The sequence below is a fragment of the Miscanthus floridulus genome, chromosome 2 (assembly GCF_019320115.1).
Source record: "Miscanthus floridulus cultivar M001 chromosome 2, ASM1932011v1, whole genome shotgun sequence".
In the NCBI taxonomy this organism is placed as follows: domain Eukaryota; kingdom Viridiplantae; phylum Streptophyta; class Magnoliopsida; order Poales; family Poaceae; genus Miscanthus; species Miscanthus floridulus.
Genome location: NC_089581.1, coordinates 159,384,005 through 159,490,405, shown reverse-complemented (window position 1 = coordinate 159,490,405; position 106,401 = coordinate 159,384,005). Strand labels below are relative to the sequence as shown.

The following is a 106,401-nucleotide window of genomic DNA, read 5'->3' as shown; positions in this document are numbered from 1 at the left end:
ACACTTCTCAAATTTAGCACTAGGTATATTCTAAATAGCTCTTAGATCAATTGGAGCAAACTTTATTCATATATGATTGTGAGATGGAAGTGAATGGAGGGTCAAATGCTGACCGGATGCTGATTCTGGTGTGACCAGACGCTGAAGTAGAGTCCGGTCAGTTTATTTGATCAAGGTGAAGTCGTCTAGTGTGACCGGACACTGAGAGGTGAGCAATCGGACGCTGGGTGCCAGCATCCGGTCGACTCTAGTAAGGTTCCAGAGAGCGATTTTCACGACCGGACGTGTCCGGTCAGTGCTGGCCGGACGCTGCTCCGTGTCCAGTCACCACTTAACTGCTTGGTTTTAGGGAGAACTGATTGGAGCATCCGGTCACCTTGATCGGAGCGTCCGGTCATCCCGTATAGACACATAACAGTTCATTTTGAATAAGAAGTTATAATTACTTTCTCTATTCACTCAAGGGATCACTTTTGCTCATTCCAACAGCTGAGAAACACCTTTGAGAGTGCTAAGAAGAGCAACGTCCTAGTGAGGTGATTGAGATTTGAGAATCCAAGTGATAGGCCTCATTAGTGAAAGCAAGAGTAACAAAGTGTGCATCCACCCTTCTCATTAGGCTTATCATGGTCAAGTGAGAGTTCGTGCTTGTTACTCTTGGTGATCGCCATCACCTAGACAACTTGGTGGTGATTGAGAGCTTAGTGATCATCCGGTGGAGCTTATGGATGACCCAACTCAAGTTGTGAGCAGTTATGGGTGATTCACCGTGATGGAGTATCGAAGAATGAACCCATAGAGAGCACTTGATCCTTGCGCGAATCAAGGGGGAGCTACACCCTTGCGTGGGTGCTCCAACGAGAACCAGTGGGGAGTGGCGACTCTCTGATACCTCAGCAAAACATCACCGCGTTCCTCCTTCTCTCTTTACTTTAAGCATTTACTTTAAGCAATTCAATTCTTGTCTTTATATTCATAGAATTGCCATGCTAGAGTTGGATTGGAACATATGTTGCTAAACTTTTGTGTGGTAGAATAATAGAAACACTTTCTAGGCACAAGGGGTGAAGTGGGCTAACCGTAGAGTTTAATTGTTGTAAAGAATTTTAGAATTAGCCTAATTCACTCCCCTCTTGGGTATCTTGATCTTTTCAGACTTATACATTTGTCTTAAGCCTTTTGTTTTTCTCTTTCTTCTTTTCAAGTCCAAGCACTTAATCATCACCATGGCATCACCATCATCATATCATGATCTTCATTTGATTCACCACTAGGAGTAGTGCTACCTATCTTATAATTACTTTGATAAACTAGGTTAACACTAAGGGTTTCATCAATTCACCAAAATCAAACTAGAGCTTTCACCCCACCTTCTATTTATTATGCTGCGCGACAGGGGCCCATCAGCCAATAGAAAGGCTAAGCACCCTCGATCAGGGCGCGGATCAAGGGCCCAATTGGCCGATCAACCTAACATTCTCTCCATTGATCTCACCTTGTGACTTAAACATAACTTCCTTTTTCTTTTTCTCATTCCATCATAGATCAGTGCACAGAGCGTGCCTCATCATCGTGGTCAGTTGTCATTAGATTTAATAGATACAATGCACCTCTCTATTTTAAAACAGATACTCAACTAGGCCCTTAGTATTTAGAAATCATAGGCTTTCTCGTAAACCCATGTTGATTGTATGTTCTCTGAACGCACTGGATGGTTAGCCTTTAGTAAGAGGAACCGCAAGTACTTGCTTGGTACTCATATGCTCAATGCTTTCAAAATGATTCTGAATTTTCTCCTTTACAACATATAACTTAATGTCAATGTGTTTGGCAGCACACTTAACCTGTTGTCTTAAGAGTTAACTACTTTAAATGGTTATTGCTATTGACTACCATTGTTAAATCCAGGTACTAATTCCCTTAGCCTCTTTTTGCCTGTTCCTTGAGCCTCATGTCAAGCTATACTATGGTATGTGTCGGTGTTTTGGACCGGGGGGGTCCTCAACCAACCAGTGAATTTGTTCTGCATGCTCCTGATTCTAGGTGGTGATGCAAAGAGACACAAGGTTTATACTGGTTCAGGCAATCGAGGCCCAACGTCCAGTCTGAGAGGTCGATCTTGTATTCCTTGCACCGAAGTGCTCATAGTAGGGGGTTACAAGTTAAGGGAGAGAGGGAGCTGGTCCCAGGTCTCGGCAGGGTGTCGTGCGGGCCGCTTGAGGTGTTGCTCTCAGGCGGCAGGGATGTGCACGTGTGTGTGTGTTACAAGCTGTTCTCCTTTGTCCCTCAAAACGGCCCAAGTCCTCTCCTTTTATAGCCTGAAGGGAGGATAAGGATGGTACATGAGCTAACTATGCGGTGTCGTGTGAACAGAGGCGGTGTGTCCGGGCCCTATAGCTTGTTCCTGTGGCGGCGTGGTCGTCGGAGTGGTCCATCCTTGGAGCACTGGAGCGGCGTGGTCATCCCATCAGATTCTGTGCGTCGTGGGAACCCCGGGACTGCCTCAGAGTGGGTGCGGCGATGAACGTGCAAGCCACTGTGGAGGGACTGTGCGCGAGGCCAAGACTTGGTCGGTGCCGAGGCTGCACCACGGTGGAGGGGTCTCGGCAGGCGCGAACCCCAAGATCGCTGAGACCTTGGTGTACAGTGACGAGGCCTCAAGTGGGCGGCTGATCGTGGGCACAGCGTTAGGACACAGTGGCCGGTAATCCCCACCGTACCCTGTCCCAGCCGGTATGGCGCTGATCATGGACACAATGTTAGGACACAGTGGCCGGTAATCCCTGCCATGCCCTGTCTCGGCCGGTATGGCGCTAATGCGACCTTGGGTCGCGTCGGCCATTCTGTGGCGTTGAGCCATCGTCCGGCTGAGATTGCGGGAGTGGTTGAAGCATTAATGAGACATGACGCGTTGTCCGGAGGGTCGGTCGAGGCGGGGGGTGATGGGTTGCGGACGACCCGACCTTGGGCGACATGGAGAATAAGGTGTCGCACGAGACGGAGAATGAGGCCTCACGCGAGACGGAGATCGGGCTCCTTGCTGAGGCCTTGCGCGAGACGCCTCGCACGATACGGAGAATGCACCCCCTGCCGAGGCCTTCTGTGGAGAGCCTCGGGCGAGGCGGAGACGGTGCTCCCTGCTAAGGCCTTCCCTAGGGAGCCTCGCGCGAGGCGGAGTTTATGTCAGGGTGCCGAGACCTCCTGCTCGAGGCTCGGGGCGAGGAGGAGGAGGACCCAGTAGGCTCGGTCGTGGCAGGTGAGAGGCCCACAGCTTACCTTCTAGCTTTATTTTTTTAGATGGGACTTTAGCGACCCATTTGATGTTTGCTTGGGGTACCCCATTCTAAGGTACCCGACAGTAGCCCCCGAGCCTTAGGAGGGGTGCGTGCACTCTCCCTGAGGGTTTGCCGAGGCTGGGTTTATACCTGCTCCGTAGGAATTGGGGTTTGTTTTTTGAGGTTCCGGTGGTTGCGCGCGAGCTCACCCACCGGGTGTAGCCCCCGAGCCCCTGGAGGAGTGAAGTTACTCCTCCAGGGGCTTTCCCCATTTTCATATTTGAGCGAGTAGTTCTTATTACATTTGCCGAGCCCATAAGCGCAAGTTCGGGTTGCGGGGGTCTCGGCGAGGCTGCAGGAAAAAAGCCCTCTAGCCTCTGCACGGAGTGAGAGGTTCGTTAGGGGCCCCCTGACTTTGGGTATGACCCTCACGCTTCCTTTTGCTCGGAAGGAGGGGTGGAATGTGCCAGGCTACCCTCGATGGGCGTGAGCGTGGACACTTCCGGTGAGCTGTTATCGGGTAGTTCGAGTGGAGGCCTGAGTCCCATTCGCTAGGGGACGGCTAGCGGTCCAGAGACGCACTCCAATAGTACCAGAGAGTTTCTCTAGTGGGTGCTGAGGCCATTCGCTGGGCCTCGGTGGCTCGGTGCCTCCCTACGGTGGGATCCCATTCGGATACTTCCCTGCCGGTCTCGGACACGACTTAGGACGCCCCGAGCGACTGTTCGCTCAGGCCTAGGCCATTCGTAGGCTCACCCCGAAGTCGTCCCTGACTCTGTTGCCCTAGGGCGGCTATCGAAACCTCTTGGAGGCCCAGCCTTCGAACCCCTAGACTGTAATGGGCTCGGTGCCCTTTATTGTGTTTTGTAATGAAACCTCTAGCATGGGCTTGGACCGTTTGTCTTGGTCTTTGGGTGTAAGAGGAGCCCCCGAGCCTCCGCCTGGAGCAAGAGGGCGGTCGGGGGTCCCCTGACTTTTTCATCCGCCCCTCACATATCCTTTTCGTTCGGATGGAGGGTTTGTTTGCCGAGCCCATTCTGGTTTCGGCAAGGTTGCAGGAAGAGCCCCTAGCCTCTGCGCGGAGCGAGAGGGCTATCGGGAGTTCCCCTGACTTTTTATACGCCCCTCGCGCATGAGGGTTTGTTTGCCGAGGCCCCTTTTGGGCGTGAGCCTGAGTTGTGGGGTCTCGGCGTATTTGCAGGAAGAGCCCCTAGCCTCTGCACAGGATGAGAGGGCCATCAGGAACTCCCCTGTCTTTTTGTACAACCCTCGCGCTTCCTTTTTGCTCGGAAGGAGGGTTTGTTTTGCCGAGCCCCTTTGAGTGCGAGCTGGGGTCGCTGGGTCTCGGCAAGGTTGCAGGAAGCGCCCCCTAGCCTCTGCATAAAACGAGAAGGCCGTCAGGGGTTCCCTTGACTTTTTGTGCGACCCTCGCGCTTCCTTTTCGCTCGGAAGGAGGGGTGGAATGTGCCTCGCTACCCTCGATGGGCACGAGCGGTGGCACTTCCGGTGAGCTGTTATCGGGTAGTCCGAGTGGAGGCACGTACCCCGTTCGCTAGGGGATGGCTAGCAGTCCAAAGACACACCCCAAGAGTACCAGAGGATGTCTCTAGTGGGTGCCGAGGCCGTTCGCTGGGCCTCGGTGCCTCCCTACGGTGGGATCCCATTCGGAGACTTTCCTCCGGTCTCGGACACATCCTTGGGCGTCCCAAGCATTTCGCTTGCTTGGGCCTCAGCCCCATATGGGCTCGCCCACGGTTGTCCCTAACTCTGTTATCCTAGGGCGGCTGTCAAAACCCTTTGGGGCCCAGCCTTCGAACCCCTGGATCATAATAGGTTCAGAGCCCGGTTCCTTCATACGAAAGGAATAGGCCGCAGGGAATATCTTCCCTATTGGCTCGGCACGTGCGGCTCGCCTTTTGAGGCAGTTTCATGGGGAGTCAAAACAACGCCTGCTGCTGTAGTGGCCGAGCGTGACGTGGTGGATGGGACGTAACCGTCCTCGCATTTAATGCGGGAGACGTGGGTGCGTGGGCCGACGAAACCGGCTCGTGGTTAACTGCGCCGGACGGGGAAAACCTCCCTAATTTCATCGCCCGTTCGTTTCACCTCCTCCCTGCATAAATACTTGAGGAGTCTCGCCCCTCCTTGTCTTACCTTGCCTGCATTAGCACCGTCTTCATCGTGCCGTCGCTAGCGCAGCAGGTGCCGGGAAGAAGAGGAGAGAAGAGCGAGCCTACGGAGACAGCGAGAAAAAAGCGAGAGTGTGGGAGGGAGAGAAAAAACTCATTGTTGCCCTCGATTCCTCCATCATACCCATGGCCGGCGACATCGTTGTTGTCGAGGCGGACCCCTAGGATCCATTGGATGTCACCGAGGAGATGCTCCAGTCGCTTGTTGATGGTGGACTCCTCCGCCCGGTGACAGACCCCGCTAGGCCAGAGTGGATTGCTCCGTATGGCGAGCCGGAGCCGAGGCCTCATGACGGCTACGTCGTGAGCTTTGTCTCTTTCCACGAGCGTGGTCTAGGCGCCCAGCGGACCGGTTCATGCGGGCGCTCCCACACTACTATGGCGTGGAGCTCCACAATTTTAATCCCAACTCCATCGCTCAGGCGGCTATCTTTGTTGCCATCTGCGAGGGGTATTTAGGGATCGCTCCCCATTGGGAGTTGTGGCTCCATCTGTTCCGGGTAGGGCATACTACCAAGCCGATGGGCACGTCGGGTGAGAGGAAGGCGGTGAGGGCCGGAGGCTGCACTCTCCAAGTGCGTCAGGACCGCTTGCACCTCTACATCCTGGCCCAACTCGCGTCCTCCAACCATCGATGGTACACGAGTTGGTTTTACCACCACAACGATGACAGAGGGCTTCCCCCCTACACCGGGCGGATTGTGGGGAGTTGCCCGGAGAAATGGAAGTGGGGTGTCCCGAAGGTCGACCAGCCCAAGCTAGAGCTGCTCCTAGAGGGGCTGGCAAGGCTGCAAGGCCATGGCCTCAACATGGCTGTGGTCGTGGCCGCCTTCCACCGCCGGAGGGTGCTGCCGCTGATGGCTCGGCGGCGGTGGCTGTTCAAGATGAAGCCGGGTGAGCCCATTGAGGGCACCCGGATGTCCTCCTCTGCCCTTTCCAACGAGGAAATTCTTCGTCAGGTGGGGGAGACGGTAGAGGCGAAGCTACGGGGTGGCAACTTGACCCCTATCGCGATGCGGCCGTCACGGGGGTTCCTTTTGCTGGTAAGTCATGTGCCGCTATAGCCTCTGAACCGCCTCAGTCTCCCCTTACCCCTTGTTCCCTCATGCGCGTTTGTCGTTCCTTTAGGGGATGAGGGACGTGCGCTCCTCTCCACCGCCCATTCTCGAGGACACGGGGCGGCGGGCGATCAACCGCGCTCACACCGATGCGCAGAAGAGGCAAAAGGACACCAAGGCGGCGAAGCGCACGAAGCACATCCTCGCGCGCGAGGAGCTGGATAAGCGCCGCCATCAACAATGAAAGGATGGTCTCCCATTGGAGGAATCCCCATCGACGTCGTTGTCGACGGAGGCCTTGGACGGGAACGACAAGGGCGAGAGAGGGCGAGGTCCCCTAGACCACCTTCCTGACGTCGTGGAGGTGGCGCCTGGGGTGTTGGCAAGCAGCCCGGCACCCCTAGGAAGGGGAGGAGAAGCGGACCCAGGGCCGGCGGTTGCCTGCTCCGGGGCCGAGGCCGACACGCCCAAGGCGCGGGCGTTAGGCAAACGCGCCGTCAGCCCGATAGGCTCGGCGGCCGTGGTGGAGCAGGTGGCGGTGGAGGTGACGCCACCGCCCCTACAGAGGACCGAAGGGGCGCCGGGGTCCGCTGAAGACCGACCGGCGCCGATGGATACGGAGGCGATGCCTCTGCCGCCGCCTCCGCCGCTGCGGATGAGGTTTGTCGTGGCAAAGCGGGTGCCGCCCCGTTCAAGGCAAGTGTATTCTTGGCAGGGTCATAGTGTCTTCCATTCGCTTTTTTGGTTTCGCGCTGACCCTATGGGTTAAGTTTCCTTAGTCGAAAGCGGCCTACGGACGACCTTCCCTTGGCGCCCCTTAAGGCGCTTAAGGCAAGCCCTGGCTCCTCCGCCCACTGGGTAGCGGAGGCATAAGCCGCCATCCACCGCGGCGTGGCATCGGCGAGGGTCGACCTGAAAGAACCGGTCGCCCAAGGAGGGGCTGCCGAGGCGGCCCCTACACCGACGAGAGAGGGATCACTCCCGTCCCGTGGGGGTGAGGCTCACGAGTCGGATGGGGCCGGCGTGCCCTTGGTTGCCGAGGCCCCTAGGGTCTCCGAGGCAGAGGCGACGGAGGACAGGGCGCCCAAGGCCGCCGAGACCGCAGTGGCCACGACCGGTGTTTCTGCGTCCTCCAAGGCCACGATGGCGGAGGCTAGAGCCCCCGAGATCCCCATGGCCATCGTAATGGCGGTGGGGCTGTCCATCCAGGAGGCGGAGATGAAGGCGGCGGATGCCTCGGTGGCGCCCTTGGCTCAGGGGCCGCCGTTGTTATGAGAGAGCGCCCGGGAGGCGGAGGTCTATCCGATCTCTTTCGACGATACCTCCTGGGCACGGGAGGTGGTGGACGCCGAGGACGCTGGTGTCGTGGAATAGCCGGTGCCAATCTTGAACAAGGGAAGTTCGGCCCTCGTGCCGGTGCGACCCGAGCTTTGCGGGTGGGACCACCCGCTGGTACTGTGGCAGAGCCGGGACGACCCTGAGGGGGAGCCTCTATTCACCCTCAAGGATGCAGCCGAGGGCGGGCGATGGGGCACCTTCGAGCAATACCGCCAGCTGGCGGAGCGGTCACTACAGACGGCCTTATCCGTGGTGGCCGACGAACTGCCCGGAGTCGCCTAGGTTCACGTTTTCCTTTCTCGCATGATGTCGTTCTTTTCTTGGTTTTGTCGCAATCGACGACCTCTGTTCTGTTTCCTCAGGAGCTTGAGACCCGGTCCCTCGGGAAGTCGGTCTTTCTCCGGCGGGAGAGGGGCATCTGGGACCGGCTTCAGCGGTAGAAGGGCCTTCTTGCCGACGCTAACGAGCTTCTATCGGCATGAAGCGCAGAGGTGGAGGACCTTCACCTTCGCTGTGCCGACGCAAAGGTCAAGGCGGCCACGGCCCAGACGCAGCTCGCCCCTTTGGCGGTGCGGGTCAAGGAGCTGGAGGAGGAGCTTACCCACACGGTCAGCGATCGGGATGCCTTCAGGTCTCGGGCCAAAGAAGCGATGGCCTCGGGCAAGGCCCTCACCGGGCAGCTGGGGGCAGAGGAGAGTGCGCACCGGCTGACAAAAGGTGCTCTGAACGAGGCCCTTGCTACGGTTGAGGCCTCACAAATCGAGGCTGTGGTTTTGAAGGGGGCGATCGAGGGTGAGTTCCAGTCCCCTTGTTTTGTTTCCTTTTCCTTATGTTCGCTCCCTGACTTCCTTGTATGACACAGAGCTGGGAAGTGAAGCTTCCAGGGCGACCGAGGCCTCTAGGGTCGAGGCCTAGCGGTTGAAGGAGAAGGCCGAGGCCTGTCAAGCTGAGACCCGATGTTGGGAGCAGAAGGCCAAGGGTGAGTTCCGTGGGCTTCCGTCCCTAACTTAGGTTGTTGTTTCTCTCGCTCGACCTCATTCCATTTTCCGCGGTGCAGAATCAGAGGCGGAGATCATTCGGGCCGCCGAGGCTTCCAGCGCGGTGCAGACAGTGCTCGAGACCGAGATCGGGGAGCACGAGGCGCTGAAGTGTGCTGCCCTTTCCACCTGCGAGGCCTTGGAGGTCGAGGGGGTTCAGTCAGGCAGCTCCCTTGGGAGCCGCTTGATTACGCTGAGCAGCCAGATGCGCGAGCGGCTCCGGGGGGCACTACACATGGGTGTCAAGCGGGCGCTGGCCGTCATCTCCTCTCACTACCTTGGCGTCGACCTTCCGGCCATCAGTGATGGCTATGTTCTGCCTGATGATGACGAGGAGGCCGACGCGGCGGTCGCGAAGCTAATGGAGGCGGCGGAAGACCCTGGCACGGCGCTAGCGATGCTCTTCGAAGAGGAGGTGGTTCCTCCCCTACCATCTGCCGGTGCTGAAGGCCCCGAGCCTTGATCTGGGCCCCGGGGGCTATGTAAAAATAGAATAGGGGTTATTTTGTATATCGTAATGCTTGTGACCGTCGAGGCCTTTATTTTTGAAGTACTTGTGTTTCTTAGTTGTTTTTCTTATGTTTCCGAGCCTCTGCCCTCTGTCGCTCCTGATCGGATTTCATTTGCAAAACACCCCCTTGGGGCCTAAGCCGCCCCTTGAGCGAGAGGTAGTGAGGGAGTGCTGTAGCCTGGAGGCGTAGGCCATCTCGTGACTCTACCGGCCTCTTGCTTAGGAAACAGACCTTGGTCCGAGGGTTTTTTACAACTGATTCGTCAAAGCCTGCTAGGGACTTGGCATAGGAATTTTTGCGAAAAACAACTGAAGAATGGTGCATGGGACCTAGGGGACGCCTAGGGGGGGTCCCCTATCTAGCCCCTAAGGGAGGCTTGGTTCTGCCGAGGCAGAACTGAGTCTCCCTTGCCATGTTACTGTATTGCCGAGGCCTACGATGGGCTCGGGGGGTTTCTCGAAAAGTTAGACCAACTAAAGAACGCTTTTTAATTGTATTTCGAGAAACGATATATACAATGCTTGGAAATTTAGGGGTAAAAGCGACGTAGCTGTTCTATGTTCCAAGCGTTGGTGAAGACTTCGCCCTTCTCATTGGCCAGTTTGTAGGTCCTGGGCTTCAGCACTTGGGTGATGATGTACGGTCCTTCCCATGGCGGGGTCAGCTTGTGGCGACCCTTGTTGCTCTATGCTAGCCTCAACACCAGGTCGCCTACCTTCAAGTCTCGGCCTCGGACGCGTCGGGCCTGATAGCGCTGTAGGCTCTGCTGGTATTTGGCCAAGTGTAGTAGCGCGACGTCTCGAGCTTCCTCCAGTTGATCAAGGGCGTCCTCTCGGGTGGTGCGGTTACTTTGTTCGTTATAGGCTTGTAGCCTCGGGGAACCATATTGCAAGTCGGTGGGGAGGATGGTCTCGGCCCCATAGACTAGGAAGAAAGGCGTGAATCCCGTGGCTTGGCTTGGAGTGTTCCTTAGGCTCCAGATGACCAATGGGAGTTCGGTGAGCCATTTCTTGCCAAACTTTTTCAACCGGTTGTGAATCCTTGGCTTGAGGCCTTGTAGGATCATGCCGTTAGCACGCTCTACTTGGCCGTTGGTCCTTGGGTGTCCTACGGCCGACCAGGCCACACGGATGTGGTGGTCGTCGCAAAACGTCAGGAACCTTTTGTCGGTGAACTGCGTCTCGTTGTCGGTGATGATGGTGTTGGGGACCCCAAACCCATGGATAATGTCATTGAAGAACAGCACCGCCTACTCGGATTTGATTCGATTGATCGGACGAGCCTCGATCCATTTGGAGAACTTGTCGATTGCTACCAATAGATGGGTGAAGCCCCTAGGGGCCTTTTGCAGAGGCCCGACCATGTCGAGCCCCCACACAGCGAATAGCCACATGATGGGGATGGTTTGTAGGGCCAGGGCCGGGAGATGTGTCTGCCAAGCATAGTACTGGCATCCTTCACAGGAGCATACCAGCTTGGTAGCGTCGGCGACTGCCGTCGGCCAGTAGAACCCCTGGTGGAAAGCGTTCCCTATGAGCGTCCAAGGCGCCGCATGGTGCCCACAGGCGCCTACGTGTAAGTCCCAAAGTAGGGCTTGGCCCGCTTCGGAACTGATACACCGTTGGAGGACACCTGAGGGACTTCACCTGTACAATTTGTTGTTGTAGAGGGCATAGGTCTTGGCTCGCCGCACAAGCTGTCGCGCTTCGGTTCTGTCATCAGGAAGCTCCCCTCGATCAAGCCAATCGAGGAACGGGACTCGCCAATCCGCGTCTTGATCAGTCTGTGGAGGCTCGGCGTTGACTTCCATGACCTCGGGCTTGGTCGAGGGGGTCTCGACAGTAGAGGGGGCGTTGAGCTTCACCACGGGTTCCACAGGTGGGCCCTCCTCTGTTGCCGAGGTGTATCCAATAGAAGGTTTGTGGAGGTCTCTGGCGAAGACGTTCGGGGGGACCGGGGCCTGTGCCGAGGCCATCTTTGCCAGCTCGTCGGTGGCCTTGTTGTACTTCCATGCGACGTGATTTAGTTCGAGACCGTCGAACTTGTCTTCTAGGCGTCGTACCAACTTGCAGTAAGCCTCCATTTTGGGGTCGAGGCAGTTTGACTCCTTCATCAATTGATCTATGACGAGCCGTGAGTTGCCTCGGATGTTGAGGCGCCGCGCCCCAAGTTCGATGACGACTTGTAAGCCATTGATGAGGGCCTCGTATTCGGCCACGTTGTTGGAGGCGGCGAAGTGGAGCCGCACCATGTAGCGCATGTGTACTCCGAGGGGTGAAATGAAGAGCAGACCCGCGCCTGCCCCAGTCTTCATCAGGGATCCATCGAAGTATAGGGTCCAGCACTCCATCTAAATTTGAGTGGGTGGTAGTTGGGTATCTGTCCATTCAGCCATGAAATCGGCTAAGACCTGAGACTTGATCGCTTTTCGAGGCGCAAAGGTCAAGGTTTCCCCCATAAGCTCGACAGCCCATTTGGCTATCCTGCCCGAGGCCTCCCAGTTATGAACTATTTCGCCCAGGGGGAAAGTTGATACCATAGTCACTGGGTGCGACTCGAAGTAGTGACGCAGTTTGCGCCAAGCTAGGACCACGGTGTAGACCAGCTTCTGGATGTGGGGGTAGCATGCTTTGGTCTCAGAGAGCACATCGCTGATGAAATAAATAGGTCGTTGGGTGGGCAGAGTATGCCCCTCTTCCTGCCTCTCTACCACTACAGCAGCGCTGACCACTTGGGTCGTTGCAGCGACGTAGAGTAAGAGGGTCTCGTCCATGGCTGGGGGTATCAGGATGGGAGGATTCATGAGCAGTGCTTTGAGTCTGTCGAGGGCTTCTTCGGCCTCTGGAGTCCAAGAAAAACGCTCGGATTTTCTCAAGAGCCGGTACAGAGGCAAACCTTTTTTGCCGAGGCGCGAGATGAAGCGGCTCAGGGCTACAAGGCATCCCATGACCCTCTATACTCCCTTGAGGTCCCTGATTGGTCCCATGCTAGTTATGGCTGAGTCCTTCTCTGGGTTGGCTTCAATGCCATGTTCCGAGACTATGAATCCCAAGAGCATGCCTCGGGGGACCCCGAACACACACTTCTCAGGATTGAGCTTGATGCCCTTCTCTCTAAGGCATTTGAAGGTTATCCTCAAGTCATCAATGAGATCCTCAGCCTTTCTTGTTTTGACCACGATGTCGTCTACGTAGGCCTCGACGGTCTACCCGATGTTGTCGCCAAAGACCTGGGTCATGCACCGCTGGTACGTGGCACCTGTGTTTCTGAGGCCGAAGGGCATCATCACGTAGTAGTACATGTCGAACGGTGTGTTGAAAGAAGTCACGAGCTGGTCGGATTCTTTCATCTTGATTTGATGGTAACTAGAGTATGCATCAAGGAAAGACAGGGTCTCGCACCCTGCAGTGGAATCAACAATTTGATCGATTCGAGGTAATGGGAAGGGGACCTTTGGACAGGCTTTGTTCAAACCGGTGTAGTCTACACACATCCTCCATTTCTCATTTTTCTTCTTGACTAACACGGGGTTAGCCAACCACTCTAGGTGGGACACTTCCTTGATGAACCCGGCCGCCAAGAGTTTCTGTATCTCCTCACCGATGGCCCTATGCTTTTCCTCGTCGAAGCAGCGCAGGCGTTGCCTCGTGGGTCTAGATCCGACCCGGATGTCTAGGGCGTGCTCGGTGACCTCCCTTGGTATGCCCGGCATGTCCGAGGGACTCCATGTGAATATATCGATGTTCGCACAGAGAAAGTCGACGAGCACGGCTTCCTATTTGATGTCGAGGGTGGCGCTGATCCTCAGCGCTCGGTCGTCAGGGTAGGCGGGGTCGACCGGGATGAGTTTGATGGTTTCCGCGGGCTCGAACGCCCCCGCGCAATGCTTGGAGTTAGGCACCTCGCCACTGAGTTGGTTGAGGTGGGCGATGAGGGTCTCGGCCTCCGCAAGGGCCTTGGCGTACTCGATGCATTCAACGTCGTAGTCGTATGCATGTTCATACGTGGACTCAATCGTGATGACACCGCTAGGGCCTGGCATCTTGAGCTTGAGGTAGGTATAGTTGGGCCCTGCCATGAACTTGGTGTAGCACGGCCGCCCTAGAATGGCATGGTAGGCTCCCCCAAACCCGACTACCTCGAAGGTGAGGACTTCCTTGCGGTAGTTGGAGGGGGTGCCGAAGCAGACAGGAAGGTCGATGTGCCCGAGGGGTCACGTGCGCTTCCCTAGCATGATGCCGTGGAAGGGTGCGACATCGCCTCGGAGCCTCGACCGGTCGATCTCCAAGAGCTCCAGGGTGTTGGCGTAGAGGATGTTGAGGTCGCTGCCTCCATCCATCAACACCTTGGAGAGTCGGGTGTTGCCGATGATCGGGTCGACAACCAGTGGGTACTGCCCGGGATTCGGAACATGGTCAAGGTGGTCATCTCGATCGAAGGTGATTGCCTCTCGGGACCAGTCGAGGTACTCGGGGGTGGCCACCTTGACCGAGAAGACCTCTCGGCGTTCCCTCTTGCGCTGCCGTACCGTGAGGCATGCCGAGGGCCCACCGAAGATCATGAAGGTGTTGCGTACCTCGAGGAACCCATCGTCCTTGTCCTCGTCCCGGTTGCCGACGCCCTTCTGCTTGGCATCATCGTCGGGGAGCCCAAGACTGGCGTAGTAACGCCGCAGCATGGTGCAATCCTCGAGAGCGTGCTTGACCGGGCCCTGGTGGTATGGGCAGGGTTTCTTGAGCATGTCATTGAAGGGCCTAGGGCCTTTGAAGCCTCGGGGGTTCTTGCATTCTGCGGCCGTGACCAGATCAGCCTCTAGGACCTCCTGCTTCCCTAGGCGCCCCTTTTTCTTTCTCTTGGGGAGGTGGAAGGCTGAGGCCTCAGGGGCCTTGTCCCTCCGCTTACCCCTGGTGTCGGGGAAGATGGCTCCAATAGCCTCTTCACACGAGGCGAAGCTGGTGGCAATGTCGAGGAGCGTGGCAGCAGAGCGCGGCACATTCCAACCTAACTCTCGAACCAAGTCCCAACAAGTGGTGCCGGAGAGGAAAGCCTGGACGATCTCTGAGTCACCGACACTGGGCAACTCGGTGCACTGTTTGGAGAAGCGCCGGATGAAGTCTCAGAGAGACTCGTCTGGCTTCTAGCGACAACTCTTAAGATCCCAGGAGTTCCTAGGGCACACGTATGTGCCCTAGAAGTTCCCGACGAAGACTCTAACCAAGTCGCGCCAGTCGTGGATTTGCGAGGGAGGAAGGTGCTCGAGACAGGCTCGCGCTGAGTCTGACAAGAGCAAGGGGAGGTTGCGGATGATGAGCAGGTCATCGTCCGTGCCACCTAGCTGGCAGGCCAGGCGGTAATCGGCAAGCTAGAGTTCAGGGTTGGTCTCACCGCTGTACTTCGCGAGATTGGCTGGTTGCCGAAACCAGGCAGGGAAAAGAGCAGCGTGGATGGCCCTGCTGAAGACCCAAGGGCCTAGCGGTTCAGGGGAAGGACTGCGGTCCTCCCCACTGTCGTAGCGACCGCCTCAGTGTGGGTGGTAGCCCCGAGCAGACCCCTCGTTGTCGTGGCGTTGTCGCCTGCTGACCACCTCATGGTCTCCCTGTACCTCACGTCGATTGCCGAGGTGGTCCAGAAGCACGGGGGCCCTGTGGGCTATCGACGCTCGGTCGGGCTCGGGACAAGCTAGGGCTTCCCTGTCCTGCTGAGGTGGTGCCGTGGGCAGGTTTGAGGCGCCCCCATGTTGTCGGGAGGCGGAACTCTCAGCCTGCTAAGCCACGGCGGTCTCTAGGAGATCCCAGAGCTCGCCGCGGACCCACCGCCCCTCCGTGGTAGAAGGCTCGGGCATTGCACGGACTAGCATTGCCGTAGCCGTGATGTTCTGGCTAGCGTGATTGAAGACTGGGGGTTGCTCACTCCCTTCATTGTCATGGATGCGGTGATGCACATCGCGGGCCCTCCGTCAGGCTCCCCCGCCTTCACCGCGACCTCGCTGTTCCTATTCGAGAGAGTCTCGAAGCTGCTGCAGAAGGAGTTGGTCTTGTTCAACCTTGGCCTGGAGCTCATAGAGCTGTTCTAGGTCTAGGTGCTGAGGTCGCGCAAGAGCGACGTTCTCATTTTGTGCGGCCGGTAGGACGGCGCGTGGAGGTGTGATGGCGCCCGCGCCTGGGCAAAGCGGGGAACGACTACCTACCCCCTCGTCCTCTTCGCCCGCCCTCGGCATCCCGAGCCCGACGTGAAAACACTCGCGAGTGGGGTCATAGGTGCCTTCGTCGTTGGAGTCAGAGTAGCCGAAGCAGTAGTCGCTTGCGGCCAAGAACTGGCGCAAAGCTCTAGGGTCGTTGAGTCTAGAGAAATCCACTCCAGGCCATGCCTCATTCTCATCCGAGGAGTCAACGTGGGTGCTCAGGTCAAGAGCGAAGCACTGGCGGCATTCCAAGAGATGCTCGTGAGCGGTAGTGTAAGCGTAGGCATAAGAGGCGGTGGCATTTCTCAACCCAAAGGGGTATGGGGATGGTGCCGTCGCCAGATTCTGCCCCGCCGGGGTCGGTTCTTCAGGGAGTGGTGGAGCGGAGCTTGACGACTGGGCATCGCCGCGTGTCATAGGCGACTTTCCTTTGTCCAAGCTCATGATAGATAGGTCCCCAGCCAGGGACCCTGTGCCAACAGCTGGTTGTAGGATATCGGCGGGGGGTGGCATGCCGCCCCGGATTCACGTAGCGTCAGGGTGGCCTTGTTCGTGTCGTGCTTGGCGAGCACGGCGAGAGCGGCCGCCCGGGCGCCGCCTGTGCCTGGGCTGTGGGGGCGTAACTTCATCGTCGGATTGTGGGGCTCGAGGAGTGAGGAGTACCATGTCGTACTCACGCCCTAGAGACATGAACTCTAGGCTCCCAAACCAAACCACGGTGTCGAGACGCAATGGTCATACGAGGTCTGCCATCCGGAACCTGCTAGGATGACAAAACTGACATGCAGAGACCCCTACCTGGCACGCCAACTATCGGTGTTTCGGACCAAGGGGTCCTCAACCAACCAGTGAATTTGTTCTGCGTGCTCCCAATTCCGGGTGGTGATGCAAAGAGACACAAGGTTTATACTAGTTTAGGCAATCGAGGCCCTACATCCAGTCTGAGAGGACGATCTTGTATTCCTTACACCGAAGTGCTCATAATAGGGGGTTACAAGCTAAGAGAGAGAGGGAGCTGGTCCTAGGTCTTGGTAGGGTGTCGTGCGGGCCGCTTGAGGTGTTGCTCTCAGGCGGCAGGGATGTGCGCGCGCATGTGTGTGTTACAAGCTGTTCTCCTTTGTCCCTCAAAACGGCCCAAGTCCTCTCCTTTTATAGCTTGAAGGGAGGATAAGGACGGTACATGAGCTAACTATGCGGTGTCGTGTGAATAGAGGTGGCGTGTCTGGGCCCTATAGCCTATTCCTATGGTGGCATGGTCGTCGGAGTGGTCCATCCTTGGAGCACTGGAGCGGCGTGGTCGTGGGAACCCCAGGACTGCCTCGGAGTGGGTGCGGCGGTGAACGTGCAAGCCACTGTGGAGGGACTATGCGTGAGGCCGAGACTTGGTCAGTGCCGAGGCTGCACCGCGGTGGAGGGGTCTCGGCAGGCGTGAACCCCAAGATCACCGAGACCTTGGTGTACAGTGCCGAGGCCTCGAGTGGGCGGCTGATCGTGGGCATAGTGTTAGGACATAGTGGCCGGTAATCCCCATCGTACCCTGTCCTAGCCGGTATGGCGCTGATCATGGACACAGTGTTAGGACACAGTGGCCGGTAATCCCCGCCGTGCCCTATCCCGGCCGGTATGGCACTGATACAACCTCGGGTCGCGTCGGCCATTCTATGGCGTTGAGCCATCATTCGGCTGAGATTGCGGGAGTGGTTGAAGCATTAATGAGACATGACGCGTTGTCTAGAGGGTCGGTCGAGGCGGGGGGTGACAGGCTGCGGACAACCCGGCGTTGGGTGACACGGAGAATGAGGCCTCGCGCGAGACGGAGAATGAGGCCTCGCACGAGACGGAGATCGGGCTCCTTGCCGAGGCCTCGTGCGAGACGCCTCACGTGATACGGAGAATGCACCCCCTGCCGAGGCCTTCCGTGGAGAGCCTCGGGCGAGGCGGAGACGGCGCTCCCTGCCGAGGCCTTCCCTAGGGAGCCTCGCGCGAGGTGGAGTTTGTGTCAGGGTGCCATGACCTCCTGCTCGAGGCTCGGGGCGAGGAGGAGGAGGACCCAGTAGGCTCAGTCGTGGCAGGTGAGGGGTCCATGGCTTACCTTCTAGCTTTATTTTTTTAGATGGGACTTTAGCGACCCATTTGATGTTTGCTTAGGGTACCCCGTTCTAAGATACCCGACAGTATGCATCATAGATGAGACCACAACTATTTCTTTGGAGCTTTTTCATAATAATACTCCAACTGCGAGTGTTAGCAACTACTGTGGATTTCACTACATATCTCGCCAAGACTTAACATTTGTACCCACAACTATTTAAGAGTACCTATTCTTTCTTACTCAGTATAAGGCCTATGATACTTTGCAAAATTACAAGATATTCTCAACTCTATTCTAGTGATCTATATTTGGACTAGACTTCTGCCAAAATATCCTGGATACGTAAACTATGTCAAGGTAAGTTCTTGCACTTGTACACTCATCAAGCTTCCAACAGCTGAAGCATATGGAACAATATTCATTTGATCGATCTCATATCGGTTCCTAGAACACTTAAAGTTCCCAAATCTATTACCCTTGACTATAGGAGCAGGCGTAGGTTTACTGGCATGCATACTTTGTTTCTTTAGAATCTTTTCTAAGTGTGTCTTTGTGATAGTCCTAATATCCTATTTTCTTCTATCTCGGTGAATTTTAATTTCTAGAACCAATGACGCTTCACCAAGATCATTCACATTGAAACTTGAGGACAAAACTTCTTCTCCAATGACAGATTAATATCACTACTAGTGAGTAGAATGTCATCTATTCATAGGATATGAAAAATGAATTTTCCATTCTTGAACTTCGCATAAACGCTATTGTCCTTCTCATTTTCTTTAAAACCCAAACTTTCTTATCGTTTCATCAACTTCAAATACTACTGTCTAGAGACTTACTTTTAACCCATAAATGGATTTCTACAGGCAGCATCCCATATGTTCTTTTCTTCCATGACAAAACCTTTGGGTTATGCCATGTAAATGTTTTTATACAATTGAGGAATGACGTCTTTACATCCATCTGATGTAACTCTAAATTGTAATGTGCCATAAACACCGTTATGATTCTAAAAGAATCTTTGCATGAGACTAGAGAGAAAACTCTCATTGTAATCTATTCATTCTATTTGTGTAAAGCTTTTTCTTATAAGTTGTGCTTTATATCTTTCTATATTCCATTTAGAGTCACGTTTTGTGTTGTAGACCCTTTTACAGCCTACTATTTTGGCTCCATCATAAATTTCTTTTATGTCCCAAACATCGTTGGTATTCATCGAATTCATTTCAACTTCCATAGCTTCTTGACATTTAAACGAGTAAACGCTTCTCATGGCTTCTTCAAATGAGGTGGGATCACCCTCCATTTGAATTTCTTTACTAACATAGACTTCATAGTCATCAGAATTACTGGTTTAATAATTTTTTGAGACCTTCTGGGGCCCCATATACTAGCACTTTTATATGGGGTTGTTGTTGCTCTTCATTATCAAGAGGCAATTGATTCTACAAGCTCCTTTATTACAAGATCCCTGTTTATATTATTCATCTTCTTCGAAGAGCTAACAACAGGTGTTGTATTAGTCATACAACATTAACAAGTATTGAGAAACTTGTTGCTCCTGAGTCACTGGAGTGGGCATGCAGTCCCTCTAATCTTCAAGTCGTAGGTCTCTACGTACGTCTATATACCATGCTCCCCTAGATCTTCTCATCTATTTTAAAGATGGTGTATCTTCAAATATCTTATTTTGGGTTTAATCTGTTAAAATCTCATATAGCGCTTTAAGAACCATCTTAACATCTTTGAGGCTGACTACGCTATTTTTCTGTCAGAACTTTAAAAGGTTCAAGAATTTAGCTATTTCTCTGCTTAGGGGTATCATTCTTGTGACCATTGTACACCTCCAACGGTTTCATCTTAATTAATCTTTATCTCACTTTTAATGAAGAGTATCTTTCTTAATTGATCTTTATCTAACTCTTAATGAAGAGTATTTTTCTTAATTGACCTTAATATTCTCTCCCTCGAAATATGGCATGAACTTTACTGCCACAATTTCGAGAACTATTCAAAAAAACTGTGAACGAGGAGACACTTATAACTTACTTCATTCACATGATTATGTCATGTAAATAAAGTTATTTCTTAATTCGAGTACACTTTTCTTATTTCACTTCAAGAACTCAATGAAGTCTTTCATTAGCAGTACTTTTACAAGTCACGCTTACATCTTTTCTTATCATTTGGTTAGTATTAACCATGACGATGCATTTCTATTGTGCCACGGTCAATACTAGGATAGCATAAGAGCTATCCAAACTTTTCTCGCTATGCGGGATACAAAACATGTGAATCATCACAAAACTTCTCCCGCTATGCGGGATTGACTAGCATAAGTACTATGCCAAAATTTCTCCCCATGCGAGATAAATCTATACACAATTTACTGTAACAAAAACTTAGTCATGACGACTAAAACATTCACTTATTTCTTCATTTTCCAATTAAATGTTCCTGTTGGTTTCAATTTAAATAGAAAATTAGTAAACTAACAACCAAAAAACAATCTTGAACTGGTTTGACTAAAGTCTTTTCATTCACAGCCCAGCATTATAGCCCGTTGGCTTGCAGCCGAGTGATCTTGTCGGTTAAAATAAACAAGGTGCTTCAGCATCACTTCTACATCACCGTTGGGCAGAAAATAGAATTAATACATAAAACTAATAAATCAACTTGAAATACATATAACTACTCTTCAAAATTAAATTCTCCCATTGGTTCGAATTTAATTAGAAGATAATCAACATCATTGTGCCAAAAACTTGATAATAAAATATATTCTTTTAGTTTAGGAGCATTTCTTGGTTCTTATCTACTCACTGAAAAATTGACCACGTTGGTGTAAAATTTATCAGAGATTTAAACCTCAAACTTGAACTCATTATAATATTGTCATCATCAACGTTGGTCAGAAAATAACAATACCATAATCTAACTTAAACAAAAATAGACTACTCCTCTAATTGAAATTTTCTCGTTGGTTCTAATTTATTTAGAGGATAAACATAATTATAATTTACTAAATATAACTGCTCTTCGAATTAAATTCTCCCGTTGATTCGAATTTAATTGGAAGATAATCAACATTAAACTTTGCAGCAGAAACATGAGAAAATTCTTTATCTGCTTTCAGAAGTATTTTTACTTTACTCATCTACTCTCTAAAAAAATATCCCGTTGGTTCAAATTTTTTGACAGAGATTCAAAACTTGACAAAATTCATCAAAACTGCTTCTAAAAATAATAAAACAAAACTCTGCATTTACTATTCATTTAGCCCGGCCTAATGAAACAGTCGTGGCCCATCTCTGTTGCGCGTCCACGCGTGTGGCCTAGCAGCAGCCCATTACGGCGCGCCTAGGCCGCAACCTAGGCCTGGGCCAGGAATTCACTTGCCCGCATGGGCTGATTTCGGTCCGAGTGATCTGAGCCATCCACAGCCATCCGACGATCGTGTGCGCTCCTCGCGAGATTAAAACTCCACGCGGCGGCCGTGAACCCTAACCCTAACTCATTCGAGTTCGCTCTTTTCTCTCTCTTCGCCGCAATGGCCGGCTCTCTCTCCCTTCTCTCTCTAGAACCTTAGCGGTCGAAGATGGTGGCGCCGCCGTGGGGCCCCTCACCGGTGAGCATGCTCGTCCGAGGTAGAGCGCACCACCGTCGTGCGGCCTTGCGCCGTTGCCCTTGACCCCACGCGGCTCCGCTCCCTGAAACCCTAACAATTTCTTCCTCCGCCTTCTCTCTCTTCACCGCACACGCAACCGAGCAAAAGAAGAAGAAAAACGGTAGCAGCGCCGCCGCCGGTCACCTCATCGGCACGCGCGCTCACCCTAGGCTGAGTGCGCCGTCGTCGAGCGGTCTGGGCGATGGTGCCCTCGCTCGCCCTAAAACCCTAGCTTTCCCTCTCTTCGCCGCACACCACAGCCGTCGTACCCGAGGTCGACGTAGGAGGTGGCGGCGCTACCATGGCGCCTTTCGCCAGGGCACGTGTGCAGCTGGAGCCGCGCGCGGTACCGTCGAGCGGCACTGCGGTGGTGCTCTTTGTGCCCTGCGCTCTTGTACGCGACGCCGCAGAGTGCCAGCGATCCGGCAGCTCTCTTCCAGCGCGCGCAGTCTTCTCGCACGACGACGGGACCGCCGGCGGTGAGGAAGATCCCGGGTAGGTCCCTTCCCTCGCTGACCTCTCTGTTAGGGTTAGGGTTGGGGTTAGGGTTAGGGTTTCTGACCCGATTTGGATCACTTCTTTCTTGATTTCTTTTTTGTTTTCTACCTCAAACTGGATCTACCCACTAGCAACATTGGCTCTGATACCATTGATAGAACTGAAAGTACTTCTAGGCATAGATCAGTTGATAATACTTAGCTTAGATGAGGGGACTTGCTGATATACCTCGCCTCGAGTCTCCAGTCGCACCCATGGCGCGAGCGATGAAATAACAGCAGTGCAGACCCCGTCTGGTAGCGGCGGCGAAGACGATGCTGCTTTCCGTCACTCACAGCACGCCCTTCTAGATCGGACTAGGGCTAGGAATCACGGTGGGGCTAGCGGTTACGGTGAACCTCGTGTCTCAAGCCCTGGCCCACATCTCCTATTTATTGCGCTGCACGACAGGGGCCCATCAGCCAGTAGAAAGGCTAAGCGGTTGGACCAATTGGTGGAGATCAACCTAACACTGTACACAGATCATAAAATACAGCTTCCTCTTCTAAAATTAACCTCGGACAGATTCCGATCACCAAGCATGCATGCAATTGCAATGCAAATAATCAACGGACTGGATGTGACTTGAGCAGATGGGCAGCCATGTTGCCCCGTACCCGTACCTTGGTCGCCGGCATCTTGCTCTCGGGCCCCCAAACAAGCAGCTTGTTCATTTGGCTGTGGCTTGTCGTAAACGATCGCAAATTTTCAGTCAAAATAGTATTTTTCTCTCACACAAACCAGCCAGCCGTACTTCTTCACGAACCAGCAACGATACGAACCAGCCAACCGAACATCTGAAGAAAGATTCTTGCACCTCCGAGGCTCCAACCGCGCACCTGACCTACGCACAGTTGGCACGTGAGATCCACCATCCACGCGACCACGCCTCCACGGGCCACAGCAGCAGTCACCAGCCAGCCGCCTCGCCACGTCACCCGGCCACCGACACACCCGCACGGCCGCACCGACCCTCCCCTTCCCTCCGCACCAGAAACACCGCGGCAGCAGCGGCAGCGCAATAGCAGCGCGGTTATCAACTGCAGCGCCAGAAGATCGATGGCGCGCGCGAGAGAGAGAGCACACAGCAGAGGCACACCAGGGCTTCGTTCACTTTGCAAAAAAATGGAACCCGATGAATAGTATCACTTTCGTCTTATTTGACAAATATTGTCCAATCGTGGATCAACTAGGCTCAAAAGATTCATCTCGTGATTTTCAACTAAACTGTGTAATTAGTTATTTTTTTACCTACATTTAATACTCCATGCAAGCGGCTAAAAATTAATATGATAGAGATAGAGTGAAAAAACTTGAATTTGGATGACATCTAAACAAGGCGCAGCTGATGCACGGCATGGATCGGCGCCGTGCCGTGCAGCCAGGGACGCGGACGTACTACGGCCGAGGTCGATCGATCGCATCTCGCCCGCGAAGCGACGGCTCAACAGACCGGCGCGACTGACGACTGACCGAGACGGGTCGGCGTGTGTCGTACGTGCATGGCAAATGATTTGGGTGGGCGGGCGGCATGCACGAGCACGACTGCGCTGCGCCGGCCGGAGGGTGTGGTGCGGTGGCTGCCCTGTTGCCATCCGTGTCCCCGCCCCGTCGCTCTCTCGCCGCAGTTACGCCAAGCAGGCCGGCCGGCCAGAAGTCGGTGGTACATGCTTGCTCCGACGATATCTCCTCGATCGCAATACGGCCGGGCGCGCGGCCGGGGCACGTCATCGTCGTCGGTCATGCCACCTACTGGCCATCCACTTGGGCGGCCTGCGCCTGCCCGCGGGTACGTTTTGCCTTGCCGACCGAGGATTTTGCCCAAGAATTTGCTGGTTTGGCGATTGGCGCGTGGCCCGACGGCTGGTACCGGCCGACTGCCGTACGCTCCTGTGGAGTGGTGTGGTGGTCAGTGGTGGCCGGCCGTCGCTGTGCTGCCAGAGGCGCACTGTGTACCGGCGTACGGCCGGGGTGACGCAACCGACGACTCTATACGTCTGAGCTGAGAGGCGCGCGAGTGCGGGAGGCACTATCGTGCTCCATCCACCGGCGGTTACGTGCCTACTTGCTACTACTAGTTTAGTTCTCGTGCGTGTTAGTTCGTGAATTTTAAGAATTTGACTAATGTAGTACTTTTGTTTTTATTTGATAATTAATGTTTAATTATGGACTAATTAGGTTTAAAATATTCGTCTCGCAATTTCCAACCAAATTGTATAATTAGTTTTTTTTCGTCTACATTTAATGCTCCATACACGTATCGTAAGATTCGATATGATGACTACTGTAACATTTTTTAAGAAACTTTTTAAAAACTAAACCAGGGCCTCGTTTAGATTGCGAAAAAATTTCAACCCGATGAATAGTAGCACTTTCATCTTATTTGACAAATATTGTCCAATCGTAGACCAACTAGGCTCAAAAGATTTATCTCGTGATTTCGAACTAAACTGTGCAATTAGTTATTTTTTTACCTACATTTAATACTCTATATAAACGACTAAAAATTGATGTGACGGAGAGAAAGTGAAAAAACTTTGAATTTGGATGACATCTAAACGAGGCCCAGCAATGTTGTGCGGCAGGGCATGCACGACGATGCATGTACCTACTACAGCATGGTGTGACAAGCTAACCTGCAGGCTAGCTGCTGCGCGCAGTGAGCACTGTTCAAAGCCCACGCATACGGACCCATTTGAACATGTACGTAGAGTGCATGTTTAGTTCTTAAAATTTTGCAAAATTTTTCAAGATTTTTCGTCATATCGAATTTTTAGACGTATACATAAAGTATTAAATATAAATAAAAAATAAAACTAATTATATAGTTTAGACGAAATTCACGAGACGAATCTTTTAAACCTAATTAGACTATAATTGGACACTAATTGCCAAATAATAACGAAAGTGCTAGAGTACCCTTTCCAAAAAAATTCGCTAAGTAAACAAGGCTATATTATCGCAAGTAGCTTTGTTTGGCAGATGATTGCATTGTCGCTTATGAACCAATAGAGTTCCCTTTCTTTAAGGAAAGAACGCCAACTGATTCAGAAGAGAGAACCGTACGCATGGATGGTCTGGTCGGCAGCTTGGGTCTGTTCGGCTTACCCCATATTCAGTTTATTCAGCTTTTTTTTTAATCAAAATAGTATTTTTCTCTCACAATAATTCAGCTGGAACAGTATTTTTTAACCGGTTTCGGCCAAAAAAAAAAAAACAGAGCCAAGACGTACCAAAAAGTGATGCTTCCACGCAGTACAGTAGTACTACACAGTGTTATCAAGGACTTTGATTGACCAACCCACCAATATCATTTCTACGTGTGTACTGGTGTCAACATTTTGAAAGACCGAGTAAACGCATTCTAACACGGCAAGTAACGAGAATGGACTAGCAACATGGAGCTTACTGTCTAAGAAAAATTCTGGTTTTTATTCTTTTTTACTCCATCTTGAAATACAGTAAGTATTTTTTTAAATTAAATAAGAAGTCTGACAAAACACTAACATGTCCCTAACTAATTAATTAGTTTGGTTGTTAACTTGTTTAATTGTATAGTAAGACATTGTCTAGAAAGCATGCATGTCATTGATTTCGGCTACTACGTGAGTCATTCCGGACATATCAATAGTGTTTAAAAGGCATGTATAGATACATACATGGATCGGGTTGAGCAATCTCAAGTTTGAGATAAATTTCAAACCTTTAATATCTTGTATTTCAGGACACAGGGAGTATCTGGAGTAAATGCCAGAAGTTTGTAGAATTCATTCCAGATTTTGGGGGTGTTTGGTTCCGGGGACTATTTTTTTTTAAGTCCCTGTCACATCGGATGTTTGGACACTAATTTGGAGTATTAAATATATTTTAATTACAAAACTAATTACATAGATGGAGACTAATTTGCGAGACGAATCTATTAAGCCTAATTAGTGCATGATTTAACAATGTGGTGCTACAGTAAATATACTCTAATGATGGATTAATTAGGCTTAATAGATTCGTCTCGTAAATTAGTCTCCATCTGTATAATTAGTTTTGTAATTAGAATATATTTAGTACTCTAAATTAGTGTCCAAACATCCGATGTGACAGGGACTAAAAATTAGTCCCTGAAACCAAACACCCCCTTTGTGCTGCCTCCAGCATGGTTCTTGCTTCAGTCCGATCAGCATCCGGAGTTATGATCCTTTGACAGTGCACCCACCGACTGAAGCCCATAAAAATAAAAGCAGAACCGGTCGTTCCCATCAACGAAGAGGACGAGAGAATGCAACAGTAACAGCACGGATTCCGGTTGTTTTATGTCAGATCATCACCTCCTTGTCTGGGCATGGGCAAGGTCCAAGTAAAGCGACGTGAAGCATCAGTAACAGCGAAGAGCATGAGGCATGTCTCACAAGCTCTCGCCGTAACTTCCTTCGCAGCCCATATAGCGACCCCGGCCGGGCAATGTGTTTACGTAGTGCCTACTGCTAATTGATCCCCTCCAACATAAGCAAGCCCGATGAAACGCCACCTCGACGCGGTGAAGTATCGACCACGGCAAGCTGCGTGACCACTGGCACATCTCGGTCTCACGCACACACACTGACACACACACATCAGATTGTCGACGTCTCACTTTTGTTCCCCTCTCCAATCACGATACCATGCAACGCACGACAGTCGAGAGACGATCGAGCGCGTAACACGCTCACGGCACACGCGCAGGCAGTAGTGACACCCCAAACAAGCATCACGTTTGGTCTGCTGCTCGTGCCGGGTTACCGGCGGGGAGAAAGCCGATAGGGGGGCTCGAAAGTCCGTCGAGAAAACGATGGCGGGCGGGAGAAAAAACAGGGCGGCGCACCTGCACGTCCGCCACCTAATAATGTTTTAGGCAGGCAGCAGGCTAGGATCGGGCCGCCAATTATTGTGATCGGGTGACACATCGCGTGCGCCACGAGTGCTGCGTCGCAACGGATGCCGCCTAACGGTCACGGGCCGGGGGCAGCCGGGCAGCGGCACTACTGCAGCACTGAAGCTGATGGCCTGCTGATGCCACTTCGTCTGATCTGCCTCCCTGACTGACCCATCCAACTTGGTAGGTCGTTAGGCAAAGGCACAAAGCATTGCTTCTGATGCAATTCTTAAACCTTTCTGCGATTTTCTTATGGAAACATCCACACGACCACACGCGCACCGTTGGTCCATGAGATTTTGTATTGGCCACTTCGCTTCCATGAGAACTAATACTGAAGCGCCTCTGCCTCCTAAAGGTGTCTGAACTATGAACTGACTGAGAGCTGGACACTCCGTGTGCCGACGGCATAATTAGTACTTGAATTGTACTACCTCAATAAACATGCTTAGAGCTAGCCTGAATTCCGGCAGCAATACGGAAGATCTCTTTCTTGCATTCCAATGTCGCATTAGTGCATAACAGATGAGCTCACACTAAAATATATGTCAGATTCGATCCAACAATGCAAGTTTTAATGGCAAAACAACAGCAACTACTATCTAACTATCATCAGATTGCTAAGCCAAATTTTAGTACTAATAACTATGCAAACCTCGTGAGTGGAGGATAAAGCACGCAACAGCGAGTGAAAGCACTACTGATTCATAGTAGCAAGACAGGTCAAATCAGAATACAACAGAAGCATAAAAAACAGAAATGCACTTACCGTTGTTGTTCTTTCAGATAGCTATTATTATTGTCTTGCTGATTTCTTCGACTGAGACCTCATTTAGTTGCTCACTCTAAAATTGACTCCCTATCTCATCGAAGGTTTGACACATGCATGGAGTATTAAATATAGACTAAAAAATAACTAATTGTACAGTTTACGGCTAATTTGCGAGACGAATCTTTTAAGCCTAATTAGCCATGATTTGATAATGTGCTGCTACATTACACATGTGCTAATGACGAATTAATTAGGCTTAATAAATTCGTCTCGCGGATTACTGACGGATTCTGTAATTTGTTTTTTATTAGTATTCGAACACCCCATGCACACCCTCATATGATATTCGATGTGACACACTAAAACTTTACACCTTGAATTTAAGGTGCCCTTTGGCATGGCTCATCCAAAACGGCTTCACCGGTGAAGCTAAAGCCGGTGAAGCCAGAAAAATTGGATTTTCTCGACTTCTAATTCATTTTAACTCCGGCTTACAAAACGGCTTCACGCTACATTGCCTCAATTTACGTAAAATAGATGAAACCGAAGCCGGCATAAGCGGTGCAAAGAGGCCCTAAATAAAGCCTGATTCATAGATAGGAAGTGATGTCAGAAATGATTGACAAGTGGGCAAAACAACCACTTGATTTATTCTGCACAATAAATGTTGGCCGGCATTCTAGCGTTCAACTTCAACCAGGATCGTAAATTTGATAGAGACATCAATTCAGGCTTTCGATTATTTTTTCTAGTACAAACTGTCTGAATCCCGAGTATAAAGCACATCATTTGTTGGCGTTGTTGCGGTATATATCGAGTGAAAAGTAGGTTTGGAAAATTGTCGAATGATGGAAAGGATATGATGCACTGAAGAAGCAGATAAAACCAAGCAGCCAGCTATAAAAGATCCTAGTATAGTGTTATTTAGTGGCTATTACATAGAACAAGGAAAAGTGGGAGCTGACAAGGCAGTACCATGCTCAATTCTTTCCCTAGGAGTATTTTAGATAAAGGACATCTTGATCTGATAATTTCATTTGGGTAAAGATGCTGCGGGTGTTCAAAATTTAGCTCAATAATTGGAACGGCTCGTACTTATTACTATCTTTCCTCAAAAGCTTTAAATAATCTGAAGCAATATCATACAACAGCTTACTTGACCTTCTGTGAACCCACTGTTGTATCCTAGCAAGCTAATCTTCACAGCTCAATCAATTACGTCAGAGACCTGCCTCTGTTTTCTTTTCCAAAGAACGAAATTAACCACAGAATGAATGTCATCCAGAAAATAGAGAATGCACCAAACCACAAGACAGAAGATTTCTGTAGTTTTCCCTGAGATGTATTATTGCTATTAGAGAACTGCTTAGTTAGGCAACTCCACTAATCAGCGAACACTCGTTTCCACTCCTGTCGGATCGTCTCCGCCCTCGCCGCTGCTGACGCCGTGCACCGCCACCGCTGCAACCATCTCCAGCAGCTGCAGCTCCCCGTCCGCCAACTCCAGCAGCAGCAGGACGCCACCGCCGAGGGCCGGACCATGGGCCTGTTCGCCGTCGATGACACCGGCCGGCGACCTCAGTTCCGCGCCGTTCGGGTCCAAGGTCAGACCTTTTGGGCCTGTCGGCTCCCCGTAGTCCGCCGCGGCGCCTGCGGCCAGCTCCTCTCTCTCGCTGGCCGTGGCACCGTTCTACCCCAGCGGCTCCCCGAGGGGGCGCTCTAAGCGCCGTCGGTGAGCGGACGACGCCGGCTCTGTGGATTCCGATGACGATCACCCTGTAGACACCTACCTGGATGCTGTTCAACGCCACCGCAGCCTCGCTCAACCGAGGTTCCGGGCTGCTGCGGAGCGGGCGGAGGCCAACTCAGGCTGGGAGGAAGGCAAGATGGAGCGGGCACTGGCCGACAGGACCTGTGAGAAGACGGAGGAAGCGCATCCGGCCGCGCCCCCAGCTGGTGCGTGGTTCATCGGCTAGTGGATGGCCACGTTCCTGCCCGCCACCGTCTCGGCCGCCGTGGACGGGTCTCCACCCCCAATGCCGACGGGTGGCCGGAGATCCTCCCCGGCAGGAGGCGCGACCTGCGGCCACTTTGATTGAGCTTCGCCGTGGCCCAACGCAGCTTATATGTATCCGGAAGATCCCGATGAGCTCCGCGATAGGTGTTTCAACTGTCTTTTCTACTCGCATCGAGTAGCGACTTGCCGGTTGCCGCAACGTTGTCTGCACTGCCACAGCTACGGCCACTTCGCCAAGAAATGCAAGCGGCCCAGGTGTTCTGCGAGGTCGGTGGCGAAGGGTGGAGACTTGCCAGGACACTCTGCCCCGAGCCGACACCCGACCAGCCTCGCCCCGCGGTGGTCCACCGTGCTTGGACGGGGCCGCGCAGGGTGCTGCGAGAGGTGCCAGGGGAATCCGACGACGACGTTGGCGACGCCACCAGTAGGGTCGCACCTGCCGACCACACCGACAACGGCGCCATCTCTGCTGCAGCACACTGCTTCCACGAGCCTAGCCTGCTGCTGTTGGAGGTGTGTGCGAGCGCGGGGCCTCCCGTGTGGGTTGACCCAATACTGGAGGAGCTCGTCGCCTCGCTCGTCTTGAGCCGGCTAGCTGGAGCACCAGCAGCTGGGTGCCCGCCGGCTTCGGCGACCGCCTCCCTGGAAGCCGAAGCATCGTTGATGGACTCCCGTTCTCTGACGAGGACTATCTAGGGGAGGATGGACTCGTCTCCGTTGTCGCCTGTGCAGGGGCAGCCACTCGTCACGCCACCGCGGGAGCGACAGGCTGACGTCGTGGATGTCGGCGCGTGCCCAAAGAGGTCCGATGACATCACTCTAGGTGCGGAGGCAGCCACCCCTCCCCGACGGACGATTGTGGCTGCGACGGACAACGTCAACTGCAACCCTTTGCCTCTGACGACCTCGGTCGATAAACACCTCAAGCGCTTCACCAAGCGAGTTACAAAGACATGTGCCGCCCTCGCTCCCTAAGCGAAGCAGACGGATAGCGGCACAGGCCATAGCTCACATCCCGACAGCCAAGCGAGGTGAGTACTGCATCATGAAGCACCTGGGATTCTCCAGCGGGATACCGCCTTTGTCTCCGTCAGCGATGACATACAATGAGGTATTCAATGTCGACTCCGCTCATATATCGGCGTTGCGTGAGTTGTTCCCTCCGGTTGGCAACGTAGGCACGCACAAGCGGCGTCGCCGTCCGACAGCTAGGGCATAGGCCTTGTTCCCTCCGGTTGGCAACGTAGGCACGCACAAGCAATGTCGCCGTTCGACAGCTAGGGCATATGCCTCCTTGCCAGCGTCACAAATCTGGATTGATCTCTGTCCAATGTAACATCCTAGCTTACTGTACACTAGAGAGGGTGTGAGCTTTCATGTAAATCTTTACTGACCCCCTAGGGCGCCCAAAGGAGTGTTTTTGTCTACCTTAATACAAAGACGCGCAAACCTTTTGCGTGATCGAAAAAAAAATTTAAAATCAGTGAAACATCTGACAAACCTCCGTTATTTTCTTGTTTTAGAAAAAAATGTTTAACTTTCCATGTTTAGAAAGTTACAAAACTATAATCACAACTTCTCTGTGCATAATATATTTGGAGGTACAAAACTTACCACCACAATATCTTATCATAAAATTTTCAATATAGTTTTTATGTAATTTTATAGATAACTTATAATGACAACCTTTCTACATGAATTTTGTAACCCAATTTTTATTTATAACTGTCGGTGAACAAACTTAGTATTATAATTTCTCAACATAAATTTTCTTGCTATACTTTTACATAGTAAACTTTACAAATAATGTAACTTATGTATATATGAAAGTGCATCTAGCCCTTTAATGAGTTTTGGATGATTATTCGTGATTAAGGCCCCGTTCACTTAGAGGAATCTGGAGGAATTTATGAGAGGAAATCAGCCGTGAACAGTAACTTTCAGTCGTGAACAGTGCACTTTTTGCACCAGCCGAACGGCCCCTAAAGGTCTAACCCGTTTGCTAAGTGTGGACGGGTAATAGGTTATCTCACAGGTACTTAATGAAAGCCAAAATGATGTGTTATTGTATAAACAATCTAATTCAAGCACAAGACAACAATGCAAATAAAATTCATGCAAATGCTTATTTATTGTGGGATTTCCATGTACTGTGTGAAAGCAAGCTCGTAAGAATTAATTAATGAGACATGAGGGATTGTATAGGGGATGGTCTCATATTTGAAGCTTGCTAAATTGAAATGAAAAAGATAATAATACAAATGAATGGATGATTCAACGCAAGATGTGACTTGATGGCTTGAGATGGTGAAGATAGCAAGGAAAGGCTTCGAGGTACTAAGCAAGGATGAAGGGCAAGCGACGGCTTGACGGCTGAAGAATCTAGCTAGGGTGAAGAAGGAAGTACTTACATTTAGTTGAGGTACTAATCAAGCTACGATAGTCATGTCAATGTGAATGATCAAATTACTATTGGAGTGTTTAATGGAAGTGACTTGATATATTTGGGGTTATTCAAATTTAATGAATAAAATCGAGTCACGTGCTCAAGATGGCTATGCTCAAGTGAAAAGATCAATATCAACATGTTGGCACCCTCACTTGATGAAGATTGGAATACACGGCTTCGGTTGAAAGAGATCAACTCAAAAGATTTAAATCCGTTATACTTTTAAATTTGAGTTAATAGAAATGTCGTACTATTAAGAGGGATACATCATGTTGATAGATAATGTTTCATAAGTGCTCAAGCCAACCCATGTGAGTTTTGAGTGTTTGAGTGACAAAAGAGCTAATCTGTTTTTTGCTAGTCTGGCAATACCGGACGTGTCCGGTATTTGCGTAGCAATGGTAAAATTGTTGTTCTCGGGTTGGTTCGTCGGGAGTTCCGACAGTCGGGAGTTTTGGCAATGATCGGGAGTTCCGACGTCTCGTGCTTTAACTGACTTAGAGAGTTCACTGTCCTAGTCATACCGGACGTGTTCGGTATGGACGACCAGAAGCCAACGGCTAGTTTTCAAAATCCTTGAGGGTCGGGAGTTCCGATGTGAGTCGGGAGTTCCGACGGTCGGAAGTTCCGGCATGAGTCGGGAGTTCCGACACCTCACATACTTTAACTCAATTACCATGGTTTTGAAATGTACTAAGGGTCAGGAGTTCCGATGTGAGTCGGGAGTTCCGACAGTCGAAAGTTCCGACATTCTTCGGGAGTTTCGACGCCTCACAACTTCACTGTAACTTAGTTACCATTGGGGTAGTGTACATACCGGACGTGTCCGGTATGGCAACGGCTAGTTTTTCAAGGGGGCTTTAAATACCCCCAAGCCTCCGCTTTTGGAGGCTGCTGATTCTGCTGATACACATACACGTTTTTTAGCCTTGCCAACTCTCCCAAACCCTCTCTTAGTGAGTGTGTGATCCAAATCGCAAAATCCATTTATGGGTTAAGAGAGAATTTGAAAAAGAGAGCAAGCCACCACTTGAGCACTTGTGCATATTGTTAATCTCATGATTTGCATTTGTTACTCTTGGACTCTTTGGTCCTAGACGGTTAGGCGTCGCCGGAGAGCATGAAAGCTCTAGTTTTGTTTTGGTTAATTGATGAAACCCTAAGTGCTAACCTAGTTTATCAAGATGATTATGAGATAGGTAGCACTACTCCAAGTGATGAAGCAATGGCGAAGATCATGACAATGGTGATGGCATGGTGATGGTCAAATGCTTAAACTTAGAAAAGAAGAAAGAGAAAAACAAAAGGCTTAAGGCAAAGGTATAAAATGTAGGAGCCATTTTGTTTTGGTAATCTAGACACTTAGTGAGTGTGATCACATTTAGGATTAATAGCCGTACTATTAAGAGGTGTGAAACTCGTATCGGAATACGGTTATCAAAGTGCCACTAGATGCTCTAACTCATTGCATAAGCATTTAGGATCTAGTGGAGTACTAACACCCTTGAAAATATTTGTGAAAATACGCTAACACATGTGCACAAGGTGATACACTTGGTGGTTGGCATATTTGATCAAGGGTAGTGAAGTTTAGGTGCAAGGGCAAGAAACTCCACCGGCACCCTAGACAGAAAAATTGGAGGTCATTGTGAGTGACCGGACGCTGATCTTGGGTGGACCGGCGCGTCCGGTCAGGCGTAGCAGAGAGGTCGCCAGTTTCGGTGTTGCACCGGACGCTGGACCTGAGATGCACCGGACGCTGGTTTCTACGTCCGGTCAAACTGACTTGGCGACACAGTGACTAGGGTTTAGCACCGGATGCTGGTCTGTGTCCGGTCAAGGTGGACCAGACACGTCCGATCGAAGAAAACCAGATTTGGACCCTTATTGTAAACGACCGGACGCTGGTGGTTCAGCGTCCGGTCAGTTTTGCCACAGCGTCCGGTCAGTTAAATGCCGTTGTGATCTGGCGGCTCAAGTTTAACTCATAATGACATGTGGCTTACATCTGTGGACCGGACGCTGTGTCCAGGGTCCGGTCAGAGCGCGATTTGCCCAGTGAAGGGGTATAACGGCTCTATTTGATGGGGGCTCTATTTATAGCCCCATGGCCGGCTCAAGGGACAACTCTTGCACATTTTCATTGACATAGCAACCTTGTGAGCTTAACCAAAGTCCTCCCACTCATCTCTATCATTAATTCATCATCTTTGTGAGATTGGGAGAGAATCCAAGTGCATTGCTTGAGTGATTGCATCTAGAGGCACTTGATATTCGTGTTGCGCTGTGGATTTCGCTTGTTACTCTTGGTGGTTGCCACCACCTAGATGGTTGGAGCAGCGGTGGAGGATTGGCATGAGTTGGTGATTGTTCGTGGCCATCTCTGGTGATTGTGAGGGGAGTTGTACCTTCCCCGGCGGAGCACCGAAAGGTAACTCTAGTAAATTGCTCATGTCATTGAGTTATCTCACTTGTGGGTCGGTTCTTGCGGTGTCCTATCGTGTGGATGAGGTTTGTGAAACACCTCTTAGCCGCCGAACCACCAAGTGTTGATCGACACAACGGAGATGTAGCGTGTTGGCAAGCACGTGAACCTCGGGAGAAAATCGTTTGTCTCTTGTCTTTGGCATTCTCCCGGTGTTTAGCTATATATTCATCTTGTGATTGGTTCATCCCCTACACGTTGGTATAATCACCCTACTCACTTATTTATATTCATCTAGTTGAGCTTTTTAGAGTAGCAAGATTGAGAGCTCTTAGTGAGTAATTACATAGCAAGTTTGTGTGCCTAAGTAATCATTGTAACTAGAATTGTTGGATAGGTGGCTTGCAACCCTTATAGAGCTAGATCAAGTTTGCATTACGCTATTTGTCATACTAATGAAATTGCTCTAGTTGATTTGTAGATTTTTAAATAGGCTATTCACCCCCCCTCTAGCCATATTAGGACCTTTCAGAGCACCCGAGAGATTGTGGTGTGCCTCGGAAAGTTTGTAACGGTCAATTCCGCTACCTCGGAATCAACTAGTGGAAGAAGGAAAAGGAGTTGGAAAAGACTCCGGCTAGAGTGACCTTCGTGGTATCCTCTAGGGCTGACCTTCGCTGGGTCGCCCACAGCCCCCTCAACAGAGAGTAGGCCTTGAACGAGTCCAAACTTCGGTAAAACAAATATCGTGTCTCAATTCGCATTTCATTTGATATTTGTGTTGCTCCAGCTCTTGTGCAGGTTCTCTGTGTATATTGTCATCTCTAGTAGGTGCCTGCAGTTTGGTTTGAAGATAGAAATCGAAAGGAGCAAGTTCGGGGCTGATCTGCAGAAATCGTGTATACCGGACACGTCCGGTATTAGAACTCAGTGCTGAAAATATTTATTCTCTGTTCTAATTTTGTGTTGCAGGGTTGTAGCTTCTAGATATATTCTATCGGTGCAGAAAGTGTCCAACTAGTTAATATTTGTAGTTTTGCTGTACGTTATGATCGGAGGAGGCCTAACACTCAATGACACAGAGTTTATACTGGTTCAGGCAACATGCCCTACGTTCAGTTTGAGTCGGTCGGTGACTTTATTCCTAAGCCTAGGTGCTCGAAGTCTGCTGTGGGGTTACAAATGAGAAGAAGAAAGATGGGGTGTACAAGAGGTCCGGTCGGCTCCGGTCGGAAGGGCCAAGGGCGACAGGAACTTCACTACGAGCTAAGTGTTCAAACGTGTGCTTGAGGTCCGAACCTGGCGGTTCTGTGGTTGTGAGCTAGTGAACTTGATCGATCTAATGAATCAGAAGGGACTGAGCTTGAATCGACTTGGGTTAACTTGGTCTATTGGGAGAGAGTGCATCCCCTTTTATAGATGAAGGGGATGGCCTTATAGGTGAGAGGGGGAGAGTACGAACGCTTCTAAGCCTTGTTGCCCACGCCGACGGGTACAAGATAATGGTAGGCACCCACAACACTGTTGATGTCATTATAGAATGTCAGATACAAGTGGGAGATTGCGTTGCCTTCAGGAATGGCAGATGTCGGTACCTGTAAATACTGTTGATGCCTAGAGGCATGTGAGGAGTCTCACCACGTTCGCCTGGTACGATAAATTCCGGCGCCCACAACACTATCAATGCCCGGATGTATGTGGGGGTCTTACCGTATGGGAGTCAATGGCGCCTACAATACTGTAGAGGGAAATATCGGCGCCTACAATACTGTTTGTGTCAGGACGGTTGTAGAGCACTGTTCCTGCAGGTGTACAGGGTATGGTCTCTGGTATCGTGGTTTGACTTTGTGCACCCTGGCTTGCTTTCTCCGTTTGTTCCCTGGTCCTTTCCGAGCGGGCGTCCCCGGTCGGATGGCTTCAGTCGGCCCTGTCTGTGCCAGTCGGAGAAGAGCGGTGAGCAGGGTTTCTGCGAACCCCGGTCGGATGTGCGGGATCGGAGTCGGAAGTAGTGCTTTGGGCCAGGCCTTTCGTTCGGAGAGACCGTTCGGAGGCGGCTGGAGTCTGACGTGAGCGCTCCGGTCGGAGAAGTGGGCCGAAGTGGTCGATGAGCGGGCGTTGTTCCTCTTCGGCCAGACCTTCTGGTCGGTGACTAGACCGCCCTTTTGGCCTGTTGTTTTAGACTCTTGGGCCGCCCCATGAGTTGCATGTTGTCTGCTTGGGCCGAGCCTTGGCGTGGAAGCCGGTCCCTGAGGGACCCCAGGTTTATAAACCCGACATATTCTTTATACCTTGTTTACTCTGTGGCTAACTTGTGAGGGGTGGTATTACTCTTAATTTGGAGTTTTCATTTTGAAAACTCTCTTTTCTAATTGTTTCCGCATTTAAAGGTGTTAATTTTTAGAAACGTCTATTCACCCCCCTCTAGGCGGCATCCTAGGTTCTTCCAATATATAACTTTTTGTTGTTCAACGTCTTTTAAAAAAATTATACACATTATCCATTATACTTTGTACATAATTTTTTTGGATAAACTTCTGAATCTAAAAAAGTTGTTCATAAATAGTATATAGAAGTAAAATAGGTAGGTGAATATAAAAAAATAAAAAACAAAGGAAATAAAAATGAAAAGAGAAAAAGAGTGAGAAAATAGGACAAACATGTTGGATTGAATACGATGGCCACCGAATCATGGGAAAAGTTGGGTTCCAAAGGTTCGGCGAAACCCTAGCCCGCCTGCGGCACCACCTTCTTGCCCTACCCCGCCGCTGCCGCCGCCTTGGCCATGGCGCCCCCGCCCCGACCTGGCCCAGCCGCCTCCACCGTTGCCAGGACCCTAAACCGCCCGCTGGCTTCCCCACTGCCTGGCCGGCCTTCCTCCCCAAACCCTCTTTCCTTCTTCTAAGGCCCCCGGAGTTTGGGAAGAATGGAGGGGCTCGCCGGAACCCTAACATGGGAGGAGGAGGAGGAGAAGGCCTACCTCGCCGAATCCGCCATGGCCGGCGCGGGTGGGGGCGCGGGCGCGGGGAGGACGTCACTAGGGAGGAGCTCGCCGGTCGCCGGAGAGAGAGGGGGGGGGGGGGGGGGGGGGTGCACGTCTGTGGGAGGAGGATAAGGTTGCAGGGGGAGGGGGGCGTCCGTAACCAAGTCCATTACCCCTCTATCAAATTTATGATCCTGGTTGAAGCTGAACGCTAGAATGCCGACCAACATTTATTGTGCAGAAAAATCAAGTGGTTCAATCATTTCTGACATCACTTCCTGTTTATGAATCAGTTGATGAAATCAGCAAGACAATAATAGCTACTCCTATATGATCTGATAGAACAACAGGAAGCGCATTTCTGTTCTGTATGCTTCCGATATATTCTGATTTGACCTGTCGCGCTACTATGAACACAATAGCCATTGAGGGATGCTAGCTGTTGAAAACATTCTTGCAAACACAGAGGACATCTAATTTTTATTTTTTTTAGATGGAGGGAATAATAACAGCAATGGCAATTCAAAGTACAAATCCAATTCCTTTTGCCTATAACACAACCAACACTACTAATCCTTTTTTCTGTGCTATAATCCTTGTAGTTGTACAGACTGTATGTCACTTCCCAGAAAACAGAACAATAAAAGGGCTAATTTTGCAGTCGTGCATGAGAGTGAATGAGTGTAAGCATATCAAGAGGCATAGTCTAGATTAGTGGAGCGGCGTTCCGTGAGGAGAGTCTGCCACACGTCCTGCATTGTTGGCCTTTCTTCAGGAGAAGCTTGCAGGCAAGCAAATCCTACTTTGGCAAGCAATGCCACATCTGCCTCATCTGCTGTTGATGGAGCTGGTGGGCGTTGGTCCAAGATTTCTCCGAGTGTGTTGTACTCTCCCTGTTGCAGTAGGTCTCCTGGATGCCTTCCCATGATGACCTCCAGCACAATGACACCTAAGCTATAGACATCGACTTTCTCAGTAACCACACGTGTAGGAAAGCTCTGCACAAGGGGATAGCATTAAATTTAGGAGTGAGCAAGATGAATATACATGAGCAGGCTACTTACAAGAGATAATATACCTGGGGCTATGTAGCCACATGTTCCGGCTAGTGCACTCCAGTTTGATGAATCGGGCTTTAGAATCCTGGCCGTGCCAAAATCTGAAACATAAGCCGTGAAAGCTGTGTCCAGCAAGATGTTGCTTGTTAGATCTCGATGGATTACTGGGGTACTGCAGCTATAGTGCAAATAGTATATAGATGGAACCACATCCCTTATGATCCTAGCTCTTCTCTTCCAGTCCAACTCTGTTGCTAATTGTTCATTCCCCAGCATTGCACGAAGGCTTCCTCCATCAATGTAACCATAGACCAAAAGCTTGTACTGTGGATGAGAACAAAATCCAAACAGCTTGACAATGTTACGGTGTCGAATCTGTGTTAACACTTCAATTTCATTATGGAATCTTTTTTCTTCAAATGCCCCCTCTTCAATTGGGTGAAGTTTCTTGACAGCAAGTCGTCGCTCATCTTGGAGCTCTGCTTTATATACACTGCCATATCCACCTACCCCAATGATGTACTTATCATCAAAATTTTCTGTAGCTCTTTCTATATCTTCAAATGCTAATTTCTCGTCAAAAGTTCCATATAGAAAATACATCTTTTTTGTCAACATTAGCAGTTTCTTGATGTCTCCTTTTGTGATGGGCCATAAAAGCTACCACAGCCATGGCAAGATGAAGTGTGATGCACAAAGGAGTAGCAATCGCTAATATCAAGGTATGAGGCTTCCCTGCATGATGATGTGGTATTACAATTGAATGACAAGGCTTTAGCCCAGAGAGGTTACCACAAAGGTCTTTGTTGTGGAGAAAACATTTGGCTGATGTGTTGCTTACTAGAAACTTCGTGGGAATAGGCCCCTCTAAATTGTTGTAGATACATCAAGAGTTGTCAAGCTGAGCATACTCTTAAAAGAAGATGGAATGCCTCCACTGAATTGATTGTGGGATATATTGAGGACTTTCAGCATTGCTAAGTTCCCAAGATTTTGTGTCAGAGCTCCACTGAGGTCATTGCTGCTACAGTCCAGCATAGTTTGTAAACTGGTCAATTTTCCTATTTCATGAGGAAACTTTCCAGTCAAGCTATTGCTGTTGATCTTCAGGGATACTAGCTTGATGCAATTTCCTAGAGATTCTGGTATCGATCCACTTATCCTATTCCCAGATATATCAAAGTATTGTAGGTTTCCTAGTTTCCCGATTTCAGATGGTATCCTTCCTGATAACCCATTACCTTGCAAGCTGAGTTCGTAAAGGTTGGTTAAATTGCAGATTTCTGATGGGATGCTGCCACTTAGATGATTGGAATGGAGTGAAAGTCGTGCCAAACTGGTTAATTTTGATAGCTCGTGGGGTATTCCTCCAGTGATCATGTTGCTTGCTGCATCAAACCATACCATATTAGTACTTGCTGCCCAATCTGGGGAAAGCTGCCCATATAGCCTGTTTGAGGACAGGTCTACCCAGGTAAGGTTAGGATAAACCCCGAACGACTGAGATATATCTCCGGTGAGCTGGTTATCACTCGCCTCAATTAATTGCAAACTCTTACACCTCCTCAAGCTTGCAGGGATGGAACCATTGAACATATTCATAGCAACATTGAAATATTCAAGCTGCCTTCCTCTACAGACATCGGGGGGCCAAGGAGCCACCAGGGAGTTATTGATTAAAGAGAGGTAAATCATGTCAGTGAGATTTCCAAATTCAGGGTGCAGGGGACCTGACAGTTGATTAGCAAACATTCTCAGGTCTCTGAGGCTTACCAGGTTGCCGAGCTCCTTGCGAATAGAGCCGACAAACTGATTGTTTGACAGGTCCATGAAGACCAGCCCAGTAAGGTTCCCTATGCTGGGAGGAATGGAGCCACTCAGAAGGTTGTATCCCAACTCCAAACGAGTTACATTGGAGAGCATCCCTATCTCCCGCGGAATAACACCTGTGAACTGATTCTTGTAGAGGAGAACCCTGTTTAACTTGGTGAGATTAACTAGAAAACCAGGGACGGGGCCACTAAGATGGTTCACACCGACCTGAATATCCTGCAGGTTTATCAGATTACTCAGCGTCGATGGTATACTCCCTGACAACTGATTGCTATACAACCGCAAGGAGTTGAGCTTGGTCAAGTTTCCAGCACTGGGAGGTATGTGGCCAGTTAAGTGATGGATTGCGTCGTCCCATGCGACATCGTCGTCTGGTGTCCGCTTGGATGAATTCCTAATACTGCAGCGTCTCCTAGTCTGATAGAAAAATGAAGATGGCCAGTTTATGGTTCATCATATTCAGACATTCAGTACTGGAAGCGCGTTTATAAGAACGTTTGAACGTGCCGTGCACGGTGTGCAGCACTAACTGGTGGTGGTGGAAGTGGAAGTGAAGTAGCGTTCATCACGCAGAAATTTCACCGTTGCCCAATCATAAGTCAGGATGGTAACGTGAAGGGAGGCAGAGAAAAATCGAAGTTGACTTGGGTAGAGGAGTAAAAGAAGACTTAAAAGGATAGAATATACTTAAAGACTTAGTCTTAGATAGGAGTGCTTGGAAAAAAGCTATTCACATGCCTGAACTTGATTGGTTCTGCTGGGTTTTAACTCTAACCTACCCTAACTTGTTTGGGACTTAGAGACTTTGTTGTTGTCGTTGTTTTGACATCGAGTTATCATGGAGTTGACTGTGCGGGCCAAATGCGCTCCAACAACACTTCCACGTTGGACTTATTTGATTTGACTGCCTTTTTCTGCACCGTGGCATAACTTATCTTCCACATATATTTTTACAAAGTTACAAAGTTGGTATTGTTGAACTCACAGTTTCTAGTGCGGTATATATATCCAGTGAAAAGTAGGTTTGGAAATTTGTTGAATGATGGAAAGGCCATGATGCACTGAAGAAGCAGATAAAACAAAGCAGAAAGCTATAAAAGATCCTAGTATAGTTTTATTTAGTGGCTACAAGCCTACTCCGTACAACATAGAACAAGGGCAAGTCGGAACTGACAAGGCACAGTACCATTTTTTTTTAGATAAGGACAAGGTACAGTACCATGCTCAATTCCTTCCCTAATATTTTTAGATAAAAGCCATCTTGATCTCATAATTTCATTTGAGTTAAGATGCAGGTGTTCAAAATTTAGTTCAATAATAATTGGAACTATCCTACTTATTCCTATCTTTCCTCAAAAGCTTTCAATAATCTGCAGCAATATCATACAATTGCTTTACCTCAAAAAACAAATATCATACAATTGCTTACTTGCCCTTCATTGACCCCACTGTTGTATTGTATCCTAGCAAGCTAACCTTCACGGTTAAAGCAGTTGCATCACAGGCCAGTCTCTGTTTTCTCTTTTAATGAAAGAAACTAACCACAGCATGAATCTTGTCCAGAAAATGGAGAATGCACCAACATGTGCCTATATATACAACACAATTAAGCAGATGACAAATGATGGTGACTAAAATACATGTATATTTCGTGTACATGGATGGTCACAGAATGTATAATAATATATAGGATATCACAATTTCCACTTTGGGAACCTCTAGCTGAAAATGGAAAAAAAATGTTTATTTCGTGTAAATAATAGTACATTGGAACAGGATTTCATTAGTTTCCTAAACACACTAAGCACTAAAAATATGTGTTTTGCCCATTTTTTGTACCTAATCAAGGAATGCAAAATTAAGCTACATTCGTTTTTTTTAGGAAAATTAAGCTACATTCGTAAGCTAGCATGATTTCGACAGGCATGAACTCGGAGCCTTAAATAAACTAATTGACAATCATGAAAACCTCAAATTTAAATGAGCACAAGAGTTTTTTTCAGAAAAAAAAAACGAGCACAAGAAAATAGAGAGAAAACAGAAGTGCGTGTGTTGGATTTCTGAAGCAGATAGAAGATTTCTATAGTTTTCATGCGCCTTTTTTTTAGCTTATGGAGACTCCATACTCAATTTTATTGCTACAGTTAAGCAAAAACATACACATGTATATCACAGAAAGTATAATACAGGCAAATATTTTTTTCACTTCTTGGAAACATCTCACTGAAAAGTTCAAATAAGTACATATTTCATGTATTTTTATCATGTGGACAGTGAACAGGATTTCTGCAAATCTATCTAAATTCACATGCTAAAAGGAGTTAAAAGCTATGCCGTGATTTGTTTGTCCTTCACCATGGAATGCAAAAAAAATTAAGCTCAATTTGCAGACTGGCATGAAGTCATGAACAAGGAACCGTCGAGTGTTAGGTTAAAAAAAATTGCAGATATAACAAGAAGGTAGGGAAAGAAAGAGAAGCACATGCCTCAGGTTTCTGCAGCAGACAACATGATAATTTTTTCTTTCCACTCATAATACTGCTTGCCTTCCTTGACTATCTAAGTGGCTGCATTACTAATAGAGAACTGCTTAGCAAGCTCAACTGACTAAGTTCAGTAACTTCAGAACATTGATATGAGGTTCTAATTTCAGTGACTGTTACTCCTAAGATCTGTTGGGGCTACAGCTAACACTACAAAGCTGTAGTATGATCCTATCTCTTGCATGCCCCCAGAACATCTCTGTTCCATACTTCCATAGTTCCATTGATTCTTGTTCAGTTGGGAAATGGCATAAAATAATTTATCATCAAGAGCTGATGAATGCTAAATGTTCTTGTATCACTTGGTACCTGGTGTTCACTTTTATATATGTATGTTTCCCAAAAGTTCAAGAAATATAGACAACTGATATTTGATTGGCACACTTCTCTAGTGGTCTTTCTGTTAGATTGATTTTGTTGAACAAAAGAGCCCGAATAGTGGACAAAGAAATCAAATGCTCAAACGTAGATAGGTCTCATTCTCTTCTTTATTCTGCAGCTGACCATGGATGCTGAATTTCTGTTACAAATGTTATCCAGAAAACTACCATCCATTCAATCGAAGGACACAAACTGAGGAAAGGTGGATCCAAGCTTCATGCTCAAAAGAGCAAAAATCCTTTCTCTCCAAGCAGTCATGCTTCAATCGATCAGTATATGACAATTGTACATCCTCTACCAATAATCCCCACATGAACAAACTCCTTGTACTATATGATGGATCCTATTGGTGTCTTTGAGGATAATCTCTCTACTGGTGATTACCGAAATCAACTTTGCAGCAAAATGACAATCACTACAGGTTCTGAGATTCATAGTCACCCTGATAGTTGTGCCTGGACCAGTGTTCAAAAGGAGAAATGCAATCGCCAATTTCTCACTGTGAACAGAAAGATGGCCCTCCTTGTCTTCTTCTTCAACATCATGAAGTGTAGCCTCTACCTCTGGGTTATAACCCATTCTCCTTATTTTGCCCAGTAGCTCATCCAGTTTCTGATAGATCATTTCAGATTGTGGGTGACATCTATCACCAATATGAAATGTGTGAACCCGATCCCCTAGCTCGACAATGCTAGTACCAGGAAATTTCTTGATACCCTTATTCACCATGACACTTCTCACCGAGGTAACATCTGCCCATCTCCCAGCCCTAGCATACATATTAGATAACAGCACATAGTATCCTGTTTGTTCAGGTACCAATCTGAACAGATTGTCTGCTGCCACGAGTCCAATGTCCATATTAGAGTGAATTCGACAAGCTTGTAATAAGGCTCCCCAGACTCTTTCATTTGGCTCGATCAGCATTGTTGTGATGAAATCATATGCCTCGCTTATACATCCAGCACGGCCGAGAAGGTCCACCATGCAAGTATAGTGCTCTGCTTTTGGAGTGATATGATACCTGGAAGTCATAGAATCAAAGTAACGCTTTCCATCATCCAAAAGGCCAGCATGGCTGCATGCTGCTAGAACAGCAACGAAGGCAATAGAGTCTGGTTTCAGCCCCTCTCCTAGCATCTTCTCAAAAAGATCAACAGCCTCTCTTCCATGACCATGCTTTCCATAAGCAGATATGATTGAAGTCCATGATATCACATCCCGTACACTCATGGAATCAAAGACCTCCCTAGCATCCTTCAAACATCCACAGCTTGCATACATGTCCACGAGAGCATTTTCAAGCAACAAGTTAGGGCACATATTTTTCCTCTTGATAATCCCATGAATCCGTTTTCCCACTGAAAATGCTGAGAGCTCCCCACATGGAGGAAGAATAGTTGCCAGAGTCACTGAACCTGGCTCAACCTCATCCTTTTCCATCAGCATGAAAAGCTCAACAGCCTTAACATGATATCCATTGTTAGCATATACAGCGAGCATAGCATTCCAAGAGATAAGTTCCTTAAACTGCATATGGTCAAACACTCCCCTCACAAATGCAATGTCATCTGACTTGGCATTCCCCATAGCCGGTAAGATGCCTGCCATGGTGCCAGCATCCGGCATCGAACCCTGCAGCACCACAAACTGCTTAAAAACCTCAATAGCACGGTGAAACAGACCCGCGCGCGCGAACCCGGCGATCATAGCGTTCCAGGAGACGACATCCCGGTGCGGCATTCCGTCGAACACCCTGTACGCGTCCTCCGGGCGGCCGCACCGCGCGTACATGCAGATCGCGGAGTGCGCCACGTAGGCGTTCGCGTCGAGGCGGAGCTTGACGACGGCGGAATGGATCTGGAGGCCGAGGAGGAGGTCGTTTGACGCCGTGCACGACTTGAGCGCGAGCGGGTAGGTGTAGTGGTCGGGGAAGCAGGCGGGGCCCCGCGGCCGCATGGAGGCGAAGAGGACGAGCGCATCGCGGTGGAGAGAGGCGGCGGTGAGCGCGCGAATGAGTACGTTGAAGCAGACGGTGGTGGTCCTGCTGCTGCCGCCGGGGGAGGAGGAGCAGGACTCGAGCACGGCGTGTGCCAAGCGGAGAGCGGAGCAGGCGGCGTAGGCTTGGATGAGCTTGACGCTAGCGTGTGCGGCGGATGGGTGGGAAGGGTGGAGCAGCACGAGGAGGCGCGCGTGCGCAGCGCGCAGGGATGGGAGGTGGGCGGGTGCACGGCAGGCGGCCACGAGGCGGAGGAGGGACTCGCCGAACGTGGGCAGGTGGCTCCGCGATGCGTGCATCGGATCTGGTGGAGGCGCCGCGCGCGCGGGCAGCAATTTTGATCTGTGTGCGGCGCTGTGACAGACTGACAGGGGCCCGGCCGGCCGCGTGCCGCAGGAAGCTGTGGTCCGCCGTCCGCGGGACCGTGGCCGCTCGAGTGTGTGTGTGTGACGCTGCCGGTGCCCCCTCAGTCACTGATAACCCGAGAAGAAAGAAATGCACGACACGAAGGCACGAATCAACATGATGAAATGGAACAGAACTTACTTTCAAGAGCACACGGAATGCACAGGTGGAATTAAAACTGTCGTGCCACAAACCAAACGTATGAATTTTACACGTATGTAGAACATCAGTGTACAATAAAATGAACACAGCCCAGAAAAGAAGGAAAGAAGAGATCAAACACGGTTTCTGGGCTGATAAACCCGGCTGGTGCTGTTTTGTTGTGAGAGAAAAACACTATATCATGGCTGATAAGCCCTGGCTAAAACCAACGAGCGAACAGGTTGAAAATCTCATGACAACAGTCACAAAACTCACAAGATCTAGCTTCCTAGTTCCTATTGCTAACACACTGCAACAGCAACAGATTAAATTACAGGCATAATGGAACTGTCGACCAGGCCAGCTCACTTCTTCTTTTGCCTCGCAATTGATTCTTTAGCTACAGTGTGCGCTGCTTGGCTGACAAAAGATGACTTCTTCAAATTACCCTTAGGGTCGAGTGCTTTCCTAATCTTGAATACAGCCCACGCAGCTCCGAGAGCATTTCCTGTAGCGTGGAGGTAATTGTGTGTGGCTTCCCCTGCTTGCTCACCGTATCTGCATCAATCGAACCATTAGCCTCTTCTAGTATCCACTGGAAGTTAGTTTTTCATTGACTAATAGCCAGGTGAGAACCAGACAAGAGATATTTCTACGCAAAAATGGTTGCAAAATCATGTTATGAAACACAAAGGTTTTCTAAAGAAACAGAAGGAACATTCCCTGCATGCCATTATCTCATAAGAGCAGTACTTCCTAGTTCATGGGTTCATTGCCATTTTTCTAAAAGAACAAATTTTCTTGGATCTCTTGTAGTTCTAATCTCAGCTGATTATTGACATTCTTATTATTTGAATTTCATCTAAAAAAATGTTTTTTAAGTCCTGTTTTATTCTTACATGATACCCCATATGGACTTTCTTTCCTCAAAAAAACCATATGGACTTGCTGCTAAAATGCCAATGTTTGTAGAAAATGGCATGGAGAGTTTCCCAACCAAAAAGAGTTATATTTACATAGTTTGGAAAAAAGGAGGACTCCTAACCAAAAAATTGTCACTGCAGATCCCAAAAATAATACAAAGCAGATGATTCGGCCCCGTTCGGCTGACCAAGAAGCCGGCTTGTTCGGCTTCTTTTTTCAGCTAGAACAGTGTTTTTCTCTCACAACATTTCAGCCGGAACCATGTTTTTCAGCATGAACAGTGCATTTTTCATACCAGCCATCATGTTTATTTACCTGTGTGTTACAACAGAAGTTGTCACGACTGATGATGTCAGCATCACATTCTTGCCAGACACTTCTACAGCATCCCATATTTTCCCTGTATCATTGAATACAGGATAAAATCAACCGATCATACATAACATGCAATGCAGACATGCTGCAGGAGTTAAACAAAGTGAAGTGGGTAGAATCTGAAGCCATATTATGAAATCAATTATATCTGCTGGTTTTACAAATCTATCATATAGATTCAATCACCCCAGAAGCATGTAAACTAGCCTGAATGAAGCTATATTTCTCAAGCAAATCTTAAAGAAATGTAAAGCAGACATACCAAATCCATCAAGTGAAGCAAGAATAACTTCGCCAGGCATTAACTTGAAAAACTTTTGTGCTGGTTTGGAGTTCAACACGGTGCTTGTGACAAAGCCAGTGACCTTCAGAACACCAGACAGGATTGAGTTTGCCACCCTGTTGGACATCTTTGTAACCCTCCTAGCCCTAAGAAAGAAGACAGAAAACCATAAGCAGCAGGAAGAGGGACACAAATTGATTATCATACAATAATAGATAGCAATATACGCCAACCAACTGAAAGGAACATGAATAACAATTGGTGCTGTAAAACTTCTACTACATACACATGGTTGATAACAAGTGGCATACTTGACTAAACTGATGGGCAATCTAGGACACTAGTTCTCGGACATACAGGAGAACTGTGTGATCTAGAACAGTAGATAGATTCTCCAAAAAATGAATCCTGATTTGAATCTCACTCATAAATCTTCGCTAACATTTTTCGTTACCATCATAAGGTGACATCACTACATCAGGCAAGAAAATATCAGTGGTACTCCCTCCGTCCCAAATTACAAGTCATTCCAACTTTCTTGGAGAGTCAACGCATCTAGAGTTTGACCAAATTTATATAATAAAATAATAACATTTATGATACCAATAAGTATCAATAGATTTTTCACTAATTATATTTTCATAGTATACCTATTTGTCATAAATCTTTGTAATTCTCTCTATAATTTTGGTCAAACTTAGGATGCAAATACATATGTAGATAAATACACACTAGATGGCGACTGGAAAGCAGGCAATGGCTAAGTTCAGGGTCAATTTTGCGCCAATCAACTAATAAAGATGGATGGCCACACTCTGAAGGAATAATTGACATGATCATACATGAATGGACATTTGCATTGCATTCAGGAAAAAAAACACCATGGCTGCTCAAGCAAAAGATCCCACCAAAACGTGAAGTGGCAAGGGAGTTCCAATTAAGAATGTAAGAACTATCTGTAAGTTGTCTGATTCTACGAGCTACCACAACATACAAGATTAATAGCAGGGCAATTTAACTCCTATCTATGATAAGTAGTGTCTAAAATACTGCAATCCAACAGGAACAATCGCATTCTAAATTAACTGGATAATAATCGTAAGTAATTTGCAATAAATGCTAGTAGTAAGATTGTTCACCATCCTACCTCTTCATCCTTCTGAGAGTTCTGGGCTTCACCTGCGTCGGCTTCGCGCTGGGCCCCACGCTCTTCTTCGCCACCTCTTCACCACGCCGCAGGCCCTCTGCCGTGATGTCGCCGCACCAGATGATGCCCCTCACAAGCTGCCCCGAGCCTCGCGCGATCAGCCGTGCCACCGACGAGCTGTAATCGTCGACGTTCGGCGCGATTGTCGTCCAGAACGCCGCAGACTTCTCCTCAACGACCTCCTTCTTATCCCCGACAGCTTCCTCCGGAGTGATCTCGGCCACTGCCCTCGCGTCCATGACCTCCGACTTCTCCTTCGCCGCCGCCTCCACCTGCTTCACCGAGTAGGTGGTGTACTCATCGAGGACCCTATCCAGCTCCTCCAATACTTTCTCCTGCCCCTTCCCAACGACCGTGAGGCCGTAGCTCAGCGCCGCCTCCGCGTCCACCTCGGCATCCTCGACGTCATCCTTGTCGTCTGGGTGGTCCGTGTGCGGGACATGGAGCGAGAAGAAGTAGTGCGCGGGGTCGAGCTTGACCGCGGCGACATCGCGGGTGAGCGGCCACTGGACGGTCTCCTGCTCGGCGCCACCGTCAGACCGTCCGCTGCTGAACAGGCGGAAGAGGCCGCGGCTGTGGTGGGGCTTCTCGGGGATCAGGCGCGCCAGGATGGCGACGGAGTGGTCCCCCTGGCGGAGGCGCACGATGGAGAGCGTGCCAGCGCCGAGGTCGAGGCTGCGGTCGGGATCGACGAGGTGGAGCTGCGAACCGGGGACGGCGACGACGGTCTCCTCTGTGGTGGGCGGCGGCGGCGCGGCGTCCTCTTCGGCCGTCTCGGGGAAGAGGTTCTCGGCGAGCTCGTTGGGGTCGACGGTAGGGTAGAGGGAGTTGCCCGTGGTAGCGGTGCCGGCGCCGGTAGAGGTGGTGGGAGCGGAGAAGAAGGGGGTGTTGAGATCAGGGTGGGACTGGTCCACATCCGGGTAGAGGCTCTGCTTGGCATTCGAGGAAGCGGAAGCCATGGTTGCGTTGCGTAGCTGGTCGGTTGCGCCTAGCTTGCTCTTCTCCGGGGTCGAATCGAGCGAGGGGATGTGGGGAAGCGGAAATGGGAGGGGTGGGATTTTAATACGGAAAGAGCGAAGTGGTGAAGACGACGGTTGATTCGCTGTGTCGCTCAGGGACGCGGAGATCTTCTGCACGTCGGCTGGGCGGCTGGCTGGTGCCACGAACCTGCGACGGTTGCTCAAACCGAAGCACACGTGGCTGACGTTCGCCACGGGCACAGGTCTGGATGCGGATATGGTGGTGGCAGCGGATCCCCGCAAGCCGATAAGACGAGAAGGCTTTGGAGGAAAGGAAGCGGGGGAACGACGCGTAGACGTCGCGGCGAAAGGCCTGGCAGGGGCGGGGGCGGGGGCGGGGGCGGGAGTCGGGACAACTCAACGGACACGGAGGCGCAAGCAGAAACGAGCAGGAGTCTGACTGAAGTATAAGCTGGAGACGAGGCAATGACGAATTGGCGCGGCAGAAACGTGCCTAACTTGTCCCCGTAACGGATACCAGCCCAGCAGCTGCCCAGGCCGCAGTAGCTCAGACCACCGGGGCACATGTTCGTTCGTTGCATCGCCGACAGTGATGGCTGTTCACTTGGGCACGGGCAGTTCGGTCGGGGCTTGACGGCGCCACGGATCGGAGCGGCCACAGGTGGTCGGCCAGGGCCGAATTGGTTCCAGCTGGAGATTACTGTCCATGTCACGTGGGAACACGGAGGTTGAGGCCATTTCAACTCCACCAGGCATAAGTATTTGCCGATCTCGGTAAGCAACTACTCCTTCTGAACTACGGGCAAGGTGAATCTACTGTTCTGTGCTCTGTAGCACCATTTCCCGATTGCGGTTCGCCAGAACATTCGGTCAACAATTGAAACCAAGAAAGCAACGTTTTTCATATCCCGTTTGTAGAGCTTAACAAAATGGGTGTAATGGTGTACCTTGATTACTGAGGATGAATCCGATCAACGTGTATTTCGAAATACTTGGGCCATGTTCGGTTATCAGGGAACGAGTACCTGGAAAGAATCAAGCTGGAACTCAAGCTTAATTTGTATAAGCACTTAAATCTGGAATAATTCTTGTGCCTAGAATGGCTTAACCGAACGAGTCCTTAGTACCCTGGATGGTGCTGTACCATAATAGTCTTATTAAACTCAGCCTGTTCGGTTGGCTGGTTCGTATCGTTGCTGGTTCGTGAAGAAGTACTGCTGGCTGGTTTGTGTGAGAGAAAAATACAGTTCTGGCTGAAAATTTACGATCGTTTACGATAAGCCACAGCCAAACGAACAGGCTCCTTGACTGCGGTACTCCTATAAAAACAAAAAAGTAATGAAAATCGCTATCATTATGATCTTAATATCGTTTTTTAACTATGGGGATTATGAACTTGTAGGCTAAAAACATCTACAACCGCCTTTTTTAAACACACTTTTTAAATCTTAATTTAAAGTTATCCTATTTAAATCACTATTTTTGTCTCTATCCTCTGACAATTTTTTTATATCATGCTTGGCACTTTAGAAAGCCTCCTCCTCTCTGTCTTTGGCGAAGATAAACTAGAAATAGATGATAAAAATATTTAGAGGTCTAGTTGAGAAGCTGATCAAAGAGATTTCTTCACCAAAATCTTTATCCCTAACAATATAAGAGGATATAAAGCGGCTTTTAGAGTTGCTAATATACTAAACTAAATTTATTACAACTTTCAACCATGGGAACACAATCCACACGCAATAGCTCAAGGACTTATTTACATGCACGCGTATGCACATCAATCCACATGGGTCGAAGTGAATTAGGCTATTAGGGTGAAACTTAGTTTAATTTCTATCCTATTCTATTCCAATGCATATGGATTAGCGTAGATAGTAGATACAATGCATTTAGATAAGGTGTAAAGACGTTGGAGAGGAATGTAAGGTTTTCGGTTTGTGGACGGTGGACACGCAGGAAAGGGATATATGCATACTGTTGCGCAGTAGAATATTTTCCATCCGTACACGTACAAGTACAATGTATACTCCACCTCGTCAATGTGGTTTTACACACTCACTCTAGGGCGGTGAGTGCCAAATGAATTGTGTATGTTTACTTTGTGTTTTTTCTGCTAGCTGTAAAACGTATTTCATGTACACTAGTGGCAGGGCACGCGCCATCGCGCGCAAATGAGGGCACAAATTCAAAGACACAGAAAGATATACTAGACGTTGCATGGTATGCATAATATGGACTAATATAGTAGCGGGTTGAAGCATAATTATATAGATATTATACATGGAGCTAATTGTATAGTAGTTGGGAGGAGTTTAGCAGCACATGTTTTGGGTCTACATATATACAAAGAAAGACCTGGTTTGCTAAACCACGAAGTATGGTAGGTATACCAAAGCATTACAGTTGATCTACAGCACAACAATGATCTTCAGGTGATGAAATGCAATACGGAGGGAAGACAACGGCCCGTTAGAAACCAGACCTGTTAAAAACAGCCAGTGTAAAAATAATCACACTTACGAAAATAAAATATCGGTAACTGTATTCCTGTTTTTGGTATAAGATCTCTTAAATCCCAACATATGCAGAGCATGTCAAGGCAGAAAAAGGACAGCAGCTCCGGGTCATTCATGTCCTCGTAAAGGGAAAAAAAGATAGTATGATCTCAGTATAATAATTAAGAAAAAAGACAATACCAATAAAACTATGTGTTTGAATGCTTTTTTTTTCTTTCACTGGTAACTTATATTTCTATCATGAAGATTTTGTTTTTTTAGAGAAGTGTCGGGTATCAGTAGTATGGATACCCGACAAAAGGAAGCTGATGGCCACGAACGCTAACTCACCTGGATGGCCAAGAGCATATTTTGGTCTCGCCCAACCCCGACGTTACGGGCTCTGTCTCGCCCGACCCCGAAGGTACGGGCTCCATCTCACCTGACCCCGAAGGCGCGGGCTCCGTCACGCCCGACCCTGAGGGCGTAGGCTCCGTGTCGCCAGATCCCTCGGGCACGGGCTCTGTCTTGCCAGACCCCTTAGGCGCGGGCTCCATCTCGCCAGACCTTGAGGGCGCGGGCTCCGTCTCCAGACCCCGAGGGTGCGGTCTTCGCCTCGCCCGGCCCCGAGGGCGTGGGCTCCGTGTCACCCGACCCAGAGGGCGCGGGCTCTGTCACGCCCGACCCCTCAGGCGTGGACCTCGCCTCGCTAGACCCCTTGAACGGGGATTTCGCCTCGCCCGATGGAGGTCCGTACCGCCTCCAACCACTACGGGTCTAAGAGTATGAACCCAGGGTCAAACTTCAGACATCAGAAAAAGGAGTAGGCGTGTCTTGACGTGACCCGTGGCCACGACGAGCCATACCTGAGGACTCACATCACCAACAGTGTCGGGCGTGCCAGCGCTATGCTATCTAATCCCCGCACGACTTCCGTCAGAGATACCAGTTGACCATGCTGCCCACCGGGACGGAATGGGCACCACGATCGGCTGACGATGCCCACATGTGGCGCCAGTGGCGAATAGGGTTACGACGTGGAGTCGTCCCCGTCATCATCTACAGGACCAGTGGGACCCGCGTGAAGGAGATGAAGGGCACCGCGACTCCGAAGGCCTTCTTCTCCCTCGCTTTTATGCTCTTTCTCTTTCTCTCATGTAACCTGCGCCTTCCCCTTCATCTATAAAAGGGGAAGCAGGACGTGTGGCAGAACCTCCTAAGTTATAGGGCCCACATGCACCTGTCACTGTCCGACGACTTTTGACATTTATGCATATGTTTCCAATAACTTAAAAAGACTGTCGGGTGTCCTCGGGGAACCCCGAATCATCCACGATTTCCGAGCAGGATCACGTTACAGAGTCATTGCAGTATTACAACATTTATTCAAATATCAAAACCAGAGTAAAAACAGCGGAAGTCTTACGATAACATAGTTTACAAACCAGTTGTTTCAAACCTTACAAACTAAGTTCGATAATTATTACAAACCATAGTAGTAGTGGAGTGGCATAATTAATATAGACATATCACACAAAATAAATATCCTGCCCAAGGATCACACATTTACTTCTCATCATCAGAACGAACGATAGTCATGCAGCATGATCCAAAACAGATCTGCTCATGAGGCTCACCTGCAACAAGGGTCAACGAACCCTGAGTACGAAAGTACTCAACAAGACTTATCCAAAATATTAACTGATAAACTCAGCAATGCAGGCTCAGGGATTCAAGGTATAGCTTTAACAATGATCAAAGTTCTTTTGCGTAAAAGCTCTTTTAACAACATTCTTTATATAGAAAACTTCTCAAGAATTATATACAAAGCTGACACGATCCGCACTGAGATCATGAAACTTCATATCCAACACCTTCACAAGCCTTATTCAAGTTCTGGTTATTAATTCTACGATGATGAACAGTGAGTTGAGTCTCCTTAACCGAGGAGCAACGACGATTCGAACCGATTAAGCCCAGCTGGGGATTCCAGACCACACGACATATGCAGGTCCCCGACCTACATATACCAACCTACCCTCGGATCCCCTAAAACAAGAACGGGTCCGCGCCACCCGAGAACATAGTACTCCACCATTCCAGCCCATGGCCACGTGGGTACACGCTATTCCCGCCATCTCTCCACTCCCAGTGCGCGAGTAGCCATTCTCGTAATAGAATTGCCAAGTTCAGGCTTACCGGAGTATGTGGTTAGTACTACAAATTCTCACCTCATACAATTCAACAACGGACGTGCCTTAATCGACACAGGCGGAAATAACCCGCTCACAAGACCTCCATGTCTTGTGGCTCACACACACCGAGTCCGCCCGGTCTAAATTTATTACTCCACATTCTCATATCACATGCTAACAAAATTAACCAATGTTCCATTTGTTATTTGCAGGTGGCAGGTAGTCACCCGACTTTCATCGTTCTACGCATAGCTAAGCAAAACTAGGCATATACGGGTTTTAGACTGGTAATATGGTAAATATGGAATAACAAGGGTGATAATGCACCAATTAGGCTCTTACTTAACTCCTAACTACTTAATGCAGTAATGGAAAGCAAAAGCGAAATTAATTTGTAAAACACAAGGTAGGGTTGTATGATCCGGGGCTTGCCTTCGTTGACGGAAAAGTCCGGTTCCTGCGACGTTTCACAAGTATTCGATCCGACCTCAACAAACGGATTAACTTCTTCCACGACTTGATTAACTACCACGTGTTCACCTTCGTTCACTACACGTAGTAACAATGACATGTTTAACATGATGCGGAATACGAAACATGATGCTCTATGATGGATGCAAAATTAATAATTTGAATACAACTTTCCTTCGCGGTACAGTTGCAAGTCAAACTAATCAAACCTTTTTCACAACACCTAAATCAATTGCCAAGGATCATTATCAACTAATGACCCAAGGTCATCACTCAATCCAAAAGTCCAAATAAAAACCTAAATCATTAAAAGTTACTATTTGCTTTTATAAATTCATTATTTAATTCAAAATTATGAAATAAATCAACTTATTCTAATTGAGCTCAAAATTTTAGTACATGTTCATTACCTGGTGACTAAGTGGCAAAATAAATTTCATAATTTTTGGATAAATAAATAAGCCTAGAAAAATCATGGAAAGTCATTTATTAATTAATTGAGCAATTTTTATCATATTCCAAAAATACTGAAAATCAATATTTCAAATTTTTTTCATATAATATACATCATAGAGAATTCACACAAAAAATTTTATAATTTTTGGAGCTCTAAATAATTCTACACAAAAATAACAAATTACAGCACTATTCATTTAAATATGAAAAACAAAAAATTCATTTTGAACGTTGAGTCACTGATATGGTGACCCCACCTGTCATCTTCTACCTCGCGCTTTGACTACGGCGATGATGGCGCTGACTGGCGATATCTCGCCGCCGTTGAGTCCAACGGCGACGGCCAAGGTACCTACACCCTCCCCGAGACTAGGCGCATCCATTTTGAGCACAAGCCTGACTAACTATGGACTGGACCGAGCACTACGTCGCTATGGCGGCCACGACGGCGCAGCTACGCTACGCCGGCGAAATGAAGCCGAAAACGGTGAAACAGAGGGCATGGGAAGGTCCAGTAGCTCACCACGAACACGTTGGAGCAAAGAACGAGACCGGATAAGCTTCGATGACACGGGTCGACGTTGACAGCGGTCACGGCGGAGCGATCTTCGACGACGGCGATGCTCCGGTAGCTGTGGTGGTCAAAATGAGAAACCAATGGGTCACAAAGCACTACATCATTGCGGCAAAGCCGAAGCAAGACTCAGTAAGGGCAGAGACTCACCGTAGCACGCTAGCCATGACGACGCGCACTCTACGGTGGTGCTGCCGGCCGTGAGGAAGAAAAGCGCCGAACGGCGTTTCCCGATGATGGCAAGCAACCAGGGCTAGTTATTTAGGTGCGCAAGGATGAGACGGAGCTGGGACAAGTTTATCAGCGACGGTGAAGCATTACGGCATCGACACGAGCTCGCCGGAGTTATGGCCGTGGCGTCGGAAAAACAGAGCAAGAGAGCGGAGGCAAACGGCGACGGCCAAGGCTAAGTAGAGCGGCTCAGAAGCGCAAGGAAGCTACGCTGTAGCCTTCACCGTGCCAGTGCGACGTCAAAGACGACCATGACTGCGCCTGGAAGCAAACCGAAGATCACCGGCCATGTAGCTAGGGCGGTGAGTACTGTTCACCGAATTTATAGATTTGCCATTTGGTTTCAAATTCAAATTACTCCCAAATTTGTATAGCAACTCAAAAATCTCCAAAAATAAAAGTTGTTTAAAATCAAAAGTTCTACAACTTTGCTTTTATAACCAACCCCTAATTCTATCTAGATTTTGAAATGATCTTTTAAATTCAAATAGGGGATATTTAACGAATTACGCCTTTTTGAATTACTCAAAAATTTTCTAAACAACTTGAAAAACTCCAAAAACAAACTTTGTATAACTTGCCAAGCTCTACACTTTTGCTTTTGGTCCCAACCCCAAAATATGCTTAGATTTTGAAATGGATTTTTAGGGTAGGGTTTAAATGTTGAAAAGCGGGGGTTTCTTGAAAAATTCAAAATCCAAACAAATATTGAACTTGAGTCAAACAATACAATTCAACATTCATTACACAATTGTAAACTTGTTTTAGTAAATGTACATCAAAGTTTTCACCAAATGCCAAATGCATTGCAATGCATATGATGACATGTCAGATTTTAATATTTAAACACCCGAGGTGTTACAGGACGCCCCACGAAGGGCATGGAAAAACGGCTCAAGGCTGAACGGCTCAACGAGTTCGGCTAGACTCAACTCTATTCGATCCTTCCATCAGAGACTTGGGACCCTCTTCCTCTCTCGCCCGCTTGTAACCCCTACTATAAATAAGTATCGGTAACACGAGCAGCCACAAACTAGACGTAGGGACATTCTGCCCAAACTAGTATAAACCATTGTGTCCTCCGAGCACATCATCTGGACCAGACGCGCAAACACAAATTTACTAGCTGGTAGTTCAAAACACCGACAGTTTGCGCACCAGGTAGGGGACTTTTTGCGCGTCTCATCGTCCACAACAGGCCATGGATGGCTAGCAATGGTGTCAGTTGGGTCTCAGGTGTGCGCGTGCACTTCGAGAGCCTAGATTTCTTCATCGCCGTGGAGGGAGAGCTAGCGCGGGCTCCCGCCCCCATCCAACTTCTTCGCCCCACTGGCCTTGACGCATCCATCGAGGCCCTCGAAGAGCTGCAGCTGCACGCCTCGGAGACCCGTGCCCCTAAGAGCGACTAGATCCTCGGCTTTCATTACGAGAGGCTAGAGCGCCAGCTAGGCGCCTTCTTAGGACCCCAACCGTCCTGGGAGGACCTGCGCTGTCTCACCTTCTCGTTCGCCAATGTCATGACACAGCTTGTTGGAGGGGGACCACTCTCCCTGGAAAACCTCACCCAGAGCGCCCCGACAGCGTTCCCATTCGGTCTGTGCAACGTCGCAATGACCATTGGTCACCTCGCAACACAGCGCATGCACCCAGCCCCCACGGATGATGAATTCATGGGGATGACGGACTATGTCACGGAATCTTTCCACGGCCTTCTCGCGGGAGATTTAGAGACGATCTCTGACTCTAACTCTAGCAGGGGAAGCCATAACCCCTCGCGAGAATGCTTCATAGCAGGCACCCCTGAGGAACGTGTTGAAAGCATCCACGAGGGAGGGGCTACTCCTATGGATGACCCTAACAACGAGGTCGAGGGAGATGCGGGGGGGGGGGGGGGCCTCGACTACAGGTGGAGCAGCTGAGGGCACAACACAAGGAGATTAAGGATGCGTGACTCCATCTAGAGCAGGAGTGTGTGGAGCTCGAGCTCAAGATTGAACGCCATGGAGACGATGGCCGTGCACACGCCATCACCCATGATGTAAACCAAAGGATCATCGAGGATGATGGATGCCTCCCACACTTCACCAGGGCAAGCCAGAACATAGCTATCGTGGTGGCCTTACTCCGAGGGCTCTCGAAGCCCACGACACCCGAAGACCGTTAGACCCCTCACGAGATCCGCACGCTGCTCGAGCACGCAGCGGTGCAGCAGGTGGAAAGCTTGCTGTCTTGGCGACGTGAACTCAATGCCAGTCAGCGCATGTCTTTGGGACAACATGGCCAAGACACATCCGTCCACCAGGCGTCGTGCGGCGATCGAGGGCTTGCCATGCTCCCGGTGCATGACCGTCTCGGCCCCAACCATGACACATGTAACACCTTGAATGCCCGTAGGCATGGACAGGGGGACAAGAGAGAGGAGGCTAGCCATAGCTAAAACCCTCATGCGGCGAATGCTACGACAGTGATAAGGACCAAAGCCTAAGCCCCGATCTGCTAGGGCCCTAGGCTTTCGGCTGGCACATCCTCAACATGGCTTTCCCGCCACAGTATCGACCATCGACCAACATCCCAAAATACTCTAGGGAAATAAACCCCGGCCTGTGGCTCGAGGATTACCGGATTACTTGTCAAGCCAGTAGTGCAGATAGTGATTACTTCATTATCCATAACCTCCCATTGTTCCTGGCCGATTCGGCATGAACATGGCTGGAACACCTTCCGCCCAACCAAATTCAAACCTAGGCGGACCTGATGGAGATCTTTGTGAAAAATTTCTAGGGCACCTACACACGCATTGGGAACCCCTAGGATCTAAAAAATTGTCAATAGAAGTCCAGGGAAACTCACCGTGAGTACATCTGACGCTTCTCTAGGCAATGCAATGAATTGCCCGATGACGCCGACATCGACGTCATCGGAGCATTCCTATCCGGGACCACCTGCGAGTCCCTGGTCCATAAGCTAGGACGCAAGGAACCTTGAACCACCAAGGAGCTCCTTGACATTGTGACCAGCCATGCCTCAGGCAAGGAGGCGGTCAGAGCAATTTTTGACCGCCCTAAGGGCAAAGCGAAGAGGGACAAGGACATCAGCGAGCGCGCCTCCAACCACCTGAACAACAACAAGAAGAAGAAGCGACACGGGGGCTTGCTCGTGGCTGCTACCGAGCAGAAATGCGGCCGAGCACCCACCGATGGTGCTTCCGACCACTTCGAAAAGCTACTTGAGGGGTCATGCCTGAACCACGCCTTCCCCATTAAGCACCTGTATAAGAACTGCGTCCTCATGAAGCGTTTCCTATCTGGCGGCTCTAAAAAGGGGGACCATAGGAAGAAGCCTAATCCGATGGCGGACGACGTCGAGGGGAAGGATGGCGGCTTTTTGAAGCCAGACGGCTGCCTCTTGATCTTTGGTGGGGTGGCGACTTACGACTCCAAGCACCGCTGAAAGCTTGTGCGTCGTGAGGTCTACACGGCCGAGCCAGCCACACCATCTTTCCTCCGGTGGTCGAACTCCGCCATCACCTTTGACCGATCCGATCACCCAGAGAGCGTCCTGAAGCCGAGAAGGTATCCTCTTGTGGTCGACTCAATCATCGGCACGAAGTGGCGCACCAAGGTACTGATGGATGGAGGCAGCGGCCTCAACATCATGTACGCCAAGACGCTTGATGCTATGGGCATCGACCAGTCACGCGTTTGACTGACCGAGGCGCCTTTCCACGGTGTCGTGCTGGGGAGACAAGCCATACCGCTCGAGCAGATTGACCTGCTCGTCACCTTCGGGAATCCAACCAACTATAGGATGGAGACCCTCGCCTTCGAGATGGTTGGTTTCCATGGAACCTACCATGCCATCCTAGGATGACCATGCTACACGAAGTTCATGGCCGTCCCCAACTACACTTACCTAAAGCTCAAGATGCCAGGCCCATGTAGGGTGCTATGAGCGCGCCTCGATGATTATCGCCTCCAAGGAGCTCACGGTCATCAAGGAGGGGACCGTCGAGGAAGCACCCAACTCCAAGCGGTCGGCTAGATTTTTTGAGTCCATGGAGGGCATCAAGGAGGTCCTCATAGACCCCAGTAGCTTCGAGGACAAAGTGGTGCGTATTGGCAACACGCTTTCCTCCAAATAGGAAAGCGCACTCATCGACTTCCTCCGTGCCAATAGAGATATCTTTGCATTGAAACCCTCGGACATGCCAGGCATTCCAAGGGAAGTCACCTAGCATGTCTTGAAGATCAGGCCAGGCTCTAAGCCAGTAAAGCAGCGCCTGTGCCGCTTCAATGAGGAGAAGCGTAGGGCCATCGGCGAGGAGATCGCGAAGCTTTTGGCGGCCAGATTCATTAAGGAAATGTATCATCCCGAGTGGTTAGCCAATCCTGTCCTTGTACGAAAAAAGAATGGGAAATGGAGAATGTGTGTTGACTACACGAGTCTCAACAAGGCGTGTCCAAAGGATCTATTTCCTTTGCCACATATAGATCAAGTAGTCGACTCGACCTCGGGGTGTAAAACCCTCTGCTTCATTGATGCGTACTCCGGGTACCATCAGATCGCGATGAAAGAATCCGACTAGCTCGCAACTTCTTTCATCACCCCATTTGGATTGTTCTGCTATATCACGATGTCGTTCGGTCTAAAAAACGCAGGGGCTACATATCAGCATTGTATGTTCAAGTGTTTCGAGGACCTCATCCGACGAACCGTTGAGGCTTACATAGATGACATCGTGGTTAAGTCCAAACAGGCTGACCAACTCATAGCAGACCTGGAGCAAACCTTCATGAAACTCTAGGCAAATGACAACAAACTCAACCCTAACAAATGTGTTTTTAGGGTCCTAGGGGATATGCTGCTTAGGTTCATTGTCTATGAGCGTGGCATCGAAGCCAACCTAGAGAAGATCTCAGCCATCAAGAGTTTGGGCTCGATTTAGAATCTAAAGGGAGTACAGCGAGTTACAGGGTGCCTCGCCACGCTTAGCCATTTTATCTCGTGCCTCGACGAACGAGGCCTCCCCTATACTAGCTTTTGAAGAAAACCGACCAATTTACATGGACGCATGAGGCTCAGGAGGCACTTGACAAGGTCAAGGAAATCCTAACGAAAGCCCAATTCTGGTCTCATGGACCGATGGGGAACCACTCCTGCTTTACCTTGCGGCCACCACACAAGTGGTCAGTGCCACCCTAGCGGTAGAACAGGAAGAAGAGGGGCACGCCCTCATGGTGCAGTGTCACATATACTTCGTTAGCAAAGTCTTATCCTATTCCAAGACTCGCTACCCCAAATCCAGAAGCTCTTATATGCCGTCCTGATCGCCAAGAGGAAGCTATGTCACTACTTCGAGTCATACCCGATGAGGACAGTGATGTCCTTCCTTCTTGGTGAGGTCGTCCAAAACCGAGATGCCACATGGAGAATCGTGAAGTGGGCACTCGAGCTAATGGGTCAGGGTATTTCATATACCCCTCGGATGGCCATCAAGTCCCAAGCGCTGGCTAATTTTGTCGCAGAATGGACAAGGTTCAGATGCCTCCAGCAGCCATCGACTAAGAGTACTGGACGATGTACTTTGATAGATCGCTAAAGAAAAAAGGCGCTGGCGTGGGACTGGTGTTTGTTTTGCCCCTCAGGGTGCGCATGAGGTACATGGTTCGCATCCACTTCCTTACCTCCAATAATGTGGCCAAATACGAGGCGCTCATCAATGGCCTACGCGTCATCGTCGAGTTGGGCATCCAATGACTTGACGTCCATGGTGACTCACAGCTAGACATCAATCAAGTCATGAAAGAGTCAAGCTGCCATAGCACCAAGATGGCTGCGTACTACCAAGAAGTCTGACAGCTGGAGGACAAGTTCGATGGCCTCGAACTCAACCACATCCTGAGGTAGCTCAACAAGGCGTCCAACATGCTAGCGAAAATGGTGTCTGGCCATGAGCCAGTGCCGATGGGCGCCTTCACCAGCGATCAGTACAAGCCCTTGGCCCGCTACATGGAGTGGGAATAGACCGGTGACGGGCCACCTGCCCTGGGCTCTAGGGTTGACCGACCATCGGCTCCTTCTGACCCCGAAGTCATGGAGCTTGACAAAGATCTAGTAGCCGAGCCTAACCCTCTAGCTAACTAGAGGACACCTTACCTCAATTATCTCCTCCATGAGGTGCTCCTGACGGAAAAAACGGAGGCCCGACAGCTCGCATGCCGCACCAAGTCCTTCATCATTATTGAGGGGAGCTCTACAAGCGAAGCCACACCAAGATCCTACAACATTGCATCCCCATCAAACACGGGAGTCTACTACTAAAGGACATCCATGGTGGGGTCTACGAACATCATGCCACACCTAGAACCCTAGTCAAAAACACGTTTCGATAGGGCTTCTATTGGCCAACCACGGTGGCTGACGCCAAGCAAATTGTGCACACCTACGAAGGGTGTCAGTACTACGCTTGTCACACCCACCTACCGGCCCAAGCGCTCTAGACGATCCCTATTATGTGGTCATTTGCGGTTTGAGGGCTAGATCTGGTCAGACCCCTCAAAAGAGCGCTCGAGGGCTACACACTTGCTTGTCGTCGTAGACAAGTTCACAAAGTGGATAGAGGCTCGGCTGATTTTTGTGATTAAATCCGAGCAGGCCGTGCAATTCTTCCTCAACATCATCCACTACTTTGGAGTCTTGAACTCCATCATCACAAACAATGGCACGCAATTTGTCTTCACCAACGATTGGTACAAGCCCTCGGCCCGCTACGAGGAGCGGGAATGGATCGGTGATGGGCCACCTGCCCTAGGCTCTAGGGCTGACCGACCGTCGGCTCCTTCTGACCCCAAAGTCATAGAGCTTGATGAAAATCTAGTAGCCTGACCCTCAAGCTAACTAGAGGACACCTTACCTCGATTATCTCCTCCATGAGGTGCTCTAGACGGAAAAAACAGAGGCTCGGCGACTTGCACACCACACCAAGTCCTTTGTCATTATTGAGGGGAGCTCTACAAGCGAAGCCACACCAAGATCCTACAATGTTGCATCCCCATCAAATAAGGGAGTCTACTACTGAAGGACATCCATGGTGGGGTCTACGGACATCATGCTGCACCTAAAACCTTGGTCGGAAACACGTTTCGACAGGGCTTCTATTGGCCAACCACGGTGGCTGACGTCGAGCAAATTGTGCGCACCTATGAAGGGTGTCAATACTACGCTCGTCAAACCCACCTACCGGTCCAAGCGCTCCAGATGATCCCTATCATGTGGTCGTTTGCGGTCTAAGGGCTAGATCTGGTTGGACCCCTCAAAAGAGCGCCCGGGGGCTACACACACTTGCTTATCGTCGTAGACAAGTTCACAAAGTGGATAGAGGCTCAGGCAATTTCTGTGATCAAATCTAAGCAGGTCGTGCAATTCTTTCTCGACATCATCCACTGCTTTGGAGTCTCGAACTCCATCATCATAGACAACGGCACACAGTTCACCGGGAAAAAAATTTCTCCAATTTTGTGATGACTGCTACATTCACATCGATTGGGCCGCCATGGCACACCACCACACAAACAAGTAGGTCAAGCATGCAAACATCATGGTCCTACAAGGCCTCAAGTCTACAATCTTCAACCGACTGAAAAAATTTGGTGAACAATGGGCTACGAAACTTCCCGCGGTATTCTGGAGCGTGGGGACGACCCCCAGCCGGGCGACTGGCTACACACCTTTCTTCATGGTCTATGGTTCCAAAGCGGTCCTCCTGACTGACCTCGAGCGCCGAGGGTCAGGGCGTACAATGAGCAGGGAGCCAAGACGTCCCTCGAGGATGCCATGGATCAGCTTGATGAAGCACATGACGTTGCCTCCTCCACTCGGATAAGTACCAGCAAGCATTACATTAGTACCACAGCTATCGTGTGTAGGGGTGGGCTCAACATCGAGGACCTGGTGCTCTGCCTTGTCCTGAGCAACAAGAACCGCTACAAGCCCTCTCTACCATGGGAGGGACCGTACATCATCGCGGAGGTGCTCCGACCGGGCACCTACAAGCTCAAGTCCATCGGCGACAAAGTCTTCACTAACGCCTAGAACATTGAGCAGCTACGTCGCTTTTACCCCTAGTCTATGATGTACTTTTGAAAATTGAGAATGAAATTTCTGAAACACAAAAACGCTTTCTCTTATCGGTTTTGCTATCATTTCCTCGATCTTTAGTGACACCTGGCCCTAGCAACGATAAGGGGCTAGGCCTCACTCGAGGGCTGATAAGATAAGAATATATCTATTTAGAAACATTCTTTACGCTTGACCTCTCCTTACATTAAGATCTAGAAGTAAGAGTTGCGGATACAAACGCTGAGTAAAACAGGTCATACCGTAAAAAACCTACGCCCCAGCGGCTACGACGTTTCTGCTCAATAGTGTGATTAGAGTTTTTTCGCCTGCACCTCGAGCTTTACAACCTTAATGTCAGAAGGGGTCGGATTGTATCAACCTTTTTATACATAAAAAAGAGAAGGGCCAAAAGTCTGTTCGGCCAAAACAAAAATTAAAAAATTACCTATTTATTACAAGTTCACCACCCGCATCATCCAACTAACTAACCCCTTGGGGGGACGACCTCGTCCTCGATATTTACAGCTAGATCCCACATTAGGGAGGCCACCATATCCTCGATCTCCTCTAGCTTGGCCTCAGTGTAGCTGGGCGTGAAGCCTTGACTCATCATCGATAGATTGATGTTCTCATAATGAGAACGAGCGATCACAAACGACCGATGAACGCCAAAGTGAAGCACGTGCCTCACGATCTCATGCGCTCCATCCATAATTCGGACAGCATTAATCACTAGTGAGCTTGTCTCCTGCTTCGGGGCCAGCTCGAGGTCATCGTAGACCAGCTGGATAGCGACGCGCAGGGTGTCATGCTCATCGCTCTCCTTCCAGAGGGAGGACTTCACCTCATTGAGCTCCTTCTCTAGGCCATAGCTCTTCATCACCTCCATCACAAGCTTATAATCGAGACCTATCGAAGTCACATATCGACCGTGTCAAAAGGCCTACCATGGATTCTAGGGAGAAAAACAACAAGGGAAACCGAAGGCTTACCATCCATGTTCGCCCGAAGCTTGCGCTCCTCATCGCGCTGCTCGGATACCTCAGCCTCCAGGCACTGGACCTCTTGCTAGCGCTGACCAAACTCTATGGCGAGCCAAGCGAACACGCCCTCAGCCGCAACCTTTAGGTTCCTCTCCCCATCAAGCTCACCCTCAAGGAGGTCAATCCGCTATCAGGCGTTGGCACGCCCTAGCGAGCCAAGTCATGCTCTGAGCGGAGTTCCTCTATGGCCCGGAGCAAATCATCCTGCTCTTTCCGTAGCCGCTCGAACTCTACGACATCTATGCGTGCCCTATCAATTAGGGTCACAAGTTTCTCCTCGGCCTCGCGGGCATGATCGTGAGCGTCCACCTCCCTAGCTCAGAGGTCGACCAGCTCCCGACCGACGGGGGCCAGCTCAGCCACCTCCTGAAGGACGACAGCAAGCTGTGTGACCAGTCCCTCACATAGTCGCGTCTCATCGGTGAGGTGGTCCCAAACATCCTTCTTGTGACAAAGGAACAAGGACTTCTCCAGGCTACGAGCCATAAGGGACTGTGGAGAGGTTATAGGTTAGAGGCGCAAAGAAAGAAGTGAAGGTCGGAAGCACGGGCGTAGCATACGTGGCCAACCAGAGTGACCATGTCACGCAGCAAGCTCAGCACAGTGGTCAAGGCAAGAACTGTGGTCCCGACCTCCATGTGGACGCTCCACCATTCCCTCTTCTTCACGACATCATTGAGGGTGAAGAGCATCACCCTTGGGTCCCACCGATCAGCCCACCAGACCCAAGGACCTCCCCACGCGTGTGGGTTGCCGCCACTCGAACTAGAGGTCAGGATGGATCCACGCCAACACCAAGCGGCACTGACCCCTCCCACGGTAGTGACTCCTCTAGAGCGGCCTTTCCGACGATAGAGGGGGTAGGTGACACAGACATGGAAGCCTACCATGTTGCCATATCTGCTAAGGACACCTCGAGTGTGCCCTCTTCCATCCGTCCCATCATAGACATAGCCACCTACAAGGACGACGGCACCGGTTGTGCCATCTCCGCCTATGGCATCGTCGCCGCACCCGGCCATGCCACATCCACCATGAATGCCTCGGGTGCATCCTCCTCCATCTACCTTGCCATAGAGATGGCCACCTACACAGATGATGGCTCTGGCTACGCCATTTTTGCCTCTGATGTTGTGTCCACCTGCATGGATGACAGCTCGGGCTGCACTGTTTTCGCTTGTGACGTCGCGGCCACACCCGGCCGCACCACATTCACCATGAGCACCCTGGTCGCACCCTCCTCCATCTACTCCCTTGTAGATGTAGCCACCAGCTGCACCCCCTAGTTGACGCCATGACCGCCCTGATGTCGCTCCTACTCACCTCCGACATGACACCAACTGGCTCCTGGCGCGTCTACCGAAGGGCGAGGCTCTTCTTTAGTGCTAGCCTTAGGACAATCTTGCCTCTACCAACACTAGGAAAGACATGATGATTAGTCTATGGCAAAATCCATTAAGAGTGAAGGAGCGAAGAAGTTTTTAACTCACCTCGATGCCACCGGACGATGACGTTTTGGGACTAGCCCGCCTGACCCCGGCCACGCCTTAACGGCATGTTGCCAATTCGAGGCTTCCCTCCGCTCAGAAGGCCCAGATAGAGTGGGGCAGATGGTCCCCACTGGCTCCATGGGTGCCTCGAAAAGCCTAGACAGAGTGGGGCAGCTTGATTCCACCAGCTCCAAGGGCGCGTTCCCCCTCCTACCCTAGGGCATGCCACGAGAAGGATCCCTCCTGCGGCAAAGACGGGTCCTCGTCCCCTCCTCCCAGCTCATCCCATTGGACGGGCGACCCAAAACCATCGCCCTCTTCTTCCTCTTCCTCTTCCAAACCTTGCCGCTGCCTTCCTCGATCCTGCCTCGCCCGCTGCTTCGCCCGTCGCTTCGCCTTCTCCTCATCTTTCTTCTTCTTCCTCTTCTTGTCTACGGTGTGGTTTGCCGCCCTCATGGCCCCGTGCTCTAGTAGCGGCGTGACAGAGGCCCAAAATCCCAACCCCGCCAGTAGCTCGTCAAAGTCCGCGTCTGGCCACATCATGGGATATACTAGAATCAAGAACACGACGTCGAACTCCTCCATCGCTTCCTTGAAGCGATGCGCGACCTCACTATCGTGAAGCGGCCCCTAGACGAGCATTGTCTGACCGAGCTACGCGTCGGGCATCATCCCATACAGCGGGAGGGCATGCACCATCAGCAGCGCAACCCTCCTCGCGTGATACTCCCCGATGACACTGGCCCCACGGAGACCATGGTTCTTCAAGAGCGTGATGGCATCTAGGAGATTGCGGAGCCTTTTCTTTTCCTTCTCGGGGGGTCCCCACCCTCACACCAGCGGCGCCTCTTCGATTAGGCATCCAGTGAAGTCCAGTAAGGGGGCAGTGACATCATTCTTCACGTAGAACCAAAGTGCGTGCCATCCTTTGTTGGACCTCGACGGTGAATAGATCATGTACTTGGCGGACCGATGGCCCCAGAGGTGGATACCTGCGCATCCCATCGACACCGATAGGTCCCCACTTCTCTCCCTTTTCTTGTGCAAGGATTCAGAGAAGTACCTCCATAGCAAGAAAGTAGGTTTCGATCCCCAGATACCCTTCGCATAGCGTGATGAAGGTCACGATGTGCTGGATCCTGTTGGGATGCAGGTGCTACAACTCGATCTGGTAGTGAAGCAACAGTCCTCGGAGGAATAGGTGGGGAGGAATCATGAATCCATGCTCGTGGAAGAGCACGAAGGACACAACATAGCTGTTGGGCGGCGACGGCGCCTCCTCATGACCGGGCATGAGCCACTCCACCGCCTCGATTCTCCCATGGAGACCACACTTGATGAGGCCATCGACATGTGCGTGGGTGACGTTGGAGCGATATCACAACTCAATGGGAAGCAAGGGTGGAAGAACAAGAACCTTGCTGGTGGCGGAAGAGCAAGGGCAAGAAATCTAGGCGGTGGCAGCGAAGAAGCAAAGAAGACGAGGTTGTGGTTATGCATACCAGAGACAAAGGGAAAGGCCCCTATTTATAGGGGAAGGTAGAGTGAGAGATGAACCATCTGCCTCGATCAACGTACCTATCGTGCCTTGTCACTTCGCCTCTCCGAGAATCGTGCACACGCCACCCCCGGCTATCCCCTCGAAGGGTGCGCCGAACGATGGTTTACCCCCTCAGTGGGCCAAAAACCACCACAGGTAAAGAGGGATACGGAGTTAAAAACGCTCCCACAGCCCATTAAAGCCTAGGAGTTCAAAAGTTGGCCCATCGATGGGTTCACAATTGCTCTAGGGCACATTTAGAGTGAGGGGTGGTTAAGGATGGGCCCGCTAGCGGCCAGCACCTAGGTGCACGAGCGCCATGGGCATCCCGACCCACGTTCGAGTCTTGGCCAGTGCACTATCCATGGTTTTTCCCTGAAGAAAGGCAACGAGCCCTTGGGACCGGTCGAATGGAATCAAGAACTATATAGACTGGTCGTTAGGAATCTAGAGTCGGTCACTAGCTAACCCATGCTAGACCCCCATGAACAGGAAGTCAGGGCCCCACTCAGACTAGCCCATTAACAGCTCACCAAGCACCATGATTCGTCCATCGAGGGAAACATGGCATGGCTCAGCCCCTCTATTTTTATCGAAAAATGCTTGAGGGAGGACGACCACCCTAAACCCTAAACCCCATGAGTTGACCCCTTGAGGATGGTACGGGCTCTGTCTTGCTCGACCCTGAAGGTACGGGGTCTGTCTCGTATGACCCCTCGGGCGTGGGTTCTATCTCGCCAGACCCCTCGGGCGTGGTCTCCATCTCTCCAGACCCCTTGAGCATGAGCTCTGTCTCACCTGACCCTGATGGCGTGGGCTTCGTCTCACCAAACCCCTTCGGTGCGGTCTTTGCCTCGCCTGGCCCCGAGGGCATGGGCTCCGTGTCGCCCAACCCTGAGGGCGTGGGCTCCATCACGCCCGACCCTAAGGGTGTAGGCTCCGTCACACCTGACCCCTTGGGCACAGACCTTGCCCCACTAGACCCCTTGGAGGGGGATTCTGCCTTGCTCGATGGGGGTCCGTACTGCCTACAACCACTATGGCTTTAAGAGTACGAACCCAGGGTCAAACTTCTAACATAAAAAGTAGGCGCGTCTTGACGTGACCCACGGCCATGATGGGCCATACCTAAGGACTCACATGGCCAATAGTGTTGGGCGTGCCGATGCTATGCTATCTAATCTTCGCACGACTTTCGTCAGAGATACATGTTGACCATGCTACCCGCTAGGATAGAATGAGGCGCCACGACCGGTTGACGATGCCCGCATGTGGCGTCAGTGGTGAATAGGGTCGTGACGTGGAGCCATCCCTGTCGTCATCTACATGACCGGCGGGACCCGCATGAAGGAGATGAAGGGCACCATGACTCCGAAGGCCTTCTTCTCCCTTGCGTTTTTGCTCTTTCTCTTTCTCTCGTGTAACCTGCGCCTTCCCCTTCATCTATAAAAGGGGAAGCAGGATGCCCCACGAAGGGCATAGAAAAATGGCTCAAGGCTGAATGGCTCAATGAGTTAGGCTAGACTCAACTCCATTCGATCCTTTCATCAGGGACTTGAGACCTTCTCCCTCTTTCGTCCGTTTATAACCCCCACTACAAACAAGTGCCGGTAACACGAGCAGACTCAAACTGGACGTAGGGGCATTCCGTCCGAACCAGTATAAACCCTTGTGTCCTCCGAGCACACCATCTGGGCTAGACGCGCAAACACAAATTTACTAGTCGACAGTTCGAAACACCGACAGAAGCATATTTTTTAGGACACAATCTTAATAACCAAAGATCAAGATTTTAAAAAGATATGTAGGTAAGCAATGAGCTGAGGACAAAACCAAAAAAAGAAAGCTGGTGTGCTATGAATCGTACCTCGCTGTAACCTCGAGCTTTCATGGAGAAACCAGCAAATGGAGCTCTTTTTTATTTGTACCTGTACAAATTGTCTTAGACCAACAGTCAACAGGCTAGTAGGCGAAAAGCTTTCGTGCAAATCATGAATAGAGAAAGGTACTTAATGTACAGACAAATATGAGAGAGGAAAAAATCTGCACCGCAAACAATGATACAAACTAAATGTATGGAAAACCAGGTATCTATGAAATAAAGGTAATGAATAATGATCCATCCCATCTATTTGCAGCATGAACACACATGGTACCACACCTTACATGAGGCTGGAAGCTTGGAGGGAAGTCAAAAGCCATGGTGCACACTTGTGAACATGGAAAGCAGAAATATGGCGTACCCAGTGTAGAGAGCTCCCGCTCTGTGCGGGGTCTGGGGAAGGGTGTTAGTGGTAAGCCTTACCCTCGACTGTGCAATGTGAGGAGACCGTGACTCGAATCCAAGACCTTCCGATCACATGCAGTAAGACTCTACCGAAATTACCTGTCTATTCTGATACGTGGGAACAAACAAAGGAAGAATGTAGCATCTAGATTCTAATAAGGTAAAAGGGGGAAATAGTGTGAAAGTTCCCGGGAAATGTAGAAATGGAGAGAATACACCCAAAACAAGACCAATTCCACTCTAGGTGAAGCTCTTGGTAGTAGTATGTGCCATTACATAGACCGTCAGATTGATAATACAAACACATTAATAGAAACTCTGCAGCTACAAAATCTATCCGTTACATGTATTAGCAGCATCCTGTCACCACTGAGCTAAGTACAGTCACCAAGGTGAAAAGAAAAAAATATAGGAAAGCAGGGAAGACCGAGATAGAATAGCATGAAGACCAAAACTGACTTATCAACTAAACCAATCCAGAATTGAAGTACTACTCTCAGGCCTACAGTTCTCCAGCTAAATATCCAAATTAAATTTTGAGAGGCACAACAAACCACCAGCACATGTAGCACCAACCCTCGACATGGATATTTATTGACCAAATTTCATAAGGAAATATACAGCCACTGCAAATCACTAGCACCTGTAGCAAGAATCCTCACCAGGGATCTGTATTGAGTAAAACATCTATTTTTTGTTGCCTCTAATGCTTTGCAGTAGGATTAGCCCAAGAAAGAAGCATTCTTTGTTCTCTATACAATAGAGGTAGTAAGGTGTAGCTCCTAAATTGCTAATAAAATTTATTGTTTGGAAAAAATTGCATATGGCATAGAAGCAAATAATTTAACATGCTAAACCTTAAGGAAGTAGCATTAGCTTTAGAGCAGGAGCGCATCAAACATACCAACATTAATACGAGCATACCAACTACTAAATGGACATGGAATTTTTGAAGAAGGAATTGCATCATCAAGGATCCCTACTTGAAGACAGTGATAATCAAGCAGAATTATATATTACATTACAAAGAGCAAGCAACAATCCATCGCTAGCTGAACCTAACAGGAGAATACGATGCCCACAACCAAATGGAGGAACCAACAACAAAAGATGCTAGATCTTAATTGAACGAAGCAATTATACACTACTGAAGATCACAGATATTACATTATTATTGGCACCACCTAGGCAAACAATTTCAATACTGGCCTTTTTTTGTTGATGTACTGTAAGAGATAGGATCTGTACTAAATTCCAATAAGAAACAAAGCCTTCTGTGTGGCCATAACCTGCATACACAGGATCAAGGAAGCCCCATTAGTTGGATACATGAAGAACAATCAGGTGGGAAACACCGTCCCCAGTGACAAATCTTGATGAAATCAATGTCATTTAGTGGAGGAGCCAAAAAAGCTGTGCTTGAATAAATACTAATGCAATAATGAGGGGACATACTGCTTTCACCTGGCAAACCCAAAGTCACCAATTTTCATTACGATGGGATCACCGTTGGTCGATAGGAGAAGGTTCCGCAAGTTTCACAGCTTGATCAGAGTTGATTATGCTGGCTTGTCACTCAAATAGAGCTGTCCAATTAGTAACAAAAATAATAGCATACTGTTCTTTTCTTTTTTTTAATGCATTTCAGTGGTTAAATGATATCTGGTATGTAAAAAAACACTTTTGACAGAAGAAAATATACATGTCATTGTGGGGAATTCATATCTATATTTATGTATATACATGCAAATCTATGTATGCACAAACTAGAGTGGAAGTAGCCACACAACCATGAAAGGCAGAGGAAGGCTAAAACAATAACTGCAACAGCATGCATAACATTGACTAAAACACCTGATCGTACATCAATCTGCACATAATAGAGAAATGAAGCAAGTTGGAAGATGGTTGTACCTAGGCAGCATTGGGAAAAATTTTAGTCAATGTTACCATCCACCAAGTCCTCCAGCAACCTAGGCAGAATTCTACATACAGATATACACATTACATAAGGAGCAATTTTAGTCCCTTGCTTAACAAATATGTCATCAAAGGAAATCAACCACAATGAGTGCAATTTAAACTGGTGTAATAGAAATGCATCGCATCATGTTCAAATAGGAAATTCTAGGAAGCACGTCATTGGCATGTGAACTAATAACCACTGCCATAAATCAAGCATCGAAATCCATTCTGAAGAGCACAACATAGATAAGTAGCAGAGATAAGTAGATTAGCTTAACAACAATAGTGTGGCAACTGTACTGAAATGAACCAATGATTCTCTACGCAAATCAACCATTATAATCAATTACAAAGATATGACACCGAGCAAATAATGCGATTCCTTCTTCTCTATTCGTCAGCAATGAGTAATAACAAATTACTTTTTTAATTATGGAAAGATGACACAGAGCAAAAAAAATCCAACCGAGAAACCTTCCCATTCTCATTACTCTCATAACAGAAATACAGAGTTTGGAGGGAAAACACACAGATAACAGAAAGAAGAAAGAAAGTGTGCAACTACTCTGGCTCAGAGCTAAAGACAACCATCACAAAGCGAACCTATGACCACCAACAGTCAGCATAACATCACCCTTACAAGTTTGTAAAACGCATCCAGAAAATCGATTGTTGCAACACCAGACCAAAACAAGTTCCAGAGACCAAAAGTAAAGGAGCCGGCGTCCATCTTCACAAAGTAGCATTCCATCCTGAAGAAGACACCTAGGCTGGAGTATCATCTTGCCCATCCTGGTCACCACCAAGGATGCGTCCTGCATCGTCTTGATCTTCCCTCTGGCGCTTCAGGATCCTGTTTGCCAAGCGCATCATCATGTTGATACCTTCGATCAATTGCTCTTTGTCTGGCTCAGCAAAAGACCTGCTCAGTATTTTATAAGCAAGTAAGCAATCTGCATTGAAGCCATTTATTTCCAATCTATCTCTAATTGGCATGGCTAGCGTCTGGATGTCCGGACGTACGTCCAAATCTGAACGCCGGTGCATGCTGATCCATTTTACACGTGTCCACGTGCATGTAGGAACCTCTGTCCGGACGCCCACACTGTATACACGTAGGCCCACGGGCCCTGCCTCCGTCCCCCTCCACATCACACGCCCAGGACCCTGCGCCTCTGCGTCCATCCCCCTCTGCTTCCCACGTGCATGCACAACGCCCCAACAGCTGTAGCAGCACGCTACAGCAGGCGGGTCCTGTTGCAACAAGTACAACACCGGATCTACTTTTTCAACATCTAGATGGAACACTTGCAACATGCATATGAAAACAGCTGAAATGCTTGCAACATACGTCTAAAACACTTGTAAAACACCTGATAGCCGTCACAAAAACATATGAAATATTCAGATGAAACACTAGCAACATACATATGAAACATCTAAAACACTTGAAACATACTCTTACAACATGTATATATAAGCAACACCCAAATCTACTTCTCCAACGTCCAGATAAAATACTTGAAACATACGTCTGAAACACCCAAAACACTTGAAAATATACGCTCGCAATATGCGTATATTGTCATTGCAACATATGCAAGATCTTAGATTTACTTTTGCAACATCCAGATCAAACACTTAAAACATAAAAGTCCAGAATGCTTGAAACACTGGAAACACGGCGGCGTCAGTGGCCACAGCCTATCAGGTGGGGAACTGTAGATCCAGCGAGCTCAGGTCAGGGGGACGTCAGGCCAACATACACCTCCGCTGCAGGATGTCGACCCGTTGCTCCTCCTATGATTCTCCCGCGCTTGCTCGCTATCCAGGAGATCAATTTGGAGGAAGAACAAGCAAGCACCGACTATACTTAATTAACTGGCTAATTAGAGCGTGTACTATACTATGGGAATAAACTAGACATTTGATAGGCAATAACAAAAAGAACAAAAGTGTTGGAGAAAATAATAGAATGACTAATTCTTTAACTATATAAGATGTTATTAGAGATTAATATGGAGGGTAGACAAGAAATCAAAGTACAGATAACTGATGAGATTGATTTATTCTAGTTTTCTATTTATGAGATGGTTCCATCTCTGTGGTTGGTTGGGAACAAAGACGTCCCGCCATGCTCCGTCTTTTGTTGGAGGAATGAGGATGAAGAGGATACATCATCATATTTGATTCCTTAGGCATTCATTTAGTGGCACCACATGTCATCCTCTCTCACACCTTTTTCTTCCACACGGTTGACCATTCCCCTCCAGCCTCGATTGTCTAGCCCGTCTTCATCTTCACCACATCGGCCCCGGTGCTGCCCCACCCGCCATTGACCCCTGCCCTCGTCTAGTCTGTCATCACCCACCTCGCTCGCCCTAGCCATGGCCACCCACACTGGGGGCGAGGTCACTCGCTCGCATCCGAGGCGAGCTCAGTGTTGTAGTCGAACTTCCCTACTGGCACCCTTGCACATGTGAAAAGGAAGGGGAAGACGTGTAGCTGGTGTTGTCAAGGGACGAGTGTGTGCCTCACTTTATGGGGGGGGGGGGTTGACTAAGTCTCTTAATCTAGATGAATATTATGCTCTGGGGACACCTCTTTTCCTCATATCCCTAAACCAAGTACCAGAACAAAGTGAGGTATTCTACTTCGTTGTCACCTCTTATCCAATCGGACACATCCTTATACCTATTGTAGAACAATTTTCTCTTTCTCTTAATCTATCGTATGAACAATGTGATTGAGGCTTCAAAAGTTTAACCATGTAAGAAATTATTAAAATCTTCTATGCAAAATCAACAAATAATGACTAAATTTGTATTTGGAAAACCTATTCATGAAACTATGAAAGTATTGTTGATACTGTCTATGTAAACGGAAAAAATATCATTACAATTTTCATAAACTAACTTCTTTTAGCAACCTGAAAACCTCCTCGATTTATATATGTTAGAATTATTGCAGACGCTCTAAGTAACTATAACTATGGTAAGACCAATATTCCCATTTCTCTTAATATGTAGTATGAACCGCCCGATCGAGCCCTAAAAAGTTTATTTAACCATACAATAAGCTATCAAAAAATTCTGTGCAAAACTAGTATACAATATGTATATAAGACTAAAACTGCCTTTGAAAATCCTTTTCAAAACTATGAAAGTATAGCTGTATCATAAAAAGCTACTCCTATATACTCCACTAGGTAGCATGCCCGTGCGTTGCTACGGGACAGCTAAACTTTTACACTAAAAATACACGGATCGCACGATAAGAAAACAATACCGTGTAATATATTTCTTTATGACTGTAACCTCCAAACGCAAGGAGCTGAAAAAAATCCCTATTTTACCTGTCCAGCACGAGCTTCTCCTCATAGTGTGCCTGATTGTCCCGGTCACCGCACTCTTTGTGCTCCATATTGGTTGTACCTATATCACCATCTGCAGAACCCTCTAGTTCTAACAACATCTCCATATCATAGTTGGCCTCCTCACTAGGTGGCTCATCCCTATTATTACTTTGTCCGGTGGGGACATGTTCTTCCATGATTTCTTACACACAGTAAATGGAGATAGCATAAAGTCATCGACCTAGATCCCAGCGGCTAGCGAACCACAGGCAGCGAATCAAATCCAGAGTATATGTTCTGGCTTTACTTTCAAAACTATAATGTGCAGGTTTAAAACTCCATCAAATTAAAAACAACAAAAGTGAAATGCCTAAGTTCTAATCAGCATTGTAATCGCATTGCTAAAATCCATTAAGATTCACATCTTATATACTGTATAACCAAATATTTTTGTCACAGTAAAATATATAAGATTCTACAATTGTACCGTTATAGCATAACATTGAGCGAAAGATAATTTTATCTTCTCTAATTTGAAGAATAAATATTGTTCTTTCAACCAAACTATCCAAAATACATCAAAAGAAAATTGATCAACCTGTAAATTTTGTAAGCATCAACCAGTGACCGATACAAAAGGATCATGTCTTGAACATTGATGTATATTACAATAATTTACATACCACTATTTTGTAATAAAATAGTTTTGATTCCCTCCACTGCCGGCATGTGCTAAAATCACCCGGCATGTGCTTACACGGTCAACAAAGCAGTAAAGCACCTTAGCCCAATACGAGTTATCTTGTAGGCTTTCATATGCAATTTTGACAGTATCCAGCTTTGCCTGTTGAAAAGGAGTCGGTTTTAAGCTGCAGTAGATGAACAAAAAGAAAAAATACCATAATTTTGACAATGGTCAGATTAATGATGACAAGGAGTTGGATCCAAAACCAACATCACATAGAAGATGAAAAAGGAGTGTATTATCTCAAGATATAATTCTAGAGGTAGTAAATCATTTTATATTTGGTATATTATCAGATTGCAAGCAGATAAAAAGTAACACCACAGATAGTGACTCGACAAAGTATTTATATCGAAGTCTAAGGGGAGGCACCAAGGCAAGTCAAAATGCATATAAACCAAAATATTTGTATTCAAATCAGCTTCATGTATCCCAGCTCTTTTTCAGTAACTCAAGCTACGTAGCTACGTAGCTACCAAGTAGCAACACTTTTTGAGTGGATCTAATCCTTGGTCATCAGGATGAGGAATGCAGTGTTCAGAACTTGAGATTGTTTCTCTATAAAGAATTGCAAAGAGCATGGCGTATTTGATTCTTTTCCTACTGCTTGGGCTAACTGTGTTCAATGTTTCAGTCTTTCAGACTTCATTGTAATATCACAAGAACTATATTTCTTTTTCTTTTTTTTCTCACAAAAAGGAACTGTATTTCTGCTAAAACAAAAACAAAAAGACCCTGCATAGAAGGTACAAATGAAAAATAAATCATTGGGTATTGTTCTTCCAACATTTTTAGAGTATTATATTTTTCAGTGTATGGGGAACAGTGAAAAAAGAAGGGGGCCAAATTTACCTTAGTTGACTTGAACATGATTTGCGCAGGGCAATTGAGGAAGATGAGTGCGGCCTTGGCGAGGCCATTGGAGCCCATGAGCATGACCGAGAGCCGGGTTCACCATCTGCTTCACGAGCCCCTGCACAAACGTGAAGTACCAGCTGAGCTGCAGGCACACGGTGAAACAATTCACAAACGCGTAGCAGCAAGTGATCACTTGCACTTCTTGCAGGTGGTACGGATGGAGGTATGCATGCATTGTAGTGCAGTAACAAGGTCACATGAACTGAAGCCTGTTGTACACGTACTCTTGAAGCAAGACAAGAGCAGGAATTAGCTGGCCACCTAAGATGGTAATGTAACTGGGAGAATAATTGTGAGCTGAAAAAGTTTCACTGTCAAGAAAATTTGTGCAGGCAGTGAAATTAAAGCATGGGGAAATTCTTCCGGGCAACGCTTGTAAGATAATAAAAACAATTCCTACTGGAATAGTTAAATCAGCTTGTAAGTTAGCTTAAGCAAAATTTATTGGTGTAAGGCAAATATGATATTGCGTCCAGGAATCAAGTAAATATTATAACATGTGGATTAAAACAAAGATTGTCACTCTGGTACATGGCTTAGAAATAATCAAATATATAAAAAAAAACCTTACTACGAAAATAATTTACTAAAAGAGACCTAAGATCCTGTAGAAACTAGGAAGTTACCAAAAGGCTTGCAGCTAAATAATTCCCTAGTATATTTGTCCATGCTAACGCTACAGGCTACATTAAATCCAAAGTTAATTCTATCAAATTTGAAGTACTTAGCTAATTGTGTTTTGTCAAAGTTGTTTTCATAGCACTGGCACAAGACGCATTGATTTATCTATGCAGTCCCTACAAACCGGTGCAAACACTCCATGACTGTCCTTGTCTTTCCGAATAATTCCTGTAAAATCAACAGAGACAGATGGTCAGGCACGCACATTTTGCACATAATGCTACTTACAATTTTAAAAATAGCTTACAGGACCTAGCTTCTAATGTAAACCAGCTAGGCCTAGGAGCACATAAAGAAAAAGATTATAACACGCAGAAAAGTATATATGATTGTTACCAACTATAAGCTGAAAACCAAAAGAAAAGTGTCAGAATCATAAAAAAAGGGAGAGCTTCTCATAATTGTCAACACAATCTAAGACAGCTTGTACAAGTACTTTTGGTACTGCATTTCTTAGCCATATGGACTCTGGCTTATATTTTTACCGCTACTGCCAGTATTTGGTTGGCACAAGCTAAAAAGGCATGTTAGATGATATCAGTACGCGTCCTTTTTTTTGGTCAACACAAGACCATGAGAAGCACCAACAGAATTATCTAGGATACACTGAAGAACCCCAACAATAATAACATGAACTGAACAACAGCTTGGCATGTTGCGACGTAGTTGGTTGATGACATTTTGCCGTAGGTCCAAATCAAACCCTCAATAAGGATACCTATGAAAAGAAAGGAAAAGCCTTAGCACTCTGATAAATTTACTTTGTTTAAGAATGGATAAAATTCACGTTACATGGTACCAATGATCTTGCCAATAGTTAATGAAGATGAGCAATGTAACTGAGATACATGTGCATCTTTAACTTTAAAGCAACATATTCACCGAAACATGTTTTGCCTGCATCAGAGTGAAAACCAATATTATGGAGCAGATGAAGAAAACAATGGCAAAAAAGTCTCACTTTATACTACCAAAGATCTTTTTTTGTCCTTCTCGCAGCAGCTTGTACACATGAATCATATTCCTTTGATCGACCTTGTTAGAAAATGGCAAAAACTAATTCAATGAAGTCAATTAACTAAATTGGATGAAGGATGAACAAAGTTTTGAAGAATCTAGATATGAGAACTGCAGACTATACCTGAACCATCCACAGCTGAATCATTTAAACAGAGGTAAGCCCGACAAACCCCTGCGAGCCCAATATCTAATTCTGTGGACTGGATGTAGCTCGTGAGAAACCCCTGCAATCCCAATCTTGAGTGAACCATGGCCACGTTTAGCTGGCCGAATTCGCCGCCGCCGAATCCCCGGTAGCGCACTGTAGCATTTTATTTGTATTTGGTAATAATTGTCCAACCATTGACTAATTAGGCTCAAAACGTTCGTCTCGCAAAGTAGAATCAAACTGTGCAATTAGTTTTTGATTTCGTCTATATTTAGTACTTCATGCATGTACCGCAAGTTTGATGTGACGGAGAATCTTCTTTTTGCATAGTGCCAAATTCAGGAGTTTGGGGGAACTAAACATGGCCCATGGAGAGCCGAGAAGAATTCCCTGTACAAAGAAAAAGGTATTTAAGTGCTGCAACGCTACAAAGTAGTTGATTGGAACTAAATTAGAAACAAAAAAAACATGGAACTTTAAACCATTCCTGTGCGCGCCCCTAGAGGACGTCGACGGCGGCGGCGTGGATGGCCGGGAGCCGCTTCACGGCCTTGTCCACCAACCGCGCACACGCCGCGCAGGTCATCCCGGACACGGAGAACACCGTCACCTTGTCGTCCTCATCTGGTCATCCCCCGCACTGACCGCAGACCTCCAGGTGTCCGAGAGACGGAGATGAGGGTGGATCCATGGACATGGTGCCGCTGATCTGATTCCGGTCGGAAGTCAGCAACATAGGAACCTCCACCAGCGTCGTCTTCCAGGTCGACGAGGGCAGCGATGGTGAAGACGGAGGGCGCGCGGCGGCACCCGACGTGGCGGTGTGGCTCCGTCCCCTCTGCGCCTGCAGGATCCCAAGATTGTGTCCGTTCCAACGCCGAGGGTCCGAGCTGGGGGTCGCACGTAGGCGGCTGGCGCTGATGATGATCAGCGCGCGGGCGGGAGGCGGGGATCGCAGGGGTGAGGCAGAGCGACGCGACGCGGGCGACGAGGCGGGTATCGCAAGTGGAGGGGTGGATCGACGGAGCGACTGATTGTCGCATGAAACTGGTGACCTTACTTTTTTTCTTTTTAGTTGTAGGAGATATAATGATACAGACAAATGATTAATAAGGACCTAAACTCAAAATGTCCGAAACACAGAACTGAGGAGTTTGCGAATATTCACGTGGACGGCCGCAGAGGATCCGGACCTCCTTGTCACTGGAGGAGGAATTCCCTTCCTCTCCTGGAAGGCGCCGGCGCGCCGCTCTCTCCCTCTCTCTCTCTCTGGTTTCCCTCCCCGACTAGACCTGCCAAACCCCTCCCGCCCCAAGCGCGGGGGAGCAAAACAAACCCCCCACAATCTCGCTCGTCGTGCAGATTTCCGATCTCTAGCCCTTGCCCTTGAAATTGCTATGCCCGCCGCCACCATTCCACCAAGCCATTCCACCAATGGGGAAGCGACCGCAGGTAGTTGTTCTGTCCTCTTCCTCTGGGGAAGATGACGGCGGGGGGCGCCGCGGCCCTCGGGCGCGGAAGCCGAGGACGCCCGCGACGGCTCCGGCCCAGGTGCAGGCTCAGGCAGCAGGCGCCTCGAGGAAAAAGCCGCGCCGCGAGAGCAGCGCGGGGAGAGGACGTCGCCGCCCCTCTAAACTCGCGCCGTCCGACTCCTTGAAGGTGATAGACTCGAACTGATTTTGGTTGGGCGATTTTGTTGTTACGTGCCTAGTTAGCACGCTATTTCGTTCGCTATTAGTCCATTTTAATAGTCTCATCTTTTACCACTAAAATTGGATGCTGAACACATAAGTTTCAAGTTTTATTATCACAGTCGAGCCTATGAATTCCTGGTCAGTTTCATATGATGCATATTTGATTGGTTAATCTAGGCTGTCCCATCCTGAGACATGAGATTTATATAATTGTATGACATGTCCTTTAGCATTTTAGCTCGAAGGCTGATGTAAGTCAATATGGAAAACATTGATTCTATATACATGTATCTACTTAGATTTGCTCCTCATTACTCATTTCATTTTCATCTAAATCGCAAATGGAACAATGGTTATATTTTGAGATCTTTTAGTTTCTGAACCAAATTCTCACTATAATAAATGTTGATGATTAACTCACAAGCTGATTCCAGCTCGCCAGCAACTGAAAATGAACAGCTAGTTTGGCACAAACAGGGATAAAACAATATAGATGGATTTCCTGTCTTAACTTGTTCTTAGTGCTATATGATTTTTCTTTGTCTGTTAGCGTTCAATCTTTTCTAACTTGAGCTGATCCTTTTGTTTAATTGATTACTGATATTTTTTCTCTTATCTGAAAAGGCTGAATTTGACATGCTCTCTGAAGATTTTTCAGAATGTTTTAATGACTTCAGCATGCCAGGTATATTTATTTTTCATCTCTTTTCTTGTATAACTGTATATTTCTTTAGATTGTATTCTGAATTCCATATAACGAGACAAAAAATTATGAACATAGAGTTTTCTTTTGATAAAGCTCCCAAACAGGACATACTGTAAGCATCCAATGTACATGGCATGTATTGCTACTTGAGTTGGTTGCTGTTTGATAGCAGCTCTGAGTTGTCTCTTTGTTTGTACTGGTCTGAAAACATTGTATAACGGTACTCCAATGACCGAGTCACCATGCTCACATGGTATTGCATGGTTAAATCCTAAATACTGTTGGGAAACCATGCAAAGTAGACTATGAGACATGGAACAAAAAAGGATGCCCAATACCTATGTTGATCTTCGCACTGAAGTTAGCACTATACTGCTGTGGTTATTCATTTCAGAGACAAGCCAGTCAACCTGCGGCAACATCAGGCAAGGGAATTACTGCTGTCTCAAGATCGGGTGAAAACTCCTGAATCGTTTTCCCTATTGGCGCTTTCAGTTCGAGAAGCAGCTGGGCCTCGCGCACTGCGACTGCAGCCCAACCGTGGTACCAAGGCTCAGAATGAGTGCCTGTTAATCTCAGCATTGGTGAGAGAGAGTTCTGTTTGCTATGTGAGCTGAACCTGTACTAGAGCTCTGAACTGAACTGTGTTGTCTGGCGATGTTCAGTGGCTGGCAGCGAGCTTAGCTCGAGAACTACCCTACCTATCGTATCTAGTCAATATAGTATCATGACAATACAAAGGCATAATACGGCTCACGATTGCTACAGGATAGATAGTTTGCTTAAGTATTCTTGTAGGTGAGATGGCGTTTAGTAACCTATGTTGCTTTGTTTGGATTGGTACTAACTGTTAAATTTGAAGTTGAATCAGCTCTAGATGATGCCATTATGAAAGTTTTCAAGGATGGAAGTATGATTCCTAGATTTACACGACCTAAACAAGTTTTAGGATAAATTAGCAAGGTGAACTGCCCCAGAAAACATAATAACAAATAGCGTCAACGTATGCTGAATAACTACATCTCTTTCACCCCCATTCCTGCTGTTTTTTTTGTGTATCTTGTGAAAGCTTCTTAGATAGCCACATCATTTTCTATTTAAATTTGCCATAAAAATTGAGAACAGGTGGTAACCACTAGCACCAGCAATTTAGGAGGACACAGCACACCTTTAACAAACTAGTTGTCATGCTAAGCCTTTCATCCTTATCAAGGGAATCTTCTCATGGAATGAATATTTAAGACATACAAGTTGGCTGAATGTATTGGACATTAGAAGATTTCGATACAAAGGTGCACTACTGATACATTGATAGATCATTAACTGTATGGAAAAAATACAGTTCAGACTTCAGAGGGATATTTTTGTCGCTCATGGCAAGTAAAGGCAAGTAAAATATCAAGATCAACATATAGCCTCACTTTTTTCCTTTTTTCCTTTTTTTTGCTTTTAGATGAACCTGCAATTTCCTGTCATCATGTGGAACCTTTGTCTTGGCCAATCTCTTCTTTCTTTCCTGATTTGATTTTGTGGTGGTCACAGACCCTTGTGAATGTGAAGTTTCACCATTTCACTTTCCTCTCTGATTAGCCTACTTCTAGGCAGGGTTTATACGGAAAACGAAAGAGCTTTGGGTTGACAAGTACACACCCCACTCATTGGCTGAGCTTGCTGTTCATAAAAAGAAGGTCGGTTCTTTTTGTTACAAACTCACAACACATGTTATGCTGTATACCTTTATTAACCTTTAACTTAGCTCATCCTTTGATAGGATATACTCAATCTATTGTATTGCCTACTTTATGTATCCTCTTCATCCATATTTTTTAAAATGTCAATATATCAGGGTGTTGATTTATTGTTTCAGTTTCTTCATAATTTGTCACCATGCATGACAATGAATATGAATGCACTTACATGATATGTCACACAGTCTTATTCTTGTAGATTGAAGATGTAAAAAAATGGTTGGAAGAGAAGCTGAAGGCACCAAAGGTGATTATTTTGAATTGAAACAAATTCAATTGTGAGTTATAGTTAGTTAGTGGAATATAGTCCAACCAATTTGGCTAATAAACATATTCAGCGAGATCATGTGAATAAGTGTATAATCAGAATTGTTAGGTTGTCAGAATATTCATTGCTGCAAACCAGATGGAACTATTTTTTTTTGTGGTTTTCCCTTTCTGGTTATGTGATGGTTCAAAATGGGATGGGGACTTGACCCCGTGAAGAACTCTGATATATATATTTTTTTGTGTATGCCTGTCCTGGCAGTACAATTCAACCAGCATCTGGATTGTAATAATAATGTTGCAATCAGGCATCACCTCATGCTAGAGTATCTCAGAAAAGCACATGAGTAATCAGGAACTCTTTTCCTTGATATGTGAATATTTGAATTGTTAGGAATCAAGCGCAATCCTTGAGCTTTCCCATAGTGACTGCCTGACAGGAGTTGTCTGCATTGATAAAACTAGTGTAAATTTTGAACTGCATTATTATTTTGTGATTTTTATTACTGTTGTAGTTGTAGAAGATTCAAAATGACCAAATATCTACTCTAGTCAGTTACCTTTTCCATTTCTAATTTTTATATATTTCAATTTTTGAGGATAGAGGAATACTAATAGTGCAAAGGCAATTTTGCAGACAACGGTTGGAGGATGGACCCTTGTCCTAACTGGGCAAACTGGTGTTGGAAAATCAGTACGTCCTTCCCTCGCACTTTGAAAATTTTGTACCCAAATGATGGAAGCGAGTTTGGGCTCAATTTGATTAAGTCCAGCTGTTAGTTTGTTCAGTAGACCTGTTCAATCCCTAGTTTGCTGGATGTGATTTGGTGCATCATGAACCACTGCTCGCCATAACAGGTTGACAGCTCTAAAGTTTTCATTTTGCCGTAGTTAAGAATCTGATCATGTGGATGCTCCCCCCTCCCTCCCCCAACACACACACACAAGACAAAGAAACAATGACACCACTCAATTTCTGATAATATCCTGCTTATAGTATCACACAGTTTAATTCATTTCTTTCTTTGATTTTGTTCCTTCAATCTTTCTTCTGGAGGGGTTGGGGGCGTTTTTATTTTTGGGTGTTAGTTCTTGTTCCTTCAGAATACATAGGTGAACGTAGAGAGAGAGAAATCACTATGCTATCCATAGTGGATAACTTGATTCTGTTGTTCTGGAACTGTACTTGCTAGTAATGATAATTTCTCCCAGGCAACTGTGAAAGCAATCGCTGATGACCTTGGAGCGGACTTATGTGAGTGGACAACTCCAGTACCAACACTGTGGACTGAACATGTTCATGCTAATTCAGGTAGCGGTTAGTGTATGTTGTTGTCTAACTATGCTTTCTAACTCTTATTTGTTGCAATTGAAAGAACCGATGCAGAGTCTACATCCACATACTTCTATCGTACTCATGTCCATAGAAGCACATTGTCAAAGCATTCCAGTTTTTTCAGTTACAAATAATTTATATAGTTTTCTTCAATGGTTGTTTGAAGGATTACGCTATATATCCAAGCTTGAAGAATTTGAAACCTTTGTGGAGAAGATAAGGAAGTATTCAATGCTTTGTCCAACCAATACCAAGTCCCAAAGGAAGCTCATTATCATTTTGATTGATGACATCCCTGTAACAAGTGGAAGTGTTGCTTTTGCAAGACTAGGAAAATGCTTAACTGGTTTAATTCGAAGTACTCAAGTACCAACTGTCATTTCACTCACTCACTATCACAAAAGTGAGAATAACGATACTGCAATGTGGAAGTCTGAGGACCTTGAGTCCTTACTTCAAGATGCTGGTGCTCACAAGGTATAAGGTCAAATGTTTGACAGAATTGATGATGCCCACTAATTAAGTTTTTAAGACTGCCTTTTCTCATAGTGCAGCACATTTTCTTGCAGATTGCTTTCAATCCGGTAACCACAAATTCTATCAAGAAAATCCTTGTTCGAATTTGCAAAAAAGAAAGCTGTAATGCATCTGAAGAATTATTGCATCAAATGGCAACCTCTAGTGGAGGTGATATCAGACATGCAATAATGTCTCTTCAATACTATTGTCTTGATCCCAGAAGGCATAGTTCTGCATTGGCAACAAGTTATAATTGTACTGGTTCAAAGAGCCATGATTCTCTGGTTCCAGGGCATGAGAGCTATGGCCCTAGCAGTGCACTACCCTCCCCATGTGGAAGGGATGAGACACTTTCACTATTTCATGCCTTGGGGAAATTTTTGCACAACAAGAGGGAAACTAATAGTGATGTTGGTACCGGTATGTAAGAACTATCTTGCCCTATCAAAAAGCTGACTTCACAAAGTTCTTTAATTCCCAAGAAAATATTTGTGTCTTCATATTGTGATAGAACAATGTACTATTTCCTTGAAAAAAAATAAATACCAAGGGTATTTTTTCACATAAATATATTCTAGCATTTTTTCTATTGATTTGTTGTCCATTGAAATCTACTTGAACTGTTAGCACATTTTTGCACACTAGTTTTTATTTTCTTCGTTCTGAATTGTTTATTAGGCAATGGCTGTGCATCCTTTTCAGTTCACAGGATCTAATTTGAACACGTAGATTCTCCATTAGAGCCTGCTTAGAATGCAGGAATTTCATGAGAAATAGTTCAATTCTCACAAGAGTACAAGACTCAGGAGAAATCTCTGCAACCAGATGGTGCCTTGGGCACTTCTGTCCCTCTTAGGATTTGCATTGGATTTCTTTAACTATAATATCCACATTCAATAATCCAACAATTCACTTTAATTTCAGAGTATTTTTTGCACTTTACAGGGTTGGAATTAGTGTTTTATTTATTAAATTATTTTGCATTAATTCATTGTCTAGTATTTGCTCCTACATATCCAAGCTCTTAAACTTCCGTATTTTCAATTACTGACATGTTGTTACACAACGCTACAACTATATGGTATGCCTTCAGTTTGAACTGACTAGTTCATTATTGGGTCGATGGTTTCCATACTGTGTTTCATAATGTGTTCCTCATTTGTGTTTAATTTTCTTTTTGCTCCCTGAAATTTTTAATATTTCATCTGTAGACCTGGATCCATTTCCTCTTAAAGAAAACCTAAGAAGAAATTCACTCAAAATGGATGTTCCAGAAAAGATTCTTTCACAAGCACATGGAAAAGTACGGACAGTTGCGGATTTTCTTTATGAAAATGGTAAGTAACTATCTATCAAGGTGTACAGAATACCTCATAGCGTATGCTGTGTTTCCCTCTCTCAAGTTTTATCTTGTTCTTTTACGAGTGTTGAAGGTACTTGAAGTAGAATGGTGCAGCATTGTTATGTTTTCCTTAAGTCTGCTGGTGTTATCAGTTGAGTCTATGCCAATGTGTGAAACATTATTTCTTGCCTTTCCAACAGTACTGCAGATGAAGTGGAACATTTGAAATTTACTGCTTTAATCAGGCATTCACATTAATTTTGGCTTATTTAATGCAGTATGACCATTGTATCACATTCGAAATTTATTGTACACGCCATTTGATCGTACTAACGAAGTATAAGAAAATTCCATATTCATTTCTACATGAATAACATTGCTGGTAATCGAAAGAGCAGAATATATGCTACACGAATAACAGTGCTGGTAGTTGAAAGGGCAGAAATATATTATCTTTTAATTGAGCACAGAATAATATTACATAGATCCAGAGTCTAACGAACTACTGTTATATGCTGCATACGTGTCTTCACCTTGGAGGTTGTTAACATCCTTTTATTTATCAGAAGTAGCAATATGATATTTACTTTCACTAAAATGCGTTAATAAGCATATATCTTGGGTCCACTGAAGATCCCATTTTGTAATTTTGTGCCGTTGTTTTTGCTGATTCATTTTCGCTTAATTTTTTTTACTGATACATTTTGTTCTCTCTCATCATTTAAATAGATTTACCCTAATAGTTGGCATTTGGTGTTTTGCAGTTATTGATTTCATTGACAGTGAAGCTGTTGATGATGCATGGGCTGTGGTATCATATTTGAGTGATGCGGATTGTCTTCTTACTGCTAGTCCAATCACATCATATAACTCAGAAAACATAGCACAACTCATTGCTGCTTCTGTTGCGGCACGGGGAGTTCTTTTTGGAAATGCTCATGGCACGCCATCAAGGTATTTAGATCGTGAGCATTATTTTATATGGCAGAGCCTAAGGGACTTTTTGTTTTTTTATTTACTATGATTTGTCCTAAGCAGGTGGCATACAATCCGGAGCCCGAAGCTTTGGCAAATTGAGCAATCATTTCGATCCAATAAGGTAAATTCAATAGCTGACAATATGCATGTTTTACGCAAGTACCTGAATGATGTACGGAAAGTTTGTATGCTTATCCTTACCCATTTTCTTATATCATACTAACATTTCCCATGGTTCCCGGAACTCTTTTTTTGTGCCTTCTGAAGTCAACCCGTTCTTAAATTCTTCGCTCATGCTTGTTTTAGCATGCTTTTTAGTACATTATAAGCTGTGTGGATGGAAGTTCATAACAATCTCTTTAGATGCCAGTCATTCCCACCGAAGTGATTATCTTAATTTTCATTACTAGCTGGTGTATGATAGTATGCCCTTTTTTTTCAATTTGGGGGAAAATGCAGGACCACATTCTGAAGGAAAGATTTGATTCTTCAAGGACGTGTGGTTTTTCCAACTACTCTGACTTGGTCACAGAATTCAGACCATTCGAGAGATGGATTGGCCCTCGTAATGATGGGCATAGAAGCAGCTGCTTGCCCCATGGCGTAGGTGGCTTGCCCTTGGAAGTCGCTGATGGAAATAACTCTGAAGAAGACGATATGATAGAAGATTGTTAAAGTGGAACGGCGCATCCTCATACTAATGGGATGCCAACATTTCATTATGGATGTTGCCTAGCTGATTCAAATAGTGGCTCGCTGTTTAAAGGTACCATTGATATCTAAGTTTTGTGAGGCTAATTGTTGCACTTATATCAGAGCTCGAAAAGGCAGCAACAAATCAGTGTCTTCACATCGGAAGCTAAAGTTCTATTTTTTGGGTTGCTCACTATCACTAACGAAGAGCGAGCAGTTTAACTTTTCAGAAAAAAACGAAGAGTGAGCAGGCAATGATGCAGTAGCATTGTTTATCGTTAAATGTTAGGGCGGATGCCAATGAATGTTCATTTTGACTTGCTGATTTTGTCATGTTCATATCTACAACGATTACTGGCCCACAAAGTCTTCGATGATCCCTTACTAATGTGCGTGTGCCCTTTTTTTTGGGTCCATCTTCGTATATGTTCTTCTATTACACCCCCCCCCCCCCCCCCCCCCCACCACAAAAAAAAAAGAGAAAAAAAAGAAAGAAAGAACACGGTCGTGCTTTCATGTCGTGCCGCACGCTGACACGCACTCGCCTAGCCGTCGCCTGATCCGGAGGCCTAACCACCGGGGCTTTTTGTCTGCGCCGTCGGTACGAGCGGCGGAGGCGCGGAGGGGATGTTTCGGAAGGATAGCGGCAACCGGAGCAGCAGCGGCCGGGATCAGAACGGAGTCGGTCCCTTCGGCCAAGTGCGCGTCCTCATAGTCGGTCATTCAGGTGTGCCTTCGCGACACTGACGACACATGACGAACGTTTTGAGAATCCGAGAACACGATAGGCAATCATATTAACTGTCAATCGTCTGTCACCCTATCTGGTGCTTCGGAATGTGAAATGGACTGTTAAAATTCAGAATGGGATGTTCCTGCATCAACTGATGGTTTCGCTCTACTGCTAACCTTCTTATCTGTTCTCACAGTGTGATTGAGCTGGGATTTAGGTGCAGCTATATCAATGTTGTATGGTGTGATTGGTCACAATCCAATGTAGTAAATAAACATATATATGCAATGTGGTTGGTTGTCCTCCACAGCCAAGCTGTGTTTGGTGATTATGCTTGTTTGCTTACAATTGTCTTGGATGTAGCCACCTCCAAGTTCTAGTTGAGGTCTCCTATTTCTAGTAGAGGTAGTGGAGGTGAGAATATTTCATTATTGTGTAAATCTAAATTTGGCATACTTTAATACTGTATTGGGCCTGCAGGCTGATGTCCACAACCAAGCCCGTATAGGCGTATAGCAGAGTATAGACTAGGCCAACTGAAGTTAGCTGATGCAGCCACATGCCCACATTAGTTTGCCTCGTGGGGATAGGATTTTCTGAACGTACAATGGGGATAGTCACTAGTGAAGTTATTATTATTATTATTTTTTTTTTGCTTCAGCTCCACAAACAGTTCCACCGGTGGAGCTGAAGCGGTTTTGATAAATCGTTTGATAAAATAGCTTCCCTGTGAGAGCATGTTTTTAAAGGCCTGGAGGAGGAGCCGGAAGAAGCCACTTTTTTTTTTCTCCATCCCACCCCAAATCACTATAAGAGCATGTTTTTAGAGCTTCACAAGTGAAGCTATTTTACTTTACCCTATTTAATAGAAAACGGCTTCAAACGGCTCTGAAATCGGTGGGGGTGGAGAAGCCCTGCCAAACCCTAAGTCCAGTCCGAGGCGGTGTTGGTGCGATTTTTTCGTGTCCTGGTCTGGTCCGTCGGAAACTCGGAATCGATCTCTCAGAACGAACAGGGAGGAGCTAGTATATATGTACGCGTCCACGGGATCCTGATTTTCGCTGAGTCAATCCGTTAAATCGAATTGCACGGTGCTGCGAGATCGAATCGCGAGGGAGGAGATCCGAAGTCGACTTATCGATCGGCCCACGAGGCGATGGCTAGCTCGTCGTCGAGGCTCTGTTCCGATGAGGAGCTGCAGAAAGCAAGGGTGGATCTGGATGAACTCTGCGCCAGAAGACCAATCCCCGATGAAGACGAGTTCGAGTGCCTAAGCAGTGACGAAGATGAAGAGGGCAATAAAGAGGAGGGGAAGGAGACACTGGGAAAGAGGAAGAATAAGAAGAAGGTGCTGGTGCCGATGGAGACGGTGCAGACAGTCCAGGGTAAGTAATGTCTTTACCAGGCATTTTTTGGACAGAATAAGCGCCCTCCAAGACAAACTGAGGCATGGGGTGGAGGCCAAAGGTTATGCCGAATACGAGGCCACTGATGACGAGGAAGAGGAGGAACAAGAGCAGGAGGAGAAGCACGAAGACACACCACCAGCCAGCGGCACCAATGCACCATAGTGGGACTTGATGCTGTCGGGGATGGCTGCCAAGAAGCTAAACAAGTTTTTAAATATATTTGGTTCTTATTTTAGGAGTTTATCGAGATATAGCTGCTACTTTTTTTTTTCAAAGTTTCAACACTTATTAGACAGCAATAATAGTTGTGTCTTTTCTTCACGATTCCAATATTGTCTATGGTCTTCGATTCAGAAGCAGCATCAGATTGCTTGCTTGTGCAAGAGCTACTCTTTTTCTCCATACTAATGTGATACCTGAATGAGGGTCTTGCACATATATGAAATTATGAATTTCATGCAATAGCAGTAAACAATGTTTTGGGGGCAATTGTTTGAGCCCCAGGCAACTCGAAATCGAACGCTTGGGAGCACTCTGGATTGAACGCCTGGGAGTGTTCAGAGCGCCAGGCAGAGTTGCCTGGTGATGAACTAAACAGCCCTACGTGTGCTCTCGGATGCCCGGCATGCCTTTGCTCAGAACGCCAGGAAAAGGTTAGTGATCAGGAACAACATCCCCCCTCCCCTCTAATTCCCACTCTATTTGACTCATGTCAGCTATATTATTTTGACATTGATGTTGCCTCTCTTTTTTCGCGTGCCGTGGCACGTTTTCATTAAGCAGGAGACATTGATGTCGCCTCTGATTCTATTGGCTGTTACGTTTTGTATCAGCACCACAGATCCTCTCCCTGCTGCCCCTTCAAGGTCTCAACCCTCTTGCCTTTGCCTCCACCGGTCCACCCTTCAGGTTCCAGCAGTACCTTCTAGTTCTCCTTTCGTTTACCGCCGCATCCCTATGCCACCGTTACATCATCTGATCCTCCCAGTCCCTTCACAAGGTGCTCACTCTGTCTCCCCGCTTGGTTCAGCACTTCCACATGACCACATTGTCTCCTTTCTCATCCTCATGCGGTCATGCCTTTGCTTACCTCTTGTGTCTTGTGCTATACGTACCTATCTTCTCCCTGCTGTGCCTCAGCCATATCTGAATGGGGAAAATATGCCTCTACAGCTTTCCCTTCTTTCGACCTGCCTCTATGTGGATTGTGGTCTGTGGAGACAAGCCTGCTTCAGTAGTCATGACAATGCCAGAAGCGGCTAGCGTGGGCCAGACAACCAGTGCTTCTCATATTGTTATTTCCCAGGGTTTTTTTTTTTGCTGTGACTGACATTCCTAAAATTTGGGTCAACTTTCACACTTTTTATTGGTATTCAACAGAACTTTCTTATTGTTCTACTGCTATGCTGCCTGGATAAGCATGCTAGAAATATCTTTGGGACACTGCACATTTGTGCATTCGGAAATTGGGGACTGATGCTTCTTAGCATGCATGGCAATAGCATTCGATGATATGCATTTGGTCCTCTCTTTCAATTATGTCTTGATGATAATATGATGCATTTTGTAACTGCAGCTATGGACTTTCTTGCTTAGCTAGGCAATACTAAATCTCTTTACACATGTGAATCATTCATCACACACGAAGTGATGAAGGCACATCTCTAATTGGCCTCTCAATCTCCCCCCTCCATAATTGCATTGACCACTATGAAAGCACAAGGAGGTTTGAAAGCAAAAGGCAAAAAACGGTGCTGCTAGTTGAAAGTGCAGAATATATTCTACACGAAGTGCTGGTAGTTGAAAGGGAAGAAATATATCTTTTGCTTGAGCACTGAATAGCGTAGATCCATGTATGTTGCATACATGTTTTCACCTTGGAGATTGTTACCGTTCTTTCATTTGTCAAAAGTAGCAAATGGGATATTCTCTTTCACTAAAATGCGTTAACAAGCATATCTGTTGGGTCCACTGAAATCTCATCTATAATTTAGGGCCGTTGCTTTTGCTGAAAAATGTTTTACTGATTCATTTTGTTCACTATCATTTAAATGGATTTTACCTAATAGTTGGCATTTGTTGTTTTGCAGGTATTGATTTCATTGACAGTGAAGCTGTTGATGATGCATGGGCTGTGGTATCATATTTGAGTGAGGTGGATTGTCTTCTTACTGGTAGTCCAATCGCATCATACTACTCAGAAAACATAGCACAGCTCATTGCTGCTTCTGTACGGCACGGGGAATTCTTTGTGGAAATGCTCATGTCACGCCGTCAAGGTATTTATTAGACCGTCAGCATTACTTTATATGACAGAGCTAAGGGACTTTTCACTTTTTTACTACGATTTGTCCTAAGCAGGTGGCATACAATCCGGAGGCCGAAGCTTTGCCAAATTGAGCAATCATTTCGATCCAATAAGGTAAATTCAACGACTGACAACATGCATTGTCGTATGCAACTACGTGAATGATGTACGGAACGTTTGTATGCTTATTCTCACCCATTCTCTTATACTAAACATTTTAATGGTTCTAAACTCTTTTTTCCCCCCTCTTTCGATGCCGGTGATTCTCACGAAGTGATTATCTTAATTTTCATAGATAGCTGCTGTATGATAGTATGCATTTTTTTCAATTTGTTGGGGGGGGGGGGGGGGGGGGGGGGGGGGGGGGGGCGGAGATTCAGGACCATATTCTGAAGGGAATTGCAACTTCTCTGGCTTAGGTCACAGAATTCAGACCATTCGAGAGATGGATTGGCCCTCGTAATGATGGGCCTAGAAGCAGCTACTTGCCCAATGGTGTAGGTGGCTCGCCCTTCGGCCCTTGGGAGTCGATGCTGAAAGGGGTAACTCTGAAGAAGATGGTGATATGATCAGTGTCGTAACCAGGGGCCAGCATGGGCAGGTCACTTTATAGCACATTAAGCCATCAATTCACCCATTTTTCATTACAATATATTATGACTTTTTTGTCATGAATACTAACTAGGTATATAAAAATATTTAAAAAATTATTGAAACTTATACTTAGTATACATTTACCACGTTTAAAAGGCCTCATCATATTTGTCCGGTCTCCTTGATCAAAATCGCTGGTTCCGCCACTGGATATGATAAAGGATTGTTAAAGGTGGAACCGCGTATCCTCACACTAATCGTGAGTCGCATTATCCTATGAGATGCCAACATTTCATTATGGATGTTGCCTAGCTGATTCAACTAGTGGTTCGCTGTATAAACGTGCCATTGAGATTTAAGTTGTGTGAAGCTAATTGTTTATATATATCAGAGTTCGAGAAGGCAACACCAATCAGTGACTTCACACCTCAGAAGCTAGGTTCTTTTTTATGGTTGATCACTAACGAAGAGTGAGCAGGCTATGATGCGGTAACATCGTTTATCGCTAGATGTTAGGGCGGATGCCAATGTACGTTCATTTTGGCGAGCTGATTTTACCATGTTCATATCTACAACGATTACTGGCCTACAGAATCATTGATGATTCCAACATGTAAAGCGTTCTGAACGGATCTCCCACATCCGGTTATCTTGCACTCCTGCTAATGTGTTTTTTGGTTTAATCTTCGCATATTCTATCGTGCTTTCATGTCGTGATGACAGGCGCACGGGATTGTGCTGTTTAACCTAACAGCGCTGCGCGTTCGGTCGCATAGCAACAAATCGAATTAGATGTTTCTTTTCTTTTTGTTTTATTTTTTTACAAGCCAAAAAAAAAACCTTTGTTGAGCGATCCGACGGGCACAAAAATCTCGATTGACTATTAAAGGGTAATCATGTGCCGTTCGTCAGGATCCAAGCGCAACATATTTTATTGCGAGTCAATCGTACCCGCAAAGTGCAATCAGCTTGAAACCAAAGACAAAAGGAGATGAGATTCACCATTCACGTCTTTCGCCACGCTGTCGCGGCCATTCCGGGCCTCTGTTGTCGGTGCCCGAAGCCCCGAGCCCTCCACCCCACCCCTCCACGGCTGAGGAGGTACCATCCCCTTCCTTCCCGTCGCAGCGAATTGCGCCAATGAGGGCGGGTCTTGTCGAGGTCTGATCCGGAGACCAGAGACCTAACCACCGAGGCTCTTTTTTCGGCGGCGTCGTGTTCGAGCGGCGGCGGCGATGTTTTGGAAGGATAGCGGCAGCCGGAGCAGCAGCGGCAGCGGTCGGGATCAGAACGGCGTCGGCCCCTTCGGCCAAGTGCGCGTCCTCATCGTCGGTGATTCAGGTGTGCCTTCGCGACTTGTCCTGAACCTGATACATGACGAACGTTTCGAGAATCCGAGAACATGGTAGGCAATCATATTAACTGTCAATCGTCTGTCTGGTGTTTCGGAATATGAAAATGTTCCCAAATGGACTGTAAAGTTTCAGGATGGAATGTTCCTGTATCAACGTGACGCATGCTAACGTTATCTGTTCCGACAGTGTGAATTGGGCTGAGATTTAGGTGCAGTCAGCAGTTGTATCAATGTTGTATGGTGTGATTTGTTAGATCTTATGCAGCACAATCCAAGTCAGCATAAACATATGCAATATCTCGCTGTTTCTGTTTGGTCGTCCTGCACAAGCAAACCGTGTTTAGTAATTGTGCTTGTTACCTCCATATTCCAGAAGTAGTCTCCTGTTTCTAGTAGTAGTAGAGGCAGGGGAGGTGGCAATGTTTCATTATTGTGTGCCCCATCGGCTTTTGTAAATCTAAATCCGGCATACTAGTTAATCTGCACTGTTTTGAGAACTGTGCAAGCTTACATAGACAAGCTGCAATGCACAGACCTGGATACAGGCTCATGTCGTTAACCAAGCATATGGAGTAGAGTATAAGACTAGGCGAATTGAAATCAGCTGATGCAGCCACATTAGTTTTTCTTGTGGGGACGAGGATTTTCCGAACTGTACAATGGGGATAGTCATGGTACAGAGTAACTGAAATCGCAGTTTCTCAATCCCAACCTAGCTCATCACCTAATGCTACCAAATTTCAGTTACTTAAAAGCAGTAACTGCAAATTTCTCTATTCATACTTCAAACTAAACTTTGATATCCTATTTCATACTTCAAAGCAGTAACTGCAAATTTCCATCTGGTCATTTCTGGTTTCTAACCTGGTCCCAATATCTGAAGCCCTGGTTGGATGCTCACTGATTCAATTATCGATCAAGGACTGACCCTAGCATCTTCACAGAAATATGGCCCCTTTACTGGTGCTCTGTTGTCCTAAGTAATCCGGAACTGAACCCTTTCTTGGAGCTATGTTATCTTTAAACTGGAAGCTTTGATGGCCATGAACCTTATGAGCAATAATGCCTGAAACATCATCGTGTTTAGTTCCTTCATAAGCATATGTGTAGCTTTTAAAGAGTTGTAACTCTATAGCATTTCTCTTTGAAGATTGAATTGCTTATCCTGCTCTGCATCACATTATGGATAAATATTGAAGTATGTCCTAGTAGTATTTATGTTCAGTAGTATGTCCTACAGTCCTACACCAATGGAATGGAAGTCATGTGATGCGGCTGCACTTGTTTGCCTGTCAGGATTGGGATTTTCCGGTCTGTAAAATGGAAGCTGTCATCATATTAAGTCACTAAAATCAGAATCACACATGCATTTGAAATCCTTGACTAGTCTGTCACCTAATCTAACCAAGTTCAGCTGTTCTATTCATACTTGAAAGCAGACTAACCGCCAATTGCTAACTGACCAGTGTCTGGTTCTGAACCTGATTCCAGTATCTGAAACTCTGGTTGGAATTGTTCAGGGGTGCTCATCAGGCACCCACCCTGGCATCTTAATGTTAATAGAAATATGGCACCTTTATTGGTGGCACGTTGTGGTAACTGTACCGAGACTAAACCCTTCTTGGAGCTTTGCTGTCTTCAGCCTGGAAGCTTGATCCCTGTGAACCTTTGGCAAGAATACCCACCACATTGACTCCTTCACTTCTCCTAAGCATATGTGCAACTTTTAAATGGCTGTAATATCTCTCTTTGAAGATTGCGTTGCCTATCCTGTTCTATATTGTGTTATGGAATAATATCTTGAAGTAAGATCTACCATAAAAAAAGGAAGCAGCATAGAACAAACTGATCTTTGCTAATTATCTGTTTTGTTTTCGAGAATATGTAATGTGCATGATTCATTAAGTACTAAGAAATAACAACAAAGTCACAGATAGTTTCATGTTGGACCATTCGGCCTGCAACTTACATGACAAAAGGGATATAAAAGCCATTATTATATTGCAAATGATATTGCCGCATCCTGCCCTGACACCAGCTGAGACCTGCAACGGCTACTCTGTTAATTTTTTCCTTGATGAATAAGTTCAAATGTTCAATTACATTCCTTGCTTTAATCTTAAATGTTATATTGTGTGCTTACAGAACTGGCAAGTGGCAACTAAACAGTCCACAATAAAGTTGCACGATTTTAAATTTTACACTGCTGGCTATAGTTCTTTAGCTGTATGCATTGTCCTTTCCCCCTTCTCAGGTGTTGGGAAATCTTCATTGGTGCATCTCATTTTAAAAAGTTCTGCTATTGCTCGACCAGCTCAAACAGTAGGATGCACTGTGGGCGTCAAAGTGAGTATTTTCTGTGCTTTCGTCACTTGTAGGGTTTGCAATTTGTGTCTAATTACACTCCTTTTTCTGCTTACCATTCAGCATGTTACTTATGGAAGTGCGGGCGGTTCATCAAATAACATCAGTGATGCTGAAAGGAACTTCTTTGTTGAGCTTTGGGATGTCTCAGGACATGAACGGTACAAGGCATGCCGGTCGATTTTCTATACACAAATCAATGGTACATGCTGTGTCACTCTTTTTATTTCCAACATATTACTGTGGGCATGTTTGGCGATCTTTTTAAGCATCTTTGGCGATCTTTCCTATGTTTGCAGTAGGCCTATTTATTACATTTTCTAGTGTCAATGCTTCAATCTGCATAGGCTACCTTTAGCAGTTGTTGATCCACACCCGGTGCATGTCTATATCATTTCTGTCAGTTCTTTGCTTTATTTCTACTTTGGTTCTAAATTTCTTCCCACTTTAGTCTTGCCAGCTGTCAGAATATCTTAAATAGGGAAACCTCTGTCCTTTCTAGTTATCTTACTTCTTATCGATCAATACTAAACATCAAATTCACCATTTCCAAAATTATCCATCAGGTGTCATATTTGTTTATGATCTCTCTCAGAGGAAGACCAAGAGAAATTTGAATAAATGGGCAGTTGAAGTTGCTGAAACTGGCACATTTTCAGCTCCATTGGGATCTGGTGGACCAGGAGGACTTCCGGTGCCTTATCTGGTAATTGCTAATAAAGTGGATATCGTTCCAAGAGATGGGACAAGAGCAAGCAGGGGGAATCTTGTTGATCTTGCTCGCCAATGGGCTGAGAAGCAGGGCCTTCTTCGATGCAGCGAAGAACTTCCACTCACAGAGAGCTTTCCTGGGAACTCCGGTCTTGTGTCGGTTAGATCTCTTATTAACATCCTACACTCGTCTCTGAGGGCTTCATTTTCTCTTATGGAATGTGATGCAGTAACATGTATGATTTGTTTCTAGGCTGCTAAACAAGCAAGATATGACAAAGAAGCTGTGACCAAGTTTTTCCGCTTGGTTAGTTATTATAAGAGTTTCATTGGTTTATTTTTTCGCTTTGTATATTTCACCTTTAATATAATGCTACTGAAATGCATTTTTCAGCTTATCAGAAGAAGATACTTTTCAAACGAACCTCCTGCCCCAAGTCCCTGGTCCCTTACTCCAAGAGAAGATACTATCCTTCCTGTGGAGAGTCTTGGAGGTGGCGTCGATAGCTTCCAAAGGAAAAGGTGAGCATGCCTAACATGAAAAAGGTCACCCTAAAAAACAAAGCTCAAATGAACCAAACAGAACGAGGACATAAATGGGGAATACTTTATTTATCTGTGCGTAATTGCGACGTTGGTTGCAAAAATGTAACCATAATTTTGTGCAGCCTTATCGGTGAGGGTTTTTTGTACAATGGAGTAGTCCCACTCCCAGCGCAGAGGAACCTCACACCGCCGCCAACCCTGAATCCGCAGCAGCCTGTGTCGTCCTTGGATAACTACAGATATCACCGATTCTCCTCCTCGTCGCTTCCGGACGTGAGCAGCAATAGAACAAGCCAAGAAGACATTATTGATGTATGATATGATAGGCATCTGGAAGAGGTCATACGCAGCGACGAATCTAGACTAAACTGCTGTCGGGGTCGCACAGATTCATGAACTCAATTTGATGGGGTCGTAGCTGGCCGGAATACGCGGGGTTCCACTGATTCGTACAAAGTTATCGAGGTCGCATGACCCCGACACATGCACTGTGGCTTCGCTGCTGGTCATACGCCATTACCTGCAAAATGTGGGAAGCATATGGTGCCTAGGAATTGTGTTCCTTGGCATCTTGAACTGCATAATGCCTTTTGCTTGTAGTATTTGGGCCTGTTTGGCACATCTCACAACAATTTAATGAGCTGTTGTGAGCTGTTTTATTTGCCAAACACTTATTTCCAAAACAGCTTCACCCATAAAGTTGTTTTTCACCTTCTCTTACAAAGACATGAGTTGGGATAAAGCTGAAAAAAATAGCTTATCTTAGCTCTCTCCTTTATTTCTTTCTTTCATCCATATATGAAGTTGTTGGTGAAGCTGTTTTGCCAAACAGTTTTTCCAAAACAGCTCAATTTCACCTAGAAAGTTATTCATACAGCTGTTTTTTTAAAGTTTTACTAGTGAAGTTGAGGTGTGCCAAACAGGCCCTTTGAATGCTGCAAGGGTGAGTTTTGTTTTGTTTTAAATTCCTGTCAGTATCAGATCGCTAGGAAGTGATTCTTTCTCCTTTTCGTTTCCTTTTTATCTTCCATCTGCATTCATTTGGAATACATGTTGACTTGGGATGAAGGCAATACATGATACTACGCCAGTATACAAAAGCAAATAGAAGATTTTTTTTAAAACTGTTTTTTTACTTGATCTGGTCTAACTCGGCAAGCTTATTAGTTAACTTGTTGAATGATGTTGAGAAGTACTCCTTTCACAGCCAGGGTAAGTCCCTCTGGCCATGAGGGCGAGCCTTTGGTTCTTCAACTCCTGAAGGATCTGATCATACTCTCATACCATTCTGGATTTCTGGTCGACTGGTCGTTGGCAACTGGCAACCCCATCACGCAACTTGGACCGGACCAGCAAACAGCGATGTCATCACACGCACGCACGCAGGACGCAGCTGCACATGACGCACGGCCGCGGTCCGCACCAGACATCGTCGCGACTCAGCTCCGCGCGGGACGGCATCACCGCCCATGGATGGAGCGTGCTGAAATCCAAAACGGTACGTGGCGCAGGCCCCGTACAAGCGGCCGGGCGGCCCGGCGCATTCCACACGTGAAGACCGAAGACGTCCGTGCGTTTTTACCGGCTACGGCTAGCCACCCCTACGTGCTCATCGCGTTTCGAGCCCGAAGCATTCTACGGGCGCGCCCGCCCTCCACACGTTCAGTCCGGCCATGTCCATCCCAGACGGCCACGCGTCGACCCACTGCGCGCACGGCCGCACGTCTCGACTCTCAAGTGTCGCCCACGCGGCGCGCCAGCAGCCCAGCCGGTATTCGGCCGGGCGCGGTCGTGCCAACCAGAACGGACTCGAGAACAAGACCGTGCCTCGGTGCCTCCAGGGGCTCGCGCGCGGAGCTGGCAACGAATCGGCCCTTATTACGAGCGCTCCGCGGAGAATCCAGCAGCCTCGTATAGGAACGAAGACGACTTGATCTCTGTAGAGTGTAGAGCAAAAGGTTGCTAAAGCCATTAGCCATATTGCTTAGTTATGGCTTGTTTGATTCATTATTAGTGCTAATTGTTAGCATCTAAAATTAGTAATAATGGTCCAAACAAACCCTTAATTACTGGCTTAGCATCTTCAAATATGCTCACCAAGTCTACATCAACTGAATACCAAACCACTTTTATGGTTGCCAAATGCCAAAGGTTAGCTACTAATTCCTGTAATATTTAGCGTCAAAAAACGTATTATGATGCTTTTATTTTCTTTCTTCCAGTTATGAGGATTTCTTCGTGCCACGAAGATAAAATATTGTCCGCATTGTGTTACCCAAAAAGGAAAATCTTGTCTCTCGTAGCAACAACTCAATTATCAAAAGGACTAGGCCCTTCTTATTTGGTATTCCTAAAATTTAGGTGGTGATTGGCAGGGCCTCCTAAGGGGCTTCTTTATTTTTCACTAAAAAAATGGCTCATCCTACGAAATATTTGGTAAAGCTCCTCTGAAGAAGCTGGAGCCGAAGCCAAGGACTGGGAGGAGCTCTACCAAGTATTCCCTTCATCCAGAAAATAATGTCTAGCGTAGTATCGAGTCAAATCATTTTAAGTTTAACGAAGTTTTTTTTAAAAAATATTAATATTCATGATGTGGAGGCACAACCAAAGTTGTCGACTCGCAGTAGAAGGATTGCCGCTCAGGCGCTTTCACGTGTCCCGGCTTCTAAACGGGGAGAGGTGCTGGTGATTAAGCGGATGGGCTACCTCAACGGGCAGGCAAGGCCTTCCACGGCGTCCAAGGACGCCTACAACAGTATCTTCGCCGACCAGCTTAACCCCTCGCATGCTGAGGCAATGCAACAGCTCTTCCCGGACCCGCAAGGAGAGCGAGCGACGCGCCGCGCATGCCAGCGCATCTGATCGACGAGGATGGCTACGTAGTATGATTAACGAGTAATAGCCCATGATCTTCTTATGCTAGGGAGAACATAGCCGATTGTGTAACACTAACACCTCCACCCTAGTGTGCCATGTTCGTGGTGCGTCGTTGTAACTTTTACTATTTTTCTATCTTAATACAAAGATGTGCAAACCTTCTGCGTGTTCGAGAAAAAAATATTCATGATATTAAATTCACCATGAGATATATTTTAATAATACACTTGTGTTGTAAATAGTAATACTCTTTTCTATAAATTTGGTTTAATTTTAGAAATTTTTTACATCTTTTGTCCGGACGAAGGTAGTTGGTAGTACTTGTATTTCTACAAACTAGGAGAATACCCCACGCGTTCTAGATAATTTAAAAAAAAATAGACTATTTATATTTATAGTTATATGAATGAAACTATCTTGAATTAATTTTGGTGAATGATTTGACACATCGATGTAGACAGCTAAATGTATGTTAGTAGATGAAGAGATAAGTATCATAATTACATGTGCTAATTGGCTATAATTGCAAGTTCTAATGGATTGTTGATGTGAATTGCTTGCATGTTGAGAGAAATCTCTAGTGGAGTTTAACTTTATAAGAGTATATGATTCGGCTTTAAGACGTCACGGAAGCATTATATTCCTTTGTCAGACTACTACATGTGTATGCATAACATATATATTTGAATTATTATATTCAGTTTCTGGGCAGCACGTCCATTGATTTTAATTAAAAACGAATCTTGAAATTTAACAATATGGATATTATTTGTTTGTGTAATATCGATATGCTCTGACCCGAAAAATCTGCTTAAGATTGATAGACACTACTACACAAAAATTTAGCCGAGGCGTTTGGAAAAAGGCCTTCGAGGCGGTTGGGCCAGTTGCCCGCCTCAGCTATTCATGGCAGGGCGCCGGCCTAGCAACCACTGTAGGATCGAGATGGCGGACTAAAGGGGGTAAATAGTCCTTTCTAAAATTTAATCACGCCGTCTAATCGATACAAGTGTGGAATTAAAACTATCAGTCTAGCCAAGACTACACCCCTATATCTAAGTTCACAAGCACCTTATAAAGATCCTAATTAGGCAACAAAGGTGACGGGCTAGCTAGAGCTCACCTAATCAATTCTAGAGCAAGGTCACACAAACCTATGCACTAGTACTTTGACAACCGGGAGAACTCCTACATAATCTAGTAAGCAAAAGCATAAAGCTCCTAAGCTTACTAGCAAAGCTCAATAACAAGGCTACACAAGCCAAATTATAGAGCGCAGACTACTTAGCTATATAAACTAAGTAACGTGACTAACAAGGTTACTAAAATAAAATTAGCCACGTAAGAGAGCTACTTCTATGCTACACAAGCAAGAAGGTAATTAGCAAGCTACACAAGCTAACTAATTACAAAAACAACTACACAAGTACAATGTATGGAATGTAAATACAAGCTTGTGTTTCGCGGAATACAAACCACCGAGAAGAATGATGAAGACAGTGTTGACACGGTGATTTTATCCCGAGGTTCACGTGCTTACCAACACATTAGTCCCCGTTGTGTCGACCGCTCACTTGGTGATTCGACGGCTAATTGGCATCACCCACCAATCCCGCACGTCGAGCACCGCAAGAACCTACCCACAAGAGAGGGTAGCTCAATGACATGCTCTACTAGAGTTGCTCTTCGCGATCCCCACGGGGTGAGCACAATCCCCCTCATAAATCCTTCTCTAGAGCACCACACAATCTTCTTGCGTGCTTCAATAGAGTCACAAGTCACCAAGTCATCTAGGAGGTGGCAACCTCCAAGAGTAATAAGCACCACCGACTTGCAATACGATCACCTAGTGCCACTTGATATAATCTCACGATGCTAGAATCACACTCACTCACTTATCGGATTGCATTCTTGCTAGCACAAGTGAGTTGAAGGGCTCCCACGCACTCCCTAAGCATATACACTTAGTCCCAAGGGTGCTCAAAAAGCTAAATGCCCGAGCTCCACCTCTATTTATAGCCCCCAAGCCAAATAGAGCCGTTGGAGCAAAGCTGCACTTTATGCGAGGGCACCAGACATGGCGGTGCCCTCCCCAACGATCGAATTCCAAGCCGTTGGTCACTGGACAGCTAGGGGCGGTGCACCGCCATAGGGGTGGTGGTGACCCCCCGGCCAACTACGCGAAACACCAGCTCTTTGGAATTTTAGGGCGGTGCACCGCCATCACCATGACGGTGACCAAGCCTTCTTCCTCTATCTCGGCTGAAAAGGGGCGGTGCCCACGGTGGTGGCATCGGACATGGCCTGGTGGTGCACCGCCATCCCAAGGGTGTGCACACCGCCAATGGCGGTACCAGCCCCAGCGCTAGCTCCTCTTGGCCATGTCCAGGTGGGCACCACCCTGAGGGTGGCGGTGCCACTGGACAAGGGATGGCGGTGCCCCTAGAGCAACCCACTGCTCTTGGCTTCCTAGCCGATCACCGCCATAGGGGTGGCAGTGCACCGTCACAAGGGTGGCGGTGCCACCCAGACAGCACTCTGAGCCTGGTTTCATCTCCATTTCTTTACCAACTTCTTCTCCTTTGCAAATATGCTAACACCACCTTGTGCACATGTGTTAGCTTTTTACAAACATTTTTAAAGGATTAGCACTCAACTTGTCACACCACTCGATCCTAGCAATGATGCTTAGTTAGATCACTCGAGTGGCACTAGATGACCGATATGCAAACAAGTTTGCCCCTCTTAATGTACGGCCATCTATCCTAAACCTGGTCATGCACTTCTCTACACAACCTTTGACCGGTGAAATAAAACGCCCTAGGTTATACCTTTACCTTGCATATTCCATTTCATCTCCTTCGATGTCGATGCAACACATGCACCAAACAATCACCAAATGATATGATCCACTTCATATCATAACGTGATCTTGTTGGTTCATCAATCTTGACCTCACTTGCTTTTCACCGTTGTCTTCATCTATCGGCGCCAAGTCTTGCTCAAGCTTCACCGCCATGCGGTCCATCGCTCCAAAGCCTCCAACTTGCCCTTCACGGTTGCAATCGGTTCATCAAGCCAAGTCTTGTCTTGTCTTGATCTTCTCCACCTTAGTCACATGACTCAATGTCATGTCTCATATGCAATGAGCTCCTTCATCACATGTGTGAGCCTTGCAACAAATCCAAGCCATCTTCACCATCATGGCATGAGTTGCTCACACATATGTACCTATGGACTAATTCACCTGTGTATTTCACTTAAACATATATTAGTCCACCTAGGTTGTCACTCAATTTCCAAAACCAAACAAAAACCTTTCAATGTCCCCCTTTTTGATAATTGATGACAACTCTACAAAGATATGGAAATTAAGCTCTTTTGGATTCATGTTGCTTGCCCAAGCAATTTTACCATGTGTAAATGATTTTGGACAAGTACCACAAACCCGAATTAGTAGTATTAGCTCCCTCTACATATGTGCTAGAGTGTTTGGTTTAAAGCTCGCACATATGCATAGATTGGAATTATGGGAGAGTAATTACTATTAATGATGCTACGGTGTATAGAATAAACTTTTGAAGCGTGATGCCAATCGGAGTTGTCCTTTTAAGTTCATCCTTAGCACCATGAGTAGCTAGACAACAAAAATACTAGAAACCCCGTGAGATCAACGTTAGAAGCAAGGTACTAGTAATACTTGAGAAACATACCAAGTGTCTAGCTACCATCCTATGCATGCTAGTTATCATATCATCATTCAAGTTCTATAACTAGCATACACCACACAAGCATGCATATCAAATTTAAAAACTTATGCAATGCAAGCAAGCACATGAATATACACATATCAAATGCAACCAATCAAAATTCATGAGCTTGCTCCCCCTACTTGTGTGCTTCTTTTGTCCAAGAATTTTGATCCTCTCACATTCTTCAATGTTGCCCCCTCTTTGTCCATGTCCATGTCCAACTTCCACTTTTTGGTCTCAATCTCTCCCAAAGCTTTCATATGTTTGTACAATCTTCAATGTTGCTCCCTCTTTGTCTATATCCATGTCCAACTTCTACTTCTTTGTCTCAATCTCTCCCAAAGCTTTCATATCTTTGTATAATCTCTCCCCCTTTGTCATTAATTTTCTATAAAAGGTATGCTTCTCATTGATGCAAAGGCTTGCATTGGGATAGATGGTTGAGGCTTGAATCTTGCATTTTTTATGGACACCACTACATGTGTTGGAATGACACCACTTGTATAGCTCTTGAGATACCACACACAGGATCTTTGACCTTGATACCAATCGGTGGGACATCTCCCCCTAAGTCATTGCATGGGTCATCCATTTGCTAAACTTGAGCTCTTGTATGTGAGGGATGCATTCTTCATTTGATGATCACTTAAAGTTGAGGATCTCTTGTGGAACCACCATCTTGTATGATTGATATCACGTGTAGAAATGTGATACCACATGAAAGAATTTACTAGCATGGAACCACTTGGTGGATTTGTCAATAAAAACCATTTCTTGAATATTTTCTATGTTCATGAGTACCACGTGTAGGATATCACTTGTTTGTTGATCTAGACACCACTTGTAAATACCGCTTGATAAATCAATTGAGTCTAGATACCACTTGAAATAACCAAACTAGATATCTATTTGCATTGTTGTCTTGTGCTTGTACTCTTGTTGCTATCATGAGCTTGTAAGTTGACTTGAACTAAATTGATTTGCCTAAGCTTCCAAATCGTGTTTGAACCAATAACAAGCTTCTTCACACCTCTTATAAGGGTTATCTTGCCAATGTTGTACTTGTCACCTATTAGCAATCCAAATTAAATCAAGTACTTGGGATCACTAGCTCATGAACAAACTCACATGCTTGCCACTAGATCAACTAATTATTCAAGCAATAGTGGTAGGC

At 47.2% G+C, this 106,401-nt stretch overlaps 5 protein-coding genes and 1 pseudogene across 7 annotated transcripts; 2 read left to right on the top strand and 4 right to left on the bottom strand.

Annotated features, from left to right (window-relative positions):
* Nucleotides 1-37,777: 37,777 nt before the first annotated feature.
* LOC136534811 (probable leucine-rich repeat receptor-like protein kinase At1g35710) lies at nucleotides 37,778-39,171 on the bottom strand (annotated as a pseudogene).
* A 186-nt stretch (nucleotides 39,172-39,357) lies between these two features.
* LOC136534801 (MDIS1-interacting receptor like kinase 2-like) lies at nucleotides 39,358-42,604 on the bottom strand. Its single transcript, XM_066527165.1, has one exon. The coding sequence runs from the start codon at nucleotides 40,411-40,413 to the stop codon at nucleotides 39,358-39,360; it is 1,056 nt and encodes a 351-aa protein (XP_066383262.1). The 5' UTR covers nucleotides 40,414-42,604.
* A 733-nt stretch (nucleotides 42,605-43,337) lies between these two features.
* On the bottom strand, nucleotides 43,338-45,666 carry LOC136534778 (putative pentatricopeptide repeat-containing protein At3g49142). The gene has a single exon (XM_066527151.1). It carries the CDS (start codon nucleotides 45,543-45,545, stop codon nucleotides 43,542-43,544), a length of 2,004 nt encoding a protein of 667 aa, XP_066383248.1. The 5' UTR covers nucleotides 45,546-45,666; the 3' UTR covers nucleotides 43,338-43,541.
* A 126-nt stretch (nucleotides 45,667-45,792) lies between these two features.
* Nucleotides 45,793-49,630, bottom strand: LOC136534787 (protein EARLY-RESPONSIVE TO DEHYDRATION 7, chloroplastic-like). Of its 2 annotated transcripts, XR_010778817.1 has the most exons (5): nucleotides 48,522-49,630; nucleotides 47,354-47,520; nucleotides 47,032-47,116; nucleotides 46,041-46,350; nucleotides 45,793-45,931 (listed from the first exon to the last, which is right to left on the bottom strand). XR_010778817.1 is itself a non-coding variant. In XM_066527156.1 (4 exons), the coding sequence occupies exons 1-4, from the start codon at nucleotides 49,538-49,540 to the stop codon at nucleotides 46,158-46,160; spliced, it is 1,464 nt and encodes a 487-aa protein (XP_066383253.1). In that variant the 5' UTR covers nucleotides 49,541-49,630; the 3' UTR covers nucleotides 45,967-46,157. The 2 variants fall into 2 exon arrangements, 1 of the variants encoding a protein (XP_066383253.1); XM_066527156.1 differs by lacking the exon at nucleotides 45,793-45,931 and having other exon boundaries at nucleotides 45,967-46,350.
* Nucleotides 49,631-80,511: 30,881 nt separating this feature from the next.
* Nucleotides 80,512-88,954, top strand: LOC136540323 (cell cycle checkpoint protein RAD17-like). Of its 2 annotated transcripts, none has more exons than XM_066532322.1 (12): nucleotides 80,512-80,955; nucleotides 81,615-81,675; nucleotides 83,302-83,384; nucleotides 83,644-83,691; nucleotides 84,349-84,405; nucleotides 84,924-85,023; nucleotides 85,214-85,524; nucleotides 85,617-85,986; nucleotides 86,778-86,903; nucleotides 87,673-87,862; nucleotides 87,947-88,007; nucleotides 88,346-88,954. In XM_066532322.1, the coding sequence occupies exons 1-12, from the start codon at nucleotides 80,731-80,733 to the stop codon at nucleotides 88,559-88,561; spliced, it is 1,848 nt and encodes a 615-aa protein (XP_066388419.1). In that variant the 5' UTR covers nucleotides 80,512-80,730; the 3' UTR covers nucleotides 88,562-88,954. The 2 variants fall into 2 exon arrangements, with proteins under 2 accessions (XP_066388419.1, XP_066388420.1); XM_066532323.1 differs by having other exon boundaries at nucleotides 80,816-80,955; nucleotides 83,298-83,384; nucleotides 88,346-88,953.
* A 5,704-nt stretch (nucleotides 88,955-94,658) lies between these two features.
* Nucleotides 94,659-99,654, top strand: LOC136540322 (small GTPase LIP1-like). Its single transcript, XM_066532321.1, has 7 exons — nucleotides 94,659-94,964; nucleotides 97,232-97,323; nucleotides 97,405-97,543; nucleotides 97,908-98,212; nucleotides 98,306-98,359; nucleotides 98,447-98,574; nucleotides 98,721-99,654. The coding sequence occupies exons 1-7, from the start codon at nucleotides 94,859-94,861 to the stop codon at nucleotides 98,914-98,916; spliced, it is 1,020 nt and encodes a 339-aa protein (XP_066388418.1). The 5' UTR covers nucleotides 94,659-94,858; the 3' UTR covers nucleotides 98,917-99,654.
* The last annotated feature ends 6,747 nt before the right edge of the window (nucleotides 99,655-106,401 follow it).

What these genes read in the sequence shown, in the direction of transcription:
- LOC136534801 (XM_066527165.1), bottom strand. Translation starts at nt 40,413, where the DNA reads ATGCTCTCCAATGTAACTCGTTTGGAGTTGGGATACAACCTTCTGAGT.
- LOC136534778 (XM_066527151.1), bottom strand. Translation starts at nt 45,545, where the DNA reads ATGCACGCATCGCGGAGCCACCTGCCCACGTTCGGCGAGTCCCTCCTC.
- LOC136534787 (XM_066527156.1), bottom strand. Translation starts at nt 49,540, where the DNA reads ATGGCTTCCGCTTCCTCGAATGCCAAGCAGAGCCTCTACCCGGATGTG. An exon ending in TGCTTCACTTGATGGATTTG is followed by an intron (nt 47,117 to 47,353) that starts GTATGTCTGCTT and finishes TCAATGATACAG; the next exon opens with GGAAAATATGGGATGCTGTA. An exon ending in ACTTCTGTTGTAACACACAG is followed by an intron (nt 46,351 to 47,031) that starts GTAAATAAACAT and finishes CGATTGATGCAG; the next exon opens with ATACGGTGAGCAAGCAGGGG.
- LOC136540323 (XM_066532322.1), top strand. Translation starts at nt 80,731, where the DNA reads ATGGGGAAGCGACCGCAGGTAGTTGTTCTGTCCTCTTCCTCTGGGGAA. An exon ending in TAATAGTGATGTTGGTACCG is followed by an intron (nt 85,987 to 86,777) that starts GTATGTAAGAAC and finishes TTTCATCTGTAG; the next exon opens with ACCTGGATCCATTTCCTCTT. An exon ending in GCTCATGGCACGCCATCAAG is followed by an intron (nt 87,863 to 87,946) that starts GTATTTAGATCG and finishes TGTCCTAAGCAG; the next exon opens with GTGGCATACAATCCGGAGCC.
- LOC136540322 (XM_066532321.1), top strand. Translation starts at nt 94,859, where the DNA reads ATGTTTTGGAAGGATAGCGGCAGCCGGAGCAGCAGCGGCAGCGGTCGG. An exon ending in GATGCACTGTGGGCGTCAAA is followed by an intron (nt 97,324 to 97,404) that starts GTGAGTATTTTC and finishes CTTACCATTCAG; the next exon opens with CATGTTACTTATGGAAGTGC. An exon ending in TTTCTATACACAAATCAATG is followed by an intron (nt 97,544 to 97,907) that starts GTACATGCTGTG and finishes ATTATCCATCAG; the next exon opens with GTGTCATATTTGTTTATGAT.